At 35.9% G+C, this 144,179-nt stretch overlaps 1 protein-coding gene and 2 long non-coding RNA genes across 3 annotated transcripts; 1 reads left to right on the top strand and 2 right to left on the bottom strand.

The window, feature by feature from the left end:
• Positions 1–28,159: 28,159 nt before the first annotated feature.
• Positions 28,160–29,122, bottom strand: LOC110679256. The gene is made up of 2 exons (XR_002502339.1): positions 28,587–29,122; positions 28,160–28,496 (listed from the first exon to the last, which is right to left on the bottom strand). It is a non-coding gene; the product is annotated as an uncharacterized LOC110679256 (long non-coding RNA).
• A 1,029-nt stretch (positions 29,123–30,151) lies between these two features.
• On the top strand, positions 30,152–30,875 carry LOC110679255. The gene is made up of 2 exons (XR_002502338.1): positions 30,152–30,648; positions 30,711–30,875. It is a non-coding gene; the product is annotated as an uncharacterized LOC110679255 (long non-coding RNA).
• Positions 30,876–61,542: 30,667 nt separating this feature from the next.
• On the bottom strand, positions 61,543–139,144 carry LOC5577284 (Na(+)/H(+) exchange regulatory cofactor NHE-RF1). The gene is made up of 2 exons (XM_001663269.2): positions 138,555–139,144; positions 61,543–63,951 (listed from the first exon to the last, which is right to left on the bottom strand). The coding sequence occupies exon 2, from the start codon at positions 63,797–63,799 to the stop codon at positions 62,930–62,932; it is 870 nt and encodes a 289-aa protein (XP_001663319.1). The 5' UTR covers positions 63,800–63,951; positions 138,555–139,144; the 3' UTR covers positions 61,543–62,929.
• Between the last annotated feature and the right edge of the window lie 5,035 nt (positions 139,145–144,179).

Genomic DNA, 144,179 nt, shown 5'->3' with positions numbered 1-144,179 from the left:
CCCAATAGCATGCAGAGAGGGATTCAACGTGCAATTGCTTGGGGTTATCTGCCACAACCACCTGGTATATCCTCACAATCCGGCGATCTGTATCTATGGGTGTTCTCCAAAGGATCGAAGGATTAATCCGACCTCCAAAACCCACAGATTTCGCAAACTGGAGTCTCCGGATAATTCGGACCGTAGATAACCAATTCACTCTGGTACTTCACGTGGTCGTGGGTGAGAACTTGCACCCTTGGGTCCTGACTCGCTTGCAGTAGACTCTAAGTCAAAATTCCACTATATCACGGCTTTGATTTTATCGTAACGAAATAGATTCCGACTCGCTCAAGAGGTAAAGTGGAAAGAATCTTTGGCTTATCAAGCAATAGCTACCTCTCATTTACCCCAATTCAGCATGTTTGTCTCATTTTCTCTCCTAGGTCCCTTTAATTGTATGTGGCAGCCCGTTTTGCTGTTTAGCAGTGAGTACGAGGGGTATAGTGTTATGTAAGAGTGTTTTAACAAATTTTGTTCCCTAGATTCGTCTTTTTGAACTTTTCAGTGTGCATGATTTAAAGTTATTAATTTATTACAACTTTTCAATGTATTTTAAATTAATTTTAAACATTTATTTTACTATTACTATACTATTAAGTATTAAATTATAAGATAAACACCTATTTACACAGCAAACATGGGATTTAAGGTCTTGACGGTAACAATAAACAGTTTCGGTGACCCGATTTTTTTTTTTTTATCCCTGCCGTCGAGATTTTCTGGAGGCACAAATCCCTAACCATCACGTCGGAAAGTAATTTGATTCCAGTCCGTGCATTATTGGGTCCGATTTGAGTGATTCCAAGCAACAGCACCAAAATTTGGTAAATTTTTTAATTCATTTTTTTCTATTGAGCTGAAACTTTGCACAGTTTTCCAGTTATCGTCATTTTCCGATATCAAATCTTCAAGTTGAGTCACGACTAACTTTTCAAAAGGGTGTATGTGAAAATGGTTCAAAAATATTCAAAAAGCTGCACAGCAAAAACGGTTCGTTCGATTGTTAGACAACTAAAGAAACAAAGTTAGACAACTAAATAAAAATTCAAAAAAAAATACACACAGTAAAAAAAAATTTTTTTTTGCATTAAAAAACATAATTTTTGACACAAAAACTCAAATATCTCAAAACCCTATCGGAATACCAACGTATTTTTTTGAGGGAAAACGGTCCATTATATTAGCTATCTACCATAAAAATTTGGTGATGGTAAACCAATAAACAAAAAAGTTATGACATTTCAAACATGTCACAATTTTCACATTTAGTAGAAAAAAAAAATTTTTTTCGGTGTAAATTATTACGGGAACCGCAGTTTGTTGCTGATTTTATTGTTAAGGGCCTTGCGTGAATTAAACAAGTCGTTTTCATGTATTCATTAATATTATGTATATTATATGTATAAATATTATGTATATGTATAAATATTATATGTATATGTAAATATGTATAAATTAAAATGAATTAACAGATTACACGAAAATAAAATTTTATTTTACCAGGATATTTTTTTTTAGAGTATGATCGATGAGTTTCTAAATGTTATATATAAACTTTAAAAGTTTTGGATTTGGGTATGCGTTATGAGATCATGAAAACATTTTATTAATACTTATTTATTTATTTATTTTTATTCAATTTTTTTACAATATCGAACACTTTTGCATCATTATCAGTACAGTTCGAGTATAGTTTTGCTTTAATTTTATTTTCTGACAATGGAATGAAACAGTGAAATTTTTGGGTTCCTTGGATCGTTTTCGCGTTATTATATTGCTCGCTGAGCTCTGATGCCGTTAATTCGTACTCTTCAGTAGTAGTAAAACAAAATGATAATTTTGTTAAATCTTCTTCTTTTCTGCGATTCGCCCAATCAAATAGTTCTTTTGCAGTTTTAATTGGATGCTCACGTTCTTTGGCTAAACTTGCTCTTGTGGCCATGCGCTTTATGGTTCCTCCAATAGCATCACAAGGACCTTTGCCATGTGACGTAGCAAAGAAATGCCATTCTGCATCAATTCCGTACTTTGATTTAAATTGACATAGGCTCGGAAAATTCTTACGGTTTTTGTACTGCGATGCTGCTCCATCAGACATGAAATATATCTTTCTGATTTCTTTATCCTTATTAACGCGTAAAAATTTAATCATTTTGGCAATGAACAAATTTACAGATACTGAGTCGTGTCTTAAATCTTCGGAAATTACAATAAAACTAAAATGTTCAATTTGCGTACTTCCATTGAAATAAATAACGAATGGATGAATTGTAGCTTGTTGTACGTTCCAGTGATGGGACTGCACTTCATCTTGCAATACAAAGCTATAGTTTTCAGAAAAATCACAAATGACTAAAAATTCACCATCTTGTAATGTATTTTTCGTATTTTTTAAAAAGCGGGATTGCTCTGTTTTAATAAAGTCGTGAGGAATTAAACTTTCTAATTTCAAGCAAAAAAATGACACAAACTCATCTACAGGTTTTACAATAGTTTCTAGGTCACACCTATCCGTGGTCACCCATTGCTCAAATGATAACTGATCAATATAATTTTCTTCAAACTCAGCGAATAAAGTATTTTCCAATGATGAAGAATCTGGACAATCCGAACAAGATCGTAGATAGCAATTTGATGTTGTATTTTCACACAAAAGACTACCAGTTAACATTTTAATATCCTTTGATAAATTGATTCTTTTCAAACTATGTAAGATTAGGTTAATATTTTCGTGTGTTGTGCACACACAAACATTATGTGTTCCTGAATTGGATAGAAGCTTGCATTGCCTTGGACGAAGGCTTGCAAATGAGGAAAAACCTACCTTAATATTTTCGTTAATTTCCTTGAAGCGTGTAAACGCTTCTTTCAAAGTAGTCATCATTAATCGTTTTTGGATTGCTTGACGCTTTCCATCTTTTTTTACAGATACATAATCTTTTTGGCCAGGCATAGCTCTACTTACTTCATCGTCTTCAAAATATTGAATTATTTTTTCTTTTGTCTCATCTGTTAATGAAGTACTCGACCTAGCATTTTTGGTTGCAAGACAGTTATTTTTGAATTGTTTTGCCTCTTTTGCTGTATTTCTATTGGTTTTGAACTCATCAATGGCGTCTTGAATAGACCACGAGCTTGGCAGCATCGACAAAATCAATAATTTTTCTTTCCTTGTCGTGGCTAGATTCGAGAACCTTTCCTTCATATTCATAATTACCTCATCGTAGTCTGTATTTTCCACATCCTCAGGTCCTAATTTGAAGAGGTTTCTTCGTACAGCTTCGTTGATTTCACGGTATTTTTTCTCGGGATAATTGACGTAACCCATCTTCGTCCATTTAATCGGAGTCACTTTTATTCCAGCTATCCCTTCGTTGAAGCGTTCGATGTTGACCTTCTGGATGCACTCATCTTCTGATTGATTTGTTGAAACAGATGTCGCTGATGGTACCGTGGCAAGACTATCTGCACTTGGTACTTCTGGTAACTCCTCAGTTGTTGTCGGTGCATCTAGTAATTCCTCAGTTGTTGTTGTTTTCGAACTTCCTGCAACCTGATCCACCGATGATGTACAGATTGCCCGTTTGTCAACGTTTAAACGGCAGGACGTACAAATGCGTAAATTTGTATTCAATGTAGACATTGGAGCATAACCAGCCGCTTTCAGTTTATCTATGGTGCTTTCGGTGAGATTTCGAAGCTCTTTCGAACACTTTTTTTTTTGCAAACGGCCTGCAACAGTTGAGAAAGCGACTACTCATGTTGCTCGTTAGATTTTAACAAACAAAATCACTTTTAAGTTTTTACTGACTAGTTTGGTGTCGTTTGCTTGACTGAAGAAAAATTTTACAATTAAATCTTTTATAACCATAGTGGTAGTATATTTTTAGCTTTTTCGTGAGTATGTTCATGGTATGTACCTATCATGTTTTTGATGTTGTTGAAGTTACTCGCTTTCTCCCAAATATGATTAACAAAGTCTATTCTCTACCAAGGCGGGTCTATACCCAGGTGTAATCAGATTTTAACTTTGTGGAGAAAACCAGCGCCGAGAAAACCGACCTGCTTTACGTATACTAGATCACCTGGGTATAGACCCGCCTTGTTCTCTACGAGGTAAACTTTTTGCAGGTAAACTAGTCGTATACCTGTATAGAAAACTTTTTTTGTAGCTTTTGTCTTCAATATTAGATTTCTTATAGGTTTCTTTTATCAAAAGGTTTCAACACTATTGAGAGAATTTTTCTTCAGTTACGTACAATAAAAAATATGACACTATCAAGACTTTAGATCACAACACTGGATCGCGTCTAACTTTCTAATAGATGCTATAATAGTTATGAATAATTAAATAAAATATCATGAAAACAACTTGTTAACCTCATGTGGTACCTTTAACAAAAAATTCAGCAACAAACTGCGGTCCTAAAAAAAATTAACAATGAAAAAAAAATTGTTTCACTAAGTGTCAAATTTGTGAAATATTTGAAATGTCATAACTTTTTTGTTTATTGGCTTACCATCACCAAATTTTTATGGTAGATAGCTAATATAATGGACCGTTTTCCCTCAAAAAAATACGTTGGTATTCCGATAGGGTTTTGAGATATTTGAGTTTTCGTGACAAAAATGATGTTTTTTAATGCAAAAAAAAATTTTTTTTACTGTGTGTATTTTTTTTGGAATCTTTATTTAGTTGTCTAACTTTGTTTCTTTAGTTGTCTAACAATCGAACGAACCGTTTTTGCTGTGCAGCTTTTTGAATATTTTTGAACCATTTTCACATACACCCTTTTGAAAAGTTAGTCGTGACTCAACTTGAAGATTTGATATCGGAAAATGACGATTTAGATGGAACTGAAAAACTGTGCAAAGTTTCAGATATTTTTGAAATGGTCGATCAGAATCGACTTGCATGCCTCCGTAGAATCCCTCATTTGTAGGATTCCAGCTGTAGTGGCAGTTACTTCGACGGAATTTCAATTTAAAATCCAGAAGAGATTAAGCATGGATAGGTGGCGAGGCTGGGTGGGATACCGAGCGAGATCCCAAGCGGTGGTAGTAGTCAGACGTCCTCTACTCTAGGCACATGCTTCAGCGGACTTATTAAAATGAAACACACTCCATCTATTTGGTTAATAAGCTGTGAACATCTTTCGATAGCAGTTGTTGTACGCCCGCCTTCTTCTGGATCCATACCTAAACACGGACGCCCAAAGAGACTCCCACACATTTAGGATCTTACATTGTATGTATATTAGAGTGGTTCAAAAAATCGTTTTTGCTCCACACCGCTCATTCGATTCTAGATCAAATTCTGAGTGTCCTCCCAAAGTTTGAGCTCATTTGGATGGAAACTGAGACTGCACAAGCTCTTTAAAGTTTATATGGGAATTACTATGAGAAAAGCAATCAATTCATTCAATCGGTCATAGTGTTTGCCCATGTGCTCTTGGGGATTAGAGCTACGTTGATATTGTGAGATACATTTATCAGCTACAACTTTGCCGAAGACCGTTTTCAAATCGGACGGCTCAGTAATTAGTTACTGATTTATATCCAGTCACAAATTCTTCAGCAGTGCTCATTTAACTTCTGAACAGGCAGCATTGCTGCACCTGGTGCGAAAGATAGCACGCACAAATCATGGCTACTATGTTTAACTGCATATATCCAGTGATGCCTGCAGAACAGCCCATTAATTAGAGCCAAAGTTTTACAACTCATTCAAAAATCAATAACTAATTACTGGAGCGTCCGATTTAAAAACGGTCTTCGGCAAAGTTGTAGCTGATAAATGTATCTCACAATATCAACATAGTTCTAATCCTCAAGAGCACATGGGCAAACACAGTAACCGATTGAATGAATTGCTTTCTTTTCCAATAGTATTTCCCATATAAACTTTAAAGGGCTTGTGCAGTCTCAGTTTTCATCCAAATGAGCTCAAATTTCAGGAGGACACTCAGAATTTGATCTAGAATCGAATGAGCGGTGTGGAGCAAAAACGATTTTTTGAACCACTCTAATGTATATAATATCGAACTTATTAGCACATAGGTTGGAATCAACGACATTACATACCTAACAAAGCGAGATATGATCAGAGATTCGACGGCGTCGACGAGAATTGGCAACCGAATGATTGGAGTCAATTTGTCATTCCACACATCTTAAATACCCTGGCGGGAGAGTTTTTCGAAAACCGGCGTGCATTACCACTTCAAAATTTAAAAAGGATTGAAGAATTTTCTGCTCTTACAAAATTAAAAGGTTATAGCTTAATACAGTGGGGCCTTCCTTAGCCGAGTGGTTAGAGTCCACGGTTGTAAAGCAAAGCCATGCAGAAGATGCTTGGGTTCGATTACTGGTCGGTCCAGGATCTTTTCGCAATGGAAATTTCCTCGATTTCCCTGGGCATAGAAGTATAATCGTACCTGCCACACGATATAGGGAGCTGGATCCTATTCTTGGCACTTCTGATTCACTTCGGCAGTGGGGTTTTTTTGAAAGCTACAAAGCTCATATTTGGCCTTAAGGCCCAAGTCAGTGGCGCGTCTGAAATGCGCGCGGGCTACTTTGATCGCAATTTTAACAAATTTGACCACTTTTTTCAAAATTCTAAACTCACTTGTCTCTTCGAAATTAAATGGAGATTATTTCTTGTGAAGAAACCATGTTCATAAAGTTATTAGATTTAGCTGGAATGTCTTTTGAGTGGTAAATGAAATGCCGAAAATATAAGACATTGCTTGCTATTTCATCTGATAGAAGCTGTTTGGGGGCATATTTTGAAAATTGGAAAACATCCATCGATAGATATTTCCTCAAGGATTATTCCTGTAAAAAAATATTTCCAATAAAATTAGGCAGGAATACGGGAATGTCTTTTAAACGCGATTTAAAAATCATCATTTTTCTCATAAAATTAGCCATCAAATTGCCAACGATAGCCATGCAACGATCGATGAATCAGGCATAGTTCATCCAAGTGGGCAAAATGAATTCTAGGAGTAATCCACGTTGCAGCTAATGGGAAACTTTCTGGTGGTTGATGAGTTTTGATGATAGAGATATTTTGTTTCTTGGATAAGTACAATTTCATGGTGAAAGTTCATAATGATACTTATTTCACTACTGGACTATCACAAAAGTTTTTACAAGTGCGGGAACGCTAATGAAAGTGCGCGATGGCATCAAATCGAGTCAGTTACTTCAGCGGGATTATTCATCGCAGTCCAAAGAATAAATGATCTGAAGACACCACTATGATTCGAAGCAATCTCGCACTTTTATTCCCAGTTCAGCAGTGAAAGAAATATACAACAACTTGATAAAACTTTTGCGCGAGTTAGAATTGATTTGACGCTTCCACACTAAATATGATTTGCATGAGGGAACAGATGTCAACAATATATAAAATTATGTTTGCTAAAACCTGATAAGGAAGTGTTGTTATGTTCCATGGTTATTTGAAAATGATGAGTAAACTACCTATCTAACTGATGCTTTTCTGAAATAAATTTGACTGCTCCAATTGCAATATTGAAATTATATGAAAATTCGCATGCCCACCCTAGCCGTTGAAGAAATGAACCGTTACTCTTTGAACGTGGCAAAGGATGGTATTACCATGGATGGTGGGTGCGCTCGTAAGACATGCAGTTGTTTGCCCCAAGATTATTTGGTTTTCTAATATGAAAGCACACATTTTTTTATGTACCAATGAATTGCTGAGAAAATTTGCAATCTATTGGTGCTAATTATAAGGCTGAATAATAAAATTCATAGCATACTTTTTCAATTTCCATTTCATGCGCAAATGATTTCCGCTGCAACAGCAGCGGGCCGTGGGAAGAAGGAATACGAAAAACCGACCAACAAGCGATAAATGAAATGTGTTCATCTAACTGTGAGTCATTTTGCTAATGATGTAGGATGGGTGATCTGTTGATATTGATATTGGTATCACGTGTTGATTACTTCGAGCTTCGAATTCTTGGATCAATTTTAATTTTATCTGCAAATTGTTCTGAACAAATCTTCTTAATTTTGTTGAATAAAATATATTGGGGGATTAGAGTTTTCTAAATTAGTAAATAATACGTCATAAGTCATTTTTAATTTCTGAGCGGTCGGTTCTCAGCTTGCTCCTGGCGATCAACATGCTCGTGCTGTATGTATCGAGCGAGCGTGCTTGTGCGGAATGTACTAAGTATACGATGCAACTGATCTTGAATTAAATATTTCATATTACAATTGGCATTGGAAATTCCAAGTAAATATTTGTATCTAATGGCTTTCTAAGTGGGATGCCCAAAATCCATTGAAAATATTCTAATTGTTTGTGGCTGAGAACTTTGGACAGACAATTTGAATGTGATTATTGGGAATTTGTTGAATATTTTCCAATTACTGGTAGACACTGAAAAAGGCTGCAATATGAAAAGATGATTGCTTAAAAAGTCTTTAATAAAGTGTACAATATTTTGAAATACATCGAGTTGAAAACAAACAAAGCTATGACAAGAACACTATTTGTATGACATGTTGGTTTATTAAAATAAATCCTAATAATATTTGAGATTTTTATGGAATAATTTGAATATTTCCGAATACCTGATGACAAATGGGCATTCCAGACAAATATTTGAATGAGATGAGGAGCTTTACCAACATTTTGAGTAATACATTACATTCAAATGAAATAAGGGTTTCTAAAAAAAACGGTTCAATGTATAAACGAAATGAGTATTTTCTAGTAAACTCTCGAATATTTGAATGCTCTCTCGAAACATTCGCATTTTTTCAGCAACTTAGAAATACTTGTGTTTTGTGGAATTCTTTAAATTATTCTGAATATTTGATGGCGATTGAGAATTTCTGACTTATATTTGAATGACATTAGAATATTAGAAAATTTCTGAAAAAATAGAGTATCTCGTCAGTGATATTTGCATAAAAGGAATGTTTTAGAAGAAATTCTGAAGTATGCATGATTGAGATAAGTATTTTTTTAATGCAATTTTAAATAAGACGTCTCAATATTATATGAATATAATTAAATAAATTATTTAAACAATATATGCTCCTTTTTTAAGAATTACCGCTGAATGTTTGACTGAGATGAGAATATTTTGAATGACTCCGGAATAATTCAGTTATTTATGAAAATTTTGAATATTTCTGAATATTCGATGTTATTTGAGAACTTCTGGCAAATATTTTAATGCGATGAGGATTTTGAAAAAATTAAGTATAACAAAATATTTAAATGAAATGAGTTTCTCGTGAATAATATTCATATATGGTTTCTGAATGAAATTTTGATAAATGTATGAATAAGATGAGTATTTTTATTTCACTTCAATATTTGAAATATCATGGAGTTCTTTGGAAAAAATCCGAATTATCGATGGCAATATAAAATTTCTGACAAATATTTTAATGAGATGAGGATTTTTACGAAAATTCTGAGAAATATAAGAATGCGATAAGTATCTCGTAAACAACATTCGAATAAGACTGAATTTCTAAAAAAAAATACGGTATCTTGCATGAATGATACGAGTGTTTTCTAAATAACTCTCGACTATTTGAATGATCTCTGGAATCTTCCGCATATTTTCGAATATCTGCGAATTTCAAGGATTCTGACAACTTTTTCAATAAGATAAGAATATAAGAAAATTTCTGAATAATAGGAGATAAACATCTCGAAAGTAATATTTGCATATAAAGAAGTGTTTCAAAAGAAATTCTGACGAGAATGGGATAGATATTTTCTCAATATAATTTCAAATGATATGAGTGTCAGAAAATTTCTTAATAATATATGAATAAGATGAGTATCTCATGAATGACAATTGAGTTATATGCTTTTACAGGAATTCCGCTAAATGTATGACTAAGATGAGTATTTTTTTAATTACTCCGGAATACTCGAATAATTTATGAAATACTTTGAACAGTCACGAATTATCGATGCCATCATGCCAATCGAGAATTTCTGACAAATATTTTAATGAGAAGAGGATTCCAAAATATTTCTGAAAAATATATAAATGTGATGGGAATCTGTAAATGATATTAAAGTTATAGAAAGGTTTCTTGAAGAAATTCTGAGAAATGTATAAATGCGCTGAGTATTTTTTCAGTAACTTCTAAATTCTTGAGTGTTTTGTGGAATTCTTCAAATTATTCTCAATACTTGATGGTGATTGAGAATTTCTGGCATATATTTGAATAGAATATTAGACAATTTCTGAAAAAAAAATTGGAGTATCTCGTCAGCGATATTTGCATAAAAGGAGTGTTTTAAAAGAAATTTTTGAAGAAAGCATGAATGAGATAAGTTGAGTATTTTTATAAATCAATTCTAAATAAGACGAGGATACTAGAAAATATCCATATAATATATGAATAACATGAACATCTTGTGAATGATATTCAAACAATATAAGTGTTAAATAACTTCCGCTGAATGTGTGACTGAAATGAGAATCTTTAAATTGACTCCGCAATATTTTAGTAATTTATGAAAACTTTGAATATTTCCGAATACTCCATGCCTATTTAGTACTTCTGTTAAATATTTTAATAAGATGAGGATTCCAGATAATTTCAGAAAAAAATATATGAGTGAAGGGGCCTAGATAGCCGTAGCGGTAAACGCGCAGCTATTCAGCAAGACCAAGCTGAGGGTCGTGAGTTCAAATCCCACCGGTCGAGGTTCTTTTCGGGTCGGAAATTTTCTCGACTTCCCAGGACATCAAGTATCTTCGTACCTGCCACACGATATACGCATGCAAAAATGGTCATTGGCATAGTAAGCTCTCAGTTAATAACTGTGGAAGTGCTCATTAGAACACTAAGCTGAGAAGCAGGCACTGTCCCAGTGGGGACGTAACGCCAGAAAGATGAAGAACATGAGTGAAATTTCTCGTGAATGTTATTTATATACGATAAGGGTTCCCTGATGAATTCTGATGAATGTATGAATGAGATAAGTATTTTTAATTGACTGTAATATTTGAAATATAATAAAATTTGTTGAAAAATCCGGTCTTGATAGCAATTGAGAATTTCTTACAAGCATTTGAATAAGATGAGGATTCCAATATCTGAATAACATATAAATGAAATGCGTGTTTGTTATTTGAATTACATAATGGTTTCCTAAAGAAATCCTGAAAAATACATGAATGAGATGAGAATTTTATCAATGACTCTGGAATACTTGAGTGTTTTATGAAATTCTTTCAAGTGTTCCGAATACATGATGCCAATTGAGAAATTCTGACATATGTTTGAATGATATTAGGATATTATAAAACTTCTATTTTATGCATAAAAAAGTGTTTGACAAGAAGTTTTGAAGAATGCATGCATGAGATAAGTATTTTTTACTACCGACCTCCATAACAATTGACGTCTTATTTAAAATTGAATTTAAAAAATACTAATCTCATTTATCTATTCTTCAGAATTTATTTTAAAACATTTCATTTATTCAAATATCAGTTATGCTCAATTGCGATCAAGTATTCAGAATAATTTAAAGAATTCCACAAAACACTCAAGTATTTCGAAGTTACTGCAAATATACTCAGTACATTTATACATTTCTCAGAATTTCTCCAAGAAAACTTTATATAATTTTAATATCATTTACAGTTTCCCATCATATTTATTTTTTATTTTTTTATTTTTTTCATTTAATTTAAAAAAAAATCTAGAAAATGTATTGATACTATAATAAAATAAATATCTCGTGAATGATATTCAAACAATATAAGTACTTTTTTTAGAATTTCCGCTAAATACGACTGGGACGAGAATCTTTTCAATGACTCCGGAATATTTCAGTAATTTATGAAAACTTTGAATATTTCTAAATTTTTGATGCTAATTGAGAACTTCTGGCAAATATTTTAATGAGATGAGGATTCTAGAAAATTTTAGAATACAAGATATATAAATGAGATCATTGAATAATTCAATGAATTGCATAAACACTCAAGTATTCCGAAGTCAATGAAAACACATATATTCATACAATTTTCAGAATTTCTATGAGAAATCATTATATATTTTTTTTGTTTTCTTTATTAACGAGATTTTTAGCCCTGGGCTAGTTAATCTCGGGACCAACGGTTTTACTTCCCTTCCGAAGGAAGTCGTCACTATAACTTTTATGTCATAAGTGACTATCTCGGGGATGGGATTCGATCCCAGGTCCTCGGCGTGAGAGGCGAGTGTTCTAACCGCTACACCAGGTCCGTCCCCTACAACATCATTATAATTCAAATGAAATTTATAAGGTGGAAACCTCATTTCGACTTTCATTATCTATCTTTATTAAAAAGGCTTTCAGTCGTTGGTAGGCTCGTCTCTGTCTCATTTTTTATATATTAGAAATATTTTGGAATCCTTATCTCATTCAAATAGTTGTCAGAAATTTTCAATTGCTAACTATAATTCGGATTTTTCAAAGAATTCCATAATATTTCTTATATTAAAGTAATTTAAAAATACTTAAATCATTCATACATTCATTAGTATTTCAACCAGATACACCTGTCGTATATGAATATCATTCACGAGATACTCAACTCATTTATTGCTTTTTCTTTCTAAAATTTTCTTGAATCCTCATCTTATTAAATATTTGTCAGAAGCCCTCAATTAGCATCGAGTATTCGGAAATATTCAAAGCATTTAATAAATTACTCAAATATTCCGGAGTCATTTTAAAGATTCTCATCCCAGTCATATATTTTAGCGAAAATTCTTTAAAAAACCACTTATATTGTTCAAATGTCATTAACGAGATTTTTATCATATACATATATTTAAAAGAGACTTTCTAGTATCCTCGGTTCAATTTAATTTAAACTAAAAAAATATTTATCTAATTCATACATTCTTCAGAATTTCTTTAAAAACACTTCCCGTATGCAAATATTACTTACGAAATGCTTATCTCCTATTTTTCAGAAATTATCTAATAGCTTAGTCTTATTCAGAAAATATTCAAAAATATGCGAAAGATTCCAGAGAGCATTGAAATATTCAAGAGTTATTTAAAATATTTTCTTTCGTATTTAATTCCGAAAATCTATCTTATTCAAATGCAATTTACGAAATACTCATCTTATTCTTACATTTCTCAATCAAATATTTGTCAGAAATTTTCAATTGCCATCTGGAATTTTAATTTTTTTTTTAAGAATTCCAGAACATTTTAAATATTTAAGTCAATTCAAAATTTCATTCAGAAACCCTTATCGTATATAAGTATCATTCACGAGAAACTGATCTCATTTATATATCTTGTATTCTAAAATTTTCTAGAATCCTCATCTCATTAAAATATTTGCCAGACGTTCTCAATTGGCATCAAAATTTAGAAATATTCAAAGTTTTCATAAATTACTGAAATATTCTGGAGTCATTTAAAAGATTCTCGTCTCAGTCGTATTTAGCGGAGATTCTAAAAAAAAGTACTTATATGCTACTTGTTTTTAATTATGAATCGTGGTTTACGGCTAACCAGCCGAGTGGAAGTTTAATAACTACCGAAAAGCTAAACATTACATATAATTTGCAATTGGATTAGATGGACAAATTGATGTGAAGATTTACGAAAAAGTTACACGTCTTCTTATTTTGTTTGAATATCTTTCACGAGATATTGATTGTATTCATATAATATCAATACATTTTCTAGAATTATTTTTATGAAATTTTAAATTGACTTAAATATTTAAAATGTTCTGGAATTCTTTAAAAAAATTAGAATTCCAGGTGGCAATTGAAAATTTCTGACAAATATTTGATTGAGAAATGTAAGAATAAGATGAGTATTTCGTAAATTGCATTTGAATAAGATAGAATTTCTGAATTAAATACGAAAGAAAATATTCTAAATAACTCTTGAATATTTCAATGCTCTCTGGAATCTTTCGCATATTTTTGAATACCTGGGCAGTTTTTGAAAATTTCTGAATAAGACTATGACATTAGATAATTTCTAATAAGCATTATTAAGTAATATTTGCACACGGGAAGTGTTATTAAAAAATTCTGAAGAATGTATGAATTATATAAATATTTTTTTAGTTTAAATTAAATTGAACCGAGGATACTAGAAAGTCTCTGTTCAATATATGTATATGATAAAAATCTCGTAAATGACATTTGAACAATATAAGTGGTTTTTTAAAGAATTTCCGCTAAAATATATGACTCGGATGAGAATCTTTAAAATGACTCCGGAATATTTGAGTAATTTATTAAATGCTTTGAATATTTCCGAATACTCGATGCTAATTGAGGGCTTCTGACAAATATTTAATAAGATGAGGATTCAAGAAAATTTTAGAAAGAAAAAAACAATAAATGAGTTGAGTGTATCGTGAATGATATTCATATACGACAGGTGTATCTGGTTGAAATACTAATGAATGTATGAATGATTTAAGTATTTTTAAATTACTTTAATATAAGAAATATTATGGAATTCTTTGAAAAATCCGAATTATAGTTAGCAATTGAAAATTTCTGACAACTATTTGAATGAGATAAGGATTCCAAAATATTTCTAATATATAAAAAATGAGACAGAGACGAGCCTACCAACGACTGAAAGCCTTTTCAATAAAGATAGATAATGAAAGTCGAAATGAGGTTTCCCACCTTATAAATTATATTTGAATTATATAATGATTTCTCATAGAATTCTGAAAATTGTATGAATAATGAGTGTTTTTCATATGACTTCGGAATACTTGAGTGTTTAGTGCAATTCATTGAATTATTCTTTATTTGATGGCAATTGATAAAATTCATGTTTTGAAATAAGATTAGGATTTTAGAAAATATCTGAAAAAAATTGGAGATAAGTGTGAGTGATATTTGCATAAAATAAGTGATTTAAAACAAATTGCAGAATGCATGAATAGACAACTTTTACCTAAATTAATTTCAAATAATACGGGGATACTACAAAACATTTTAATAATATATTAATAGATGATGAATGACATTTAAATTACATAAATACTTTTTTTTAAAGTAATTCCGCTGAACGTATACTGAGATTAGTAATGATCCGCAATATTTAAGTAAATTATTAATTATGTAATATTTCCAAATATGCCTGACGCCAATTGAGAACTTTTGAAAAATATTTGAATAGAGTGAGGATGAAAGAAAATTTGAGAAAATTATTATTGAGATAAAGTAATCTCGTAAATACTTATCTTATGAATGCATTCTTCAAAACTTCTTATCAAACACTTCTTTTATGCATAAAATAGAAGTTTTATAATATCCTTATATCATTCAAACATATGTCAGAATTTCTCAATTGGCATCAAGTATTCGGAACACTTGAAAGAATTTCATAAAACACCCAAGTTTTCCAGAGTCATTGATAAAATTCTCATCTCATTCATGTATTTTTCAGAATTTCTTTAGGAAACCATTATGTAATTCAAATAACAAGACACGCATTTCATTTATATGTTATTCAGATAAATTTTAGAATCCTCATCTTATTCAAATGCTTGTTAGAAATTCTCAATTGCTATCAAGATCGGATTTTTCAACAAATTCCATTACATTTCAATTAAATATTACAGTCAATTAAAAATACTCATCTCATTCATACATTTATCAGAATTTCATCAAGAAACTCTTATCGTATATAAATAACATTCCCGAGAAATTTCACTCATATATTTTTTTCTGAAATTATCTGGAATCCTCATCTTATTAAAATATTTAACAGAAGTACTAAATAGGCATGGAGTATTCGGAAATATTCAAAGTTTTCATAAATTACTAAAATATTGCGGAGTCAATTTAAAGATTCTCATTTCAGTCACACATTCAGCGGAAGTTATTTAACACTTATATTGTTTGAATATCATTCACAAGATGTTCATGTTATTCATATATTATATGGATATTTTCTAGTATCCTCGTCTTATTTAGAATTGATTTATAAAAATACTCAACTTATCTCATTCATGCTTTCTTCAAAAATTTCTTTTAAAACACTCCTTTTATGCAAATATCGCTGACGAGATACTCCAATTTTTTTTTCAGAAATTGTCTAATATTCTATTCAAATATATGCCAGAAATTCTCAATCACCATCAAGTATTCAGAATAATTTGAAGAATTCCACAAAACACTCAAGAATTTAGAAGTTACTGAAAAAATACTCAGCGCATTTATACATTTCTCAGAATTTCTTCAAGAAACCTTTCTATAACTTTAATATCATTTACAGATTCCCATCACATTTATATATTTTTCAGAAATATTTTGGAATCCTCTTCTCATTAAAATATTTGTCAGAAATTCTCGATTGGCATGATGGCATCGATAATTCGTGACTGTTCAAAGTATTTCATAAATTATTCGAGTATTCCGGAGTAATTAAAAAAATACTCATCTTAGTCATACATTTAGCGGAATTCCTGTAAAAGCATATAACTCAATTGTCATTCATGAGATACTCATCTTATTCATATATTATTAAGAAATTTTCTGACACTCATATCATTTGAAATTATATTGAGAAAATATCTATCCCATTCTCGTCAGAATTTCTTTTGAAACACTTCTTTATATGCAAATATTACTTTCGAGATGTTTATCTCCTATTATTCAGAAATTTTCTTATATTCTTATCTTATTGAAAAAGTTGTCAGAATCCTTGAAATTCGCAGATATTCGAAAATATGCGGAAGATTCCAGAGATCATTCAAATAGTCGAGAGTTATTTAGAAAACACTCGTATCATTCATGCAAGATACCGTATTTTTTTTAGAAATTCAGTCTTATTCGAATGTTGTTTACGAGATACTTATCGCATTCTTATATTTCTCAGAATTTTCGTAAAAATCCTCATCTCATTAAAATATTTGTCAGAAATTTTATATTGCCATCGATAATTCGGATTTTTTCCAAAGAACTCCATGATATTTCAAATATTGAAGTGAAATAAAAATACTCATCTTATTCATACATTTATCAAAATTTCATTCAGAAACCATATATGAATATTATTCACGAGAAACTCATTTCATTTAAATATTTTGTTATACTTAATTTTTTCAAAATCCTCATCGCATTAAAATATTTGCCAGAAGTTCTCAAATAACATCGAATATTCAGAAATATTCAAAATTTTCATAAATAACTGAATTATTCCGGAGTCATTCAAAATATTCTCATCTCAGTCAAACATTCAGCGGTAATTCTTAAAAAAGGAGCATATATTGTTTAAATAATTTATTTAATTATATTCATATAATATTGAGACGTCTTATTTAAAATTGCATTAAAAAAATACTTATCTCAATCATGCATACTTCAGAATTTCTTCTAAAACATTCCTTTTATGCAAATATCACTGACGAGATACTCTATTTTTTCAGAAATTTTCTAATATTCTAATGTCATTCAAATATAAGTCAGAAATTCTCAATCGCCATCAAATATTCAGAATAATTTAAAGAATTCCACAAAACACAAGTATTTCTAAGTTGCTGAAAAAATGCGAATGTTTCGAGAGAGCATTCAAATATTCGAGAGTTTACTAGAAAATACTCATTTCGTTTATACATTGAACCGTTTTTTTTAGAAACCCTTATTTCATTTGAATGTAATGTATTACTCAAAATGTTGGTAAAGCTCCTCATCTCATTCAAATATTTGTCTGGAATGCCCATTTGTCATCAGGTATTCGGAAATATTCAAATTATTCCATAAAAATCTCAAATATTATTAGGATTTATTTTAATAAACCAACATGTCATACAAATAGTGTTCTTGTCATAGCTTTGTTTGTTTTCAACTCGATGTATTTCAAAATATTGTACACTTTATTAAAGACTTTTTAAGCAATCATCTTTTCATATTGCAGCCTTTTTCAGTGTCTACCAGTAATTGGAAAATATTCAACAAATTCCCAATAATCACATTCAAATTGTCTGTCCAAAGTTCTCAGCCACAAACAATTAGAATATTTTCAATGGATTTTGGGCATCCCACTTAGAAAGCCATTAGATACAAATATTTACTTGGAATTTCCAATGCCAATTGTAATATGAAATATTTAATTCAAGATCAGTTGCATCGTATACTTAGTACATTCCGCACAAGCACGCTCGCTCGATACATACAGCACGAGCATGTTGATCGCCAGGAGCAAGCTGAGAACCGACCGCTCAGAAATTAAAAATGACTTATGACGTATTATTTACTAATTTAGAAAACTCTAATCCCCCAATATATTTTATTCAACAAAATTAAGAAGATTTGTTCAGAACAATTTGCAGATAAAATTAAAATTGATCCAAGAATTCGAAGCTCGAAGTAATCAACACGTGATACCAATATCAATATCAACAGATCACCCATCCTACATCATTAGCAAAATGACTCACAGTTAGATGAACACATTTCATTTATCGCTTGTTGGTCGGTTTTTCGTATTCCTTCTTCCCACGGCCCGCTGCTGTTGCAGCGGAAATCATTTGCGCATGAAATGGAAATTGAAAAAGTATGCTATGAATTTTATTATTCAGCCTTATAATTAGCACCAATAGATTGCAAATTTTCTCAGCAATTCATTGGTACATAAAAAAATGTGTGCTTTCATATTAGAAAACCAAATAATCTTGGGGCAAACAACTGCATGTCTTACGAGCGCACCCACCATCCATGGTAATACCATCCTTTGCCACGTTCAAAGAGTAACGGTTCATTTCTTCAACGGCTAGGGTGGGCATGCGAATTTTCATATAATTTCAATATTGCAATTGGAGCAGTCAAATTTATTTCAGAAAAGCATCAGTTAGATAGGTAGTTTACTCATCATTTTCAAATAACCATGGAACATAACAACACTTCCTTATCAGGTTTTAGGTTTTTGTGATAATATTGCTAATAGTGGGAGTTCATACCCGGAGGACAGCGAGATCTCTCTGTCTCTGGAAGTTGGTATTGAACTGTGGTGGTCGTGCATCAATTTTGTATTCGTTGGCAATTTGCAATAGAATTATTTACTGAATATTTTTGACGTGATATTTGAATCCTTGTAATGCAATTATGAAGTGGCATTATTCTATATTTGCATTCTTTATATGATAAACCATATCATGCATGGTGACTTGGATTGCTATATAGAGGGATTATAAATAACGAAAAGTTTATTATTTTTAAAGCTAAGTGGTACTGGTAGATTTTTAAATATTGTGGATAAACATTCATAATATTATCGCATTTTCTCATGTGGAGGATAACAATACTTTTTCCGGTAGAGAAATATTCCCTTGCGCATGTGGTAGTGATTAGTTCATTTCGGTAAAGATGTTCATTCAATAAATTTCAAATTGTCGGTTGATTCCGGATCCTCCACTGACTTGGGCCTTAATATGCGTCGTATTGAAACGCTTTTTAATGCAAAGTTTCAGACGATTCGATAGAGAAAAACCCCCCATGCCATAGTAAATCATGGAAGTGCCCAAGTAGCTCTGCGCCCTATGAATGCAAAAATGGCAACTGGCAAAGAAAGCTGTCAGTTAATAACTGTGGAAGTGCTCATAAGAACACTAAGCTGAGAAGCAGGCTCTGTCATAGTGAGGACTTTAATGCCAAGAAGAAGAAGAAGAAGCTTGATACAGGATATGCTATGCGTATCAATTACAAACCATTCACGATTTAAAGAATATGAATTTGCCCCGTAACATGTTAAGGCCGACCGAAAGATAAAAAAAAAAAAAATATTTTTTTGTCAGTGCGCATCGTACCTTCGTGCTGTGCGTACACGAATTCTCTCTGCTCTTGGAAGTTTTCTTAAAAACTACCTAAAGCAATAAATCAGTACTTTTCAGTGCTACATAAACAGTACTTTCAGTGCTAAAATTAAAAACAGTACTTTTCAGTGCTACTAAAACAGTACTTTTCAGTACTATTTTTCTACTATTGATCCCTTTACGATCCTTGTTTGGACCCGTGCCTTCGATTTTTCGTTGGACCCGTTGGCGAAAGCTAGCGGTGGTAATCCTTCTTGGACACCGTCTCGGGAAAAAACCTCTCGAAGGTCACGTCTTCTTTCGTTTATTAACTAAACATGGTATCAACAACTAACAAAAGGAAGGGTGAATCTCTGAATTCACTACTTCCTTCCAAAAAAGTGGGTTTTAAAACTGTCACTACACGTGGCAAGAATGGAAGAAAGGACGCTTCCCGGAATGCGAAGTTTCTTCCAAGGGTGAAATGAATAATTGTTTCGAAATGAGCAATCAGTTCGATGCTCTAGACAAATTTTCCGAACACCAAATCGAAGCAGCCTCTAGCCCAGGCTCTTTGATTCAAGTGAGGAAGCAAAGAGTGCCGCCTATCGTGGTCAGTTGTTCCGAATTTGCGGGATTTAGGCAGGAGATCTTGAACTCCATTAGGGGAATCAAGGTTTCCTTCCAAATCGCAAAGAAAGGAGACTGTCGCGTTTTGCCAGAAACTCTTAAAGATCGTGAACTTCTTCTCAGACATCTTGAAGAGAAGAAGCACAAATTTTTTACTTATGACGACAAAACTGAACGTTTGTTTAAAGTTGTCTTAAAAGGTCTCTCAAGTGACTATAAGTCACCTGAAGAGATCAAAAATGAAATAAATGATTTACTTGGATTTTCCCCAGTCCAAGTAATCATTATGAAAAAGAGAACCCAATCTGGCATTGTACGGAAAGGGCTTTCTCAAGAATATTATTTAGTTCACTTTAACAAAAAAGAACTAAATAATATCAAAGCTTTGGGGCCCAGATAGCCGTAGCGGTAAACGCGCAGCTATTCAGCAAGACCAAGCTGAGGGTCGTGGGTTCGAATCCCACCGGTCGAGGATCTTTTCGGGTTGGAAATTTTCTCGACTTCCCTGGGCATAAAGTATCATCGTACCTGCCACACAATATACACATGCAAAATTGGTCATTGGAATAGTAAGCTCTCAGTTAATAACTGTGGAAGTGCTCATAAGAACACTAAGCTGAGAAGCAGGCTCTGTCCCAGTGGGGACGTAACGCCAGAAAGAAGAATATCAAAGCTTTAGAAAAAGCTAAACTTATGTTCGATGTCCGTGTGACATGGGAACATTTCCAGAAACCTGGAGGAAATTACCAGAACCCCACTCAGTGCCGTCGGTGCCAAAAGTGGGGTCATGGTACAAAAAATTGTCGCATGGATGCTAAATGCATGATTTGCGGAGGTTTGCTAAGGACGTCTGTCCAGTGAAGGAAGATACCACCAAATTCATATGCTGTAATTGCGGGGCTAACCATAAGTTCAATTTTTGGAATTGTCCTTCACGCAAAAGGGTCATTGAGGCTCGTGCCAGGCAGATGAAAGATAATATCCGTTACGATAACGGTCGTTTCCGGAATTTGCCTGGTAGAGTATCGAACAATGCTCATTTTTCAGTTAACGACCGCTTGATCATGAATCATACCCATCAGGAAGATCATAATCATGCTCATTCACAAACTAATTTTAATCCGTCGGGTAGCCGTTCGAATCTTTCAATTTCGAATGTATCTACCCACGGTAAATCCTTTGCCGATATCGTAGCAGGAAATTTGAACTCCTCCCCTGTTCGATCCATGGGTACCCATTCTACTTGTTTCAAATCAAATGGAAAAAACCCTATCGCCACAGGTAATTCCGCTTCTTCGTCTACCGGAAATTCCAATGGGAAATCACATGACATGTCTGCCTCTGATTTTAATTTTCTAACTGAACAATTGAATCTAATGATTGATGCAATGTTCAAAGCCACCACTATGACTGAAGCAGTCCAAGTAGGTGTAAAATTTACAAATCAAATTGTTATTGGATTACGTTTTTCTAATGGATCCAAATAATAATTTAAATATTTTAAATTGGAATGCTCGTTCTCTGAATGGTAAAGAGGACGAGCTGTTTAATTTTCTTACGGTTAATAACGTGCATATAGCAGTTATTACCGAAACGTATTTAAAACCTGGATCTAAACTCAAAAAAGATCCTAACTTTTTTGTTTATCGTAATGATCGACTTGATGGGGCATGTGGGGGAGTTGCAATCATCATTCATAGGCGTATAAAACATCAACTGTTTTCATCATTTGAAACTAAAGTTTTTGAAACTTTAGGCGTTTCTGTTGAAACACAGTTTGGTAAATATACTTTCATAGCTGAATATTTGCCTTTTCAATGCTCTGGACAGCAAGTTAATTTGCTCCAAACTGACTTGCGTAAATTGACTCGCAATTAGTCAAAAATTTTTGTCATTGGTGACTTTAATGCCAAACATCGGTCATGGAATAATTCTCAAAGTAATTCCAACGGCAGAATTTTATTTGATGAGTGCTCTTCAGGATATTTCTCAATTCAATACCCTGATAGCCCTACATGTTTTTCCTCTTCTAGAAATCCATCTACGATTGATTTGGTCTTAACCGACTCTAGTCATCTTTGTAGCCAATTAGTTACTCATGCTGATTTTGATTCTGATCATGTCCCTGTTACATTTCAAATATCCCAAGAAGCGATTCTTAATCCTATCAGCTCCACTTTCAATTATTTACGAGCCGACTGGAATATATATGAAACGTATGTTGACTCTAATCTTGATGTTAACATTTCTTTAGAAACTAAACTTGATATTGACAATGCTCTTGAAACTTTAACAAATTCCATTGTTGAAGCCAGAAGCATTGCAATTCCAAAATGTGAAGTAAAATTTGAATCCGTGATTATAGACGATGATCTTAAACTCTTGATCCGTCTTAAAAACGTGAAGAGAAGGCAATTTCAACGCACTCGCGATCCTGCTATGAAAATTATATGGCAGAATTTGCAGAAAGAAATCAAAAAGCGTTTTGCTCAATTAAGAAACAAAAATTTTGAAAATAAAATTTCTCAATTGGACCCTGGCTCTAAGCCCTTTTGGAAATTATCTAAAATCTTGAAAAAACCTCAGAAGCCTATACCGGCATTGAAAGAGGAAAACAAATTATTATTAACTAATTGCGAAAAAGCTCAAAAACTTGCTATGCAGTTTGAAAGTGCGCACAATTTTAATTTAGGACTTACTAGTCCAATTGAAAATGAAGTTACTCAGGAGTTCGAAAATATTCTCAATCAAGAGAACGTTTTCGAAAATGCCTGGGAGACTGATTTGGATGAAGTGAGAACTATTATTTAAAAATTCAAAAATATGAAAGCTCCTGGCGATGATGGAATTTTCTACATCCTCATCAAGAAACTTCCAGAAAGTAGCTTATCATTTCTAGTTGATATATTTAACAAATGTTTTCAATTAGCATATTTTCCAGACAAATGGAAAAATGCTAAGGTTGTTCCAATTTTAAAACCAGACAAAAATCCTGCAGAAGCTTCTAGCTATCGTCCAATCAGTTTGCTTTCCTCCATCAGTAAACTTTTTGAAAAGGTTATTTTGAACAGAATGATGGCCCACATCAACGAAAATTCAATTTTTGCCAATGAACAGTTCGGATTCCGCCATGGACATTCGACCACTCATCAACTTTTACGTGTAACAAATTTGATCCGTTCCAACAAATTTGAAGGCTATTCTACTGGTCTTGCTCTTCTAGACATAGAAAAAGCTTTCGACAGTGTTTGGCATGAAGGTTTGATTGTAAAATTAAAAAACTTTAATTTTCCAACATACATTGTTAGAATAATTCAAAGTTATCTGACAAATCGTACACTTCAGGTTAATTATCAGAACTCCAGATCTGAAAGACTTCCTGTAAGAGCTGGTGTTCCCCAAGGCAGCATTTTGGGACCAATATTATACAATATTTTCACATCTGACTTACCTGAGTTACCTCAGGGATGTCAAAAATCTTTGTTTGCGGATGACACAGGCCTCTCCGCCAAAGGACGAAGCCTGCGTGTCATCTGTAGTCGATTGCAAAAAAGTTTGGATATTTTTTCTTCATACTTGCAAAAATGGAAGATTTCTCCTAATGCTTCCAAAACTTAACTAATAATATTCCCACATAAACCAAAAGCTCTTTATTTGAAACCTTCAAGTAGACATGTTGTCACGATGAGAGGGATTCCAATAAATTGGTCAGATGAAGTTAAGTATCTAGAGCTCATGCTTGATAAGAATTTAACTTTCAAAAATCACATTGAGGGCATTCAAGCCAAATGTAATAAATATGTAAAATGTCTCTATCCCCTTATTAATAGAAAATCAAAACTTTGTCTTAAGAACAATCTTTTGATATTCAAACAAATTTTCAGGCCAGCCATGTTGTATGCTGTACCAATATGGACTAGCTGTTGTAATACCAGAAAGAAAGCTCTGCAGAGAATTCAAAATAAAATTTTGAAAATGATTCTGAGGCTTCCTCCCTGGTATAGTACCAATGAGTTACATAGAATATCCAATGTTGAAACATTGGAACAAATGTCAAATAAAATAATAAATAATTTCAGGCAAAAATCGTTACAATCTTCTATTGCCACGATTAATGCGTTATATGTTTAGGTTAAGTTAGGTTAAGTTTATTTAAAGCGTTTTTTTTTCTCTTATAAGCAGAGTTGCTTAATATCAATCATATCAGCTGATGGCTGATGGTCTAAAACTATCAATATCACTTGCGAGCTATCAATATCACTTTGATTTGACAACCAACAGTAGTGATGGAACATCGCACTCTAGATCATAATCACTGCAGAATGAGTGATCACGTGGTAATTATCCATGCTATTAATGTTTTTCAGTGACCAACATATAGTTTTAAACGATGTGTAGCACTATAAAAAATATCGTACTGATAAATTGCCATTTTATTTGATTAATTTAAGACTAAACTTAACCCATCAGTGATATCCATAGTCTATCGCTATCAATGCACTGGTGATGGAGTAGACAGCATGATGTTGATGTGATATAGATTGATCTGAATCGTATCGCAGTCGGCTGTACAAATCAGCCAATTTTAAGCGTTGATAGTGACAGCGAGCAACTCTGCTTATAAGCAGGTGAAATCAACTCACCTGTAAAAAATCTGAACTGCTACGGCAAATGAAATGTTATATGTTGTTAACAAAATGTTAATAAAATCTTAAATTTGTTTTACCAAATTAGGATGATAGTGTTGTCTAATAACACAGAACACCTAGATATAAGAAATGAATGTAATGTTTGGAATGATACTAATAAAGAAATTAAAAAAAAAAAAAATATTTTTTTGTCATTTTATTTTTTTGAATTTTTATGTTTATGAATGTTACAAAACATGATAAAGGCGAAATAGCTTGATAACGGATCAAGGGTATGACGTAAGTCTTTCACTATTGCATTCAACAAGGGATGCGACGTATTCGTGAGGGAAAAAATCGGAAAAGTTTCCGGAAAAATCGGGAGCAATCTAATGAATTATTTTGTGTGAGGGATTACATGATGTTTCTTGAAGAAATATAAAAATGTTTATACATATATATGTTTTTTTGCTATTGAACTAAAATATATAATCCAGTAGGTTTACGCATTTCTAACTTTAGGTCGCTTTGTTTCTGTTCACCCCCTTTTTTCTATTTACCCCGGTTTACGGTATGCTTTTCATGAGCTGTCCAGAATTTTAATTCAAGTGTTCGGAATATGAAGCAAAAGAGAGTAAGCGTCCGAAATAAAAAACATGAAAATGCCACATTTCTAATTATTAAAGATTTCTATCTATACAAAGATATTTTCCAGGTATGTCTCCAGGAATATACCAAGGATTTTTTTCAACATCCATTGGAGATTTTTTTAATATGGGCTCATTCCAGACGGAACGCATAAAGTAACTTCTGATAAATTTCCATTATGTTCTAAAGTAATCCTTGATTAATTCGTACTAGATTCCCTAAACACTCCTGAACTCTTGAACAAGTCTTGGAGGATTTCGAAGATGAATATTAAAAACACCCTGCATGAATTCCTTAAAAATAATCGGACAAAATTCCTGAAGCAATTTGTGTAAAAATGATTGGAGGAATTACTGTAGTATTAGTTGATGTGAAACTTTAAATTTACTTGGGAAAGAGAAATTGTTTTGAAGCACTGAAGGAATACTGAACATTTTCCGTTTTGTAACGGCCTTACAGTGGAGGTTGCAATACGCGTATCTGTCAAAAGATACAAACTCTAGTGGAATAAAATGGTATAGTACTAAATTCGGGTTTTCATCTACTCTTGGAAAACTTTCTTTGATGAAATTACAGGAAGTAGAAACTTTTGAAAACTCAATGATTTCCTGGAGCAAATTCTGAAGAGATTCCTCTAAGCATCTTTTGAAACGCTACTACATATAAGAGTATTTGGGAGACTTGGTGGAGGTATCACAAGAGGAATTTCTAGAGAAATATCAGCAGTTTCTATAAAACCTCTACAATGGGATAGCAGGGTTCGCTGCAAGTAGTTTTTGGTTAAAATGGAGACTTTAGAGATCTACCGTTAAAAATAGAGACTTGCATTGAAATAGCGACCAAGTTTATAACAAGATACCTGCTACCAGCCCTGTATTGGTCGGAGCACCTCTCATCAAAATCACCGTCGTCCTCATCCTTGCCATAAACCCGATTCCAAAGAGTCTAGTTTCAACTTTTCGAGAATCACATTAGTGCAATCAAGCCAAATATAATAAATATACAAAATGTTTGTAAACAGAAAATCAAAACTTTGTCGCCGTACAAGTGTGTACTAGCTGTTGTAACACCAGGAACTAAGATCTACTAATAAATTTATAATTTTACGCGAAAGCGATTTTTTTTTCGAAATCTTTTAGTACCGTAATCCGGGGACAAATTGATCACTATTTTACAGCTTTATGTTGTGTTATCTTTCGGAATAGACCATTTCCGTGAAAAATTTTTATTTGCTCATAAGCTTTCTTTTATTTTACTGACCAAACTTTTTCAAGGAACCTATGGTTCTCTTAAAGTTTTACCAGAAATGAAAATCAAAAGCAGGTTCGAAAAATACAATTCAAGACATTTTATTGTAATAAGATGCCGCTCCTGCAACAGGTCAGTCCAATCAGTATTGATTCATCGTAGCTTACTTATCGATCGTCAACTTCTTCCAGCATCCGATGATGTTGGATCTTTCAGTCGCATGGAACCAGGTCCTAAAGCTATGACATCCGGACCCGCAAACCACTCGAACGTGAACAAAATAGCGACCAATCTCGAGGCAAGAGGTGTTAGAAATCAGTGGATACTGACGGAAAGCCATTCACCCTCATTCTTGTTTACGGCGAATCCAACTTTCGATCGAATCCTATTCGTTCGAATGCACAGCCCACTTGATTTTGCTGGCGTAAACGAGAATGCAAAACGGGTTTCGATCGAAAGAGCATTCGAACGTAAACAAGAATAGGGGTGTATGTGGGAATGTGCTCCTCTCTTCTATTACTTTATTATTGAGACTTTCAGCCCGTCTCTTATGTGAGAATGTTATATGTGGAGTTTTGGAAGCATTACGAAAATCTTCCATTTTTGCAAGTATGAAGAAAATATATCCAAACTTGTTTTTTTTGCAATCTACTACAGAGGAATCGCATGCTCCGTCCTTTGCCGGTTTTTTTTTCGGACGGTACAGAAGAAAATGGCGTCCCCGGGGTAAGTCATTGAAGTTAGATGTGATCATTTGTTTTTTCAAACAATGGTTGTCACTTCTTAGAAATCAGTCTCTTAAGAATTGTTGAAAACATTCTCTTGATTGTTTTTATTTTGAAATTCTGAGCAACTTCAATTTTAATTGGGTTAATGAAACCTAAATTAAAATCGTGCGCTCTTTCGAGCTGCAAAGCATATTTTTAAGCTCTTTTTATTTAAATTGTTTTTTTTTTTTGCTGATCCTTTTATCTAATTTTCAAGGTAGGATCGAGAGTAGTTGAAATTTCCAGCTTCTCAAGTTTTTAAGATGGACCAATAGTAGATCGTCGTCTATAATAACAAATTCGTGTTTTTCATACATTTTGGTATTTGAAAGCCCGTTAGTTCAACAACGAAATTTGTTAAAGTATCGAGATCAAGGTCAAAATCAAATTTCATTCTCTGTATTGTTAAAGTAGAAAACATCAATGAGACATAGTTCTCACACTGAATTCAATTCCGAAAGATACATCAAATAGTTTGAATCGATGACTAGATAATGTGCCGGGTTCAAGTAGATGCGGAACCAGATTTCGCAGCTGCCTATTTGCGAAGACCAAATGACAAAGTGAACGTCTGCCCCAAAGTTTACCGCGTTCCGTGGGGATCACACTACGCTTTCCGGCCAGCGATGATAGCAATGAATTGACAATGGGTTATTGGAGAATAATAGTCTCACTGGGGATGCTATAGCTGCTACCGTGTACAATCATATTACGATCTAGGTGCCCATAGGAAGGAAGCGTTTTAGATGTTGGACCATCAGCGCTGGAAGCAGAGAAGCTCGAAAACACCTCCCACAATAACTCACCTCCATTAGGGTTACCATACGTACTCTTTTAGAGTACACGTACATTAAAGCTTCATAAGCAGTTTTTCTGTTTAAAACTGTAACTGGAACAAACTGTAACTCTTATACAAAATCTTTCCACTCAGAGCGAATATGGCGACCCTACCTCCAATCAAGCGCGTCAAGCCCGAAGTGAGTTGAAGGGCAACAAAAGAGTTTTATAATTTAACCCAGCCGCTAGGTGAGAGGTGGAGTCGCCCGTGGCCGATATAAAACATGTGCTCGTCTTATCGTTTGAATGTGCAGTGCATTTGCCTATGCTGAATCGGGTGACGAGGCGCGATCCATCCACTCCACACCATCATCTGTGTAGTTGGTGTGGAATGTTCGAAATATTTCACAGTTCCAGCAGAGAGCCATTTGAAACAGCCATCAGTGTGGAACAATGAGCCGCGAAACAGCTGTAATTTGAGCACGGGTTGGCTGTGTCGAATCTCGAAAAGCTGTGTTAGAGGATTGAGAAGGGTTAAGTTCGCGATCAAGGTCAATCGAGTAGAGGAGGGGGGGGGGGGGGGGGGGCACATATTTTTGTTTCGACTTGCTTTACAGGTGATTCTTGGTGGTATTGTTGTTGGAGTGGCATTGATTGACTTGGTGATCGCGATTCAATGCGGCGATGGACTGGAATTTGAGCTGAGAAGGGTTAAGTGGACTAAAATTGAAAAGTGCTCTAATTAGGGTCAACAGGTGGATACGCGGAAATTGGTAGATGCGCTTGTTCAAGATTGTCTTGTTTGTGAAAGTTGTTTAGGTGTTGAAAGTGAGGTAGAACATCTGAGTTTCCTTCAAAAAAAAAAAAAAAATCATTTCTGTCTTTGAAGCACAACAGTTTTTTATTGTCAATATTTCTCATAACCGTAAAGTGCGAGGCTTTGAACAGCCCATCCCGAAAATTGAATTTCTTCTTCACCCAAACAAACAGAATTGCAATACACATGATATCGCAGCAATCATCATACAGTTCCAAAAGGTGATGAACTTTCCCTAGCTTTTCTCGAAGGTCAATATTCTTAGGAGTTGTATCTTCAGATGTGGGTTATATTGGTCACTGAAGTAGATTGTAATTGGAGTAATATAACATTTTCCTACTCAATATAAATCCACTCGCTGTGCTCCACGCCTTCCTGTAGCTGCTGGAGCCAATGCCAGCTTTGCCCATAGTATCCATCCAGATTCAGCCACCTCCTGGATACTGAGTTCGCCGTACAGTTGGATGAGCACGTGATTCGTCCCACACCGTTCTCATGCACGCCTGCGGAGATCGTCCCAAGAACCCGACAATCGAAAACCTTAAGAGCTTGCAGGTCCTCCTCGAGCACAGTCCAAGTTTCATGCGCATATACAAGCATCGGTCTTATCAGGGTTTTGTACATGGTACATTCGGGTATGAATAAATCCTTTTTGACCACAATTTCTTCTGGAGCCCATAGTAGGTACGACTTCCACAGATGATACGCCTCCCTGTTTCATGACTAGTGTTATTGTCAGTCGTCAGGAAAGATCAAAGGTAGACGAAATTGTCGGCTACCTCGAATGTACTCCCTTCTATCGTACACTCAAAAAAATCCACACGTCAAGGCTTCGTGAAAAATCACGTAGACCCCTTAGAAATGAATTTTTCTAGAAGTTACCTGACATATGTACCAATCACCGGATCATCGATAGAAATGGCATAAACTGTCTGTCGTATTTACTGTCGTGCCCTATCAAGCTTACGTGAAATTCATGTACCAAGGCATGTTCATTTTGACAGCTGTATGTTGTGTTCATTCCCTATCATACCTGTGAAACAAGATGGTGCCTATAGAAGAAAAACTTTCAACAACAGCTAGACAATTTCAATATTGGGACTCATTTTGGTAATATTTTGAGATAAAAGGAACGAAAGTGAACTGAACTACTGCATAATTGTGTTTTATCTTTTGGATCGGAAAGTTTATGATCCATGAAACGGATCAAATCCGCTCATCAATGGAATAAACGGAACCAAAACACTATTCTTTTCCTCGAAGACAAGATGAAAGTAAATATTTATATTGTAATAGTGCAATTAATACATATTTTGTCTCCGGTATGTTTCCGCAGGAATCTGGAATCATAAATCATAATGGCAAAGGTGCAGCTCTGGACTACCAAAACGCTCATGGCCAAACAAAACCAACTTGCGCTCCTCAAAACAACTCGCGAAACAACAATTAAAAGAATCAACTATATATGTAATAAAAAACGCTTCAACGATTATTAATTGAATGATTTGAAATTATTTGAGTGTTCACATATGATGGAAATCAACTCGAAACAACGTAATATACATCTCATTTTTTGGTACAACGCACTGGATTTCCATCTACTTTCTACAAATGCATTCTATCAAACATACCAAAAAAACACGTCACAACTACCGGTCACGTCGATGAAATGAATGAAGTTCATAAATTCATAGGTTCATTCATCTTCACCTTCGATTTCACGTAAGTGTTACGTGAAAAGTGCGATGGAAAAAAACTACGTATGTTTCCACGTAGCCTTGACGTGTGGATTGTTTTGAGTGTAACAATACTTTTTGCTAACTCGCATTTCAGGCGCGTGTACAGGTCTGTACAAATCAACCGCAAAGCAAACGAATTGACTTTTGAAAATCGTACCTTGAACCCGGCCATTTTTTAAATAATTGTCAAAAAGGAATCCCTAAGTAACAGCTGATGAAACTTGATTGAGTTCTAGAGTAACCCTTGATTAACTCCCACAAGTTTCTGTGTAAGAACTTCTAAAATTTACAGGAAATTTTGGAAGATTTTCTAAGCAAATTGCTAATTGCAGGAATTCCTTGAAAATTATCGGACGGATTCCCTGAAAAAAATTGTGTAATGGGATCGGAGGAATTATTGGAATAATAACAAAAGTATTATCTGGTGTGATATCTTAAATCAATTTTCGATCCAGTACCGTCAAACGGGGTGACTTTTTGCACATGATAATGTAATCTTTCACTACAAATATTGATAGAAAATTTGTTCAAATCGGTCCTACAATACCTTAATAAATAATTACTACACTGTTAAAAATAATGAAGATTACACGTCATGTAAACTTCATTTATGCCATGTAAACACAACGTCATGTAAATTTAATTCTGAAATCATGTAAAAATGTGTTATATGTCATGTAATCACTCAGGATCCTGCTGGATTACATGACATATAATTGAAGTTTACATGACATATCATGTAAATATCCATTATATTCCACGCTCCAATTATGTGCATTATATGTCTCAGAAATTTACACGTTTCGTTCGAACTGTGTACTAGTAAACATTTTGTTCAGTATAGATATAAGACTTATACGATTTAACGCCTCATTTTGCCATATAAACATATCTCAATTAGTTTCTCATAAATAAATAATCAAAACTCTCTCGCACTGGTTCGCATGCTTTGAATACATGAATAACAATACTTAACAAGCCCAAAAAAATTGAAAAAAGAAAAACAACTTAGTATTAATTCTGCAAGTCTACCCGCACGAGGACATATACAAAAAATCACTTTTTTTATGATCTTCGATATGATAAAATAATTTAATTGAATCTTTTGTTTTCTAATACTAATTCAATACTTCAAAAAAAAAATTTGGGGTGGGTAATGTCTATTACATTACCGCGGGGTTGACGTAGAAGTGTCAAGTGTATGAATTTGTAAGTGTACTAGTTTTGTGTTGTTATTGATCGGATGAAGTTTTCAGAAGTTAACTCTTTTTGGACTTATTTTGGTAGTCCTGAAAAGAACCATTTGTCGTTCTGTGGTTCCGAGAACCAGTGTTTGGTGTTCCAGGAATAATGCCAGATGATTGAATTTGTTTGTTTGGTCGTTGCTTCCTTGTGTTGCTTGGTTGGGTGATCGGTTTCTGGCCGGTTTCGCCAAACTCCTCCAGTAGATTAGATGTTTGATAGCTCGGGTGCTTCGATCGTGATAATCGATAGAATCGGTCCAGTGCTTTGGTCTGTAGCAATATCCATTGCATGAGCATTTAGGCTCTGTACATTGATACTCATCAATATGCAGGCTTGGCCGCTATGATCCAGTATTTCACGCAGTTCGTCTCAAAGCGTCACTAATCGATGATTGCCTAAGCGCTGCAGCTCATTCCTCAAGTCAACCCTCTTGGTAGAATTGCTGCCTTTGGCGTGATTGAACTTAAAAAGTTAGAGGTTGTTTCCGAGATACGACCGCCAAAGTGACGTTGGATAACATTAGCATCTTCTATTTCCTGGCTTGAGACCGTCACGAACTTATGAAAGATTTCTGAAAGAACAGCACCAATTTTCGACTCAACACTAACTTTCGACCGATTTTCGATACGGTTTTGGCCTACTTTGTATGAAAATCCGAAAATTTGCATAGAATTCTTGTAGGTCGAAAATAAGTGCTCTTCTAATCAATTTTCACACTATTTGTTGCATGCCATTGTTGACCTATTATGAACATTTTATGTTATTATTTGGTTGGTTCGATTAACTCTTCAACCGGAAGATGGAAGAAGAAGCATGAGCGATAATTTTTGCTCAACAAACAAATATTCCGCTTGAAGGTCCACGCATGATCCACTAAGATTGATTGCTTAAGTGGGTTCCGAAGCCTTTCGATACTCGTCGTATCCGTGGCGAACGTGCTGAAATTGTATTGAAGCACAATTTCAAACAACTGCCCTTTTCAGGGCCTCAATTGATTCAATAATTTATTTAGTTATCAATTATAGTTTCGGATGATTAGTTTTCAACGGAGATAAATGGCAAACAAAGTTTAACATAGGTTCCCGTCGTTCGGGTCGGGCGGCGGTAGCAGTCTTTTCTGTGTGCGTATTTCCATTCGTTCGACAATGTCTTACCAAATCGAAAGACAACAAAGCTGTTTCTTATTAGTTTTAGCTCTGTGTTCGACGAGTTGATACTGATCGCTCTAGTATCATTTAGGTAGCGATGGCGACAACGGCATTATGCGATCATCTCTAAATGCGAAACAAACCGGGAGGAATTCTTCATTCAAGTGCCGTTCGCAATTTATCCGACTCATGCACACACTGTCGAGGATCGCCCCGCACGCGCACAATGGGAAATTTATTTCCCATTTATGGTTGCGTGCAAATGACTGACCAAAATCTTAATCAATCACATTCAATCATCAGTAATGTCGCTCTTCACGGTGGAAAATTCTCACAACTCTTTTAAAATGAAATTGTCGTCCTGAAAAGGACGGTTGGTGGTAGTCACCGTCGATCAAACTGGGTTTTCATTCCATTGTTAGACAGAAACACACCAAAAGATCACCGAAAACGATTAAATTAAAATGCGGTCGGTAATTTTGTGCTCTCTTGTCCATCCTTGTATTCGATGGTTTGCTCACTCCTCCGACGGTAATTATCAAGGTTTCTGGACGCATTCTCCACGAATTCGATGGGCTAGCTGGATGCCAAGGGCCATGATGAGCGATTACACGGAACCCGCAGCTTTGAGCTTGGGAATAAACAGCAGCAGCAGCGACGAACGTGTAAATTTTATTCCGATATGAGTCCTTCTCCGGTTGCTGGTCAACGATTGACTGATGCGCGCGTGAAGTCGAGTTTGGTTGGCTTCGACTGAACACGAGATAATAAAGAGAAGTAAGAAGAAGACCGAAAGGGGCGTTTCCCTTTGAATGACGAAAGTGGCTAAGATATCGCGCAATGATGTCTGTGTCAGGAATACACAAGAAAAATGTGCTTTTCTATAAAAAATAAGACATGCTTAGATATTTCCCAATTTTTCAATAGTTTAGTCATGATAATCAATAGTTTTCATTGTTGGAGTAGATTCGAAAGATTTCCAATCGATTGGTGCAAGAATCTTGAAAATCTATCCAGGCGTTAGTAAGTTATTAAAAGTCAAAATCTAACAACTTTTCGTGACGCGAGCGATTTTTCGTTTTTCGAAATTGTACCCCAGTATGTTGCCGTAAGACGTTATCCAACGTCAAAAAATTGGAAGAGTTTGTCAAAAATAGCCCTTGCAGTGAAGTAACCCGCGACAAACCAACATATACCAATTGCTGATCCTGGCTTTTGTCATAGTCGTACACGACCTCGGGGAAAGTTCCACCTTGCGACTTATGAACAGTAAAAGCACAGGCGCTAACCATCGGGAACTGAATGCGTTTGCATTTGATTATGCCGCACAGTTTGAAAGTAAAATAAAAATTCTCTATACAGGAGTGAAATTGGAGTTTCAAAACCAAGAGCCTTACGTTGGCATGAAATATTTTGAACTCTTATAACTGTTTTCTGGTTTAACGAAATTCCTTGAATGGCACCTCAATTGAAAGACAAGACATCAAAGGGTCATGTCGTTTACTTACTGAATCCCACATAACTGTCTAAATAGTTTAATAACTGTTTTAGAAGAGAACGTTGATTTCAAGCAAATCTATAAATAGGGGTGGCTAGAGAAAATTTGACGTCATTTGCTTTCCATTCTCCGCTTGGATCGCATCTCAGCAGGCGACAGATCGTCTTGCTCTGACCGGGCGTGCTTCTCAGGCACAGACATCGATAGCGAAGGACTTCCCCGTTTGTCTTGCTTCGCTCAAATCAAACTGTCGAGCGAGCGAGAGAAGATGCCGTCCGAAGCCAAAGTCATCACCGCTGCCGCCGCCAAGAAGAAGAAGAAGAAGAGGAAGCAGTCCAAAGGAAAATTTGCGGTCGAACTTTGAACACGGTCGGGCAAGTCATTCTGGCTTTGTGCTTCACCGCTTGTTTGCATTCACCCAGCCATTGTCATCGCCGCCATCATCAGATTTCAACTTAAGCCCGGTGATCCACTACCTGTTATTATTGTGCGTCATCCACGCCACGAATCTTTCGGTTCGTCGTATAAGCAAATAACTTGCTCAAATTTATACATTTGAGTTGAGGATTCCCCGTTTGACCATGGCAATCAACTGATAACATCCCGCAGTGTTATTTATCTGTAAGAGCATCAAAGCTAACAAAGCCATCGGCCCTTTTCAGGGCCATCAAGTTGGTGGAAAAGAGTTAAAAGAGAAATATTTCCGACTTTATATATGACTTCTTATATTCCTAAATCAATTTCACAGCTTCATACTAAATTTCATTTGTCATGAATAATTTATGACTCAACCATTTGAGATTGTACTCGCGGACTCTGCTTCAGTGCCGTCGGGGTGAGTGCTCAACATTCCACAACAATTGTAAAATAGAGTGGCATTTCCAACAGCGTTTTTGATGTTCCATATTTTGTGGGAACACTTTGATTAGCAAAATTATCACATGTAACAAAATTGCGACATTTTAAGAATGCATTCGAATAGACATTCTCATTGAACAATTGTAATAATTTTGGCACCCATGGATCAGAAATTTACCGTCATAATAAAGAAAACTATTGAATATCATGCGTGATTTTAATTTATTGTAAGCTATTAAAATAATGTTGATATTTTTACTGTCCATACGAACGCGCATGTGAATTTTCCAAGATATGTAAATCCCTAACCAAGACATCAACTTCATGTACCTTATCCTAGATTGGTCCATCAGAAGAAGGCGAAGAATACGAAAGGGAGGAGCATCATCTGCAATTCAAATTATGTAAAACATACTATCTTTGACAGATTCGGTTCATTTAAGGGACGAATGACCTTCGGATTAAAATCCCTCTGTAACAACAACAGGATTCGGTTCATTTCATTTACACTTTCGAGCTAGTAAGAACGTCTCGTGATAATATAGCTAGTAATATTTCTTAATGTGCTTACCAAAAACTTGCTATAATCTCTTAATTCATCTCGTAGCATCATACAATATCTGATTTATCACGAATAATCGACAATACGACAATTTGAGGATGTTCCAAGAACGCTGCTGCAGTGCCGTCGGGATGCAATAACAGCATAATGCTCATCTTGTACATCCCTTGCCAAGAAATCAATTTCATATAGCCTATTTTTCAGATTAACGCAATAGACAACATGTAGAAAAATCAATTCAGATCAATAGTTGCTCATTACAATTGGTCAAGAAACAATTTATTGATTTTAATGTCGCAATTTTAATACATTTTCCAATTTCCGTACTCGAGAATTTTGGAAGCGGGGGCCGTGATGCTCTGGATGGATTGTCCTCCATGACTGGTCCTGGCTGGATATATTCGTGGGGAGAAACTCGACCCTTTACTGCAGGAATTTCATTAACAACTCTTTGGTAAAGCAGAAATTTTCCGAGGAAAATTCTGATAAAAGTGAACTTTTTCAAAACAACTCTTATTGATTGGAATATTTATCAACAACTCTTTGTTAAGTAAAATCATCCTTAATAACTCTTTGCTTCATCGCCAAACCAAACCATTTCATTGAATTCATCATGTACAAGAATATGAATGGTAAGGAGAGGCAGATGGTGTATATTTCGCTGGCGTTACTTTCCAACAGGTCGCCGGTTCGCGCTGACTACTAATCCGTCCACTGAATGATTTTCAGTTGTTGCTTTCGCTTCGTTGATCTCTGGTTCCGTTCGCTACTCGCACACTGCTGTGGCTTTCACGCGCTCTTCTTTGCTGCTCCGCTGCTTGATCCGTTCATTATGCCGTTCGATTTGTGAATGAGCTGGGAGCAGAACAACCAGTGGTTTTATTTGCTCGAGCTCCGTTCACCGATGGCGAGTGGTGGGGTTCTCGCTTGGTTGTTTCGTCACTCCGTTCGCTACTCGCACGCGATTGGTCATTGCTTTCGCGCTATTTTCGTTGATGGTGTAATTCTTCGCTGAGAAAAAAAAGGCAACTCTATTGATTTTTCATGCAAAATGACCGACTTTGATAAACTATATCTCAGTTATTTATGGACCGATTTGAATGAAATTTTCACAGAATATCAGACATAACTTAAATTTTAACATATGTTTTTGAGTGATTTTTCCAATCACACGTTGAAAAGCAGTTACGGTTTGACTAAAGTGAATTTTTTGACGATTTTTTATAATTGACATAACTAAACATATTGAAGGAATAGCTTCATGGTATCTTCAGCAAAGTTGTAGACTTTGACGAGATGAATAAGTTTGCTGAAGACAGTTTTTGTGTAAGGCTATGAAATTTTAAGATAACAAGTTTTGAATTTTTCGTCGAAAATTACAGTTTAGTCAAACCGTTATAACATATAAACTTGTGATTGGAAAAATTATTCAAAAATATATGTTAAAATTCAAGTTACATCTGATGTTCTGTGAAAGTTTCATTCGAAAATATTTCCATGATAACTGAGATCTAACTTACCAAAGTTGGTCATTTTGTATGGAAAATCGAAAAAGTTGCAAATGCATGCGAATAAGTTGGGGCCTTCCTTAGCCGAGTGGTTAGTGTCCGCGGCTACAAAGCAAAGCCATGCTGAAGGTGTCTTGGTTCGATTCCCGGTCGGTCCAGGATCTTTTCGGAATGGGAATTTTTATGACTTCCCTTGGCATAGAGTATAATCGTACCTGTCACACGATATACGAATGCAAAAATGGAAACTTTGGCAAAGAAAGCTCTCAGTTAATAACTTTGGAAGTGTCATAAGAACACTAAGCTGAGAAGCAGGCTCTGTTCCAGTGAGGACGTTATGCCAAGAAGAAGAAGATGTGAATAAGTTCTCAGTTTATTCGACAAACCAGCTGAATAATTCATGGGTGCACAACAGAAACAGGGTAGCGGATCACAGGGATTTAGTTGAAATCTGGAAACGTAGCTCAATCTTGAGATCTTGAGTGATTTCACAAACCAGATTCTGGATTTACAGCTCAGCAAGCTTCTAGCAGCGAGGTACTTCTCGCTAAGCAAGTTCGGAGGAGCTCTTACCAGCTCGAAAGCGGAAATGGAATGAAACTGAATCCAACGAAGGCAGCATGTTTTATAACCTTGGAATAGCAGATGATGCTCCTCCCTTTTGTGCTCTTCGCTTTCTGAACGACCAATCTGGGAAATGGGTATGTGCCAATAATGTGTTGGGCTTGGAATTACTTGAAAATTTCGGAGAATACTATTACGTGAGAAATTGGTCGAACATGAATTGTTGGAATGATTGGCATTCCCTAAATATTCAATACGAGCTATTGATAATTAATAGTTTTCTTTATTATGACGGTAAATTTCTGATCCATGAGTGCCAAAATTATTACAATTGTTCAATGAGAATGTCTTTTCAAAAGCATTCTAAACATGTCGCAATTTTGTCACATGGGATAATTTTCCTAATCAAAGTGTTCCCATAAAATATGGAACATAAAAGGCGCTGTTGGAAAAGCCACTCTATTTTGCAATCGTTGTGAAATGTTGAGCATTCACCCCGACGGCACTGCAGCAGCGTCCGCGAGTACAATCTCAAATGGTTGAGTCATAAATTATTCGTGACAAATGAAATTTTGTATGAAGCTGTGAAATTGATTTAGGAATATTAGAAGTTATAAATAAGGTCGGAAATATTTCTCTTTTAACTCTTTTCCACAAATTTGATGGCTCTGAAAAGAACCGATGGCTTTGTTAGCTTCGGTGTTGTTACGGATAAAAACACTGCTCGGACCAGCAAAACTCAGGGGGCTTCTGGTATTTGCTCCTAACGGGATTGCTTCTTGACCACCAATGATGATTTCATCACGAGTCGAAATTTTGAAGCGCGGGTCAACAGCTTCTCGGCCGATTAAATTTGCGGCGGCGATGACGATGGCTGGGTGAATGCAAACAAGCGGTGAACCACAAAGCGAGAATGACTCGCCCGACCGTGTTCACAGTTCGACCGCAATTTCTACTGTGGACTGCTTCCTCTTCTTCTAGGCGGCGGCAGCGGTGATGGCTTTAGCTTCGGACGGCATCTTCTCTCGCTCGCTCGACAGTTTGATTTGAGCGAAGCAAGACAAACGGGGGCGTCCTTCGCTATCGATGTCTGTGCTTGAAAAGCACGTCCGGTCAGAGCAAGCCGATCTGTCGCCTGCTGAGATGCGAGCCAATCGGAGAGTGAAAAGCAAATGACGTCAAATTTTCTCTAGCCACCCCTATTTATAGATTTGCTTGAAATCAACGTTCTCTTTTAAAACAGTTATTAAACTATTTAGACAGGTATGTGGGATTCAGTAAGTAAACGACATGAAGCTTTGATGTCTTGGCTTTCGATTGAGGTGCTAATCAAGAAATTCTGTTAAGCCAGTGCAAAGTTATAAACGTTTAAAATATTTCATGCCAACGTAACGCTCCTGGTTTTGAAATTCCAATTTCACTCCTGTATAGAGAAGAAAGACGTACTTCTACGTCAAAAATTATTTGTGAAGTTTGGACTATGGTTTTGGTTGATTGATGTTGAATGTCACCCCGTTTGACGGTAAGATTTAACTTGAGAAATAAACTTAAATAAACTACAATTTCTGGGAGCTTGGAGATGAATTCGTGAAGAAATTCATACTAAAATGAGAAGCTTGCGTGGGAATTCTTGTAGATCTTCCAGGAAACAACCCTGAACAAAATACTTCAAAAACTCTGGAATGAACCTTTTTTATATTATGCTGGAAAAATCCAGTAGGAATATTTCGAACATCTCCTAAAGTAACAACTGGGGCAATCCGTGAAAGAGTATTAGTCCACAAATATTTGGAGGAATTACTGAGAAATACTTTTACCATAATCCCTGCGGAAGGTATGTACTGTAACGTCGGATTGATCAAGTATTTCCAGTAGCAAATTTTGAAGTAATCCCTGGAAACATCGCTGGAGGATTTCTTTGGAGAATTGGTAAAGGAATTTGAAGAGAAATTTCAGGAGGGAAATCTGTCTAAGTGAAGTGGTCCGAATAATAATAATAATAATAATAATACACAAATGAAGTTGGTGTAATCAATGATCTTGAAGCTTTCTCAGTCGAGTGTTAATGATTGACATGAAAACAGTCATATTGCTGTCAAAGATTCTGTAATTTGAAAATTTTTCTGGACTTCCTTAAAGACCACTCATAAATGACGTAGCATTTTAGGGGGAAGGGGAATCCCTCAGACATAAAGATTTTGTCAACATTTGTCATACACACTCCGAAATAAAAAATCTTGTGATTAACGTCTTTTAAGTTGCACATATAAGAAGCCAGCCGAATGACGTAAATTTGTGTCGAATTTTAAATAAGTTAGTGTCTGATTTGGGAAATGTCGATACTTGTTGCATCGTTTTCGTTTCGACAACAGCACAAGTGGTTCCAAAAGTAGACATTTGGTTTGTAACTGTAAATACTCAACAATCCCAAATTGGGAGACTGTCAGTCATCTTATAACACTGTGGAAGAATCACTCGGAATGCGACTTACTTCACCGGAGGTCTGTCTGGCTTGAGGCATACGCATGCATTACCGTCTTAGCTGTCAACTAGTAAGCGGAAAGGTATTAAACATACACACTCCACAATAACCGTACTAGATATTACAGACAAACAGACGTAACACTAATCTTCCCAGAAATGCTGATCTACATACACTGTTACGTTTCTAATGTACCTTAAAAATCAAAACAAAAATAATATATAGGTACTCCAAAACGGTAACACCAATTTTCTTCTTTTCTTCACAACAAACTCTTATTGAAGTATTGTTTCGAATAGCGAATGATCGCACATGAGAAGAAAAAGACCTGAGAAATTTACATGAATTGTGGCAGAACGTTGGTCCCCCAAGAAAAATGGGAATATCTCCGGATCCATATGACCAATGGTCAATATCGAAAAAAATCTTAAACTAAAAGAGTTGGTGCAAAAACATCGAAAAACAAAAAAGTTAACGTTGTTTGAATATTTTCAATTTGTGATTATTTTGCTATAAAGAAGTTCAAATGATTTTTATACGTGATTTTTCATTTATCATGAGTAATATTCATCATTACTTAGTGTTTAACCCATAGTTGCATACTTCAAGGTATTTAGTGCATACTTTCAAGCGTTCAATCATTGACCAATGAATGGTTAATCATTAATCAATGATAAATCATATAAACAGTGATTAAACGACTATGGCGATGGCCTAAACGCCTTAATGTATGCAACGAATGTGTCATGCACTTGGAAATTATTGGCTTTACTCATGATTAAAGCAAAACATTCAAATCGAAAAGCTGACTTGCGATTCACCGCAGCATAGGCCGTGTAAAAACAACAGTCGCATAAATGGAATGGCCTTTATTCAAGATCTGAATAATTCTTCTAAATAGTGGAAGAATAAAGAAACACAAAACATTCAATAAAAAACTTATTAATGGAAAAGGATCTAGTTGTAACATAACTAAATGATTAACATAACATGAACATAAAAAAATCAGTTCATATTTTAGGCCCAAGCTTAAAATTTTATAATATTCGCTAATTTCAGGCATCTCATATCAAATAATTGACTACAGTCAAAAGGGTACACATAAGCAGCTGAAATCAATTGCTGTAAATGAAAACTATCCTGTTTTTGAAGCAGTAGGTATATGGAAAAAGCTTTAACAGGATTTTCGATAGGAATATGGATGGGAAATTCATCGAGAAATAATTGTAAAATGGTATAGAACAGTGATACTCGCAATGCAGCCTGCAAGCCGCATAAGCAGACCAAGATCCATAACTGTACCTAATAATTTCGTGCAATACACAAATAAGATTCTAATTACCTTAATTTTAAATTGTTTCAATTGTATTTTAAATGTTGAGCTTCTATGTTCTAATCCATATGAATTCAACAGAAACTCGTACGATCGCGCTGTGAAAATCCGATAGGAATCTTCAGGTGTCGGTCAAGAACCCACGGAAACCCGCAAGAAATCTGAAGTAATTTATTAGGAATCCACAAGATCATGCTTAGAACTCTCAGGATATTGCTTAAAAGTAATATAGGAATTGAAATCTACCCAAGTGCTTGCCAGGAATTTTGAAGATATCGCTGAGAATTTTAAAATTACGCTGCGATATTGCTGTAAAAGTCTCCGAAATTCTCAAAAGTTCATTAGGATTTCGCACAACAATCTCCAAATTCCGCTGGAAACCTATTCAGAAAGATTTTGCCAAACTATTCCAAATCCAATTAGAAATCCATAGTATTCCGCTATAAATCCACAGGACGCCCTAGAATTCGCAAGAGTTACATTTTACAAGAAACCTCTAATGTCCGATAGGAATACCTAGATCAATCCCAAAGATCCCACTTAACATTCTCAGCAGTCCACTATAACAACTTAAGATCCCGTAAGAAATCTTCTAAATCCAGTTGGAAAATTTCTAGACCCAGTTAGACCCAGGAACATTTTGATTATTTCACGCGGCCTGAATCCTTGATTGAAATGGCTCGCAGTATACTTTGGTCTGACCACTGGAATAGGATATTGAATCGTTTTTCGAAAAATCGAATGCCATACGGATTCTCTATCGTATTCTTAGCACGCCTTAATTGCCTTATTGAGAATAAAGTAGTGCACTATAAATTTCAAACTCAAGTGGGCTAATCATGAGCGCTTCAGAAAAGATGCTGGAACTTTAGTTGAGATAATTATAGAGATTAATGACTTCATGACACCTTATGAACACACGAACATCTAGAATTAAATAAGCGTGTACGAGATCCCTAGCAGTTGGTGCGATTTGAGGGAATATCGACGAAAATTGAGCTCTGGAATGCAGTTGGCGTGTATTCATTGGCGTAGGAACAGGGGGGGGGGCTCCAGAATTTACACAAAATTTACACAAAATACAGTGATACTTAAAAGCGTCAGAGTTAATCAATCGAAGCCCTCGACTCCGTTATCAAAACCTTAAGGATCCAAGGAATGTAATATAGGTGGATGTCACAATCATAACATTATTTCACCATGAGTTACAAAAACGTAACATACAGGTAATACTTTAAATGCACTTCGTAAAAATAGTTTCCTAAAAGCGATGGCCATCAAAATTGGTACTTTCATTCAACGTATAAAAGTGCAAATTGTTCTATGCCCAACTGTATCAGGTCTGGTTCAAGTATTCCGCATTCCTAATTCCTTGGTTACGCATTAAAACTTGATTGGTAATAAAGGTTCCGAACACTCACACTGCAAGTTGCCAATGAATAAAGATCAGCTGTCATGTGTAAAGAACGATGACATTTTTAAAGAAAAATAAATTCCGAAATGTTTTGAAAGAATAATAAATTCAGCATAAGGATCCAACATTGAGCAATAAATAGGCACACTTATTTTTGAACTTCTACAAAATTGGGAAAAACAAAACGTTCCGTCTTCCAAATCAAAAAGGCTGAAGAATAATATCATTTTCAAGAATAATTTATCATCTATAGAGCTAGTATGTCTTCTTACCACGTTGTAAAGCGTAGGTAATAATTATCATGCAGAGGATTCATTATTGACTTCAGATGAAAAATATGTTTGCCCAAAATAAACATAGGATCAGCCATTGAACAAAAATCCTAGTTAGGTTTTATATCCGTAGAACCAATCGATTTTTCAATCAATCGTTGCTAAACAATCTTTCGACGAAATGTTCAAAAGTCATTCGACCAAATGTACTTTCGACCAAATGTAATTCGACCAAATGTCATTCGACCAAATGTCTTTCGACCAAATGTCCTAAAGCTACGATTTCCTATGTTCTTAAAGGGTGTCCTAATCGGGGTGTCCGGTGATGATGATTGCCCTCATATTTAAGATTTCTTTAAAGAAATCCATACATGATTTAATTCTCGTATAGTAACAAAATAAATTAATTGATAGAAAAGCTGTCGGCAAATAAGGAAATAGGAAAAATTACTTAAGGATCTTCTAAGACATATGATAGCTGGAATTTTTGGAGAAAATCAAGGCTTAATTTATAACACATCTTTTCAAGGAATTTCAACCTGGCTAAGGCTTCTAAGAAAAGTTCAAAAATCGGCCATAGTTTTTTATTCCAACAATATATTCAGTCTTTGTTTTTTGGCTTTTAATAAAATAATTTCGAATGAATGATATATACTATAGCTTAAACTCTATACTACGTTTTAGCAAGAAAAAAAATTACAGTCTCATGAATTTATTTTAATCGAATTCGTTAAGGTATATCGAAAATTAATCAAATAATATTGTGAGATTTGTTCATGTTCAATTGATCCTGAAATGTATTCCCAGATTTAACTAAAAAAATACTCAACCTTACAAAAGTTCAAATTTTGCCTTTGTAATTTTTCCAAAAAAATATTTAAAACTTTTTCGCAAAGTTCTTGAAAATCCTTCAGAAATATTTTCAAAATACATCACGAAATCTGCTTTGTTTTTCTTTTCTGTAAATTCTACTTCATATCCCTGGATTATGTAGGAATTATCTACGAAACATATTTTTGGAATGTCTTTTGGCTTCAAATCTTCAGAGGAAGTTTATTAAAAAATCCCAGCCATACTTCCGATATTAGCATGGCGTTGAAGGAACCTGTAGATAACCATTTATCAAAATAACTTGGCAAGGATTTCTTATGAAATTCATAAATAAATTTATATCTTTGTTAAAACATTACTTTATACATATTTTTATCAATTCTACAAGAAATTCAAATTCTTATGCAATTCCAAGGCGGAATCCCTAGAGGCTTTTTGGCGGAATTATGGGGAATCCAGGCGAATTCCGGCACGTATTTTCTTCGAAGAAAAGAAAATTTTCTTGGTAGTGAGTGATGGAAGAAAATTTCTTCTCTTCGAAGAAATTGTTCGCCGGAATTCACCCACAGAAGTCCAAGAAGAAATTCTGCTAGATTTCAAGAATAATTTCTAAAGAAGAGTCTGATAGAACTGCTTGAGAAATTTGTTGTTTATTTTTATTTATTACAGAGTTTTCAATTATCGTGTAGTTATTCACCTCTAGAGATAATAGATAATAGATAATCACTTATCTTTGGTTGTTTTGTTATCCATTTGTTGTTTCTATCTGCTTTATCATTTTGTCGCTCTTTTTAATTTATTCGAATCCCCTGAGTAGAGTTTCAATATATTTTATTTTATTTTATTTTATTGATGTACAAGGGGGTCAGGGGCCAAGTCTCCAGCATAAGTTTAAAAACTCACACCTTCCATAATACACCGAGGGTTTTGGAGTTTGGGAAGTAGGCAACGCAACATCTTTGACCAAAAGGTTCTTTAAGTTTTGCTTTTACTCTAGACTTCCCCTACACGTATGAATGATGCAAGGTCGAAAGAACATGAATCAGTCATACATATAACGGTAGTGAAGTGTTTTGCCTAAGGATATGTGAAAGGAGGGATTTTGTGTGGTGTTTTGTAAATCGCTCTGTGGAACAAATTTGTTATTAGTTAAATAATAAGTTCATTTGATTTACCTTTCAATTAGTATTCAATGATTACAGAAACTTTATACTTAACAAAGGCGTGGAGTGCAGCAAGCTAGGTGGGCGGATCAAGTGCGTATCGATTTGGCGAGCGTGGGGCAGAACCGAGGATGAAGAGATGCGACCGCAAACCGACGTTTTCTCGGCCATTACGCTGCCATGATAAGGATGCCTTTCCTCTTCGATGAATTATTCCTCGAAGCGGGTTAGATATGAAAACAAGGATAAAGAGATAAGGACTGTTAGTGATTGTTACATGCTTTATGGCAGTATTGGCGTACATTGAAGTCATACAAAATTCGCTCTTTGGATTCCCACGATAACAATCCCTGAAACTAATGATAAACAACAAAAAAATGAATCCAAAAGAGCGAGAACCTTGATGTTTCAATGTATGACAATCCAGCTTTATTGCATGAGAGAAGTTCTTGGTGATATTCTCACAACGGCCATTCAGAATGGTTCGATGGATGTAGATAAAAGATCATTATGATAAAATTAACGCGACGACATGTTAGTAAGCTCAAAACGATTATTATATTTGCAACTGTTAATTTAAATAGTTAAGCTAAGGGTAGGTTATTGCATATAACTTTATAGATAAGCAGAAGTGCTTACGAACGTGAATCCATCCCATCTTCAAATGCACAACACTTCATTCTGGAACTTTAGAACGTCCATGTTGTAACTTGTTCACACAAGAAATCTGCCTCGACCGAGTTGGCAGAACGCGCCCATACCCCTTTCTGAACCAAAGGACAGGGAACTAATTAACAACAAATACAAAAGCTACTTCTATGTTATTTCCACTACTACGCTCGCGATAATTATGTTATGATCGTTAGAATAAAAACGATAGAGGTTACTACTACATAACAGAAATACTACCCAAAGAACGCTAATGTCGCCAGTGTTGGTGTAATGAATGCAAAGTAGTGCAAAAATGCGTAGAGAATTAAATAAGGTGTAAATTACAGCATTTTGTTCAATAATATTATATTATATTATAAAAGATATTTAAAAATGAAACATTTCAGTAACAACAGCGTCATCAGTTTTCTAATTATTATACATATATCAGTAACACTACTAAACTATCTCTAATACCGCTACAACCTACCTTGCTAAATAACGCAATACCGTAAAATGCCGTAATTCAAAACCTAATATTTTTACCTTCAAAACTTATTCAAAACCTAATAATATTGGAATATTTCTCAAAAATCGTTAATGATAATTTTAATTGGAATTATGATGCATTACCAGCATATACAAATAGCGGTATGGGCAAATTTCAAAATTGTTCTTAAATTTTGACTAATTTTGGACCAAATACGCGGATTTAGGCGATGCGATGAATTACGGCACTTTACGGTATTACTAAGGTAATAATTACTACATTGTTAGTAAACCTTACATAAATGTCTATTTTCAATGACCTGTGAGACGCAGAGACCACCCGCACCCACTCTTGCGCCTCGTGGTCTACTGAAAAAGATTTATGTATATTGAACTAATACTACTATTAGAAATAGTGCTACTGAAGAAGGTGATCGTTGGTTTCCCAGTCTTGTTAGTGATTTGAGTGTTAGTAGAGACTGGTAGTAGGCCCTGCCGGTCCCTCCAGCATTACGCGTAGTTATCTGGTGTTAGATCATGCGACAGTAACTAAACTCATGCTGAAGGTGTGATAAATCAAGTGTAAAATATATTTAAGCATTGAAACACAGCTCATTATTTAACCTAAAACTATTCGATTAGCTTACATTTCATAAGTTATAATTACGATTATTTTCGCGATCAATATATTAGCATTAGAGTAATTTTTCACAATATCAACAATATGTAATCGCTTGATAAATCACCGTCAATCCCATCACCTAAGGGCAGGGTATTTATTCGAATCCCCTGAGTAGAGTTTCAATATAGAAACAAAAAAAGTAGATTGGAGTTTCTTGTACCTTTAATTAAAAGGTACAAGATACTCCACTTTACTTTTTTGTTTCTATTTTGTTGTTTCTTCTTCCTTCGCATGACGTATTCTTGAGCAACTTCGTCCAAAAAATCATACTACAAAAAGGGACATTTTAAAAATTTTAAGGAAATAAATCTAGGAGTTTTGAAATATATCGGGATTTTTATACGTCCATCAGGAATTCCTCAACGAGTTTTCAAAGTAATGCAAAAATTTCCTCTAAGTTTTAAACTATTAAATGAAACTATAGCAATATTTCCGCCAAAAAATTTTGTTTGAAATTTTTGTAAGTAGGAAAAAAATATTTTTAAGATTAATCTGTTCGCCATACTATCATGAAGCTTTGGAGTTCATGTAAAACGTTTTCTAAGATGTTAGATACAAACAGCTTCAGTAAAAATTCCATCCGTTTAAACATAATTCATTGTTTATTATAAAAGACGATAAAAATGAACAATATTTTTTGTAGTTATTCCTACAAAAAACACCAAAGCTTTTTCTGTGAGGTACATCGTCAGGAATTACGTCTAAAAGTTTCAAAAATTCTACGGTGAATTCTTGAATTTCCCGACAAGAATTCAGTATTTTTCCAAAATCAATTCAAACTAAAAACTAAAAAAAAATGAAGTCAATGAAACTATTCGATATTCTACGATGTTAAGATATCCCATAAAATATTTCTGGAGTAGTTTTTGAGCCAAACATGGAGAGCGATAGATAGAAGAATCCTAGAATTAACATTCGAAAAATTGGAGTAATTTTTAGAACTTGAAAGCATACCTGATGGAATTTCTGGAGAATATTTTAAACAAGTTCAAGCATGCATTGAAAAATACTTTTGTAAATCTGTTGAAAAATTTCTTTCAAAAATCCCTAGAAGAATCGATAATGCTGTTTAGAGTAGAAAATATTTGGGAAATGCTTGGGTGGATCTCTGGTGATTTTTTCGGAATAATTCTAGGAGGACATCCCAAGGGAAACAATAATGTAATTTTTCAAAGAAATCTCCCGAGAAACATCAAGAAATCGAGAAACAAATTTCTCGGGAAAAAAAGGTAGGCGTGTTCTAAGAAATTTCAAAATATTTTACGCGAGAGAGAATTTTGAAGGAATTCGGGAACAATATAAAATTGATTTATAGATAAATCTAAAGAAACACTTAGAGATTTTTTTGAAAAAAAGGAGAGGTTGCAGACAGGAAAACTTCTCTGAGAAATCAATATAAATATTCCCCCCCCCCCCATTTTTTTTCGGAATTCTGTTGAGTAATTTGATATAGATTCTTCGAAAAATTGCAAATATGCAAACTACGGAATTGGTGAAAATAATGATTATTGCTTGCGACTTAACTTCGGTACACCAAGAATTTTCTAGGCCACCTCCAGCAAAAATTCCTAGCTACGCCAATGCGTGTAGTTGGCTTGCTTTTCAAATGACTAAAACAAATGATTGTACGACATTTCCCAGAATGACGTTCCCCAGAACGACATTCCCCAGAATGGGACATTCCCCAGAAAAAAAAATAACAAGAGATTTTTGGGGTGTTAAAATCCAGGTAAATGGTAAATAGTAAATAATGAATCCATTTAACTGGAAAATTCGAGGAAAATCTTAGTTTTCATAGGTAAAACATTTTCGTATTGTTTTCTTTTTTTAACGATAGGGCTTCTTTCATTTATTGAATGGAGAATCTTTAAATCAAAAATTCTAGAAATTAACCACCTATGATCGGAAATGTAATTCGAACCGTTTGGACGATTTTTATATTTTTTTTACGTTTATCTCCCTACAAACTTCAAGCTCGTTAATCCCCTCCTTAGAGTTGATGGATTATGTTCAAACGTTTACAGTATTTTATTGTAGTCTTATTAATATGGGCCACCCTAGTGCACACAGACTACGATATTTTGTAGCTTTTAAGTTTTGCTGTAAAAGAAAATTATCAAAGACAAAAGAAATTTTCTACTGTTATTGTGTTCCATCAATCTACATAATTACGTAGACAATAAACCTAGGAAGAACAGCATATGTTCAAAAGAAGGGAGAATATGCCATGAAAGCCGAAAAACAAATTCCATTTATTTAATTTGTAAATATTAGAAATATTACACTACACAAATCTCCCTTTGAAAGTACAATTGGAAAGAACAGCCAATTTTAAAAGAAGGAAGAATAACTAAGAAAACAAAAAAAAAACAATAGCTTGGGTCAAATTTGATCATAAAACATAGTATGGAATATGTAGGAAAAGCTTATATTAAACGGTTGTGCTACTTTTCATCGAATGTCGGTTCCCCAAATGTCGTTTCCCCGAACGCCAGTTCCCAGAATGCCAATGCCCCGAACAACCCGTTTCCCCGAATAGCCTAGTTTCCTAAAAGTTTTTAGCTCTTATAGTTGTCATTACTTTTTGTGTTTCAAAGTGGTAACGAACCGGTCATCTAATATGCACCCTTCTTCACTTGGTTGGCGGTTCTTTCGAGTTTCACCATAATTGGCATTTTTAGCTAAATGTTTTTAGTCGAGGATGCCGTTAAAATCTATATTATCTTCTTTTTTTAATTGCTTATCATTCATTCTAGTTCAGCACCCAGTCCTTAAAGATTATTCTTGCGCCTGTTTGAACTGCATCACTTTTTGGGGAAACGGGTCTTTCGAAGAGGTGACATTCAGGGGAATGATATTCAGGGAAACGACAGTAGTACTACTGTGTTAAGTAGATGTAAAATTGTTAAACAGCATTTTCCTCCTAAGATTTTGGTTGGGTTTGCCGATGAACCACGTAGCCACAAAACCACGTATTTCCTCCTTCGTGATTTTTTGACCATACAAACGTTTTGAAATTTGTATGGGCCGTGGTCAGGGATGAGAAATGTACTGTAGCAAACATTTACCACCTCGACATTCACATTTTTCTACACGACCATCAAAATCCGAAGCAAACCATGACTGTTCAAAACAAAAAAATGTCACGGCTCTTCAAAACTGTAATCTTCTTCTTCGCAACGTTTTTTCAAACCCGAATGCGAAATGACTCGAGCACAGTGGTGACACGATTTTTCCGGCTTTCGGGGTTTTGTATTTTTGCTCGATAAAGGCAGCATGAAATGGAACTTGTTTATATGTATCGCAACGGAATGATTGTGCTCTTGCTGTTAACGCTAATAGATATCAATTAGTTGAAAACACAAGCGAAATATTAGCGATTGAATTATTTTACATTTTTCCAATCATTCACCTCGAGATGGCTGCCCGAAAACGGTCATAGTGAAGAGACAAAAACAGTCAAGCAGTGTGTGAACCGTTGGCAGCGCAACACCTGATGGTATTGATGCTGCTTCTGCTTTGTGTTTTGGTTGACTGGCAGAATCGATGAACTGTGGCAAATTGTGATCACAGTTCTCAAGCCTGGCCGTGGTCTTTGGCCAATCCATGAACCTCCCCCCCTCCTCATAGATGTCCAAGTGGATTATGGACAGCCGCTTAGATGGTTGCCTGAGAAAAAGGAAGCAAACACTCCAAAAGGTTTTTTTAACTCAATTCCGATTTTATTTGCTTGAGATCCATAATAATGATTTTAACAAAATAATATTTTGGGTGAATTGACGTCTGTGTCCGGAATTCGAAGCTACTGGGAATTCGAATCAATTCAGAAGGTACATTTTTTACCGACAAAAAACTAAACAACCAATTTTTTCCACTCTTTACAAACGTATAAAAACGATTCTGGGGAATGTCGTATTCTGGGGAATGTCCCATTCTGGGGAATGGATTTCTGGGAAATGTCCCATTCTGGGGAACGTCATTCTGGGGAATGTCGTTCTGGGGTTTGACTTTCTGGGAAATGTCCTACAACCAAACAAATAATATTTCCAAAAAAATCCAAATTTTAATGGTATTAAAAAATGTCGCCAAAAACGAATTGCCAAAATCGGGGAGTGTCAAAAATGGAACATGTCAAAAAACGTAATTCCGTATGTATTTATTTATTTTTTAACTTAATGGATTTTAGTGTTTTCCTATCGAAATCGTTCTTAAAAAGGCACAAAATCTCTTTATATTTTCAGATACATTATAAATTATTGTTTATAATGAAATACTAATCGATAGGCTCCGGCGGCTTGTATCCATTGCTGAGTCAGAAAGTTTGAAAATGGCCAGGACTTGAAAACAATTGATGTTCTTGTTCATCATTAAATGAGATTGATCAAGTCAGATTGAGTTGATATCAGTTTTCAACATATTTATCAATGATCTTACAGTTGCACTAATAATACAGCATGATTTTTTTCTGTTAAACTAGGAAAAAACACGCGCAAAAACTTCTCATTTTCTAAATGCATACTTTTTACACATGGGACTTACTTGCGATTCGCGACAGTCCAGAAATTACAGTCGACTCTCCACAACTAGATATTCTATAACTCGATATAAGATATAACTCGATGGACTGTTGTGTCCCTTAAAATTTTTTTACATCGTGCTCTCATTTGTTTTTGAATTTTTTATATTGATGTTAAATAAAGAAATTATAGAACAATATTACTGACTGTTGAGTTTCGCTGTTTTTGTTAATCCTTTCTAAGCGAACTGGTATGAAAAAGGATATAAATTTTGATCAAATATTAAATCACTTATGAAGTTGATCTAATCATTGATCTTGAAGCTTTCAATCTTGTGCTAATAATCGGCATGAAAACAGTCACCTTTAATTTGCGGTCATTTAAATTCGAAAAAATGTCTGGACTTCTTTGGAAATAAAGAGTTTGCCTATATTTGTCCTACCCATGGTTCGGAATGTGGATGCTCTTCTGCCTGGAAAATGCCTAAATTTAAGATTTCCTAGATATAATCATTAGCAATTTCTTTAGACAAATTAATAAAAGAATAATTGGAAAAATCTCTGAAAGAATTTCTTTCTAGACCAATGCTTTGAAATGCCCTCAGATAAAAATTCTGATCTAAATCCTGAAAAACTCTCTGGATAGTTCCTAAAAGTATTCGATGATCTGGGAAGAGATTTCTAGTAAATTTAATGACTGAATTTCTAGAATCAATATCTCGCATTGATCATTTTAAACTTCTGGAAGTATGTTTTCAGATTTCCTGGAATTGCTGAGGATATTCTGAGAGCCAGTGATGCATTTTAAACTGAACGCGAGCCAATTTTGCACGAGAACCTAGTAGACATTGAACTCTCGTGCAAGATTCTGCACCTGCTCATGAACGGCCCGTTCACTTCAAAATGCACATTGAAGTTAAAACCCCGAAAAATAACTACATCAGAACATGTTGAATTGATATCATAAAACATATATGGAACCTCAAATATTTTTTAACATCTTTGCAAAACTTCCGCATTGAAATATGTCGTGTATCTGCTATTTTCAGCTCGCACGGGTTCAAATTTTTGAACTGCGCAATGTTCAAGCCTACTTGATCCCTCGTTCAAAGGTTTGAACTGGAACGCAAACTGAACGCGATCAAATGCAACACTGCTGAGAGCTAATGCAATAACAGGAAGAATTACTGAATAAAGATTAAAATAATTGGGAAAGTTTTTAATGGTGTATTGAGAATGATTTTTTTTCTATTTGATGAATTGCCAGAATTTAGGAGGATTTTTAGATACTCTTTTTAAGCAGGGGATGCGCACCGAGGAAAAAAAACAGCTGGAAACAATCGAAAAACCGTGCACAAAGAAGGTAAAAGATTTTAGCGGAAAAAAATTGCATGGAAACAATTTGACACGTGCGTGTAAAAATAATTCGAGCAAAAGGAATTTCCAAGGAAATGAGATTTACCCGGGATTTCCGGAAAATAGTTTTCTGTTTCCCGGGATTCCCATAGTTCCCGTGAATTCCACATAATTTACTTTTCATGTCATACCAACCAATGTCATTACTATTCACTAGATCACTGATGAAATATTAATAATAATGTGCCGTCAAACGGGGTGCATGCAATACTTTTTAACTTCAATCAACCAAAACCATTATCTAATCTAATTTTTTTCTAGAAATGCTTATATTTTTGCCAACAATATGTTGATATTTTTTATTAGTCATATTTGTTAAGTATTGTTATTCATGTATTTAAAGCATTCGAACCTGTACAAGAGCATTTTGAATACCTTTTGTATGAAAATAATTGGGCTATTTTTGTATGAGAAAAAGATGCGTCAAGGTCCAATATCTTAACTAAACAATATTTTTAACTAGTGTTTGTAGTTGATTGAAGAATTATTACTGTTTTGATTGTAAAGTAGACCTAACAGAAAGTTTAAATTGTATGGGAATAGAGTGTTGCAAGTCACCCTGCATAGGTACATTTTCATAAAAATGATTTTTATTTAAAAGTTGTTGGTACAATTTCGTGAAATACAATTCGTCATTTTATCACTTATAAAATATAGAAACATCATGTAGAGTATTATTGTTCTAAATTAAATCTATCTCATTTTTTCAGGTCATGATTTTGAACCTCCATCAAGTATCAGTTTTTCAGACATTTAAAAGAATTCTGTTCAATGTTTAAATATATTTATAATAACAGCTTTAATCATCTTCGGTAAGTAGGCCTTGACCGGGTTAAAGGTTTTTTTTTTCTGCGCTTGTCATTTTTTTTCTTTTCCAGGTGTATTTCCATTCCGAAGTATTGCAGTTTGAAGGCGATTGCTACTACGTTTTTGTGATTTGAAGATAAGGAGAAACAAGTGGGTTGCGAAGTCGAAGATTCAAATTGCAAGATTTTTCACAAGTGTTCCCAGTCTTTGACGTTTTTTGTGATTGCTGTTGCTGTTGTCGCTGAGTTTGTATGGTGTTTGTTAAGTATTAAATTTATTTTTTATTCGTTTAATATTGATTTTACTATTTCCTGGTGTTGATTTGGTTTTCGTTCACCCCGTCAATTTTTCATTATGGAAACTGACGGTATGTAGTTTCTGTAGTAGATAGGGAATCGAAAGAGTCTTCATCTACAATCAAACCCATTCGAATAAAAACATATCCTTCTACATTTATGGGACCTTTTGTAGTGTTTTTTCGTAAAAAAGAAAAACCTATCAATGTCCTTCTAATATCATCTGAAATTTACAAAACTTACAAATCTGTTAAGGAAATCAAAAAGATTTCCTTAGACAAATTGCGTGTCATTTTTGGATCTCGAGAAGACGCTAATGCGCTATTAGAGTCCAAATTATTTTTGAATTCCTATCGAGTTTACGCTCCATGCGACTCATGTGAAATCAATGGTGTCATCTATGATGAATCATTGGAATGCGATGAGATTTTAAACCATGGTTCAGGAATATTTAAAAATAAAGCAATTTTGCCAGTTAAAATTTTGGAATGTGTTCGTTTGTCGAAATTATTATTTTCTGATAAAGGTTCCTCATACACACATTCAAATTGCATCAAAATCACATTTGAAGGCTCTGTTCTTCCAGATTTTGTTGTTGTTGACAATGTGAAATTTCACGTTCGGTTGTTCTATCCTAAAATTATGCATTGCGATCGTTGTCTTCTTTTTGGACACACGTCGCATTTTTGTTCCAACAAACAGAAATGTTCAAAATGTGGTGGAATTCATTCTCCATCAGATTGTAAAAAACTTTCTGATATTTGTATTCATTGTGGCAAAAAACATAATTTTTTGAAAGATTGTGCAGTTTTCATAGCTCATCAAAAGCAATTCAATTTGAAAATTAGGAATAAAAATAAATTATCTTATTCCGAAGTTATTAAAACATCTAATGGATTTTCGACCAATAATATTTTTGAACCATTAACTGAAAATATTGGTATTGAGGATTCAAATCAGGAACTCAATTTTGTATATAAACCTCCTATCAAAAGGAAAAGAATTAATAAATCAATTAATCAAAACAATAATTTGAATCCTCAACCATCAACATCTTATGAAAAAAACTTTCCTCCGATTAATTTATCAAAATCTCAAAACATTCCTGGTTTTCAGAAAATTAATCATGATATTTTTGGAAATAATAGTGATGATATTAAAAAGACTAATAATAATTCTCAAAATCTTGCTCATAATGATGCTGGGGGTACTATTTTGAATATTTTAGAAGATATAATAGAATTTTTGGGATTAAACGATTTTTGGAAACAATTGATTAAAAAATGTTTGCCATTTGTAGAAAGTTTACTTGAAAAATTGAATTCTTTCGGACCCCTCATTAGTACCTTGTTTTGTTCCTAATGGCTCAAATCAATAATAATAACTTGAATATTTTACAATGGAATTGTAGAAGTATCATTCCAAAAACTGATAGATTAAAAGCTTTAATAATCAATAATGATATTGATTTATTTTGTTTAAATGAAACATGGTTAGTGGACACTAATGTTTTTAGAATTCCATCTTTTAATATTATTCAAAAAGATCGTAATATAGCATATGGGGGTGTAATGATTGGAATTCGTCAGAACATCGAATTTAAATTTTTAAATTTTTCATTGGATTTACCTATTGAATATGTTGCTATATCTGTGAAACATAATGGATTGGAATTTTCGATTTTGTGTCTATATATTCCACCCCAAGCAAGGTTTTCATTACAAGATTTAAAAACAATATTAAATAATATTCCTGCTCCATTTTACATACTTGGTGATCTTAATGCTCATCATTTAGCTTGGGGTAGTGACATATCTGATGGCAGAGGTTCATTAATTATGGACCTTATTGATGAATTGAATTTAAATATTCTGAATGATGGTTCATTCACTAGGATTGCAGTTCCTCCTGTTCGTCATTCTTGCATTGATCTATCACTTTGTTCAAATAGTTTATCCATGAAATCAACTTGGAAAACTATCAATGATCCAAATGGCAGTGATCATTTACCTATAAAAATTATCGTTCATTTTGATCTAAATGAGCCGTTTCATCAAGAACCATTTGTTTCTGATTTAACAAAATATGTAGATTGGACAAAATTTTCAGATTTAGTTTCTACAGCTCTAATCAATTTCGATTATTCACTTTCTCCCCTTCAAAACTATGACAAATTTTCAGCCATTTTGATTCAATGTTTACATAGAGCTCAGACTAGAAAACTATGTTTGGAACCAACAAGAAGAAGACTTAATTCTTTTTGGTGGGATCATGATTGCACTGTTGCACTTAAAAATAAATCTGAGGCTTTTAAAAAATTTCGAAATTCAGGTACTAGGGACAATTATTTCCTTTATCGTAAATCTGAAGCTCAGTTTACTCGAGTTATCAAATATAAAAAACGAAACTATTGGAAAACTTTTATTGAAAATCTTGATTCTGAAACATCATTAACTAAATTATGGTCTGTTGCTCGAAATTTAAGGAATTTTAATATTCCTTCTACATCTGTCTCGGAGTATTCGGATAATTGGATTGATCAATTTGCTTCAAAAATTTGCCCAGATTTTGCTCCTGCTTCGATCACATTCAAAACTCATCAATTATATAATTATTATCCTGATCTTTGTAGAGAATTTTCAATTGAGGAAATGAATTTGGCATTATCTATTACCAAAAATACTGCTCCAGGTATTGATAATATAAAATTTATTGTACTAAAAAATTTACCTATTGATGGTAAATTACATTTAATATCCCTAAATAATTCATTTTTGTTTCAGAACATTTTTCCCTTAGAGTGGCGTTTCATAAAAGTAGTTAGTTTACTCAAACCTGATAAAAATCCTTCACTAGTAGAAAGTAGAAGACCTATTAGTTTATTATCGTGTCTTCGCAAACTTATGGAAAGAATGATTCTTAATCGTCTTGAATTATGGGCTGAGAAAAATAACATATTTTCATAATCTCAATATGGATTTCGAAAAGGTCGTGGAACTAGAGATTGTGTAGCTCTTCTAGCTTCACATATTGAACTGTCGTTCAATAAAAAACAAGATGTTGTTAGTACTTTTCTTGATGTTTCTGGTGCGTATGACTCCGTTTCTTGTGCAATTTCTTGTGCAATTTGTTTGCCTTCAAAATAATGCATTTTTTTCATAATGGATCTTCCAGATTGGTCCGTTATAGTTACTTTGGTTTACCACAGGGTTCTTGTTTAAGTCCATTTTTATACAATTTATTCACCAGAGACATCATTTCCATTATTCCAAATGGATGTTATTTCATACAGTTTGCGGATGACAAGGTAATTTCTATTTCTGGTCGTAGTAGAGATGTAATTCGTCATTTTATGCAAATTTGTTTGGATAATATTTATACATGGGCTCATAACAATGGTTTCAGCTTTTCAGTTCAAAAAACAAAATTCATATTATTTTCACGGAAACATTCTCCAATAAATATTGATTTGTATCTTAATAATCAACAAATTGAACAAGTTATTGATTATAAATATCTTGGTATATGGTTTGATTCGAAATTAAAGTGGAATAATCATATAATATATATCCAAAAAATTTGCTCAAAACGGATAAATTTTCTTCGATTGATAACTGGGACATGGTGGGGTTCACATCCTAATGACATGATCACTCTTTACAAAACAACTATTCGTTTAGTAATGGAATATGGTTGTTTTGCTTTTGGTACCGCTGCTCAAATTCATTTTTCTAAACTAGAAAAAATACAATATCGTTGTTTGAGAATTTGTCTAAATTTGATGAATTCCACCCATACTAAATCTATTAATATTCTTGCTGGTATTATGCCCCTCAAGTTTCGCTTTCAGGAATTAAATTGCAAATTTTTGATAAATTGTTTTTCAAATGGACATCCTATAATTGATACCGTAAAACGGGGTAACTTTGATAATGCGGGTAACTTTGATAGTGCGAGACCCCCAATATAGTAAACGAAATATCGAAGTTTCTGTCAATCAGTTAAGGAAAACGAATGCAAAAGTAAAGAGTATTGGTATAACACTTCATGTCAAAGCTATTTTCGTTGAAATCAAGTGCATTTGAGGATTTTTATGCAAATATTAAAAATTTACAAGATTTTAGCATTTTTGCAACGCTTACAAACAATTTGTTCTACGACCACTATTCGATAAAGTCATAATGAGTTCGTCACTTACCCATGACAGCCTAGTTATAGTAGAACATGAATACGGTCTCAAATCTCTTAGCGAAAACCATTTTTACAAACTGGGACCATTTTTGTAATCTAAGTCAGAAATTTCCATATTGCGTTAAACGCCTAGAGGTATGCAATGCCCTATAAATGTTCCGTGATTCATTCAATCTTGTTCGATTTATACTCCATTATCAAAGTTACCCCAAAACAGAAAACCGACTTTCGATTATATGAAAAATTATATATCCATTCAGAATAAATCTTTTGGCAATCTATCGAGTGCAATCGATAGCTAGGATGTCAGTACTTGTTTTAAAAATATGAAATATTATTCTTTGATACAGAATGCATGAATATTGAAGTTTTCTTCGAAAAAACTATCAAAGTTACCCCGTTTTACGGTACATTAAAATCTTTGTTTGAAATTAATCCTACTAACAGAATATTGAATTCATTTATTTATTGTTCTGCAGAAAACATTATTCCAAATTTATCTGTACATTTTCATGAATATAGCATGGATGTTCATTCTTTTCAACCAATTGTTGATTTATCTTCACTTGAAGAACTAAAACAAATTCCTTGCAATGCTTATCCCCGTTATGCCCCATTGTTATTTAAACGTAAATTTATTGGGGTAGATAATAATCAGATTTTTTTCACCGATGGATCGTTAATTGAAAATGTGGCTGGGTTTGGTGTATATAACTTTCAATTGGCTCATTTTTATAAATTAGAATCTCCTTGTTCCATTTTCACAGCTGAATTAACAGCTATATATTTTACATGCAGTTTGATAAAAAATTATACACCTAATATATTTGTGGTGTGTTCAGATAGCCTGAGCTGTATTCAAGCTTTAAATTTCATTAGCTTTAACATCAAAACCCATCATATAGTTTTATCAATAAAAGGGTTATTATATGATTTATACTCTAAAGGATTTGTTATTAAATTTGTTTGGATTCCAGCTCATTTCAATATTTATGGTAATGAACAGGCTGATTTATTGGCAAAACTGGGTGTTTTTCGTGGACCAATATATAAACGCGGTATTAACTATTCGGAATATTTTACTAATTTGAAAAAACATTCAATAAATGATTGGCAAATTTCTTGGAATACAAGTGACCAAGGTCGATATTGTTATTCCATTAATCCGAAAGTTAAAGTATTTCCCTGGTTCCGACATCTTCCTGTTGGACGTAATTTTATTTGTTCTTTTTCCAGATTAATGTCTAATCATTATATTTGTAGTAGTCATTTGTACCGCATGAATATCACAGATTCAAATATTTGTGAATGTAATAAGTCATATGAAGACATAGATCATATTGTTTTTGAATGTTGTCGTTTTGATGCACCTAGAGAAAAATTACTGAAAAATATAATTAGTTTGGGTCTTGATATTCCTGTGTCAGTTCGAGATATTCTGGGAAATCATTCATTCCCTATCATGAAAATTCTATACAAATTTTTAAATGAAATTTCTTATCGTGCATGATACTGCTTGTTTGTTTTTTTTCTGGTTTTACTTTCAGAGACAACAATTTTGGCATTCATCCCATCTAAACGATTGGCTCTTTGGATACGTGCTTGTGAACATTCATACTTATTGAACATGGAAGACTTCGGCTCCGCTATGGATCGATTCCGGGAGAGCCTTTATTTAATATATATTATATTATAACGTTATTCGAAAAGATAAAGAGGTTTTGTGCCTTTTTGAGAAAGATTTCACTTGAATATCACTCAAAGGAGCTTTTCCCTCTTTCAAAATTCATGAGTTAAAATAAATAAATAAATAAATAAATAAATAAATAAATAACAGCTTTAATCGTACCCCCAACTTGAATTGCGAGTCACACGTATTGAAGCTCCGATTTATAACGGATTTTCTTTTGAAATTTGTATGTTATAGTGAAATTTAGTTGTAAATTACAATGTGTTGGAAGTCACCCCGCCGTTGTTTGACGGAAATAAAATTTAAAGCTATTTTTTTTTTAATAGACACCGACACGTTAATGCTTCCAGTGGACGATTATGTCCTTCGAAGGCAGCACCACACTAGACAACGGACTAGCATGCAACGCCCAGTGGCACAGTCGGAATAGGTTCCTGATGAAAAGTTTTCCGAAATGAAGCGGGAATTGAACCACACTTCTTGACTAGATGCGGCTAAATTCTTGGTAACACTACCACACGAAACCTTTTTAATGATCTGTTTTTTCTTTGAGACACATTTTTCAATTCTCGCGTTCAGTATCTTTCAGTATTCAGTATCTGAAGTGATCGATTTTTTCTTTCGATTAGCATATGAAATTCAATCGTTTTTCGGACCATTTTGCGATGCTGCATGAAGAAGAACGGTGAGTACTTTTAGCTAAAATAAGAAGCTCATCAAAAACCATTCTCCATCCCACCTAGGAAAAGGAAATCCTTGGTTGGCCAATAACAGGAATTTCGAAGAACAAACTCACAAAAGATAGCGCATTACTTACTTTCACTATAAATATATTATCATATACTGTTAAACATTAATTACAAGTGTTACGTTCTACAGCACTGGTTGCTGCATTCTAGCTGTCTCGTTCTCAAATTTCCGCCTCACTTTCCCAATCTTGAAGACATTATCAAAATATTAATACGCTTTTTTTCTACAGGAAACAGATAGATTGGTAGGTAGATAGGTAGCTTTTCAGAGTTTGTTTGAAAATTTTGGCACATTATCATCATTATTATCATCGTTTGTTTGTTTGTTTGTGTTGTTTTTCTGGGTACAATACCCATGCTGTACTGCTTGAGGTGATTTTCGCATTTCCTACAATTTGTCACGTCCTCGCGTTTGCCCACTAATTATTGTCCCGAACTGCCGCCATTCGAAGTTTATTGTTTCTCGTTTGTCACCTTTTTTCCGCTGCTAATTGGTCTATCATTTGGATACGATATGCTTCGGGGTGACCTTGGCACGCTGTTTGATATCGAATTCCCATTGGCGCGGCGGCGGATAAACTTTCAGTGCCGTCGTCGCCTAATTTGCCTCCGGTAAACAGCGCGCGGTGCTCTCGATTGCCGCTAATTAATTTACTGTTACTGTACATATTGGGAGACCGTGTACTTCTTCATATGCAATTCCAGCAAGAGGGGAAGTGATTTCACTTTTGTTCTTACATCGGTGTCTTATCGCGGGTGAAATTGACGCAAGTGCGCACGCATTCCTGACAGAGATAACGACACGGCACGAGAATAGCGTTCGATTGGCGGGAGGACTGCGACTTCATTTATTACACCTGGGATTTGTTGTTTTCCCCCATGATATATCAAAAAACTGTGTGGTAATAAACTAGTGTTTGATATCGCGCTTGCTAACTCTAATCATCCCTAGTTTTAAGTAATTCTTCATGATATGCGTGTGTAAGCCGTCTACTTGACCCGAATTGCGCATTATCGATGTTCTGTACAGAGGTAATCCGGGCGTCCAAGTAGGCGGGCAGTTTTTTTTATGCGCTTGAATAGCGGGTTCAATAGATTCAGATTGCTTGCAATCGGGGTAGGCTGCACACGTGCGGTTTGCTGTGACCATGTAATTGGTATTCTAAATTTGTTCCCGCATGATGCCGCCATGTGATCCGAATCTATTGAACCAACTGTTGTTATTATTCAAAAGAATCGTCTGAATCAATACTGATGTTTGTAATTGCGAACAAAAACATTTTACTACAAACTATTCGCCTAGGATATAAGTAACTAGCCGATCCAGAGTGATCGAGCGTGTGTTCGTGTTTGTGTATGTGTGTTCGAACGTTCTTCCATGTAGACACGCTCGATCGCTCTTGCTCTTCTTGCATGCATACCAAATTAGGGTTGTGCTCGTCGCAAACATATCACATCTTCTGAATGATTTCGTACTTTTTACGCAAATCGCACACGTCGTTCTTTGGGTCGTACTTCTTCCGGGCTGCCAGCTGGGCACGTAGCTCGGCCGCGGTCATATTGAGGTTAAGCTTGGGTCCTTCCTTGGATGCGCTTCCGTTTGCGGTGCTGCCGTTGCTACTGCCATTCATCGCCTTCTTCGTCGATTCCGTTGGCGTTGTGGCTGCCTTGGTCGGAGACACTGACAGGGCCTTGGTGTCCTCGATAATCTGATCAACGGCTGCGGATTTCTGTTGTTGCTTTGGCGATGCATCGCCATTTGTCGCCATCATCGTCGCCGGCGCTTTATTAGCACTCATATCACTGTTCCTCTTGTTGTTCATTTCCTCCTTGGTGCCACCGTTGACGTCATGCTTGTTGTCCATCGAATCCCCCGCCTTCGTGCCGTTGCTCATTTTGTTCGTCTCTTCCTCCGTAGTCATCATCACTGGTTGCTGTTTGCTGTTATCATTCACATCCACACCGTTGACACCGTTCTTACTTTTGGCGATCGCTGCTTTCAAATCTGCTGCATCAGCCCGGGGATCAATCACCAGTAGTTTCGTCTCGTTCGGTACACCCTTGATCAACTCCACCACCTTCTTGTGAGTCTCTGTGGTGATGTTGGTGCCGTTGACCTCGATGATCCGGTCACCTTGACGAAGGCCTGCTGCTTCCGCTGGAGATCCATCGTCGACCTTACCGATGTACTGTCCAGGACGGCCTTTCTCCGCGTGCAAGTTGAATCCATATCCGTCGAAGTCCTCTCGCTTCACGACGTGACAGAGACGGGCCTCGTACTTTGTCCCATTCGATGCGGTGCTGTCTTTTTTGTTGGACATTTTCTCTGATGCTAATCAAACGACGTCTTATCACCAGCTGCCACCAGTCGATACTGAGAAATAATTGGGCTGGAGGAAGCGCCCTTTGCAGTTGTCCACGTTCGTTTCGTTGCCGCGCGCCACAGTTGTGAGCGATTCAGGAGAGAGAGAACCTGGAATTGAAAGAGAACGAGAGAGAATGTTCTGGTCAGAGAGCGGGGCATTTAAATATGCAAGCAATGCAACGAACGATATTTACTATGCGGGTCGGTTAAATGCTACAGGGTGGTTTTATGACGGATCGTGAATGAATCCCCCTCTATGCATTATTCATTATAAAACAATTAACCGGTCGTTAGGTGGAACGGCGATTGATAAAATGTGACTGCCGTTTTCCATTCTTTTGTCATGAGTAACGCGAATTGTAATCGCCGAACAGGTGATGATCTCAGTTGGCGTGATTGAGAGGATTCTTCCTGAAGCTTTCATCAGACCAATATTCTTCTTCAGTATGCCGACATTGATTTGATGCTGAGGATAAAATTCCACAATGATAAATCATGATTTCTCATAGGTAATTGTAATGACGCGGACATTTGACTAGTACACAACCGGATTTTTTTAGTTTCTGCCAGAATCATAGGAAAAGAGTAGAAAAAGATCAATGGTGCGAGCGTTTAGAGGAAATTATGCCTTCCATCAGTGCTGTCAGCTGGAAACTATATTCAAACGCGCGTGATCATGAGGCTGTTCGACGACATATTGTACAGGTTGAGGATGGAAGGCCGGTTCTTCAACTATAGGATAATCCCTCCGGAAGTATTTTTAAAAACAAGGACGCGCATCATGGAAACTCCTAAAACAACGACCTACTACAGATGTATAAGTGAATCTTGACATTTTTTTTTAATTTCTTTATTAGTATCATTCCAAACATTACATTAATTTCTTATATCTAGGTGTTCTGTGTTATTAGACAACACTATCATCCTAATTTGGTAAAACAAATTTAAGATTTAATTAACATTTTGTTAACAACATATTACATTTCATTTGCCGTAGCAGTTCAGATTTTTTACAGGTGAGTAGATTTCACCTGTTTATAAGAAAAAAAAAAACGCTTTGAATATACTTAACCTAACTTAACCTAAACATATAACGCATTAATCGTGGCAATAGAAGATTGTAACGATTTTTGCCTGAAATTATTTATTATTTTATTTGACATTTGTTCCAATGTTTCAACATTGGATATTGTATGTAACTCATTGGTACTATACCAGGGAGGAAGTCTCAGAATCATTTTCAAAATTTTATTTTGAATTCTCTGCAGAGCTTTCTTCCTGGTATTACAACAGCTAGTCCATATTAGTACAGCATACAACATGGCTGGCCTGAAAATTTGTTTGAATATCAAAAGCTTGTTCTTAAGACAAAGTTTTGATTTTCTATTCATAAGTGGATAGAGACATTTTACATATTTGTTTCATTTGACTTGAATGCCCTCAATGTGATTTTTGAAAGTTAAATTCTTATCTAGCATGAGCCCTAGATACTTAACTTCATCTGACCAATTTATTGGAACCCCTATCATCGTGACAACATGTCTGCTTGAAGGTTTCAAATAAAGAGCTTTTGGTTTATGTGGGAATATTATTAGTTGAGTTTTGGAAGCATTAGGAGAAATCTTCCATTTTTGAAAGTATGAAGAAAAAATATCCAAACTTTTTTGCAATCGACTACAGATGACACGCAGGCTTCGACCTTTGGCGGAGAGGCCTGTGTCATCCGCAAACAAAGATTTTTGACATGCCTGAGGTAACTCAGGTAAGTCAGATGTGAAAATATTGTATAATATTGGTCCCAAAATGCTGCCTTGAGGAACACCAGCTCTTACAGGAAGTCTTTCAGATCTGGAGTTCTGATAATTAACCTGAAGTGTACGATTTGACAGATAACTTTGAATTATTCAAACAATGTATGTTGGAAAATTAAAGTTTTTTTAATTTTACGATCAAACCTTCATGCCAAACACTGTCGAATGCTTTTTCTATGTCTAGAAGAGCAAGACTAGTAGAATAGCCTTCAGATTTGTTGGAACGGATCAAATTTGTTACACGTAAAAGTTGAGGAGTGGTCGAATGTCCATGGCGGAATCCGAACTGTTCATTGGTAAAAATTGAATTTTCGTTGATGTGGGCTATCATTCTGTTCAAAATAACCTTTTCAAAAAGTTTACTGATGGAGGAAAGCAAACTGATTGGACGATAGCTAGAAGCTTCTGCAGGATTTTTGTCTGGTTTTAAAATTGGAACAACCTTAGCATTTTTCCATTTGTCAGGAAAATATGCTAATTGAAAACATTTGTTGAAAATATCAACTAAAAATGATAAGCTACTTTCTGGAAGTTTCTTGATGAGGATGTAGAAAATTCCATCATCGCCAGGAGCTTTCATGTTTTTGAATTTTTTAATAATAGTTCTCACTTCTTCCAAATCAGTCTCCCAGGCATTTTCGAAAACGTTCTCTTGATTGAGAATATTTTCGAACTCCTGAGTAACTTCATTTTCAATTGGACTAGTAAGTCCTAAATTAAAATTGTGCGCGCTTTCAAACTGCATAGCAAGTTTTTGAGCTTTTTCGCAATTAGTTAGTAATAATTTGTTTTCCTCTTTCAATGCCGGTATTGGCTTCTGAGGTTTTTTCAAGATTTTAGATAATTTCCAAAAGGGCTTAGAGCCAGGGTCCAATTGAGAAATTTTATTTTCAAAATTTTTGTTTCTTAATTGAGCAAAACGTTTCTTGATTTCTTTCTGCAAATCCTGCCATATAATTTTCAGAATCTTGACCATTCATAGCACCTACTTACTGTATAGCCTTCCGTATCGAAATAGCTGGATGTTACTACAGAAGACGAGATCCAAAATTGATCATTTTCATTGGTACTTAGCGCTCAAAATGATCCACCTTCTACAATTTACGGTACTGACGCCCGCCGTGTACGACCTAATGCTACTTAAGTAATCGTATATGTTTACTGGGTACGCGTTGCAACTTGAGCATCTAGTTCAAGTATTAGAGTCAGCAGTACTCGACGTGGAATTTTTGTAGAATTTGCAAATTTGATGATTTTTTCAAGAGAAATTCCTTGAAAAGTCGCTGTAAAAAATGTAAAAATTACTTACGGGAAACAAAGGAAAAGTAAGTTGGAGATTGATTCTAGAATTTTCTAGAGGAATCCCCGCAAAAAATGCCGGGAAAGTTAAAAAAAATTGGCGACCATTTTGAATTTGGCCGCCATCTTGATTTTTGTTAGAAAAATCGTTGTTTCACCATTAGCGCACCGCTCGTTTTGAATTCTGAGATCACCATCAGAAAGCTGAGGAAAAATTGCGTAAGATAGGCTACAAAAACTAGGTGAGCAATGGTATTTACCCTATGAAATGAACAATTATCTAAATTATGTTCTACGATTATGACGTATATGGTGAGTGCAATCAATGCAAACTTCATTTTTTGTACAACAAAGAAACAAATTTTCAATCGTTGGTGTATTATTCGAGTCGAGTGAAGAATAAGAGTATTATTTTGAGTGAAACAATCTGGTGGCCATCTTGGATTTTGATGCCATCTTGGTTTCAAGCTGAGAGAGAGAGACTCGCGAAGAGAAAAAATATCAACGTCATATGCAGCCCAGATACCGCTGTCACGAAACGTCAAATGCAGCCCATCGATTTTATGGCTGAAAAAGTGACAAGTATTGTATTCGAAATAAACTATTATCAAAAACCTCAGTAAGCGGAGCAAAGATGCTGATAAATCTTAACATAAGATTAGTTATTCATAATGTCTGCTAGGTTTGATGGCATGAAATTGCACTTAAAAGGCCGATGATGCTTCGGTGTGATGCAAACGCAATCGTTTTCTGCTGAGATGCTCATGTGCAAGTTTGAAAGGATTGCGCATGATTGATGTAAACACTGTGTGGAATAAGAAAAAAAACTCAGCAATCGCAGAAAAAGAAGACCGTCTCCGCGAGTCTCGTCTCAGGTTTTAAGTAGTAGAATGAATTTTTCACCTTGATAGCACTCAACATGTCGAATTTAGAGGCTACCAAGAAAAACAAGATGAAAAACAATGAATTTTAGATATTTAGATTGAAATTACAATCTAACAACATAACTATAGGTATACCATCATAAGAAGAAAAAATGGAAACGAAAGCTTTCATCACGAGCGAGCGACTCGAATGGAATCGGATTCGGAATCGATTCGATTCGTTCATATTCACCACCGACCAGCGAGATATGATGATGCTCATCAGTGCTGCGGAAATTATGACGGAACAGTCAGTCAGGAAATGCGACTGCAAACGAAATGAAACCCCCGCGCGCACGGTTACCAATAAAATCCAACTCAAGCTCGGCTGGCGCATCAATAGCAACAATAATGTTGTTTCGATGAACGGGGCATGCGAGGAAGCGATCAAGTGACATCAGCTCTATAAATTATTGCGATTCGCCCTGCGCGGAGCAAATAATCGCTGTTTGGGTAATCGTGCGCTGGCTGATTGCGCAAATAATAACCGCATGTAAGGGGATCCACAAGATTAGCTGTTGCATCACTGCACTAGCTATACCTAGATCCTACTTGACCGCGGGCGGCCAGATAAACGTATGTCTGAATGAAGTTACTGATGTGTGCTCATTAATTGATGTAAAATTAACCTTCAAAAGCATTCATTAGACACGATGGAAGGCGTTCTTCACCTTCATTTCCATAGTCATGCGACCCAAGATTGGAGCCATTTGATAAAGTAAAAGATGAGTTTCTCCAGCAGAGGTAGGTAAATAACTGTCAGAACGACAGAAACATATGCCAAGAGGAATGGGTGGCATTCTTTTGCCTTATTATGGGCCCCATTAGAATGCAGCTCCGCCGAGAGTGGTGGAAAGCATAATTTGTTGAACCGCGCTGAGATTGCCTTCTTGATAGGTAATCACATCATCTCACGGAAGGCTCAACTCGGCTCATACTCTGCACAGTGGGAAAATATGGACCCAAAATTGAACCTAATTGATATTTCATGAAAACGTCAAGCAATGGAATAATGACAGTTTCATTCATTGGAATCGTGTTAAAGTGTCCGTTTAGCCTTATTTTTCCCAAACTATGCTTTTCTTGCAACATTGAACATTTGTAACTGAATATGGCTAACTGAATATATTTTTCTTGGTGTAGAACTAGGGGTGGGACAGCCATGCTCAGAGCAACACTTTGAACACAGAGTAAGTTTGAGTAACTCAGATTTTGCTCAACACTATTTCCGGTTACTAGGATCTTTAAAGCATCCGACATCACGTGTTCGCATTATTCAATATGTCAATTCGTTTTTTCGCAGCATTTAACCCAACGATTTTAAAATTTGTCAACCACAATAATGAATTTCAGTAATGGTCATAATTTGGGGTTTCTTGGTGAAGGGACCGAATTCATTAACGCCAATAATTAAATCCATCAATCACATTTCCACCATAATGTGACCATCTAACAATAACCTTACATTACCTTCGCGAGCTCCACAAAAAATATCGATATTATCACCAAAAAAAGAAGTTGTTCATATCTGCAGAAAAGTCTAAAAAATGAAATTATAAATAGTGAGCAAGCTTTCAACATCACACTCACGTGGAAATCTTTTTATTAGGCGCTCCAAAAGTGGAACCATTAATGCTGTTGTAAATTAAAAAAAAATCGGACGTTTTAGCTCCAAGTGAACTTTTGCCTTTTACAATGAACTAGTTTGCAGTACTCATTAGAGCAGTCAGAAAACGTCTTCGAGAAAACTGTGCTGTCCTGAAGCGGTATTCTAAAAGCACTTTTCAAGACCAGTGTCTGCATATTTCAATATACCATGACCCCACAGTTATGGATCAAATAGTGTAGAGTCCAACCTATAAAATTCAATAAAATGACATGAAAAACGTAAAATTGTAATTGAAAAGCACGAATTGAATCGTTTCAAATTGGAACTTGGGTTAGTAAACTGTTTTGAGTGTAATATTTACATAGGATTACATAAAAATTAAAAATTGCATCGGTTTCTGAAAACCATATTATGGATCAATTTTCATATTATGGATCAAATTGTGACATATTACGGATCAGTGCGCAAAATCAAGAGATTTTAAACTCAATGCATCTGTATTCCATGATTTGGTGAAAGTTAACAATGTGTCACATATTACTGCAAAAAATAGCATTGTTAGAGCTGGGAACAAGGGTAAAATGTCCTTTTTTGTGATATACTGCATTGTAGTAACTGAGGCATGAAACGTTTGCGCTCCACACCAAGTTTTCCACCAATTTTTGTCTGCTAAAAAAATGAAATTTACCAACCTTGATGTTGTATTAGTTTTATCCTTAGTGCTATTGTCTGAAAATGTCGAATCCAATGCTTAAAATGGTAGAAATCTACATTCTTTGGAAGTGATCCATAACCGTGGTAAACAATTATTTCCTGGTCCATATTATGGATCACTAGTTAGAAGTGCTAATATTCGGTATTTAGAATCAACAATCAAGAAAACTGTTTTCTAAAGATGAATTCACACTAAATCGAAGCGAACGAGCATGTTTTATACTATAACATATAAATTTTACCACTTGTGGGAGCTTATGAATGCTGACGGCACTTCTTACAGAAAACGACCATATAATGATAGCTGTGTGGTACCAACTAAACATTTGTCAAATACACCGTTATTAAGCGGTTGAATGTTGTGCTTAACTTTACAAATGCTAGAAGACAAATAGTATAACATGGGAAAAATATGTTTTACGTCAACGTTTATGTTTTGAGCGAGTTATCCGATGTTGAACGCCAAAGTGATCCGTCACTGTGGGTGATCCGTAGCTGTGTGGGCATGGTACATTCAACAACGCCGATCCTCACTAGGCTCCGTCATCGTTGAATTCTTCTTTGTGTGAATGTTTTTTTGACAATACATGCACTAATCTGATAGAACGTGCATTCAGTTTTTCAATTACTTTTTTCGCACTAATTCTCATCCACCAACTGACATTCGGTGGCAGCAAATTCAATTTCACTAGTGAAAAAAATCATTTCCGTTAGAATACCCCACAAAACATCCGCAAATTGCAAAAGTTGTATTTTTTTTATTTAAAGACAATCATGATTGATCAACTGAAGGCATCACATTGCCGTTTTCTTACACAAGTAATATAAAATTCATTTGTAATTTTTTATATTCAATTTTCAATTTCAGTGCCTCTAGGTGAAACTGAATTTTGAAATGACACCAACAGTGGGTGAAACTGAATGTGTGCGTGTGTTGCACCCACTCTCTTTCTCATCGCATTCGCACTCGAAGTCAGTTTGGCTTCTTGCTAGCGGAGTTTGTTTTTGTTCGTTTTCGCACTGATCGGGTATTATTCGGTTGAATTTTTACGATACTGGACGGTAACCATCCACACGTTATAATAGTCCATAAACTGCTTGATCTATCCCAAATTAAATAACGATTGCAACACATGAGATAACGCGTTTTTGTTCAGCCCATTGGCTTCTAGTAGTATTCGGTAGAGCACTAGCTGTTATCAACTTTCTCTGCCTTCCTTGAAGCTCTGGAACTCGATATCACACATACCAATCGCATGAGTATTCGTTAAATGTAGACTTGCACCTCTGGGAATTCGTAAACCACGTCCTTCTGGCAGCAGCTGTCCACTCCATCAATCTACAGTCAGAGAAAAAAAAAATCTACCTACGTAAGCTTACGTCATTGATGCCATAGATTTCAACACTATAACCACGGTAAAAAGAAGCAAGGTATTATACTCCGAAAAATGACACTTGGCAGTGACGTCATTCCTATCGCAAACTCGAACGAGTGCAAAAGAAAGCAAGGCCTGCTCTCCTTTACTATCCTCAAGGCCTCGTGCTTGACGATAGGAATGACGACACATGTTTTGATGGAAAATCGTAGTTTACACGTGGGAATAGCCTACCTTGTTGTATCTACCGTGACTATAACAAGCTACGCACAGGTTGCTATGCGCACTCCCAAACAAGCAACGAGCGTCACTCAGAGTTGCTCTAAATCTAACTCAAGAGTTAGCTGAAAAGTAAAAGCTGTCCCACCCCTAGGTGTAGAATAATCTAAATAATACGATAGAGCACATTGAAATGGAATCCTGTGAGGTAAACGATGGAATCAAGATCAATCATGTCCGGTTCGCGTTGTTCGAGTGCGAAAAGATATACTTGTTCAGCCGAGTGTGGAATACCAACTGGTGAGCTCATTTTATGTTTGATAACAAATTTTCATCGTTGCAACTTTACGTTTATGTAATTTTCAAACAAACTATGGATGGTTCGTCACTACAAGTGTGGACATGAACCTCTACGAATGTTTCATACAAGGTATATTGAAGAAAGGTACAGCAATCTAAGCAGTCAGTGGATGCGGGGAGTGGTAAACAGTGGGGAGTAGAAAATGACATCTGGCCGGTCGGCCAGCTGGCGAGTTCGTTGATATGATTTTCCCCTCTAAAGGTTGCCTGTGGTTACTATCGTTTCCATAGGATTGTTTATTATTGATGAACATGAAGTTTGATACGTCGCAAGATAGGTTTTGTTCATTTCTGCAAAGTGTCCTCTTCCCCGGGGGCACCAGGTTCCTAGAGTGTCCATGGTTGTGGCCAAATATGGTCGAAAAGTCTTATAATAATTCCCAATGTACATGTTTTGCAAAAACATGAAGTTTGATACGTCGCAAGATTGGTTTTGTTCATTTCTGCAAAATGTCCTCTTCCCCGGGGGCACCAGGTTCCCAGGTTTAGATGCGATCAAAAAGTGGCCAACATCACGGCAATGGAGGTTACCCCAGTACTCCCCTGAATATATCCGGAACCACGGTCATTACCGCAATGTCGAACTCAGTCCCCGGAAACTAGAAGAATTTTGTGACAGATCCATGAAAAAATCTTCAAAATTCGTCAAAAAACGGCTGAGAACCATCAATTTGAATTTTAAAATTATAGTCGAAAAGGGGGTTGGGGACGTACGCTTTGGTAATGAGAGAAAATCTCAAAGCATCTGCAAGTAAGTTCTTTGATATAAGGTATTATCTGAAATATTATTCTAATTTTACTGTTTTCAGATTAACAATGAACTCTACGGAGCAAAATAGCCAGTACAGAGTTGCTTTCTTGCAGGAGACCGGCCAGGATAACCGCAGAAGTGTATAATGGAGGCTGTAACCCGTAGGTATATGGCGATGGTCAACGATAGTAAGAGAATGCTATAGAAGGTAATGTAACACCGATTAAGCTGTCGAATGAGATAGTTATCTCTCAAAACGGGTGCCGGTTATACATGGATGACGTTTGACTATAAAATGAAATGGAAGCTTTCCTGATCTTGAATAGGTTTTTATTTTTCAGAAATGTGGCTCTATTAAAAGGCTTTGACCTGTAATACATATAAAGCTCAATAAAATGCAATTAAATTATGTATGAAATTGTTTGATATTTTGATGCATTCCGTTTTTTTTTTCATTGTCAATTGTCGTTGTGTTCGCATATTTCAGAATTCTGAGCATGGACATTTTTAACACCCCGGGGGTGGGTGGGTGTTTTCTTGTATGATATTTCCACTGTTTTTGTATGAGCCGTAACAACTTGAGGACACCCACCCATCCCCTTCAGCGTTATGAGATCTGTGAATAAGCTCTTGTATTTTGTTAAGCTCTGTCTTTTCCCGTACAACTCCTGCGTGGTGAAAATCCACTGTCAATCGCAGTTATTTTGTAATTCGAGATTGGCATGATGCTGAGTGTATACTATGGGAGCGTTCCAGAAAATTTCAAACAACTGAAAACACAACTGACGCTTTCGAAAACAAATTGAATTGAGGGGAAATATCTTTTAGTTTCATGGCTTGCTGACCTACTAAAGCATAACGAACCAGCTAGCTGTCATCTTTTTCTCCAATATGGCGGAATGCTCTATTTGACACATCGAACTACCTCCCTTCTAAATATCTTGGTTTCATATAATTTTAATATACACATGCTTTTCTTTTTTCGTCATTACTTAAAAATCGACATACTTTTTCTATCTACTACCAATATTTTTTCACCGCGAGACAAAAATGCAAAACTAGTTTCATAGCAAAGTCATATTTTTCCTCCTTATCCATGGATCGTATCAGATGACCTGAAGCTTTTTCTTCGAATCCGCTCATTTGATGACTGCAGATTTCTTCAAATTCAGCTGAACGCTTTTGCCGACTGATGCCATTTAAACCAGATGGATGTTGACCCTTCATTTTACTTATTTGATCAGGACATAGAGCGTGTTAACCAAATTAAGAATCTGGGAGTTATCCTGGATATTCAACTCTCATATAAGCAGCACATCTGAATCGTTGCCGACAAAGCTTCCAAAATACTAGGCCTCAACTTTAGAATTTCAAAACATTTCTCGGATATCTACTGACTTATATCACTCTACTGTTTTCTGTCTCGTTCAGTCTCTGAGTACTGCTCGGTGGTTTGGACGCCTCTCACCCACAATGAAGTTGAATTCTTTCAAAGGAGATTTTTGAGATTTGCGCTGCGAAGACCATCGTGGCCGGATCCCTATCGGCTGCCAAGCTATGAAAGCCGTTGCCAACTTATTCGACTGAAACCCCTGTCCGTCCACAGATATATAAATCTAGAGTTTTATTTATTGCCAGTATTCTGCAAGGACAAATAGATTGCCCTGCCTGCTGGAGCAGCTCAACAACGTTACGCTGATCTCGAGATTACCTCTTCAATGAAATAATTATAGCATGTTTGGCGCTATTTACGGACTGCAGAGGCGTTTCGAAAGAGTTGCTGCTCTCTTTGATTTCAGCTTGTCTCCCCAACTACTTCGGCGTAGATTCATTTCGTTTTTTGATAGCTGAGGACGGTAATACTCGAAAAAACCGTCAATCAAATAAAAAGTGGTGCATATTAGTTGACCAGTACTTTCAACATCTTGAAATGTAAAAAAAATTATGCCAATTATATGTGCCAATTTTTTTTAGGGGAAGTGGGCTATTCGGGAAAACGGGATATTCGAGGAACTGGCGTTCGGGGAAACGACATTCGGGAAGAGTAGCACATTCTGCGTTCCGTTCCACGGCGTTTTATTTCACTTCACTCCGTTCCATGAGCTAAATGACGTTTGAACCATTTTTAATCTGAACGATGTGCAAATTAGCGGGGTACAGATTAAAAAGTGTTCAGATTAAATGTGGTCAAACCAACGGGGGTACCCGGTAGAACATGGTAAATTTTCATGGATTGCTATATGAAATGTTTATAAAAATCATCTTTCAAATTGGGAACTTTTTGAAACATTTCGAGTGAAATCTCTCCCATACAGAGTTGAGTTTCCGGAATTTGGAGCTGTCCAGGATTTGAATCAAAACGGTAAAATAATGTAAAAATAACTACACAAAGCTCGGTTGGAGAAAAGATTATATTTTCATTGAAAATTTGTTTGATCTCGAACGAAAAAAAATGCTTTTGAATATTATTGAATAAGACATTGCTGATGGATTGTGTTGAATCAGTTAGTTCTACACCGAAACAGTGTTTACTTTTGGAAGTACAGAGGACTCCTCGGCTTCCATAAAGTAAGTAACACGTCAACATTTCCCTCCCATCCGCAAATTGACCTAAATTCAGACGCAGCCGTCGTCGTTATAGTTTGTTACATTTTTTCCGACTTTCCCGTTCAATATCCTGAGCTTTTTGTAAATAGACACGTCGGAACACTACCAACATAACAGAAGATAACCATGAAAGAATTTTTAAATCCGATAGCCCTTGCTCAAGCCATTTTGTGATATACAAACACCATTCCATTTTTATTGATATGGATAATTCTAATGAGCTCTTGCGATTTACAAAGTCGAGATTTTTCTAACCACAAGATGTGGTTGGAACAAAACAGTATTTCAGGAAATAAAATCGTCGGGTAAAATAAAATAAAACGTTTGCATTTTGAGACTGAGATAGCCGTCAACCAAGAATTTATGTTTCAACTTATGTTTCATCCCCAGTAAAATATAAGAGTTATAAAAGAATCATTTTATTTCGAATACATTACGAACGAATCTTTCGTTTCATTTTATATGAACAATATCATTATTCCACCATTCAAACTCATCCTATTGCTATTCTATTTTCTTCATTATTTAAGTAGGTCGCGGTCTTACGAAAAAATATTACACGTTTCATAGGGGATTAGGACAAACGAAACCTACTGAACGGGAAACAAAGAAATAAAGAATTCAATTTACGAAGAAAAGTCTAAAAATTGTATCGAACCACTGCAAAGCAGTGATGCATTTTGAACTGAACGCGAGCCAAAAGTGAACTGAACGCATTCTAATTTTGCACGAGAACCTCTCGTGCAAGATTCTGCACCTGCTCATGAGTTCACTTTAAAATGCAATATGAAGTTGAAAACCAGAAAAAAAACTATATCCGAACACATTGAATTCTTATCATTATTATTATATGGAACCATAAACTTGCCCAAAGATCTTTGCAAAACTTCCGCACTGAAATATGTCGTGTATCTACCATGACGACAATTTTCATTTCACGTTCAATTTACAGCTCGCACGGGTTAAAATTTTTGAACTGCTCATTGTTCAAGCCTACTTGATCCCTCGTTCAAACGTTTGAACTGGAACGCAAACTGAACGCGTTCAAATGCAACACTGCTGCAGAGGACTGCTAGTTGGCACCAGTGTCTGTCATTACCACTCGTGTTGAAGTGAATAGAGTCAAAGATTCGACCAACGCAGCACAATTGTTGCGAATCTAGAAATACTATATCGGGAATCCATTCAAATATTATTCTTTATCTGTTTTAAAGTAAGCAATCTCATCGTCCCATCTACTTGAGAAGTCCTCACGTACAAGTTAAAAAGCTAACAAAACTTGTCACAATAATTTCTGCTCCCCGGGACCAACTTTGCATGCTGACATCGTTTAGAAATATCCCAAGTGGATTAAAAGATAGAAGTTTTCAATCAACTCTGAAGAAAACTTTGATGCAAGCTCGATTATTTTTTCCGGCAAACAATCGATCAATTATTTAATCCTGAGATTCAACTTCCCTTCCGAAGAAAGTCGTCACTATAACTTTTACGTCATAAGTGACTATCTCGGGGACGAGATTTGATCCCAGGTTCTCAGCGTGAGAAGCGTAAGTACTAACCACTACACTTACGTTCTACGCATATTTGTCCTGCGGTCCATAAGGTTTATATAAAACATGGCACAAATAGGCGTACAAGGGCAGTACACCAGGCCCATCCCCAGGTCAATCTTCCTTCCTGCCCTCGAATTCTTTCAATGTTTCGAATGGAAGAAAATCATTTGAGTATGCCTGCACAAACGTTTCTAGATGTTGTCTGAATAGCGTCCATTTAGTGTCCTCTATATCACACTTTTTATATGAATCCTTAAAAACAATGTATGGATCCCTAATGCCCCTTAAAAGCGTGACATACTTAATGGACAATCCTATAGTTATCTACTTGTTTACTAACAATTACACAGTGTAACTTACACTGTTGGATTAACAATTGGAGTATACAAGTGTTCTTATAAGTTTTTAACCTTATTGTCATAAGTATCGAACTGATTCAGTGCACTCTATGTTTGTTGAAACGTGATGATCCCTTATAGACAACATGGGCGTTAAAGGGTTAAGCCTAAAATAAAATTGATTGTGTCCTCCGAAAGAGATCAACCTCTTAGTTTATGGAATTTCGAATTAATTGTGAAATAACTCGTGAACTCCACGACTTTATTGAAGATCGGTTCGTAGTTTTCTGATTAACTTTTATACCTAAATAGCAATCAAATCCAAGATACTTACACATAAATTTCCTATGAAAATATTCAGAATTTCAGTCAATCGAAAAACGTTGTCGTCTTGATCTTAAAGGGCAAACTTCGCCCCTACAATATGACGCCTCTGGCTTCAACAGTTTTTTTTATTTCAGGAAAAATTGAAAATAGCAGTGAATGAAACTGTCAAAATTCAATTTCTTGATGGTTTTTCCACGGAATCAGAAGATTTTGGAGAACCGCAATCAACTGCATGAATTAGATGCCGTTTTGGGTCCATATTTGCCCACTGTGCAATGGCGCATCTTGTCTGAGGTCACGTGAAAGGCGCGCGGCGGGGAATTTTCCTCCGGCGCGGCGTGCACTCTTCTGTTTTTATCGTCGTTTTCTTCATATAGCAGGCGGCCGCAATAGCAGCAAACAGCAGATGATGAAAAAACCGGTTCACACGCGATCAAAGTAGGTAAATGTTGTATACGGTTTGACCCCAGGTCTCAGTATAGACTTCAGTCGATTCAGCGGTGAGTAAAAAGTGCGCTTTTTCCGTCAGAATCTTCTTATTGTGTCCGATGCATGTCTCCACGGCAACAGCAACAGCCTCAGATTGCCGGAGAAAGAACCCCGACCAAAATCACATAACAAGATTATAACACATTTTTATTAGGAAAGAACTTTTAACCCGTAAAGATCCTCGATCGGTGGAATTCGAACCCACTACCCTCAGCTTGGTCTTGCTTAATAGCTGTACGTTTACTCCAACGGCTATCTGGACCCTAATGCATTTGTACGATCGTTGTAAATTACATTCGAAGTTATGAAAAGTAACATATTTTGAAATCAATCAATCAATCAAATCAATTTTGTTATAACATCCATGAAACAATAAACTGTAATAATTTTATAATAATTTGAGCTAGTAACGGGACAGGTTTTATAATAACTAGTAAAAAAGTTATATCAGAGAAACACATTCTGATATAATCCTGTTTCTTCCGTCTGATCGGGACAGCACCTCCGTCTCGATATTTTTATGTGAGTAACAACGAAAGCCGGGCCAAGGTGGAAGAACTTTGTCTGGTGGCGGAGAACTTGACCCTCTCGTACGAAGTGAGCAGCTTCCACGTCGAGATGACCAAGAGTTTTTCGATGAACGTCCTCTCTTGATTGCATCATCCATCAGCTAGATATAGTTATTGAAATTAAGAGCCAGTTCGCGAGAACCGCAACCCCCTTTCCAAGGGAAGTTGTATTGATGTTCTCCGATCAGGCTGAAATTTTCAGGGATTGTTCTTCTATATAAAAGAAGATGTTTTGCAAAGTTTTAGATTTTTATATTAGGGGGAAGTGGGACAAAATGACATGCAAAATCACAAAAACTGATATAACTATAGTAAAAGTGCACGGATTGTGTTGAAATTTGGCATGATTACTCTACGTTATATAAACTTTTAGATTGGCATGGTATTTGGATTTTAAAAGTACTTCAAATCGAAAAAAATGAGTTTTTCGTAAAAAAATCAGTGATTTTCAAATCGATTTTTTTCTTACCAACCGAACTAGGTCAAAAATCTAAATATGACGTTTTATAGGGCAACTCATGGGCTTTCATTTGAGGTGTAATCCAGATATGCCGTTTCAAAAATTTTCGAAAAATTTTTTTTTTTCGGGGTAGTGTTTGAACTTGAGCTATTTTACGAGTACCCCAACCCCCTTGCATAGATGTATTGATGTTCTTCGATCGAGCTGAAATTTACAGGAGTTGTTTTTCTATATAGAAGAAGTTATTTCGCAAAATTTTAGTTTTTTATATTAGCGGGAAGTGGTACAAAATAACCACTAATGATTTAATATGAAAACAAATATACAAAATGAATTAAACTGCTATAGCTATAGTAAAAATGCACGAATTTGTATGAAATTTGGTATGTTTATTTTACGTTACATGAACTTCAAAATAAACATGATATTTGGATTGAAAAAATGTTTCAAATCGAAAAAAAATGATTTGACGGTATGAGCAGCGTGTGAAAGCCTCCGATTATATCATACCGTGTTTCCGTTGCCATATCTGAAAGAAATGTCATTTCCTTGCAAAAGTGATTATGTGGATAACAATAAGGCATTGCACCAATGTTTTCAGTCAGCAGTAAGCGTTGTTTCATTTTGTAAATAATCGATTTGAGCTTAGTTTAGACTGACTGCACATATGGCTGTTATGAGACATTTTACAGTTTATATCTTGAATAGAATTTTGACTTCAAAAAAAAAACTTTTACGTTACAGTAATTCTTATGATTTTGTGTATTTTTCGACACTAATATATACCGGCTATTTGAGTCATTTTGATTCAATTTTTACTTATAAAAAGTGTAGTTCTGCCAAATGCGTTCCATTTTGAATAGTAATGAAAACATATTGAAAAACTATAGATTATTATGAGATAGTTGACAAGCTTGAAATTGTGCTTATTGTAACTTAGTTACCTGTTTAAGCTCAAACACTACAACGAAAAATGCAGCAAATCATAGTTATTAATCCGAACACTTTTAAATCAAAATCCGATCAACTTTGTTTCAACATACAATTGTAAAATTGAACCATGCAAAACTTTTCAAAATCAACTTTAATAACTTGTAGAATGCATGTGTTCTGTATTCTTTTAAAAATACAAAAGTAAGCAATGTTTGTGATTTAGTTGTTTGGACAAACATGTTTGTGGTTTAAACTGCAATCATCACTGATTGGTTCAATGATTCCGCATTGAACGACGCACAGTATTGTTCTTATTACATGTGTTGATAATGATCAAAGTATTATTTCAATTTTATTTGAAAATTGTGTACTTACGGCATCTAAACATACGATTCCAACACAATGTCCGGATTTAAAAAAAATATTTGGCTCCATTCCGGACAGCCTCTTTTTACTATTTTAAACTGTATTTACATCATATTTTTGCAAAGTGGTGTCACTAAACTTTAAAACTATAACTTTGTATATTATTATGTTACAATCACTACATAGAAAGCATATTTTTCATTCAATATAGTTGTATAAAAGTTGTGGGTTTATTCGTTGGCACTATCACTAATACAAGTTCACCACGGAAAAAACACCACGTCTGGAGTAACTTTTCCATTTTTATTAATTGTTTATCAATGTTTACTGAATTATAAATGTGCGTAAAATAAGTAATCATTTTTATAACAAGTAAAGAATTAAAATTTTGTTTATTATTAAAATTATAACCTTCAATTTAGCATTTTTTTGGTAAATATTATCAGAATGTCCGGATATTGGTACCGTCCGAATTTTGATTCACCACGGTACACCGCCAATGAGCCTTTGAGTTACCCTACAAAACTTTACATATTAATTTTTTTTGACCTAGTTCGGTTGACAAAATAAGTCGATTTAATAAAAAAAAATGATTAAAATAACAGGTTTTTTCAATGAGAAACATATTTTTCAATCCAAACATCATGTTCATTTTGAAGTTCATGTAACGTTAAGTAAACATGCCAGATTTCATACAAATTCGTGCATTTTTACTATAGCTATACTGCCGTGAATCGCAAGTCAGTCCCATCTGCATTTTCATCAAAATTGAGTTAATCTCAGTTTTCAACATATCTTCCAATGCTCTTTCAGTTGCATTGATGAGATAATATTTTTTTTTAATATTCGTATGGAAAACGAGTTTGGAAACTCCACAGCCCATTTTCTCAATGCCTACTTTTTACAGATGGGACTGACTTGCGATTCACGGCAGTATAGCAGTTTAATTCATTTTGTATATTTGTTTTCATATTAAATCATTAGTGGTTTTTTTTTTTTTTTTTTTTTTTTTTTTTTTTTTTTTTTTTTTTTTTTTTTTTTTTTTTTTTTTTTTTTTTTTTTTTTTTTAGTATCATTTTAAACATTACATTCATTTCTTATATCTAGGTGTTCTGTGTTATTTGACAACACTATCATCCTAATTTGGTAAAACAAATTTAAGATTTTATTAACATTTTGTTAACAACATATTACATTTCATTTGCCGTAGCAGTTCAGTTTTTTTACAGGTGAGTTGATTTCACCTGCTTATAAGAGAAAAAAAAAACATTTTTAATATACTTAACCTAACTTAATCTAAACATATAACGCATTAATCGTGGCAATAGAAGATTGTAACGATTTTTGCCTGAAATTATTAATGATTGTATTTGACATTTGTTCCAATGTTTCAACATTGGATATTCTATGTAACTCATTGGTACTATACCAGGGAGGAAGCTTCAGAATCATTTTCAAAATTTTATTTTGAATTCTCTGCAGAGCTTTCTTCCTGGTATTACAACAGCTAGTCCATATTGGTACAGCATACAACATGGCTGGCCTGAAAATTTGTTTGAATATCAACAGCTTGTTCTTAAGACAAAGTTTTGATTTTCTGTTAATAAGGGGATAGAGACATTTTACATATTTATTACATTTGGCTTGAATGCCCTCAATGTGATTTTTGAAAGTTAAATTCTTATCTAGCATGAGCCCTAGATACTTAACTTCATCTGACCAATTTATTGGAACCCCTCTCATCGTGACAACATGTCTACTTGAAGGTTTCAAATAAAGAGCTTTTGGTTTATGTGGGAATATTATAAGTTGAGTTTTGGAAGCATTAGGAGAAATCTTCCATTTTTGCAAGTATGAAGAAAAAATATCCAAACTTTTTTGCAATCGACTACAGATGACACGCAGGCTTCGTCCTTTGGCGGAGAGGCCTGTGTCATCCGCAAACAAAGATTTTTGACATCCCTGAGGTAGCTCAGGTAAGTCAGATGTGAAAATATTGTATAATATTGGTCCCAAAATGCTGCCTTGAGGAACACCAGCTCTTACAGGAAGTCTTTCAGATCTGGAGTTCTGATAATTAACCTGAAGTGTACGATTTGACAGATAACTTTGAATTATTCTAACAATGTATGTTGGAAAATTAAATTTTTTTAATTTTACAATCAAACCTTCATGCCAAACACTGTCGAATGCTTTTTCTATGTCTAGAAGAGCAAGACCAGTAGAATAGCCTTCAGATTTGTTGGAACGGATCAAATTTGTTACACGTAAAAGTTGATGAGTGGTCGAATGTCCATGGCGGAATCCGAACTGTTCATTGGCAAAAATTGAATTTTCGTTGATGTGGGCCATCATTCTGTTCAAAATAACCTTTTCAAAAAGTTTACTGATGTAGGAAAGTAAACTGATTGGAAGACAGCTAGAAGCTTCTGCAGGATTTTTGTCTGGTTTTAAAATTGGAACAACCTTAGCATTTTTCCATTTGTCAGGAAAATATGCTAATTGAAAACATTTGTTAAATATATCAACTAAAAATGATAAGCTACTTTCTGGAAGTTTCTTGATGAGGATGTAGAAAATTCCATCATCGCCAGGAGCTTTCATGTTTTTGATTTTTTTAATAATAGTTCTCACTTCTTCCAAATCAGTCTCCCAGGCATTTTCGAAAACGTTCTCTTGATTGAGAATATTTTCGAACTCCTGAGTAACTTCATTTTCAATTGGACTAGTAAGTCCTAAATTAAAATTGTGCGCACTTTCAAACTGCATAGCAAGTTTTTGAGCTTTTTGCAATTAGTTAGTAATAATTTGTTTTCCTCTTTCAATGCCGGTATAGGCTTCTGAGGTTTTTTCAAGATTTTAGATAATTTCCAAAAGGGCTTAGAGCCAGGGTCCAATTGAGAAATTTTATTTTCAAAATTTTTGTTTCTTAATTGAGCAAAACGTTTCTTGATTTCTTTCTGCAAATCCTGCCATATAATTTTCATATCAGGATCGCGAGTGCGTTGAAATTGCCTTCTCCTCACGTTTTTAAGACGGATCAAGAGTTTAAGATCATCGTCTATAATCACGGATTCAAATTTTACTTCACATTTTGGAATTGCAATGCTCCGGGCTTCAACAATGGAATTTGTTAAAGTTTCAAGAGCATTGTCAATATCAAGTTTAGTTTCTAAAGAAATGTTAACATCAAGATTGGAGTCAACATACGTTTTATATATATTCCAGTCGGCTCGTAAATAATTGAAAGTGGAGCTGATAGGATTGAGAATCGCTTCTTGGGATATTTGAAATGTAACAGGGACATGATCAGAATCAAAATCAGCATGAGTAATCAGTTGGCTACAAAGATGACTAGAGTCGGTTAAGACCAAATCAATCGTAGATGGATTTCTAGAAGAGGAAAAGCATGTGGGGCTATCAGGGTATTGAATTGAGAAATATCCTGAAGAGCACTCATCAAATAAAATTCTGCCGTTGGAATTACTTTGAGAATTATTCCATGACCGATGTTTGGTATTAAAGTCACCAATGACAACAAATTTTGACTTATTGCGAGTCAATTTACGCAAGTCAGTTTGGAGCAAATTAACTTGCTGCCCAGAGCATTGAAAAGGCAAATAGGCAGCTATGAAAGTATATTTACCAAACTTTGTTTCAACAGAAACACCTAAAGTTTCAAAAACTTTAGTTTCAAATGATGAAAACAGTTGATGTTTTATACGCCTATGAATGATGATTGCAACTCCCCCACATGCCCCATCAAGTCGATCATTACGATAAACAAAAAAGTTAGGATCTCTTTTGAGTTTAGATCCAGGTTTCAAATACGTTTCGGTAATAACTGCTATATGCACGTTATTAACCGTAAGAAAATTAAACAGCTCGTCCTCTTTACCATTCAGAGAACGAGCATTCCAATTTAAAATATTTAAATTATTATTTGGATCCATTAGAAAAACGTAATCCAATAACAATTTGATTTGTAAATTTTACACCTACTTGGACTGCTTCAGTCATAGTGGTGGCTTTGAACATTGCATCAATCATTAGATTCAATTGTTCAGTTAGAAAATTAAAATCAGAGGCAGACATGTCATGTGATTTCCCATTGGAATTTCCGGTAGACGAAGAAGCGGAGTTACCTGTGGCGGTAGGGTTTTTTCCATTTGATTTGAAACAAGTAGAATGGGTACCCATGGATCGAACAGGGGAGGAGTTCGAATTTCCTGCTACGATATCGGCAAAGGATTTACCGTGGGTAGATACATTCGAAATAGAAAGATTCGAACGGCAACCCGACGGATTAAAATTAGTTTGTGAATGAGCATGATTATGATCTTCCTGATGGGTATGATTCATGATCAAGCGATCGTTAACTGAAAAATGAGCATTGTTCGATACTCTACCAGGCAAATTCCAGAAACGACCGTTATCGTAACGGATATTATCTTTCATCTGCCTGGCACGAGCCTCAATGACCCTTTCGCGTGAAGGACAATTCCAAAAATTGGACTTATGGTTAGCCCCGCAATTACAGCATATGAATTTGGTGGTATCTTCCTTCACTGGACAGACGTCTTTGGCGTGAGAAGAACCTCCGCAAATCATGCATTTAGCATCCATGCGACAATTTTTTATACCATGACCCCACTTTTGGCACCGACGGCACTGAGTGGGGTTCTGGTAATTTCCTCCAGGTTTCTGGAAATGTTCCCATGTCACACGGACATCAAACAAAAGTTTTGCTTTTTCTAAAGCTTTAATATTATTTAGTTCTTTTTTGTTAAAGTGAACTAAATAAAATTCTTGAGAAAGCCCTTTCCGAACAATGCCAGATTGGGTTCTCTTTTTCATAATGATTACTTGAACAGGGGAAAATCCAAGTAAATTATTTATTCCATTTTTGATCTCTTCAGGTGATTTATAGTCACTTGAGAGACCTTTCAAGACAACTTTGAACAAACGTTCAGTTTTGTCGTCATAAGTAAAAAAATTGTGCTTCTTCTCTTCAAGATGTTTGAGAAGAAGCTCACGATCTTTAAGAGTTTCCGGCAAAACGCGACAGTCTCCTTTCTTTGCGATTTGGAAGGAAACCTTGATTCCCCTAATGGAGTTCAAGATCTCCTGCCTAAATCCCCCAAATTCGGAACAACTGACCACGATAGGCGGCACTCTTTGCTTCCTCACTTGAATCAAAGAGCCTGGGCTAGAGGCTGCTTCGATTTGGTGTTCGGAAAATTTGTCTAGAGCATCGAACTGATTGCTCATTTCGATACAATTATTCATTTCACCCTTGGAAGAAAGTTCGCATTCCGGGGAAGCGTCCTTTCTTCCATTCTTGCCACGTGTAGTGACAGTTTTAAAACCCACTTTTTTGGAAGGAAGTAGTGAATTCAGAGATTCACCCTTCCTTTTGTTTGTTGTTGATACCATGTTTAATTAATAAACGAAAGAAGACGTGACCTTCGAAAGGTTTTTTCCCAAGACGGTGTCCAAGAAGGATTACCACCGCTAGCTTTCGCCAACGGGTCCAACGAAAAATCGAAGGCACGGGTCCAAACAAGGATCGTAAAGGGATCAATAGTAGAAAAAATAGTACTGAAAAGTACTGTTTTAGTAGCACTGAAAAGTACCGTTTTTAATTTTAGCACTGAAAAGTACTGTTTTTTTATAGCACTGAAAAGTACTGTTTTATTGCTTTAGGTAGTTTTTAAGAAAACTTCCAAGAGCAGAGAGAATTCGTGTACGCACAGCACGAAGGTACGATGCGCACTGAAATCATTAGTGGTTATTTTGTACCACTTCCCCCTAATATAAAAATCTAAAATTTTGCGAAATAACTTCTTTTATATAAAAAAACCACTCCTGTAAATTTCAGCTCGATCGAAGAACATCAATACAACCTCTCTAGGCAAGGGGGTTGCGGGTACTCGCAAAATGGCTCAAGTTCAAACACTACCCCGAAAAAAAAATTTTTTTCGAATTTTTTTGAAACGGCATAGGGCAAACGCTCCCTTAGTGGAGGTAGCTCCAATAGTGGAGGTAGCTCCAATAGTGGAGGTAGTGTGTTTTGACATGTTTCGCACTTTTTTATGGCTATGTGATATTTTTCTATGATGTACGATGTGAAAATGATACAAGTTATCGAAAAATATTCATGAAATTTAACCATAAACCTATTTTAAACAATTATTTTGCTTAAAATTTTTGCTCCTTTGCACCTATAGTGGTGCATCAGTACCCATAGTGGAGGGTCCCATAAGAAATCAATGGTTTGCGCCACTAACGGAACCATTCTTAAAACATACCTTCACTAAAGGAACAGTGTTCCTATTGTTGGTGCAAGGCTTTTTGCAGGGAAATTTCAAATGAATCGTAATTTTTATACATTTGAATGATAGAAGGATTTGAGATCTAGCGATTGATACGCTAAAATCATATAATTTTTGATTTTATCATCATGTTTTAGCAGTTTTCGCTTAGGTGCACCACTAATGGTACATTTGCCCTATCTGGATTACACCTCAAATGAAAGCCCATGAGTTGCCCTACAAAACGTCATATTTAGATTTTTGACCTAGTTCGGTTGGTAAGAAAAAAATCGATTTGAAAATCACTGATTTTTTTATGAAAAACTCATTTTTTTCGATTTGAAGTACTTTTAAAATCCAAATACCATGCCAATCTAAAAGTTTATATAACGTAGAGTAATCATGCCAAATTTCAACACAATCCGTGCACTTTTACTATAGTTATATCAGTTTTTGTGATTTTGCATGTCATTTTGTCCCACTTCCCCCTAATATAAAAATCTAAAACTTTGCAAAACATCTTCTTTTATATAGAAGAACAATCCCTGAAAATTTCAGCCTGATCGGAGAACATCGATACAAGAAGGGGTTGCGGCTCTCGCGAACTGGCTCTTAAGATGCAATTGATGTTCCATCGCTATCGAGAAAATGTGTTTTTTTTTTGGTTGAATTATTTTATTACCTTCAAGTTGAGTGATATCCCGTTCACTGGAAACACGTGACCAAATGTCATGTCAAGTGGAATTCACTGAAATCGGTAGGCGTGAAATTGAGTTTTGCGCGTGGCCTTCTTATTGACTACTAATATTTCAGTACGTGACTTCTTCTGATTGGGGTTATATAACGGTGGCGTAAATATGGACTAAATTCAAGACATTTGTCAAGTGCTATATTTTCTCAAGTGACATTGCGAATTCCATCCGGAATTGTTAATTTTCTATTATGGCTTCATCATTCCCATATATCATTTCTTGAATGCTTAATCAATATTTTTGTTTTAATTATGTGAACATACAAATTTCAAAATTCTAATTCTTCCATAAAGCAATAAAACTTTTACTATTGAACGAAAGATTCTTGAATAAACCAAATTGAATATGTACAATCAAATTAGATGTAACAAAGTAAAGCCATACTGAAGGTATCGATGAAGGGTTCGATTCCCAATCGGTCCAGGTTTTTTTCATAATGGAAATTTCTTTACTTCCGTGGTCATAAAGTGTCATCGTGCCTGTCATCCGATGTACGAATGCAAGAGTGGCAGTTTTGTCATGCTCTCAGCTAACAACTGTGGAAGTGCTCATTGAATGCCAAGCTGAGAAGTAGGCTATTTCCCAATGGGGAGGCCAAATGTTGTTTGAGATTGTATATTTTTGTTAGAATATTTGAGTAACGCCTTTTTCAAATATTTGCTAGGTTTTTTATCTTTTCACGGCTGTATCACGTGAACCATTAAAAATTTGTCGATGCAACAATCTGATCTAAGATCTATCACACGAAAGAACTTTTTCGTTTTTGTGGCGTCACGTCCCAACTGGAATAGATCCTGCTTCTCAGCTTAGTGTTCTAAGAGCACTTTCACAGTTGTTAATTGACAGCTTTCTTTGCCGATTGATCATTTTTGCATGTGTATATCGTGTGGCAAATACGAAGATATTTTATGCCCTGGGAAGTCAAAAAAAATGTCTTTTATGTTAAGATCCTCGACCGGTGGGATTCGAAACCACGACTCTCAAGCTTGATCTTGCTGAATAGCTCACGTTATCTACAGCATCTACAGTCCATAATGAACATGAAAGAACAAATGAAATGAAAATTTAAATGCGACCCAATCCTAAGGTATAATCCAAGAAAGTAACTTAAATCCGATAGGAGATTGGATCGAGCAGACTTAAGACTCAGTGCCTACTTCGTTCAAGCTCTCCACAGTCCACATCACTTGTCGTACGTAAGAGCATCTTCAGCGGAGACCTTGGCGATGCGAATTGTAATTGTTTTTCGCAGCACTTCTTGGAGAAGTACTGCAAGGTTATGTCGGGAAAGGAACGAGCAGAAGAAAAAAAAACAACATTAGGCTGTCAAAACCTTGCACGTGACTAATGAACCCCACTCGCACTGTATGCAAACAACTACACATAATTACAGTCAACCAATTGCATTGTTTCTGAATGTCACACAGCGACAATGTTCGCAGAGAAAAAAAAACACATCTCAATTAGCGCATCATTTCGTTGCACATATTTGCGTAGAAATAATTTTGTACGAGTTCGCCAGCGGCAGTACAGTTCAAAATCAACTCACAGTATTGGACACATTTGAAACTTTTTTTTTTATTTTTCATTCAAAGGTCAACTTTGGAGGATCAGATTTTATTTATTTATATTCCATAAATACTCTAGCATGCCAAAGCCGATCATTTTATATGGAAAATCGAAAAAGTTGCAAGAGTATTGTCAAATACTGTAGTAGGTGTCTATCTCTGTCTCCACTCCTACCCTCTTTGAAAAACAGATAATTAATCGTTTCGCTTCCAATCTTCCATTGTTTCCCGCCATAGAACAAACATGAGTAGGTACTTAAATGTGGGCAACGAGGTCGCGCTGGAACACCTGTACGCGTGCCTCCCCGAATCCAGCACGCGTTCGCTTTTCATTCTGGAAGTGCAAAAGATACCGAATATCTCGTGAAAACCATCTGCACGTTTCGCGAACAATATCCGAGTTGAAGGTGGTGCACGGCTGCCATAGATTCGAGCGCTAATACGGACCCCGTTCCGATCGGTGTGAGAATCAGCGAGACACAGACAAACAGATGTGACACTGACGAAATTTTCGTCGACCAAACTTTTAACGATCATTTTAATTTTCGTATGTTGCATAACTCACAACCAGACAGTGTTGTAAGAAACTCAAACTCTCATAACTCACGATTGAAATTTTTAACGCGAGAGTTGTCAATCACGGAATTCAGCATTCAAATAATCAAGGATGAGTTGGCTCATCTCTTTGACTCGTATTTCTACAGTTTACTCACACAAAGGAATGATTTCTTGGTTATATAGTAGAATTATAGTAATCTTTTCTGACGTAAAGAACACCAATCGGTTCTCACGAATTTTTGACGAACTTGTGATTGAATAATTTTTGACGGCTTTAGTTAAGTATGCTGTTTCGCTCAAGAAAAGTAAAGAAATTCCTTGACTGAATGGGTCAAGAAAATTCCTACAGAGAGCCCTACTTGAAATGACATTTCTTCACAACTGCGTACTGCGATCAGAAAAATGTGATTTTCTGAACCATTTCTCGGAAGAAATTTCCTACGCATCGAGATAGGCGATTCCTTTTCTTGTCAGTAGCAAACCAGCCTTTAAGCCTGATTCGCTGCTGATCATGAATCGCTAAAGAAATTTCTCGCCGATTCCTTGCAGAAAGTTTATACAGCGACTCCCGATTGAACTGACATCTCTTTTCAACTGCGTACTGCGATCAGAAAAAAAGCGCTTCCTTGATCGATTTCTTGCAGAAACTTTCCATGCATCAAGATAGGTCAAGAAATTACTTGTCAGCAGCGAATCAGGCTTTAAGGTGAAGATGAATCGAAGCCAAACCATAAATTTTCAAGAGCACAAATCTGGAGAACCAAACATCCGTTTAAGCTGTAAACTTAATCAATTGGTCACTAGCTGGCGGTGACCAATCTATTAAGTTTTCAGCTCAAACGGGTGTTCGGTTCTCCAGATTTGTGCTCTTGAAAATTTGAAGTTTGGCTTCGATTCATATTCACCTTTAGTGTGATTGAGTGAGATTTTTGAAACAGATCTCTAATGAGTTTGCGGTCGCGGGAGAGCACATTGATTAAGATTTGAGTGTGAGTCTGTCAACACTGCAACGAGAATCGCGAGAATTATTTTCTTCGTGTTTGACATTCTATACCAGTGTTTCCCAAACTTTTTCGACTTTCGCCCCCTTGAGGCCAATATTTTTTGGAATCGCCCCCCTGATGTACGGTTCATATACACGTTCACATATTCGAATTAATCGCTATACTGTACTAAACGTTTCATCAATATTATATAAAAAGCGTACCGAAAATCGATCAAATTATCAAGTTTACTACAAAAGTGTTAAAAATATCGAACCTATTTGCTTTGGAGCACCTATACACTCCAAAACATGGCTTAAATTCACTTATCCACAAAACTAAATCATAATTTATCGTTGGAACCTGCTATTGTCAGCCAAATTTTCAGAGATTTGGTAATTAAAAGATTTGTTCCGTAAGAAGTAATAATGGTAAAAAGGCGTGCAACCTATTTATCAAAATGAGTACTAAAAAAATTTTCTGTGTAAAACTGGATGCTAACAATAGAAATATAAAAAAAAGTCTTAATGTTAAATACGAGTGATCCTGGAAAACTTCGTCTTGGCATCACGTCATGAAATTTTATAAACAAAATTACAGATTAGTTCTCTTACATTTTCCGACTATTTCGGAGATTTTATTAAACTTTTTCTTCGGACGAGAAAGTTTTTCGAATCCATTGACCCGTTCTCAAGACAACTCGTGACATACAAAACTCATTCACTTTTTTATACGGATTGAGTATTCAAAACAATTTCTTAAAATTGTCAGATGCATGTTTTGTACTTTCAAAATGTGCTATCTGTGTTATCAATGCTCTCCGTAACTTCAAATCATTATGATCTTGAGAAAACCTAAAATACTGAGCATTCTTAAAACTCATATGATATGAACAAAACATGAATGCAAATCACAAATATTTTCTTTTGACAATCATCAAGTGTTATCTATAATAACTTAAAATGGCCATGCTCAGATCAGAGATAAATTAGATCTAAGGTAAAACAAGAAATAGTTTAGAGTGAAATTGATTGTCCTTCAGAAGCATTAGTAAATCATTAGTATAAATTTCTATTCAACTATGTGTCCTCCGAACTTTATGAGTCATTTTTCAATTTCTATCATGCTAGACTTTTCGCCCCCCAAATTCTGTTTTACAAATTTTCGCCCCCTTTGTCCCAGAAATCGCCCCCCAGGGGGCGAATTCGCCCACTTTGGGAATCACTGTTCTATACTAATACCTTTTGTATGCCTTGTTTTGCACAATGTACATAAACGTATTTCGTGCAACATGGTGACCAAATGACGATTGTTTGAAGTCTGTTTGTCTGTTGCTGAGCAGCGCGCAGAGGGCATATTCCAGATCTGCGTGACGACCACGTTTCGTTGCACTGGTTCAACAACCAGGCCTAAGTCTTCTTCTTCTTCTTCTTTTTGGCATTACGTCCCAAGACTCCCGACCTTGCTATCAGCTTAGTAATCTAGGAGCGCTTCCACAGTTATTAACCCTCTAATACCCAAATTTTTATTTTCGATCTAAATATCATTTTTCGTTATCTAAAATCGTTCTAAACACGTTTTGGGCAAAGATTTCTTTTTATTCGTGAATTAATGAATTTTGGTTTTTGATTTTTATAATTTTCATTTTTGAACATCCCTACGCTTTTTCATTTTTTCTCGAAGCCAGTCTTGGTTATTGATTTTTTGCAATAATAAAAATTTATGTTTTTACGAAACTTTTGAAAATAATAAATTTGTATTTTTTTTCTGGAGCATATTTTATTTTCCGTGTAACTAACGGAAAAACAGATTTGACATCATTTTAATACCACCAAGCTCTTTTTCTGTGATAGGTTGATTGTCAAAAAATATAAAAGGTACGATTTTTTATATTAAACGTTGAATGAACTCCAGGCATTTGTAGGTTATATAAGAATACAATTTTTCAAACAATTTTCAAAAATACAAAAAAGTTTCAAAAGTCATAAAAAAGTTTCCTTACATGCGTGCTATGAGCTAAGGTGTAAGCCAGAAATAAAATCATTTTAATTTCCGAGCTACGAAAAAATATACAAATTTCCAAAGTGTACCCCGTCTAAAGGCGGGGTTGGGTATTAGAGGGTTAATTGAGAACTTTCTTTGCCAAAGGTGCCATTTTCGTATTCGTTTATCGTGTAACAGGTACGATGATACTCTATGCCCTGGGAAGTCAAGTAAATTACCGTCATGTACTGATCGGGATTCGAACCCAGATTCCTTCAGCATAACTTTACTTTGAAGCCCCGCACAATACTACTCGGCTGAGGAAGGCCCCAGGCCTACGTATACGTATATATAAAATGCAGTTCTTCAACGCCTGCTGCGGGTAGGTTTGACAGCTCTACCAGCACAAAATCTGGGTGGATGAGCCTACTTTGTAACGGCGGCGTTCATTGATCAAAATCACGAAAGCGAACCGTGCATTGCACTACTACATGGCGTGAGAGAGTTTTCGAGATCTTGATTGATAGCGTTTGTGCGAATGTCACTGGCAGATGCGGAGAAGACATTCAGGGCAGGCTTAATATAGGAAAACTTGTTGGAGATGTTTCCAGATTCTGCCTATCCTAACAAAGATGGACTAGAAACATAGTAGTCGGACTCAGAATGGGTACCACTTCTAGTACTACATTCGTTCTATTGGTATCATACTAGGTTCTCAAATTTGGTAGATTGTAGTACAGCTTTCACAGCATTCTAGATCATGATCTTTAACTTCATGTTGCAAAAAAGTGGACGGCTGCAAGGGACATGAATGTCTTCAATTTGTCTTGGATCCTAAGGTTTAGAAAAATAGGTTTCTCAAAAACACTACTCAAATGGAAACGTAGATGAAAAAGATAAAATTATAGACTGTCTTGTTAAGTTTAATGATTTTTGCAAAACTTCTTATAGCCTATAGCAAGAAATCATATTTTTCTAATTATGATTTATCGTTCGTGGCCAACCAACCGAGTAGAAGTTTTAACAACTACAGAAAATCTAGACATTACATTTACTTTGCAATTGGATCAAATGGTCAAATTGAAGTGAAACTTGCAAAAAAAATTACACGTCTTCTCGGTGAGAATCAAACTTACGACTCGCAATTCGCTAGATACGGCGCGTTACTCCTACGGCATCTTCTCGTAGCGTAGGGGTAACGGGGTCGAAAATTTTTTGCATGGTGGGAAATTTGTCCTTCTTTAAAAATAGATTTTCGACCTTTTGTCCCTAATTTTTTGTTCTTCGACCTTTTGTCCTCTCGACCTTTTTGTCTTTCGACCTTCTGTCCTTTCGACCTTTTGTCTTTCGATCTTTTGTCATAGATTCATGCCCTGTCTGGTCAGTTGAGAGTCGTGAGTTCGATACTCACCGATAAGGCGTGTAACTTTTTCGTAAATTCCATCAACACGTCTCTTTTCGCAAATCCATGTTCGTTATGGCTGGTTAGTACTCGGATTCAGTTTGGACTCTGAATTTGGTTCAGTATTTTCTCCGAGAATCAAAAATATCTCCAGGTATTTTAAGAAATTTTCCCGGCCTTCTTTCAGGATTCCTCCTGAATTTTCTTCAGGGATTCCTTTAAAACTGTCCCCAACAGTTTACACTACCCGTCATAAATACGGACTCACTGAAATAAGTATTGCAACACTCAGCTGAATAATGAATCACCCCCAAAAAGTTTAGCATCACCTCAAAACAGGTTAATTCACATGGCTATATCTCGAGATCCTTACGACTTGCAAAGAAGCGATCTTCAGCAAAGTTGTTCAGGGGATCAAGGACATCCGGAAAGCGAACAGTTTAGTTCGCGATTTTGCCGCAAGGTGGCGCTAGTGAGCATGTAAAATTGAGCATTTTGAACTAGCTCTAGCTTGTGATCCATAAGAGATAGAAAGTTCGGGTCTTCGGCAAAGTTGCTCAGGGGTTCAAGGACATCAGGAAAGGGATCAGTTTAGTTCGCTATTTTGCCGTTAGGTGGCGCTAGTGAGCATGTAAAATTGAGCATTTTGAACTAGTTCTAGCTTGTGATCCATAAGAGATAGAAAGTTCGGGTCTTCGGCAAAGTTGCTCAGGGGTTCAAGGACATCAGGCAAGGAAACAGTTTAGTTCGCAATTTTGCCGCTAGGTGGCGCTAATGAGCATGTAAAATTGAACATTTTGAACTAGTTCTAGCTTGTGATCCATAAGAGATAGAAAGTTCTGGTCTTCGGCAAAGTCGCCCTCCGTGCTAGTATAAGGCTATTATAGAGCTGATATGCCCTATATTAGCCGTATAACAGCCCTATAAGCCCAAAAAGGCGAATTAGCGGGCTAATGGTTACTTGGGGATATCCTTGAGGAATAATTCGTGGGATTTCTCTAGCCAATCCGAAGTTGTGACCGACAATTTATTCAGGAAGCTTTCTAAGGATTATCTTAGAAATTCATCAAGAGAGTTCTTAAACATTCATGGGATTGTGGGCTTCGTGGCCTTGCGGTTAGCGGCGTCAGTCGTCAAGGCGTATTGTGCCACGGGGTGTGGGTTCGATTCCCGCTCCAGTCGGTGAAAACTTTTCGTCAAACGAAAAATTCATCGCTGGGCTACTGGGTGTTTCGTGTTGTCCGTTGCCTAATGTTAGTGATCGTTCAGTCTGTACAGTAGGGTGCGGCTTATTTTTCAAAAGTTCTCAAAACCAAAAATTCGTGTGCTCTACTGAATTCAAATCACATTAAAAGAGAAACCTTAAAATCTGAGCCAAAAATATTAACATTTAGAGGTGGCGCAAGCGTCTTGAAGTTGAATTTTCAGGTTATAAAAAATGACCTTCAGTGAAGTACACATAACTTTGTTATTTTTCAACCGATTTTAAAACTTTTAGCATCAATACCTTCAAAACTAAATTTGTAAAAACTTTGTTGAACACCAAATTTGTCTAAAACCAAAACAAGTTTTAGTTAAAAGTAATTTATTCCAAATTTTTCCTCATTTTACTAAAAATTTCAACTTTGTTTGACCATAACTTCATGATTACTCAACCGATTCCAAATCTTTTTGTTTTTGAAGCTAATTTAATTGTTTTTAAACCTTTCATATATATCATTTTACTAAAATAAATGTGTTGATCAAGTTATTCAGCAAAAACTGCACAAAAACATTATTTTTGAACAAAAAATGCCAGTTTTGTCAAATCTTTGGCAGTTAAATATTGTTTCTTAAGCCGAAACTGATTTTTCTTATTTGTTAAACCTTTGGGAAGGACTTTGCAACAATTTTTAAATAATTTTGAAACAAGATTATGTTTGCATATGTTAAAAATATATGCACTATTCAATTCGTAATTAAGGCAAGATGCTTTAAATATTTAGGTTTTATAGAAAAAATGCTATTTTTGGCAAAAAAAAACTTAAATAATCCAATGAAATTTGATTTTTTCATTGAAAAATCATGTTTTTGGATAGTTTTTGTTAAATACCTAAGTAAAAAATATTTTTTAGAAAAAAATGTTGTATGTACAGTTTGGAAACAAATAAATTTGCTTCAAAAGTATGTCAAAAGATTTGGAATCGATTAAGTTTTAATGAAGTTATGGTCAAACAAAAATGTTTTTTTTTTAGCAAAATGAGGAAAAATTTGGATAAAAGTATTTTTAACTAAGACCAGTTTTAATTTTAGACAAATTCAATGTTCTACAAAATTTTTATAAATTTAATTTGAAAGAAAATGATGCTAAAACTTTTGAAATCGGTTGAAAAATAACAAAGTTATGTTTACTTAACTGCAGGTCATTTTTTATAACTTGAAAATTGACCTTCAACACGCTTGCGTCACCTCTAAATGTTGATATTTTTGGCTCAGATTTTGAGGTTTCTCTTTCAATGTGATTTAAATTCAGTAGAGCACACGAATTTTCGGTTTTGAGAACTTTTGAAAAATAAGCCGCACCCTACTGTACAGCCTATGTGCTGAAGACGGTGTAAATTGTCTTTTCAAATTATTTCTGTATAATATTCAGTAAACCCCTCTTGGAAGTCTTCAACGTTTTTTCGATCCTTCTGAGCAGAACCATGATCTACTCCATGAGTATTTTATACCTATTGATTTTTCTTTTATTGCTTGCTTTTTTGGCAGACACACGAATTTCGTCTACTATACGCAGTTTTATTCAATTTTACTTCTTTTGAATCTCTTTCTTGGAGATTCTGCTCAGAGAGTTCGAATAAGTAAAGGGATCTGTTTAATTTTTTGGATCATTCACGAAAAACAAGATAGTACAATCAAAGAGCTTTTCAAGAAAGTTTTCCCCCAGGAGAAATATCTATAGAGATTTTTCAAGGGTTAACTACGGAACTTCTCAGGTTTTTTTTTCAATTTCCCTCGAACCGACTGACAAAGATTCCACCATTAATTCTCTTTGACAATGAAATTAAAATTATTCCTTACTCTATGGCCAGGAAACTGGTGAGGTTCACAAAAAGCCTGTAGGAATTCGTTTTGCAAAGATTGAAGGGAGTTTAAAAAAACTTAACTTTTTATTACTCCTCTCGAATATATCAGCCGTATTTTTAATGAGATTTTTGACATATTCAGTAGTGATTTTTTTACGAAAATATGATGGCTGTAAACGTTTTTAAAAAAAATCTTGAGTAATTCAACCCTTCAGTCGTCGCACGGTTTGCTATCGTCAGATCGACCACGCTGCTCTGGTGAACGAAAAGCGAGGTTTTTCCACCAGTGTTGTACAAAATATAACAGCGCGACTACTGAAGTGTTAAAAGAATCCTTCCAATGGCTGTAAGCTGGTCAGAAGCCTTCTAATTTTTTCAAAATTTTCAAAATAGTTGATACTTGATAGATAATCTATTCTTGGCAAGAACTGTGTGGATTCTGGTGTTTGGGTGCCTTGGGTTGGGTTAGATTAGTTTGGGCTTTCAATTCGAATGAATCTTTATCGCTATTTTGGAAATTATTTGACACATTTCTGTAGTTTTCGTTAGAATCTACTCAAATGCTTGTTTTTTGTCTATAGTTCAAGCATAATTTTTCAAATCGGCGTATCTAACATTTGGATGGATTCGAGAAAAATGCGATGCAATATATTGTAAAACATTTTATATCCTATTCAAAATGTTTTGCATTTTTTCTATTGTTGTGTCTTCTACAAGTTGAAAAATAGAACACTGTTTCTAACCACTATTAAACAATTCCGATTCGTTTTGAATTAGATTGAAAAACTGGTGAAATTATCGAATAAACCCTTTTGCTTTATGCTGCTTACATACACCATGATGATTCGTCGATACCATACCTTGATTGATACATACACCTTGCTTGATGCGTCGGTTTGACAGTTCGTTTTTCACACACGCTCGTTCAGATCTACTCAAAAGTGAGTAGATTTCGACTCACTTCGGAACAAAGTGGAACTGCTCAAAAGTGAGTAACACCATCGTTACTCACTTTAGAGTAACATTGTCAAATGTCAAAATGGGAGTAACACTTACTCACTTCGTTTAATCTTAAATTTGCGAAAGTGAGTAGATGTCACTCACTTCAGGAAATAATATTTTTGGAAATCAATGTATTATGTTATTCATAAAATAAGAAAAAATATACAAAAGCATAACATTTATTCTTTATCTCTTATACAACTATATGAATAATACATGATAACAAATAAAAAAAATGATATTTGTGTTGAAATTTTCGCTGCTACAGAATGGATCCCCGGATGTTAAAATCTCTGGAGGATTGATGAAAGTCATGGAGGATCGAGTGGAGGATGTAGTTTGACCAAGCCAGTAGCTTTCCCAGTTAGACTGTAAAGAATTGATAATTAGTCCAATGAAAAGTACGACGGTAAAACTTACTGTTTATATTTTTTTTCTTGCGGTTGTTCGATCGAAACCAAAACTTGGTCATTTTGACTCCGACCTCGCTTCACTTGATATCAGCACTAATCTGGAATTCGCCGGTTCAAGCAAAGTAACTGTCATTGCTCTGCCGGCTCGGCTTTTGTCTCGACTGTTTTTGAAAATAGTCCGACATCACATCGACGGAAGAAATTCCACCACAACGGAGGATTTGTCAGTTCGAACGCGCGAAATTTTCACAAGACTTTGACGTTTACAAAGTGAGTCAAATATGTTTGTGTTTACTCAAAAGTGAGTAAGGTCGTTTTCTTTCATGGTTGAGTAAAAAGTTACTCACTTTGATAAAATAAAGTTACTCACTTTTGACAGCTAATTTGAAACTTCAAAAGTTAGTCAAAGTTACTCTCTTTTGAGTAGATTTGAACGAGCGTGCATGCGTCACGTCATATACACCAGTATTGTTTTGAAGTTGCACATACAACGGTTTGCAAATTCCCTTAAAATCTAATAGAGTTCGTTAATTCGACAGTTTCTACGTTCAACTACAATTGGTTTGCGAATGTTTCCAATTTCAACTCGACTAACAGGAGCACCGGACGGAGCTGTGAGTAACAAAAGTAGATGGAGAACAGTTCTTGTGAGAAATTTGGTAAGAAATATTGTCTAGAACCGAATACTGATGATGTTCCACATCAGTTTGCCGACGCGTCAGCTAGCTACAATTGTAGAAATCCGAATTTCTCGATTTCCAACATGTTTAGTGATTCGGAAACGGTATGACGTATCTGCTGATTCAAATTTTATGTTTTGATTCGGCATATAGGTCGCTTTACTATGAGCATATGTACGGAGTATGTGCTAGCATGAAAATGTTGACAGTTGAGTCGCTTTACAAACACAGGGTGTATGTAGCCAAATTAAAAACACTGAGTAAAGTGCACATAGGGCAGAATTGAAATTTATTTCAAAAAATCGAAAAATGGTTTTAGGAATATTTTTGTTGGCTCAATATGTAGATTATGCGTTTGTTAAGCCCATACAAAGCAAATCTCGGTTTGTTTATTTTTGCAGATACATCGGATTGAAGAATTATGCTTGAGTTATGTGAAGACTTAAGATGACATTAGCAGAATTCTAGCATTATCTAAGGAGAATTACATATGTTACTGTTGGGTATGTCTGCCAAGTAGTGTTGGAAAAATCTCAAATTATCATATCTTATGCTTGAGAATATTCACGCATGAGTTGTCACTTACGCAACTCAGGACTCAAATGATCATGGATGTATTGGCTCGTTCATTTGACTCATTGTATAATGTTATTTATTTGGATGGTATAGTTACGATTAACTTATCTGACACGAACAACACCATCAGGTTTTAACGATGTTGCGACTGGTTTTCTGACAGAATCATATTTGACAGCATGAACATGATTTGATCGTTGATTTGCTGTTGTGAGGTTTTGACGTTTACATGTACACGACAAACACGCGTCAAATATACAAATTAAAATCGAAACTGCGAAAATAAACCACGAACCCACGACTCCCTACTCGCTACAATGTTTCATGAAATAAATAAACTTCATTATTACAGCAAAATTTAAAACAATTTGTTATTCAGAGTGCTTGGGATACGTTTTTCTGAAATGTTTAAGCAACACTTGATCCAGTCTGCCTGAACACCGACCATTTCAATTTATCTATTTTGGAATTTAAGGAAAAAAACATCTATATAATAGCCAGCGGACTTAAGCCAAAACGTCCCCGACATTTTTTAATATCCCTATTTGAATATTTACCCTTTATTTGTGTTATGATGTCAATATGACCCAGAGACTTTTGAAGGGCTTTTTTTTTTGTTGGTGAATCGATTTGTGTTTTTTTTTCACACGCTCGTGCGTTTCCGCAAGTTTTTTTTTATTTATGCATTTTTTTTCAATTATATTGAAAAATAATTTTCTAGAGTAATTTTTATGAAAATAGTATCGCGATTTCAATTGGGGGTCAATATTACCCTAAATCCAAATCTCGATAACTTCTCGAAATTCAAACGGATTTCCAATTTTTCTGCATTTTTGGAAAGTATTTTTAGTTGAGTTTTACTAAGAAATATATTGTGAATTTTGCACCTTATCGGACGCGATGAATTGTAATCGTCGCCGATGAAACCGTCGCCAGAATCGTCGCCAGCCAGCAAGCCGCTACGAATTTGACGTTTCGCCAGTCTTACCAACATAACAGCACATCACCTCCTTTGATTTGTTTGCTGGCGACGATTTGGTTGCTCTGCTTTAAAGTTTACGGCGCGTTTTGTTGCACATGAAACAGACAATAAGATAATTCAAAAAGGAGATGGTTCAATGCGGGGGGAGGGTGTTTTAGGTGATAAAAGCTTACGTAGCTTTTCAAAAGGACCCACATAACATTGAGGGGGTGCTCTTTGTTTACTTTCTCTTTAATCAATAGCTGGGCCACATGAACCTCTTCTGTTGCGTTTTCTGTATGAAATCCTAGCCAAGGACAAACTTCCCAAAAGCATTAGTATTACATGTTATAATCGAAAGAGAGCGAGAGGGAGAGAATCTCTCATTGTTACATAGGTCATTTCGAAAAGTTATGCGAGATAGGTTCAAAAATAAAAAATCTGCAACTTTGGAAGCTTATATCTCGGAAACAGATATGTATAAAGTTATAGTTCATTCGGTGAAGATTTGCAACAGGGACAGGGCCACTATAATATTCAGTGGTTAGTTGAGAATTACCCCGTATGATGGCGCTAGCACAGAAAATGTTATTATATGGAGCTCACATATTATAGGGTGGCCCAGAAAGTATGGGCACGACTTTGATATCGATCATCATAATCATCATCTCTTTGGGAGAAACGGTGCCAGGAAACGCCAAAAATTTCTAAGGCTCCATATAAGAAGTGTGATATAGCAGAGCCAGCTGTTCAAAGTTGTGTCATAAATTAATTTAAAGAATTCATCATTATACAATGTTAAAACAATCAATGGATCAATGCTTTGAACTAAGTCTCGCATAGAAAACGAACCAGCCCGGGGAAAACGAATTGCAAATATGAAACCAAATTTGTGCGCCCCATCAATGTCAAACCAGACGCTAATTATTTGGAAACTTCCCACACTTTTTCTTCCGACTGAGATGAATTTTCATTGCCATTTCCAAGGTGCATTCACCGGATGAAATTTTCCGGCTTTGTTTAAGCAGTGTGGCAGCCACGACTGCGACCGGCAAGAAGCGGTGGCGATGATGTTTCACTTTCGAACGTCACGAGCAGAATCAGAAGCAAAAAGCTCAAAATAAGAAGATCGACTTGGTATGTTTGCATTATTTTTGTTGATTAGTGCCTCTGCAATCGGGAGTAAAAGCACAAGTTGGATTCCGACATGTTCCACCTTAATTTCACTTACAGTTGTTAAAAATTGTATGGTGCTTTGGGTAATAGAACTGAATCCAGAATGCTGAGAAACGTCAAACTTGGGTACCAAGGGGCCGAGTGTAGTACTAAAAGTGATTCCCTTTCTGAATATGAATACTACGTCCTCATTTCGTCTTTGATTGCTATGACGAATAACAATCAAATGTTTCCAAGTAGGCGATGGATCGAATCAAAGTAGGCTCACGCTGCATCCAACATGGACGAAGACACTATTTTGTTCATTGTCTGATGACGACCACAGTTTATTTAGTCATCGAAATTTATTTGTTACTCCAAGCTACAAAGCTAGCTCTGTTAACTACAAACTGATAACAAGATGATTACACGAAATTTATACTTCCACTTTTTATTGAACAGAAAACCAGAGACTGTTCGAGGTTTTAGACCGTTCAAAAATTTGTCGACTTACCCTACTTGATACTTGATCACGTTCAATCTAAAGATTGACGTCCTCTCGAGAAGCATCGGTATTCGTCATTGACTCGATGCGATGCCGGCGTGCGTGTTCTTGGCAGATTATCCAAGCAGGCCGAACGATCTCCCTCTCTCTAGCAATCCGAATCCGGTTGCTAGCTTGCTGCGATCGGAATGCAACAAGCTCCTGTGCAGCGGAATTTCCAAACTTAATAGTAACCTTACGGCACGACAACCAGACGACATGCTTCAACGATCTTATCGTCTATGAGAATTAGAGCTGAGCTGGCTCTTGAGAAAACGATCAAACTCTACGTGCTGGTGACGCAAAATCAGCTTCCATCACCTTCTCGACTGCAGTAAAAATTAATCATGCACAGCACAGATAGAAACCAGCGAAAAAAAGGGCGAAAAGTTTACGAAAAGTCCTAAATGCCTCTGCGCTCTTGCACCTGTTCATGGACTGCGGCGGTAGAACGGCACAATGAAATGAAAACAAATTAACCGGAACACGAGTGAAGTGCTTACCTTTGCCCAGATAAGCTTGGTTTGTGCATGGAGAAACGCGCCCCAGCCCAGCATTCGAAAGGTAAACACCACTAGGTTAATGACTGTCGGGCTGGGGTAACCATGGGCAACTTTGTACGCAATCAGCCTAGCCATTGCCGACTACGACGACGACAAGTTGTAATTTTCTGCCTATTGAGACCGCGACGCGCAACTCAGGTTGTGAATTTCCGATCGATAGAAATATTGACCCTTTAAGGACGGATCGATCCCATTGACCCAGTTAACATTAGGAACAAAATATGGAATTCACGTATTCTCGGCCGTCTAAGCCGATGCCGCGCTTTTTTTGTAAGTTTGTCGGACATCAGCAGACAAATTACGTGTTGGGCTGTTTACATTTAGGCGCTGTTCAATCCTCTATCGATTCACACCGACCGACTTGTAAAAAGCTGTTTGGAGACGTTTTTACTACGCTTCGAATTCTTGTCAGTATGACTATTGTCGGCAGCCGCGTTTTCTTCGGCAGCTTTCCCATAAGAACTGCAGGCAAATCTGTTCGGCATCTTGTTGACATTTCTGGTGCAATTGTTTGTTAGGTCTCGGGAAGCGGAAAGCTGACAGAACAAAAAATTACCTAAAAATACGAAGTATTTGACATTTGAAATTTGATTGCCGATAATAGACGAATTATGCCGAAGCCGCAAATTACCCTATATCATCAGGTCAATATTCCATAACATTTTGGATGACTTAGAACATCACGAAAAAGTCTTTTCCTACATATTTTGCTTTTTCCACGACTTAGTTTACATCTGAACAGAAAAACTCAAATCCATGCGTAAAATGTGCGTACAAAAAAGGCGCCCCGAAAGGGTCAAAACACACATTTTACCCCATGGGGGTAAAAGTTGTGTGGGTTGCGCGAAACTGAAACTCTACGCATTCGAAATGGGAGTCTTTCTCCAATTGAGCACGTAAGCTCCGAACAGTTAGGTATCTATCAACTGAAGGCGTTGGAGGATGTGGGTAAATTCCGGGTATCTTTCTGATTGTTTTTCGGCGGCACAACAATCTCCGCTACGGCAACCAATGCTCAACAAATGTGTACACAAATTTCGGCCGGCTTACAGCCTAAACAAAACCAAAAAACAAGCCATTGCTTGTCGGAGTACTTTGTGTGTAGTGCAAATTGCCACCGCAAGGCGCGCTTGCGGTCGTTGCCTTCATGGTGACGTAACTCCAAGAGCTTGTTGTTTGGCCCGCATAGCCTACTAACTGACTGTCGCGTAGATGTCTGGTGCTTTACCCTACTGGCCCGGTGCTCAATTGAGGATGGGAACGGTTTGTCCAAAAAGAGTAAAATAAAAATAAAAATAGTTAGCCACATAGCCACAAAAGTTACGACGGATGAATGGACGCGATAGATGAAACCGTCGTCGGACGTTTGTGTTGACATAGGTTAGGCAAGCTCGGCAGTCGAGGTAAGCGCCCTCGCTTCTTTTTCGGTAGGTTTGTAACTTCGGCGGTTGATAGCGCCGCCGCATTGTGTGTTGCGTTCGTAATTGATCGCTGAGTGCACTTTAAATGAACTTTATTCGTTTAATGATCGGTACACATCGCCATAAACTTTTACGGGGGGGTAGAGGGTTTTGGACAATTGAACAGCCAGCGAGGAGTATCGCACAGTTCATCACAGTCTGTTAGATTACAAATTGGGCATGGAGCCGAAGAAGAGAATGGTTCATGGTACAGAAATGCATTCAGTAAATTAAGAGACTCAAATATGTTGACAGATACGCGTATTTCGACTAGACTTTGTAGTCTTCTTTAGTCTAGCATTCAGTGGATGCGAGTAACTGACACCGACTAGAAGTGGTAATCGAAATACCGTATCCGTATCCGTCAACAATTAGGCAATAAGGGCGGAATTAAAAGATACAATACTCAAATCTGGGGGCCTTTTTTAGCCGAGTGGTTAGAGTTCGCAGCTACAAAGCAAAGCCATGCTGAAGGTGTCTGGTTACGAATCCCGGTCGGTCCAGGATCTTTTCGTAATGGAAATTTCCTGAACGTCCCTGTGCATAGAGTATCATCGTACTTGCCCCCACGATATACGAATGCGAAAATAGCAACTTTGGCAAAGAAAGCTCTCAGTTATTAACTGTGGAAGTGCTCAGTTGAGAAGCAGGCTCTGTCCCAGTGGGGGCGTAATGCCAAGATGAAGAAGAAGATAAGTGAAGAAGACTGCAAATAACGGACGAAATACGAAATTAATAAACAAATATTTAGCCGAATTCGGAGTCGCGTTTTCGGTTTAATGTGAGGCACAAAATCTGGAGGATGATGAGGAAAAAATATAAGCATTTCTGACTGAAATCCTTGAGTGGATTTTTGGTATAAATCTGCGGGATCTCCTTAATTCTTAAAGATTACTGTCAAAAATACTCGAATGATTTTTCGTGGGAACCCAAATGAAGATTTTGAAAGAAACTCTAGAGTAGGGCGGTTCAAATTTTGAAAATGTCCGAAAATCATCCCTTATCCTCCACAATTTTCAGCCTTCTAGGTGGTTATTTAAAGGTGGCCCAAAGACAAAGTAGGTTTATATGAAAATTACTATGAAGAAATTTTGAAAAATGTTCCAGACACGTTACTACTGGAATGTAGCTGTGATAGTCCTGCAAACATCTACAAAAATCCTAAATAAAATTAGCTCAAAAAGGATTTTTTCTTCAGCAACATCTTCATTTAGGTTTGAAGAACAAGTTTTAACTATGGATTGAAAAGTTTGTACTTATATTACAGTAGTGACGTGTTTGGAACATTTTTCATAATTTCTTTTTAGTAATTTCCATATAAACCTACTTCGTCTTTGGGCCACCTTTAAATAACCGCCGAAAAAGCTGACTTTTTCACGGAACACTTTTTTTATGGTAAGGATGGTAAGGAAGATAAGGCAACCCTGCCGATATACACAGAAGCGGTTTCATCAGTCTCGCGGTGATTATTTTTGATTCAGCGTTATTTTTTGAAGCTTAAATCGCTAGTGTTCCTCAGTCGTTAAGCTGAATATCAAGTTTTCACGAAAAAAGTGTTAAGCAGGTGGGAGTTTGCAGTTTCGTTAACAAATTTGTGAATTTAGTTTCTCAAGTGCAATATATGTGGATCGGATTGAAACTCAACAATAGGTTCATAAGTGTTATACGTTTACTACATATACGTCCATATCTTTCTCTGTTAACTTGCATGCAAGATTTATATATGTTGTGGTAGAAATACCATCAACGGAGTATCAACTGAAGTCGTTGTGAACCATTTGCAATGACTCAACCGTTCATACTCTTCCTCAGAACACAATTTGTTCTGCGGATATGAATGTTTTTCTTGTCTCGTACAAGTGGTAGTACAGTGGCAGACCCGACTGCACTATAATATACGATTGATAATAAATCCCACCGTTCGTACTTTAATCTTCACGATTTCAGCCACAAATATGAGCGACATTGGGGAGAAACAACTTATGGAGATTGATGTAGAAGATGTTTTGGTTAGCAGTTCGGTGGATGATGTTCCATCCTGCTCTTCGTCTATTTTGGATAATCCGGTTGGCGATGATGGTTACGAAGACGACGGCGACTTCGAAGATGGCATTAATGTCACCATACTGTCATCAACAGCCAACATAGTGCATGATACTTCTGCAGTCGACAAGACTGTGCTGGGTAGCTCTGCAGGAAAACAACCAGTGTTACCAGGTGACCAGCAGAGAACTAAGTTAAACGGCGCTGCTAGGAAACGTTATAAGCGATTGGTTGCCGAGGGAATCGATCCAGAAGAAGCTTACACCCTTTCTCGTGTTCCACTACAGACGCCTAATTCCGAGAAAAGATCTCGAAATGCTGATCTTAGTGGTTCAACTAGCAGTGGTGAAAATCCTCGCAAAAAACAAAATGTACGTCCGCTTCTAGAGCCAAGAACAGGATCAAACCACCAGTCATTGGGGAAGTTCTCGGTTCAAGGGCGTCTTCAAATTAATTCAAACGTATGCTCTGGACGAAATGAAACGATACAGAGTCAAAATAAAGCTTCTTATAGCGAGGTTGTGAACTACGTTAGAGTAGGAATTGTTCCGAAAGACTACCCTAACGTGAAGCTTACATCTGCACAATTACTTGCAACACGCAAAGCTATTCTTTTAAAAGTTGCACAACAACGGAAAGAAAAAATTTAACCAAAATTCGGTCAATGTTTGCTTAGGACGGGGCATCTGATTCTTGTCTGTAAAAACCAGGAGACAGCTGGCTGGCTAAAAAGCATAGCCTCTACAATTTCTGTCGTTGAAGATGTAGAGCTTACTGCTTTAGACGAGAAAAAGATTCCACGTCCTGAGATTATAATTGGATTTTTCCCAGTGAGTGCAGAAGACAGTACAGATGATATTCTGGAACTCCTGGAGAGTCAAAATGAAGGTCTGAATACGGATGAATGGCGAATCAAAGAGCGCAACATCATTAATCAGTTGCATGTTGAGTTGATTTTTACCGTGGATGGAGCCTCGCTGGACGCAATCAAAAAGTGTGAATTCACTCTTGATTACAAGTTCGGAACAGCTCCACTCCGTCGTAAAATCCCTCCAAAAATAAAAATGCCAAACCAAGGAGTTAATAACGACTTGGTTTCACCATCCGATAATTTGAATAATCGCAGAGTACTAAAGGAGCAGCAAACTACTCTGATTGGTTCTGGAGTTATTAGACAGACGGCGACTCCAATTGAAAACCTGAAGACTACTGGTGATTCAAGCAGTGCTTCAAACCGCGAAATACAAAATATGCCAGGACCTAGTGGGATTAGGGATGCAAGCTTTAAAGGCGCACGTCCCAAACAAATCCTTGAAGGAACTAGCAGCGGACTAGTGCGAAAAAATGATACTGCACCACAATCACCAGGATCTAATGGTACAATGGAGCCCAAACGAAATGTCAAACAAACGAAAATACTTCCCGTTAAGGATAAAAATCCTTTACACAAAAACAAGTACATTGCTAAATACATGAAAAATCTGGGTGATCGCGTAACCAACACAGAGGGAGGAAAACCACCTCGGGAAAGCGACACTACAATGAAACATGAAAATGGCCAACATTAACGTAAATAAATCATGTAATATCCAAAGCAGCAACCAAAACAATCATAGTTCTACCGCAAATACCAACCCAAATAATATTAATAGACAGAATAGGTTCATAAAATTCATTCAGATAAATTTACATCATGCGAAGGGAGCAACAGCTGTACTTCAAAAAAAACTTTTTGCATAATAAAATGGATATCGCGCTCATACAGGAACCGTGGGCTTATGACAGAAAAGTGTTAGGAATACCGACCTCTGCTGGTCAACTTATTTATGATGAAAATCAAATAGTTCCAAGAGCAGCTATTTTAATAAGCAACCGAATCAAGTTTTTACCAATTACGCAGTTCATTAGTAAAGATATTGCTGTTGTTTTGATGGAGGCTCCAACTACGCGAGGAATAGCAGAAATGTATGTTGCATCTGCGTATTTTCCTGGAGATTTGGAAGCGATTCCTCCTCCTGATGTTGTCAATTTCGTTTCATATTGTAAGAAAAACAATAAACCATTTATTTTAGGATGTGACGCAAACGCTCACCACATAGTATGGAGCAGCTCTGACATCAACTATAGAAGTGAGTATCTCTTAGAATATATATTAACTAATAATATCGATATTTGTGATCAAGGATGTGAACCGACCTTCATTACTTCAACCAGAAAGGAAGTGTTGGATCTGACTCTATGTAGTACTAACATATCGGAAAATGTTAAGAATTGGCATGTATCTAATGAAACATTTCTGTCTGATCACAGACATATTTTATTTCAGTATCAAACAAATGAAATATTCACAAATGAATTTCGAAATCCCCGGAAGACAAACTGGGATTTATATTACCAAAATATTCTAAATGAATCTCACATTTCTGATGAAAAAATTAACTCCATAACAGAGCTAGAAAAAGCTTCTGTACAAGTATCAAATTTAATGCAGCATGCTTTTCAAGCAAGCTGTCCAATTACTGTACGTTCTACTAGTAGAGATGTGACGTGGTGGAATGACAACTTAGAAGCATTAAGGAAAAAAACTAGAAAGTTATTCAATAGAGCAAAAAGAACCATGAAGTGGGAAAATTATAAAATTGCTCTAACAGATTATAATAAAGAGATAAGAAGATCAAAACGAATGGACTGGAGGCGTACATATGAAAGCATTGAGAACACTCCTGTTGTCGCAAGACTACAAAAAGTCCTTTCAAAAGATCATGTAAATGGCTTAGGAACGGTTAGAAAAAGTAACGACTGCCTTACTTCTAATGGACTTGAAACTTTAGAAGTAATGATGCAGACACACTTTCCTTGTTCTACAGCTATAAATTACGATGAAAATGCTACAGAAGACAATACTAGTAACGAATTATCTAGGATGACTTTTCTGGGCGAAATTCATGATAGTAAGGATAACTTAGACTTACTACCAATCTTAAATATGGCTGCTCAAAAAGCTGATGAAATTTTTACAAAAAAACAAAGTAGAATGGGCCATTAACTCATTCGATCCATTCAAATCTCCTGGCAAGGATGGAATATATCCTGCATTTTTACAAAAAAGCAATGGAGTACTGACTTCAGCTCTTTCGAATATGTTTGAAGCAAGTCTAGTTTTCGGTTATATTCTAAAGTCATGGCGTCAAGTGCGTGTTGTGTTTATTCCGAAGGCTAACAAAAAAGATAAAACTTCTCTAAAATCGTTCAGACCCATAAGTCTATCATCAATAATGCTGAAAATTATGGAAAAGCTTATAGATCACTACATTAAAACAGCTTACTTAAAACAAAATCCTATAAGCATTCATCAGTTTGCTTATCAATCTGGAAAATCTACTACAACTGCGTTACACGCCCTTGTTTCAAAAATAGAAAAAAAAAAACATTTGAAGCAAAGGAAGTTTTGCTTGCAACTTTTCTTGATATAGAAGGAGCTTTTGATAATGCATTACATATATCCATGGCGAGGGCAATGTTAAAACATGGTTTTGACATATGCATCGTAAAATGGATTAGTGAAATGTTATCAAAACGCGAAATAACAGCCGACCTCGGTAGCGTATCTATATCCGTAAAAGCTGTAAAGGGGTGTCCACAAGAAGGCGTATTATCGCCTCTTCTGTGGTCGTTAGTGGTAGATGAACTACTGACAAACCTAGAATCACAAGGATTCGAAATAATAGGATTTGCTGATGATATTGTTATAATAGTCCGAGGTAAATACTATTCTGTCATCACCAACAGAATGCAGCGAGCCTTAGACTACACGATTCATTGGTGTATTACAGAAGGATTAGACATAAATCCTCAAAAAACGCATATTATTCCATTTACCAAAAGAAGAAAATTAATAATTTCTGGACTTCATATGAAAGGAACTTTAATGACACTTTCTACAGAAGTTAAGTACCTAGGAATTATTTTAGATTGTAAATTAAACTGGAATTCACACCTGGAACAAATCATAGATAAAGCAACAAATGCGCTATGGTTAAGTAAACGTACTTTTGGTAATAAATGGGGTCTGAGGCCGATCATGATTCACTGGATATATACGACCATCATTAGACCCAGAATAACATATGCTTCTTTAGTGTGGTGGACCAAAACTAAGTAAAAAAGCGCCATACAGAAGTTAGCAAAACTTCAAAGACTAGCAACAATGTGTACTACAGGTGCCATGCGCCACAAAAGCTTTAGATGCGATTTTATATCTTCTTCCACTACATCAGTTCATTCAATTAGAAGCCGAAAAAAGTGCTCTTCGATTTCAACAATGGAAACCTCTTCTTAGTGGTGACATCAAAGGACATTTAAGCATCTTAAATGATATCAAAATTAATCCATTAGTTACAGTCAACACAGACTGGATGGAAATACAGTTCAATTTCAACCGTATGTTCAATGTGGTAGAATCAGATCGTACTGTTTGGACCATGGGAGGACCACAAATTCGATCAGGATCTATCATGTTTTATACCGATGGTTCAAAACAAAATGGTCAAGTAGGAGCTGGTGTAACAGGTTCTGGTGTTAACCTTTCAGTTTCAATGGGTAGATGGCCAACCGTCTTCCAGGCAGAAATACAAGCGATTTTGGAATGTGCTTCTATTTGCTTAAAAAGGAAATATAAACATTCTAACATATGTATATTCTCTGATAGTCAGGCAGCTTTGTCTGCTTTGAAATCGTATACGTGCACGTCAAAACTTGTATGGGAATGCTTCCTCTTGCTCCAACAACTTTGTATTAATAATACGGTAAATCTTTACTGGGTTCCTGGACATTGTGGAATCGATGGCAATGAAAAGGCTGATGAATTAGCCAGGATTGGATCAACCGAAAAATTTCTAGGTCCAGAGCCATTTTGTGGAGTTTCAACATGCTCCATAAAAATGGAACTAAGGAACTGGAAACAGTCGATGGTGATTACAAACTGGAATAAAACTGCTGTGGCTCGACAGTCAAAACAGTTCATAACGCCGCATGCTTCGAATACACATAAGTTATTATTTTTGTCTAAAAAAGACCTGTGCACATACACAGGACTGATTACAGGGCATTGTTCAGCCAAATATCACCTAAGACTGATGGGAAAGGTTGAAGATGATATTTGTCGTTTTTGTCAAGAGAGTTGTGAAACCTCTGAACATTTATTATGTAGTTGTGATGCTCTTTTTCAAAGAAGAGTAAAGTTTTTTGACAAGGGAGATATACAGCCCTTTGAAATATGGTCTCTGCCTCCCGGTAAGGTTGTGCGTTTCATACGTCACATTATACCTAATTGGGATAATACCTAAGTCATGCGCTGATAATTACTTTTATAGTAATTTATCACTTTGACAAGGTACATCAAAAAGGGTTGTGTATCACAAAAGATCAATCAGTGGTCGCAGTGATAATATACCCAACAACAACAAAAAAATAGATAAGGGTGATTGGATTTTCGAACAGGTCAAAGTTGCTTGCAGAATTCCTGAAATATATGTATGCCTAGCGACATTTAATTTAATTTAAGGGTTAATTAAAAAAAATAACAATTGCATTTTTTTTTTTGGAAAATATTTGAAATTGATTCAAGATTTCATTTAATATACATTCCTTACCGAAACTATAAATCTCGGTGAATGTTCACTTAAATAATTTAGTATTATTGCACAATCCTACTTCCATCACAGAGGATTGTACGAGGTAAAAATCTAAACCACAGCGACTTTTGATACAAAGTCCAAAATTCTGTAAAAACTTAAAAAAAAACATATTTTTTCCAAAAATCCGCCAATTCTTTATCAATTTGCCAAGAAATAAGATCACAGTATACATACAGAGCAGTAGATAATATGCCTGTTTGCTCTTTCCCCTTTATCAGAGTAAGCAGCAAAACAATGTTCTTCTCCTTGATCTTTATAAAAATAGTCAAATAGTCAAATGTTTACGAAGACTCTTAATTACCAAGGTAAATATTTCGTCTCCTCACGAGTGATAAATACGTAGGACCCCCACCGGTAAAACTGTTGTAAATAGAAGATCCTATGGTGCTTTGTCATCCGGTCTGGGAGGCAGCTACCAGCGTTCACTTGTATGGGCGCCCTACTAAGCCTACTGAGTTGCGGGTTTCCCACATAAAACAGGCAAATATTTGACAGAGTTGCAAGATAAAAACAGTTAGAGCTTCCCCCTACGTAGATAGCTGCAAGTCATGACACTGATGTTCTATGCGCATGAATCACACAACCGCATGGCTCCCCACCACCAAAATCGCAACTCACGCAATCCGAACTTGATAATCAATCGATTTATCTGGGTCGCACTTGTTTACCAGCACCACCGGAATGGATTCCGACGGTGGAGTTGAGCGTCAAAAGACCTGTTGTCTCCTCCACTACTGCGGCATAAAGCGGTAGACAGGTCCTAACTACGTATGAACTGCGCGAGTGTGGCCTTCTTGAGAGCAAACCCAAAGCAAGGTGGCTCAGTTCGGTTCGATTACGGAGATTATGAAACCTGTTTTCCTCGGTTTTGTCCCCCGGCCTGCCGTCCGTAGCCTGCCAGTTACCGATTGTCGATTAATGTCTTGCTTGCGGTTTTTATCTACGGTGCTGCACGGTGGATCCATTTACCGCGTGGAAAATATTAAACCGGCTTCAACTAGAGCGCAATCAAGGGAGGCTGTGCTTTTTCAACGGCATGGGAGTTGGATGGGAGAAAGAACTTCATTTTTTCGGATGGTTTCGTTCTAGGCAAAGGCGATTAGTTCCAGATTTTTCCCATGTGGTGTCTCTTTAAAGCATCAACACTTTAACCAGGTCCGTCACACTCCGGCTCAGATTGGGTACCACTTCTAGTACTGCATTTGGTCCCTCGGTAGTGCAAAAGGTACCCAAGTTTGACAGATCGCAGTACACTTTTCACGGCATTCTAGATTACCTTATGAGCCATAAAATTTTGGGCAACTGCATGGGACATGGAAGTCTTTAATTTGTCTTTGCTTTAACCTTCTGTTTTGTAATGGACCGTGAATGGAATTATGAAGTAAATGTAATTTGTTTTACATGAATGGAACTCTTGATATTCTAAGTCAGCCACAAACTTCATGCTATTTGCCATGTCTTCAGATCTACAATCAAATACACTGCGGAACACTCTCAAGCACCAAAATACTATTCACTCAATTTCGAGTTGCTGAATCCATTGATGTTTTCAAAAATATCATAGCACGTCCAGTTTTTGAGACACTGCCGGCAACAATCGACGGCTAAAACTCTGGCAGGGAAGCTCTACGAGAAGATTCTGACAAAATATGACTGCTGTGTGATGGACGACGAAACGTATATAAAAGACTATTTTAAGCAAATTCCGGGGTTGGAGTTTTTTTTATCGGCAAGAGCAAGTTCGATGTGCACGACAAATTTAAGAAGAAGAAAATGTCGAAGTTCACCTCTAAATATCTCATTTGGGGCCGTCCACAAATGACGTAGCATTTTTTTCACTGATTTTTTACACCCCCCTCCCCCCTCATAGCATTTCGTCACAAATGCTGATACCCCCCCTTGGAAAATACGTAGCATATTAAGCACCCCCCCCCCCCCCTTCATTTTTTTAATTTGTTTCCTCAGCGATTTGGCTAAAACGAAACATTAAAATCCAGAAATTCAAATTTACTAATTGAAACGTCAGGGCAATCTGACGAATTATAGAATGATTGGAAGTACTTTTGATATTGTTCAAACCTAAAACAAGTTCGGATTGATAAATTTAACAGCAATGAATAATGGTTCAAAATATTTTAAATTATATTAAACAAAAATTTTGTTATATTAGAGGGTTTTTTTTTATTGTTCGTGGTTGAGAAACAGATTTCAGTGAATATGATCAACAAAATATCTTAATTTGTTTAAGATTTCCGTAATTTTCGCTAAATTCTAATCCATTCAGCAAACTAGATAGAAAAAAATAACAATTGTAATATTTGAAATTAGCGATTTTTTATACATTCAACTTCATTAGCATTTCAACTAAACTTCATCATCGTCACCTATACTGAAATATTTATAGACAAATTGAAGACAAATAAGTTAAAGTACACCATCTTTATTGGAAGAATTTGTAAAAAATTACCGGAATAAATTTGCAATTAACAACCTAAAAGAAAAGAAAATGCACGAAAATCCTGAAAATAATGGTAAAAGAGAATTCTAGTAGTCCTGGGAAGATTATCCAGATTATTATTATCTAGGCTGTTCCATCAAGATCATTGATATATCAAAACGAATTGTTGAGTTGACTGAGTGGAGATCTCCTGTGACACTTAAATATCTTGTCTTACTATAATAACGTTAAAATTTACCTAAATGAGCATATAACATTCTTTTGAGGAAATAAAAATCTAAAAAAATGTGAATTAAAGTAAAACAGTTTATTCTATGTCTTGTTAATAAATGAAAAAATAATATTTTCCAAGTCAATAAGGTACTTAACTTTTGAAACTTTTTATTTGTTCATTTATAAATAAAATAGTTTGGACACCTATACAATATAAATTTTTTTTAAAGCTTCATAAAATCTGTTCGACTGTCAGGAATATTAAAAATTTCGGAGAAATTTTTGAATTTTACAACATCGATGTTTTAAATATTTGAATTTTTAACTTAAGTTTTGATTAAAAACTGTTTGTCAAACTTTTCTACTCTTTTTAACGAAATTATTCAAAATGCTACATCCACAACTTGGGACCCCTCCCTCCCCCTCGTCACACATCGTCACAAATTTGAGAAGCCCCCCCTACCCCCTCAAATGCTATGTCATTTATGGACGACCCCTTTGGCAGACCATTTGTTTTTGTGGACTGCGAATTGAGCCTTTCATGACAAAGGGTACAGTAAATGGCGAGATCTACAAATCTGAGTGCCTCGAGAAGCGCCTTTTGCCGTTTTTGCAGCAGCACGACGAAGCTCCGCTATTTTGGCCAGATCATGACATGAATCCGCCAAACTGTCCGGAGCTGCGCCCGGTGGTGCAGTACTGGGCAATAATGAAGCGGGAACTTCGGAAAAGCAAGAAGACCAACCCCCCCGCGTAGTGACAGCTAACGCAATTTTCACGTACCTACTTGCAAAGTAAACAATGGGGCCATCCACCGCTGCCGGCACGATTTTTCACTATGGCAGATCGGAATTTTGTTTCGTTGTTGACGGATGCAAAACAACGAATAGCATGAAATGAAATAAGGGCGAATCTGATATTTTCGTCTGCCAACCCGACCAAGGGTACAAAACAAAATTATATCAGCATATGTTATTATGTTATAAGTTTTTTTCGAACATAGGTTGTTACAAACTTGATGCAGGATGTTGTTAAAATAACTAAAATTATAACAAAAAGTGTATGAATAGTAACATAAACATAACAAAATGTGTTTTAATTCTATCAAAAACATATCAAATCAAGTTATAATGTTTGATACAAAGTATCAAAATTATAATACTGTTCGATATAAGATAATATTGTATATTATTGAGATGCATAACTATCTGTTTATTTTGTTATAAAGTTGTTAAAAATGAACAAAAAAAATATCTTAAAGGGAAATAAAACACATTATGTTATATTTTTGTTTTATTATGTTCTGTGGATAACGGAGCCTAACAAAATTATATCATAATATGATATGCATATCATATTCTGATAAAATTGTATTATATTTTTGTTACAAGTCTCTAGTCGGGAATGGAAATAAATTTAATAAAATCATCAAGTTTAAGCACCAAATGAACTTAAGAGCGCACCAATTCGTTCGGTGAAAAGATTAAATGTCCTGTTAGTGCTTTATTTTGCGGGAAAGTAACCCGACTAGAGACTTGTAACAAAAATATAATACAATTTTATCAGAATATGATATGCATATCATATTATGATATAATTTTGTTAGGCTCCGTTATCCACAGAACATAATAAAACAAAAATATAACATAATGTGTTTTATTTCCCTTTAAGATATTTTTTTTGTTCATTTTTAACAACTTTATAACAAAATAAACAGATAGTTATGCATCTCAATAATATACAATATTATCTTATATCGAACAGTATTATAATTTTGATACTTTGTATCAAACATTATAACTTGATTTGATATGTTTTTGATAGAATTAAAACACATTTTGTTATGTTTATGTTACTATTCATACACTTTTTGTTATAATTTTAGTTATTTTAACAACATCCTGCATCAAGTTTGTAACAACCTATGTTCGAAAAAAACTTATAACATAATAACATATGCTGATATAATTTTGTTTTGTACCCTTGGTCGGGAATCCATGAGAAATTACTCACAATACAGCCTAACTGATTTTGTGGATCGCTTTTCTGCTCTCAAAAGAAATATTGTGGGCCTCGTGGTCGTGCGGTTAGTGTTGTCAGGCATTTAAGCGCATCGTGTCATGGGGTATGGGTTCGATTCCCGCTTCAGCCATTGAAACTTTCCGTCAGGAATGTTTCTCGGCTGTGCCACTGGAGCATGCTTGTCCGTTGTCTAGTGTTAAGTTACAGTTTGTGCAGCTAAATGGCTGAAGACGGTGTCCTTGTCTTTTTATTTGAACGGGTTTCAATGAGATCGAATCAAGTCAAAAAGTGATAATTTTTTTATTTGCAGATTTTTTTTCTATGCGGCTTTGAACTCTTTTTCTCATACTCACCACCAGCGGTCTAAGTTTCAATCAAATAAGCACAGAGAAAAAAAAAGGTAAACACAACCAAATTTTACTTATTTTCAAACTAAAATTTGGGTTGAATTTTGCACAAACAAAATCTTAGTTTGATGCAGCCTCATACGGTGGTTGAAACAAACAAATATCTTCGTTGTTTTTACCACATTTTTTTTTATCAAGATTCCACCAAAATTTATTTGAAACAAACAAGAAAATGGTTGTTTCATTTGACAGTTGTAAAAACAACCAACAATTTAGTTTGTTTTAAATGAGAAATATTAGTTTGAAGTTGCCAATATTTAGTTTGTTTTAAATCGATCCATTGTTTAAAACAAACAATTTATTGGTTCTTGATAGGTTTACTGTTTTGCTTTATTTTCGTTTTCATTGATTTAAAGATTTAAAATAAACACAATATATTCATTCTTAATATTTTTCACAAAATGATTAGGTTGCAGATACATAAATTGTAAGGTTTATCTGCTATTTAAAAAAAAATAATAGCAGCGCCAGATTGCTATTATGTTGCTGTTCGATATGGCTGCCAATGCTGTAGATTATCGGAAGGGATTATGATATTCACCACATCTGTAATGTAATTTCCAAATCATGTCGATCTGCAACCAAAACTATCAGATCATGGCTCTCAGATCATGGACAAGATAAATGGTAATATACAATATAAATACCTTTCTATATTCTGCATGAAGTTCAAGTTGGTGTTCTGATCGTTTCTGTTAAGAAAACATGGCGTTGATATGAGCTTTGATAGGAATTGTTACATTTATCATGATGTAAATTTGTAAGGGAAGGTTCTTCTGAAATCAAAATCACATTTGTATTAATTCTACAAAACTACACATTGCACAATCTTACTTGATTTATACTTTCAAACAGTGGCAACAATTAATGCAATATATGCCATTGAAATGCCAAGAATTAATTTACCGGACTATCCTATGCAAACAAACTTTGTTGTGGTGGTGGTAAACATCAACCTGAATTTTGCTTAAAGCAAAGTTAACGTTTGTTTAAAACAAGTTAAGTGTTAGTTCAAAACAAACAAATTTTTGATTAAAAACAACATTGATTCTTAGGTTAATGTTGACTAAATGTCAAGTTAGCTTAAACACAAAATTCAGCTTTGCTTCAACCAAAATACAATTTGAAACAACCAAATTCTTAGCTTAAAATTCAACCAACGAAATGATTGTTTTAAACTAATGCCATTTTTCTCCGTGAGCCTATGAACTAATGTACGATCAAATACAAATTAGAGACCTCCATGTCCCTTGCAGTTGCCCAAAATTGTATGGCTCATAAGGTAATCTAGAATGCCGTGAAAAGTGTACTGCGATCTGCCAAACTTGGGTACCTTTTGCACTACAGAGGGACCAAATGCAGTACTAGAAGTGGTACCTAATCTGAGCCCGAGTGGGACGGACCTGGTACGATGACGTCACGCTGCAACTTTCAGCGAGAGGAAAACCTTTACTACATACAGAAAAATATATAAAAATGTATGCATACAGAAACGATTTCGTTGCACATTCATCCACGCATTGTTCATCCGGTGAACATTTGTGTTGGCGCGGATGTCATTTTATGTGAACATATTTAGATCGAAAAAAAAACGAAAAGAAAAGAAGACCGTGGATAAGTCCATTGGATGAACTATCCAGCTTTTCAAAAGCGGTAATGGCCGCCAAAAGTTAGCTCACATTCTGGTAGGAATCCAACACATTGACATTTTGTTTGGGTCCGGTCAATTGATTTGTCCACCGGGTTGATAAATTCACTCGGTTCAATAATTTTGACACTTTAGCGGGTCACGCTTTTCAATAGTTGTTTTTGCGCTCGTGTACATACATGTTACATGTCATCAACACTACCTAAAAATTGTTGGTGGAAAAAAAAACAAAGATCAGCTGTTCCCAACAAAATCAAACAGCAGTATTTTCCACCAGCAAATTTGCGCATGTGTTCGTGAAGCTGATTCGCGGAAGCTGACATTTCTGTCAAAGTGTGAGCCAATCGAGCAGCAAGAGCTGTCAAAGTGTGAGCCAAACGAACATGCGTTATGTTTGTTTTGAACTTTTCTTGAGGAGTAATGTAATCCGCTTGAAATTATTTCGGCAAAAGTAATTTTGCATGAAGCAAAAAAATGAAATGTTTTACTTTTTTGAATTTTTGTCTATGCGATTTTTAGTTTTTGATTTTTTCGGCTGTTTATTAGTTTTGATATGTAGCTCAAAGGTCTATAACGAAACAAAATACACTTAATAGCAATGAGGAAGTCACGTCCGTGCTACAATATTATTCTCGACGCCGAGCAAAATCAGCACTGCTGGTCTGTTGCCAAATCATTCCATTTTACTTCCGCTTATCTCTCTATAAAGGATCACTACTCGGCAAGAGCTCAATGCTCCCCACGTTTTTCGGTCAAGTGTCAAAATTCACGCACTGAGTAAATTTGGTGCACCGGTGGATAAGTCCATACCAAGCGACCCATGTCAAACGTCAGATCACTGGATCCCTTTTTTATAAAAGTGGGCTAATTTTTGGTGATATTAGCGCTCGTGTAAAGCTGGATAGTTCATCCAATAAGTTTATCTGATTGAAACTTAGATATCTGGGGGTGAGTGTGAGAAAAACGAGTGTTCAAAACCGCAAAAGAAAATGTACTGCGAGTCAAAAGCTGGATATGATCTCAGATTGATTTCAAGCTTATCCAGATTTTAAAAGCGCTAATGGCTGCCTCAAATAGGCTCGCTTTCTAGTAGGGATCGGTCGATTCGACGTTTGGCTTGAGTCGTTTTATATTGAGCGGACCCAAGTCAAACGTCAAATCGACCAATCCCTACCAGAAAGCAAGCCTGTTGTCGGCAGCCATAAGCGCTCCTAAAAAGCCGGATAACTACAGTAAATTTTCCATAAATTAATAATCCTCGTAAATATCTAAGGGATGATTCAAATATTACGTAACGAAGAAATTTGCCTATTTAAATTCCCTCCCTCCCTGGAATAACAGATTTTGTATGGAAGATTTCAATTTATTGTATGGACCGTTACACCACAGACAAACAGACGTAACACTTAGAACAAATCTCGATCAAAATGATAGTCACGAGGACATGTACGCCCAATGCTAAAATATGTGTGTTTGGCCGACAGGCCAACAGATGGTGGTAATGTGTAAACGTCAAAAGCGAACAAAAACGATGCAAGCGCTGCAGGTGGCGGATTGGCCACCTACCATATTTTTGAATCGACCGTTCAAAAGGTGGTCGATGCACAATGATGAGAGTGTGACGTCTGTTTGTCTGTGGTTACACTACAAAAGACCCTTTCCCTCCCCCTTTGTGTTACGTAATATTTGAACGTTTCCTAACAAACTAGTCTTGGTATGAATTGCCAAGTGGTCAAAAAATAATTTCGTAAACATAGGATCGGTTATTATAAGCAACTTTACAGCATGCGGATCACATCACACCACTATCCAAAACTCGCTCGTGGGCCATACAAAATCTTCCCGATGGCCGTACAAATCCTTTCAGGGAATCGTAATTTGATGATCACTCATTTATAATGATATTCCAAATGCCAAACAAAAATTGCAAAACTTATTTTTATGTCCATCAGCATAATTCTAGTTTACGCCCTATTTTGAGCACATTCCACGATTTCATTGAGTTTGACAGTACCACGGACCAAAATTTTTCGGTACACTGACGTTGTACTGCAGCTGTCATGATGCTCCCGGGTTGAAGAAGACAGTCAAATACGAGAAGGACATGTTGAGAAAATGGAAAAAATGAGTAACTGGTACCGGATGACACTTATAATACTTTGATAGAAGGTACTTTGATACTGTTAATACTTTGATATAGTGTAAAATTGAAGGCATTTTCGCCTGGTATGCCTTCAATTTTACACTCAAGGCTCCATCGATTAACTTTTCTTTTGATTTTTGAAGTAAATATATGTCTCTGGTTACGCTTGTATTTTTGAGGGTCTATGTCCATGAGAGTTAAACAAGCGTTTCTAGATCACAGTTTTGTGACCCTGCAATAAGTTCGTGAATTCAAGAAGACATATCTTAAATGTTCACGAAGTATAGTTATCTCAAGATGTTTCCTCTTTTTTCAAGAAATGTTCAGAGTTTTGAAAAAAAAATCATAAGTATGTGATGAACATTTAATTTACGTGATATTTCATTTTCTTTACGTAAATAGTTAGGTAAATTGAGGTTTTAGTGTATCTACTTTTGCACAGATGGAGATCATGCTCCACTTCGACAACGATAAGATTGGATCACATCAGCATCAGAACACGTGTAAGCATCGGGAACCCGTTCAAAAGGCTAAGCCTACTTGGTTTCGATCTAGTACTACACTTCGTGCGTAGCACTTGCAACGAATGCCGAGTTGATTGACATATCACCAACCGACGAAAAACTCGCCTCCAGATTGAAAGTGAAATTGGGCGGTGGATAATTTACACTACACGAGCTGCTCACCCAATCATTTCACGGCTTATTATTCAGGGCGCACGCAGCAATTTGAGCTGAATTAGCTAATAAGCATCGGATGGAGTTGGCCGAACTGAGGCACGATCAAGCAGGTTTCGATACCGAGTGAGACAGACCAAACGTGATGCAGATTTAGAGCTCCTTTTTCGTTGCGTTGTTGTTGTTATTTTCCAGCACGGTCTTGCTCTACCGGCTTGACCAGTATAGTGGTGACCACCAGTCAGCAAGTGAGTGACTTACCAATAATGTAGTCGTTGTAAACACACCGTTCGCATTCTGCATACATTATTTAAATTGAGAGTTACTTTTCGATACGCAAACGTGATTTTGATGCGTCGTCGTCGCCATACTGGAATATTGGATGCATGCCCTTCTCTTCAAGTGCCTGCTTTGCAATATTTTTATGGCCATTGCTCGGATTGATTCGAAAACTCACCGACTCAACCCGTGCTGCTGAATGCTAATCAAGGAATCCGGTTCAACTTCTAACATCTCTCGAAATCCAGAACCAACCCAAGGTGAACCGCAAAAAAATCCACCGCGAAAAACGCAAACAAACACCTTCGAACAAAGACAAAATAAAGACGCAGTAGTCGGGCTCAGAATGGGAACCACTTCTAGTACTACATTCGGTTCGTCGGCACCCAAGTTTGACAGATCGCAGTACACTTTTCCCAGCATACTATTTTTTTCTCCATTACCTTAAGTTCTGAACAACTGCAAGGGACATGATCGTCTTTGGTTCGAACCGCAGAACGCGGCATTGAAGGAATGAGAAACCAATAATAAAAACCGGCTTTGGTTGACAGTTCGAGATTCCGGCGACATTGACGAGGGTCGTCCGTGGTGTTAATCGTAGTAGCCCGTCCGTATCGCCCGCGCGCACTCACATGTCTGCTTGATGCGCAAATCGATGCGGTCATCATCGCCACGATCAGCGCAGGGCAGTTGTCATCATCGGCTTTATGGCCATCGTCACGTGTGTCGTGCAAAAATTCCAAACTCGATTTATCACCAGCTAGCTCCCTTCGCTCATGCCGACAGGCGGCTGGTCTGTTGCGTTGGGGATGTTGTTATTGTTGCCGTTATTTACGGCTGATGGCAGTTCTGGAATGTTTTTGTGTTCAGAGCTGTTCGATAAAATGAAGTTATTTTAGTCGGGGCTCCGCCGCAGAACTACTTACTATTGTCAGCATCGAAGACTTGGTGGTTGTGTATAGATAGAGAATATTCCGATAAATTGATCTGTTTTTCATCAATTCTAAATCTTTCTAGTTTGGAAAATGTTTATCTACTGAATCTCGGTAAGTTCTTCCAAGATATCAGAATTGTATTTAGTCCGTCAATTGTGAAATCATGTGGAAACTGTGGAGATGCAGAGGTATATTCGGTCTCTAGGGGAAAAGCACTAATTTTCGATCTACAAGAATTCTATGCCAAATTTCGGATTTTCATACAAGGTAGGCCAAAATCGTATGAATGGGTCGAAAATTAGTGCTTTTCTCCTAGTAACAATTGTTGTCTATCTATTATTCCTTCCCTACCCCGATGACCGTATGGATATGGCCGACACTGTTATTGAGTTTAGGTCGCTATAGGTTTTCTTAAACGAATCTTGAAAAATTTCCAAGAGTATTTACTAGAAATTCCTGGATCCATACGAGCATGAGCATAGATGATCGTACAACTCCGCAATTGACCAGAACGATCGAAACCAATAGACGGAGCGTGGAGCGTACAATTTCGAGAATTCCAAACAGTACACAGTCAATAATGGCGCCGACCACGTCCTACGGTCATCGGGGAAGGGAAGGAATGTTGACATCCATTGGTACTAAAGACCGAGTATACCTCTGTATCTTCATGGTTGTTACGGAAAGGAGCTTTTATTAGTGAGAAGGATTCATAAACTACACAATCTGGATTTACATTGGTAAGTGATGCGATTCATGTAACCTCAATTGAAAAAGTCATCTTTCTGCCTTCAGGAGTTTTTAAAACTACATAAAACAATAAAACAGTACTTTTTGCAATTTCTCATCGTAATAAGCTGTTTTTCATCACGCAAATCTGTCATGAAACTGCCTACTTTCCTGCAATGAAGTGCGCAATGCGGGAATAGTCATTACGCAACTAAAAACAGTGCTGTAATGATTCATTACGCAACGCTTTCTCATTACGCAACTGTTTTGAGTTGTGTAATGAATCATAACACAACAATTTTTCAGAAATTGTCTAATAACGGTGAATGCATTCCGGTCTTCTATGAAATTGCATAAAATATTGTACGTAACTCGTTGCAGAACTCTATTTTACAGTATTCGTCGTAATTATGCTACTCGGCAAGCCTCGTAGGATATATTTATGACTAGTAAACTACTATTTCAGTGCTACAAAAAAACTTTTCGGTACTATTTTTTTTCTAAAGACGATGAGATGATGAGCATGTAAAAGCAGACTTCCAGCTTTCCACTGCTCATCATAAATTCGATATTTCTGAGGACGTTAGAAAGCAGAAGATGTCAAATTTTGCCAAAACATATGATTTGGCAAGCAGTTTGCTCGTGAGGAAAGCAGAGGAATGGAATGCCTCCTAAAGGGTCTACATCCTCTTCTGGGGTCATACGATGGTCCTACGATTTTTTGGCCGGATTTGGCCTCGTGCTATTACTTGAAAGAGGTTTTTGAGTGGTACAAGGCTAAGGAGGTCAATTTCATGCCGAAGCATCTCAACTTTCCGAACGCACCGGAACTGCGCCCAATCGAAAAGTACTGGGCCATCATGAGCAAAGAGTGCCGCCAATCGTTATCAGTTGTTCAATTTCTTGATGCAAATGAGGATAAATTGAATTTTCAAACGAATTTGCTGCAGAATCTTTGGAGAAATGTCTAGAGGACTTCTGTTTTAATGCCTGGACGAATTTCTAATTCCTCTAAAGAATCTCTGTAGAGACGTCTTAAAAAAATTTCCTGCAACCATAAGTAATTTGGGAAAGAAGGCCATTAGATATTCCTAGAAGTATTACTGAAGGAAGTTATGAAGGAAATCTTGAAGAAATTCCTGCAATCTCTGCATGAATTTTCGGAGGTATTTGTGGAGAAATACTGAAAACTTGTTTCATAACATTTCGCTACTAGTTGATGGATCTACAACAAAAGCTGTCTCATTTCCCGCGTGGAACAAAAGTTGACGACTCCTCATCACACTATAGCTAGGTATCGACAGTGCACGACGAAAAACAAAAGCCCAGATAAGATAGCGCCTGCCTTCTCCAACGCCCCCCATCACGTTGTGTTCCATGTAAAAACAGGTAATTGAAGCAAACCGGTAAAAAAAAACTTCAAGATTGTAGGAGCATCTGGGCAATTACCTTTTACACATTCACTGCGATGTCCACCAACTTGTTACATATATTGACAAATCAAATTCGACTCGATTTTGAGTGGACGGAAGGTGTCCAACCGACATCAATCGAGGAACTTGGGCGTAACCAGAATGGGACAAGAGGAGGGGGTACCCCTCCCACTGAACGATGGAAAATAAATCCAAAATAAACTGGTCTGTTACGAAGGTTCATTAATTGTTTGATTTTTAACAATCATACTACTGCCGAGATCATTCATTTTTAAGAATTAACAACGGGTTTTGCAAAGAATCTCCCGTAAATTGTTGTTATTAACCTTCATCCAGCCAACATACATTTCACATGCAAAAACTACACAAAAATGTGCATAACTTTTTTGATTCTCGATGGATTTTGTTGAAATTTTCAGAACTTCCCGAAAAACTCTTCTAGTTTATGGTCCAGGACACTTGGGAATATGGTCCACGTGGTTCCGGAGTTATTCCAGATTGTCTTGGGGGTACCAAATTTGGCCACATCGTCCATTCAACGGATATCTCAAAACCCAGATGAGCTAGAAGGTTGATGTCTTCGGCAAAGTTGTTCAGCAAACTAAGGGCTATCCGTCAGTAACAATCTTAATTGGGAATTTATCCGCTAGGTGGCGCCAGTTACAATTTTTCTTCAATCTTCTATATCTCAAGATCCTGATGAGCTAGAAGGTTGGTGTCTTCGGTGAAGTTGTTCAGCAGAACCTAAGCTATTTGTCAGTAACAATCTTATTTGGGAATTTATCCGCTAGGTGGCGCTAGTTACAAATTTTCTTCAATCTTCTATATCTCAAGATCCTGATGAGCTAGAAGGTCGGTATCTTTGGCAAAGATGTTCATCAGATTAAGGGCTATCAGGCAATAACAAAATGAGTTGAGGATTTCTCCACTAGGTGGCGCCAGTTACAACTTTTCTTCAATCATCTATATCTAGAGATCTTGAAGAGCTATAAGGTTGGTGTCTTCGGCGAAGTTGTTCAGCAGATCAAAAGCTATCTGGCAGCAATTAATCTAATTGGGAATTTATCCGCTAAGTGGCGTTAGTAGCAAATTATCTTCAATTTTATGTATCAAAAGTTAACAATCAGATCAATGTTGGGTGGCTCCAGTTTGTCTTCGACATTGTTGTTTACATCGTGGCGAAAATTTTAAATTCTCATAATTTTATGTTCGAGATTTTTCACGTTTGATTTGTAACTTACGCAGCTCAACAGCCACAATACATAAGTTGGATCATCAATTTGTTTTATATGCTTTTTTTCATTCAAAGCCTTATATTTTATTTACGAGATTTTTTGGTGGAGCCTTCCTTCACCGAGTGGTTAGAGTCCGCGGCTATAAAGCAAAGCCATTCTGAAGACATCTGGGTTCGATTCCCGTAGACCCAGGATCTTTTCGTAAGAGAAATTTCCTTGACTTCTCTGGGCATAGAGTATCATCGTACCTGCCATTCGATGTACAAATACTAAAAATGGCAACTTTGGCAATGAAAGCTCTCAGTTAATAACTGTGGAAGTTCTCATTGAACATTAAGCTGAGAAGTAGGTTCTGTCCTAGTGAGGACGTAATGCCAAGAAAAATAACGAGCTATGGGCTAGTTCATCTCGGGACCAACGGCTTTACTTCCCTTCAGAAGGAAGTCGTCACTAAAATTTGTAATGATTATCTCTTAGATGGGTCGTATCCCAAGTCCTAAGCGTATGTTTTAACGACTATACCGAGTCCATTTCCACATACACAGAAAGAAAAATCCGTGTAATTTTCAGCGTAAAATCGTGCACATAAAGGCCAGATGCCAGATATGTCGCAAATCTACACGTCACATCGTGTAAAATTACATCAACATCATGTAAGTTTCCGCTAAACATCGTGTAATCTAGCATGGACTCTAACCGATTACGCGTCAATTCGCATAAATTTACACGATGTTGATATAATTTTACACGATGTGTCATGTAAATTTGCGACATATCTGGTATTCCCTTTATGTGCATGATTTTTCGCTGAAATTTACATGGATTTTTCTTTCTGTGTAGAGTCCTAATTCCTAGTTTTTCTGCTAGAATTATAACGAACCTTTCTAATGTAAACAATAACATTGGGTTTTGACAGACACTCAATGTGTTTCATGATTGAATATTTTCGACGGCATGAGCGTGAGCAAGTGATTTTGCATCCAAAAATCATTCGTGAGAATTTCGAAGCATATCCCAAAAGATTTGGCTTTTGTGGGAGAACCTTATGGTTGAGATTTGAGTGTCAATGTACCAACACTGGATGTTCAATACATCAAGGGCAATCTGAAATGGAAAACTGAACCAATATTCATTCGCTATATGGTGCTAGTAACCTCTCCAATATTCTGAATTTGGTGAGCTGGTAATTGATTCAAATTTTATTCATTAGATATCACTAGTGATATTTTCATAGAACTTATCTAATTTAACAACATGATAAGCAGGAAGGTTAGTTTTTCAACAAATAATATTGGATGGCTGAAATCTACCTAATAGGGATCAAGTTGGTTTGAGTTTTAGTGGCGCTGCCGTATATTTTTGAAGAAGAATTTTATTCCAAGATCCTCGTACGCTAAAATATCGGTCTTTTAGGATATTTTTCAAGCAACAAAAATAAAGTGCATGTTCGATTTTGGCAACATGCCAAAAAACCTTTATGATGCCCACATCAAACCGTGCAAAATAAAACGGTTGTTTCAATTGAAACTTCTATCAACGTGATAATGACCACGAATTAAATTGAACACGGTAAGTTTCAAGACGGCTCACAGAAATTTCGAGATTAGCACGATTGTTGACTGACCCATGATCCATTGTTTTGCATATGTATTCCCGTGTTGCCAAAATCAAACCATGCCAAAATAAAAAAAAAACTTTGCCGAACATATAAACTTTCTCAATACATAGAAAAGAAATACTGTTATTGGCGCCACCTAGCAGCTGAAATATCATTAATATTTTTTACCGCTAGCCTTCTAGCTCTTCACGATCTCAATATATAGCAGATTAAAACATTATTGCTAGCAACACCTAGTGGATGAATTCTCAACCGGATGTTGCACTGCTAAATAGACCTTGATCTGTGGAACAAATTTACGGAAGACACCTTCCTTCTAGCTTATCGGAATCTCGAGACATATAATGGAGATTAATTTTTAATATGGTTTGCAACTGCCCAAAAATCCTTGATCTGCTGAACAACTATGTCGAAAACACCAAACCTCTAGCTTATCAATATCTCGTGATATAGGAGATTGAAGAAAATTTGTTACTAGCGCAAACTAGCGAATAATTTCCCAATCACTACCAGATAGCTCTTGGTCTACTAAACAACTTTGCCGAAGACACCAACCTTCTAGCCCACCAGGATCTTGAGATATAGAAGATTGAAGAAAATTTGTAACTAGCGCCACCTAGTGGATAAATTCCCAATTAGGATTGTTACTGACGGATAACTCTTGGTCTGCTGAACAACTTTACCGAAGACTCCAACCTTCTAGCTCTCCAGGATCTTAAAATATAGAAGATCGAAGAAAATTTGTAACTAGTGCCACCTAGCGGAGAAAATCTAAACTAATTTTGTTATTGCCAGATAGCTCCTAGTCTGCTAAACACCTTTGCCGAAGACACCAACCTTCAGGCTCATCAGGATCTTGAGATAAAGATAATTGAAGAAAAATTGTAACTGGCGCCACCTATCGGATAAATTCTCAATTAAGATTGTTACTGCCAGATAGCTTAGGGTCTGGTGAACAACTTCGCCGAAGACACCAACCTTCTAGCTCATCAGGATCTTGAGATATAGAAGATTGAAGAAAATTTGTTACTAGCGCCACCTAGCGGAGAAATTCTCAACTAATTTTGTTATTGCCAGATAGCCCTTAGTCTGATGAACAACTTTGCCGAAGACACCAACCTTCTAGCTCATCAGGATCTTGAGATATAGAAGATTGAAGAAAATTTGTAACTAGCGCCACTTAGCGGATAAATTCCCAATTAAGATTGTTACTGACGGATAGCCCTTAGTTAGCTGAACAACTTTGCCGAAGACATCAACCTTCTAGTTCATCTGGGTTTTGAGATATCCGTTGAATGGACGATGTGGCCAATTTTGGTACCCCAAGACAATCCGGAATAACTCCGGAACCACGTGGACCATATTCCCAAGTGTCCTGGACCATAAACTAGAAGAGTTTTTCGGGAAGTTCTGAAAATTTCAACAAACTCCATCGAGAAACAAAAAAGTTATGCACATTTTAGTGTATTTTTTGCATGTGAAATGTATGTTGGCTGGATGAAGGTTAAGGTGAAGATGAATCGAAGCCAAACTTCAAATTTCTAATAGCACGGATCTGGAGAACCTAACACCCATTTGAACGGAAAACCTAATCGATTGGTGACCAATCGATTAAGTTTTCAGCTAAACAGATGTTTGGTTCTCCAGATCCGTGCTCTTGAATTCATCAAAATTCTTCCAAGGGTCTTGCCAGCAGTACTAAAATTTATTTTAAAATATATACATTCAAGAAGGATGATCGAAGAATTCATCAAAGACTATCTCAAGGGTTTTTTGCAAAAAATCCTTCAAGTGCTTTACTTATGAATTTCGTAGGAATTTTTCCAAGCATTACTCCAGTAATTTTGCCTGATTTTTTTTTCAAGAAATGTTTCGATTTCGATTTTCTACTGAGGGTTCTTAGCGACTGCTCTAAACATTTTCACAAAAAATATTGTAAGAATTCTTCCGAAAAAATGTTCTATGAATTTCTTCGGCAGCCAATGTTTGGATTTTAATCCGAATAAGCCGATCGAACCATATTCGGAGAGAGTAACAGTTCGTGGCACATCGCAATCGGAGAACCCTATGAATGTTGCTATTCAATATCTCGTTCTGGGCATGTGACGAGAAAGCATTCAAGAGAAGAAACTCTCACAGACTACAGCAGTAGTATGTATCCGGTAGAAATCAAGACCAACATTTATTTATAACTAGTGGTCCCGGCAAACTTCGTTTTGCCATCAAGTAGGCTGTTGGAAAACGTCAAGGAATCCCCCATACAATTTACACCTTAGTCTTCTCCCGTTTTCCCGATAAATCCGGCGACTTTCCTGAATTTTTTCTTCGCACGAACACGTCGCATCCCTTGAGGAGTGCAACAGTGAAAATCTTGCGGCAATCCGTTGGACCGTTCTCAAGCCATTTCGTGACATACAAACATCACTCCATTTTTATTTATATAGATTATTGTTTTCTCGGGCCCCGTGCGTCGCAGCTAATATGTGAATAGTGCGCTGTGTTCATAAAAATCGTAAGAATGCAGCGCCACACTAAAAAACTGATTTCAAAATCGCGCGAGTTGAGGCGCGTCGCGAGTCTCACTGGCGCGATCCGGTTTGGTGGCGGTGCGACAATATCAAGCCATTCGGGTGATTTATGTTTTGCATAAAATTGGTAACAGTGTCGTAAAAATTCAGCCGAATGATACCCGATTAATGCGTAAACCAACAAAAACAAACTCCGCTAGCAAGAAGCCAAACTGACTTCGAGTGCGAATGCGATGAGAAAGAGAGTGGGTACAACACACGCACACATTCAGCTAGAGGCACTGAAATTGAAAATTGAATATAAAAAATTACAAATGAATTTTATATTACTGGTGTAAGAAAACGGCAATGTGATGCCTCCAGTTGATGAATCATGATTGTCTTTTAATGAAAAAATACAATTTTTGCAATTTGCGGATGTTTTGTGGGGTATTCTGACGGAAATGATATTTTTCACTAGTGAAATTGAATTTGAATGTCAGTAGTGGATGAGAATTAGTGTAGCAAAAGTAATTGAAAAACTGAATGCACGTTCTACCAGATTCGTGCATGTATTGTCAAACAAACATTCACACAAAGAAGAATTCAACGATGACGGAGCCTACTGAGGATCGGCGTTGTTGACTGTATATTGAAATATGATTGGTAATAACTTTCATATTTTCTGGTAATGCAACTAAACAACTAGGTTCTAATCTATTAAATAATCGAAGACCCCTTTGGTTCCAAACATAGCACAGAAAATTGAAAATATTCGCCTATGTTTCTTCATCAGAACAAGAATAATTTTTAATTCTTAATTATTTGTCAGCAAATGTTACAAGTCGAGAGAGATTCGCGATAAGGGTCTATCTGACATTTTTTTTTTCTATCTTTATAACGAGATTTTAAGCCCTGGGCTAGTTTATCTCTGCACCAACGGCTTTACTTCCCTTCCGAAGGAAGTCGTCACTGAAAAATTTGTAATGACTATCTCGGGGATGGGATTCGATCCCAGGTCCTCGGCGTGTGAGGCGTGTGTTATAACCACTACACCAGGTCCGTCCTCAGGTCTGACAAATTAATAACAATGAGAAAATAACCAATGAAATTCTCATGTGCAATTTTCAATCCCAATTGGAGAAAATATGCTCAAACTTAAACTTTTTATAGTGAAATTCACATTTCATAAATCTAGTTTTACAACCACTATGAATACTACATATATCTCAAATTCCCTTGTTATTTCGTACTTCGTACTCATCTTATGAGGTTTCGCCTAAAACGTACTCGAGAATGTCAGTATCGCCCAATGTTATGCGCCTGTAATCGATGTCATTTTCAGTATAGCCTATTACTTTTGCGCCGTGTTTACATTTTAATTTCAATTAAGCACACCATAATCGCCTTGTTTATTTTTTGTTTGCAGTGTCGCCGTTTACTATCGCCGTGTTTTGATTTCGATTTCAGATGCGCCCATCACTTTGACAAACAAAACACAGGCGTAATCAATGAAGTGTGTTGTTTTGCATGAGGTGAAGTTTCGTCTTCTACAAGTTTTGCGTTTTTTGAATAGTTAAATTATAGATAGGGAAAAAGTTGAACAGCAGTGAATAGACAATCCAACTACAATTTCAACGCTACATTTTCTTGACTTGTGTACATTTTGTCAGTTTTGCCAAGATCCCGAATCTTTCTGGAAGCTCAAAATCTCCAGGAATTTTTCAACAAAATTCATGAGCGTTTTTTCAAGTATTCTTTAAGAATTGTTGCTACAATTTTCTCGCTATTTTCCAAGAATATTTTTAGCTATTTATTTTTTTTTTTTGTAATTCGTTCCAGGAAGTTGATAGCAATCTTTTTAGTTGTTCTTTTGAAAACAAAAGAATTTCCCCATTTGATGACAGGGTTGGAAGCAAGTGACAAAATACTGGTTTGTCGAGGCTGAAGTTATTCTCTAACATTTTTTTTTTTCATTCCATACAAATCGTATAGGAACCATAAAAACAAGGCCGAATTAGTTTATTTTTTTTTCTATAGAACAGAGAACCACCGAAAAAAGAGTTGGAAAGCTATAAAACAGGAAAATTAAAATGTCACTTACACTTCTTTGCGTTTAGACCACTCGAATTATTACTGAAGTTGAGGAGATCACTCCAAAGGTTCTTCAAAGGTTCTATTTTCATGTTTTTCTCTAAGCATTATGCCTTGATTTCTTCCAGGATCTATAGCAACACTTAAGAGTATTTTTTCAAGAATTAATCCAACGAATCCCCTAGAAAATGACGTCATATTTCTCGGAATACTACAAAGAATTCAATCAGGAATTACTAATAGATCCCGACAAGAAATTCATAAGAAAAACTTATTTGGATTTCTTATGTTGTCGGGGCCTTCCTTATCCGAGTGGTTAGCGTCCGCGGCTACAAAGCAAAGCCATGCTGAAGGTGTCTGGGTTCAATTCCCAGTCGGTCCAGGATCTTTTCGTAATGGAAATTTCCCTGACTTCCTTGGGCATAGAGTATAATCGTGCCTGCCACACGATACACGAATGCGAAAATGGCGACTTTGGCAAAGAAAGCTCTTTTTTTTTTTTTTTTTTAAATCTTTATTTGAGTGTATTTTAACACACGAGGGCTAGTTCTACACTTTCGTCAATAGAAAGCTCTTAGTTAATAACTGTGAAAGTGCCCATAAGAACACTAAGCTGAGTAGCCGGCTCTGTCCCAGTGGGGACGTTAATGCCAAGAAGAATGCATGTTATGTTAACTTAGAAGTTACTATTAATGATTGTGGAAAAACTGTGTAATAGGTTCATGGTGAATCTTATGGAAAACTTATGATGGATTTTCTGCAAGTTTACCCCATACCATTACTAGAGGAACTTCCGAAGAAACTATTACTAGTTTTACACAAGAGTTTCTAAAGCAATCTTTGGCAAAATTCTTGAATATTTTAAGGTGTGTTTTTGATCTCAGAAAACTATCTAGACCACAGCAGTAGTCGACGGTGTTAATGATGAAATATTCCAAGAGAGAAACCCTTAATATACTAGGATAAATAATAAACTCTTAAATGTGTTCACAGAAGTATCTCCTCAGGATAGGAATCCGATTACGAATTCATGGAGTCCCATGAGAGAAGCTTAAAAGAATGATAAGGAGCAAGTGTTGGATCAATTTTGGCAGATATTTTCGAATCAATAAAACCTTAAGGCCTGAAGAAGCCTGTACTATGGAAGACCTTCGTACATCTTCACTGAAGGATTTCATTCTAATCACACGCCGTAAAATTTCTATAATTCACGAAATATTAAAAAAAAATCCCTCGATGGCTGCAAATAGGGGAATTTACGCATTCTCGGCAGTCTAAGCCGATGCCGCGCTTCTTCTGTTATTTTCTCGGATATCAGCAGACAAATTATGTGATTGTCTATTTGAATTTATGCGCTCCTCTATCGATTCACACCGACAAACTTGTTAAACGCTTTTTGGACACGTTTTTATTTTCGGCAGCCTTATTCTCTCCGGCAGCTTTCCCATACGAACTGCAGGCCAATCTGATCGGCAGCTCCGAATTGAGGCGTATTCATTTGAATTGATGACATCTTTGGCGAAATTGTTTATTCAATCTCGGAAATCTCGTCAGTTGAAAGCTAACAGAACAAAGAATCATCTGAATGTTTTCATACTATACCACAGTGAGCCGCTAGTTGTGAGACGCATCGAAACTGATTACGCCCAATATGAAAATCGATACGACGAATGTATGCAACAGTAAGTACTAATTCCATTGTATTATTTACAATAAACGATCAAGATTTACCAAACTCTTACTGCATAATGCAAAAGCCAACTAGGGAAAGAATAGTTGGCATCGGTTTGTATCAGTATCATTCACTGCAATACTGGGAAAATTGCAGTTTCTCTTTGATCAAAGCTTAATACGATGGATATTTTCACAACACCCTACTGTTGGTAATTATCGTCAAGATGCTGTGTATCAGAATATATGTGGACCTATACCATATATTCATTATATTTAACATAATTGACCATAAATTTTCTTTTAAGGTCAGTTAAAATCTATTACTTCATTGCACACAATTTTAGCAGAAAAAAAGTGTTTTCTCCGTTCTTGTCGATTTTAGACGGTCGATGTCTTCATAGAAGTTATTCGTAATTGAGTTTTGCCTCTTCTAAGAAAAAAAGTTGAATACAGTGGTCCTTTCTTAAGTTTAAATTTTGAACAACTTTGTTGAAGACACTTTTGATGTAACTCTTCGTTTGAGCCAAAAAAATTGATTCTGAAAGCTGAAATTGAAGGTGGACCCGAAAAATAAGTTATTTCGGTCAAACTTTCTTGTTTTCAGTTTTTCGTGAATGTGGTCTTCAAAAGAGATACAGAGAAAGTAAAGATACACAGTTTTGCTGAACACAGCAAGTTTGTAATTCTTGTAATAGTGCAGATATAAGCAAATTTAAGTGAAAAACTATGAAATTTTTAAAGGCCCATAACTTAAGGAGTTGGTTAGATTTTTTTCTTCTTTTAGCTCCATTCGAAAGGTCATATATTAGCCAACTTTTGCTGTCAATAAATTGAGAAAATTCACCTTTTTCATATTTTGAGAAAAATGGGCTCAAGGTCTAACGCTTTGTAATTTTTTGACTCGTTTAAATTTTGGTTCAATATTTCTACACATCTTTGTGTTACTTTCAAACAATCTAATGTGAAGTGACAATCATTATAAATCATAGTCCAAACCTATGATAGAACGATTTTTTTTATGGACTTCGTGTACTTGGTCCACTCTGACTGAACTAAAGGCCACCGTTCAGTGAGTTGGTTCACTCTGACTGAACAATTTCAAGGTCAAACTGAATTCATATCGCAGAGATAAATAGATTATCAAGACCCTTCGACACTATTATCGTAAATTCTTCAATAACCCATGTCGTCAATCCCGAAATCAGTTGGATTATGATAGCTTGAAAATTAAGGTTTTGCAGGGTCGGGCATTGAAGACCAAAAACATTAAAATATGTGTTCAGTCAGAGTGGACCAAGTGAAAATCTTGTGTACCGACCAAAATTTACCGGTCCAATAAGCGGGTTCTTCCATACATACACCATAAACTAAACTTCTATCGGACTCTGAAAATGACTCAAAAAATGCAATAATCAATCAGTTTATTGCTTTTCAACACTTGGTCCGCTCTGTCTGCACAGAAATTGTTGCAATTTCTGACCACCCATCCAAATATGGTAAATGGTCAAAAATCAAAATCAAATGCATCGAATTAAGTAATATTTATGAATTTCTATTAATGGATAAGTAGAAGAATCATTCGATGTCGAAAAATCTGACAAATCTCTTGAAATGTTTTTTATATCCTCGCATTTCTCAGCGCGCTGATCATTTTCGCTGTTATGGTAAGAAGCACTTGGTCCACTCTGACTGCATACTTTTATCGATTTTTATTGATCATCCAAAGAAAATTTATTACATATCTTGCGCAGTTTACAGTATTCATCAAATCTGATCAAAGTGAAATGTAGGTAAAGTATTTTCGCATCTAATGAAAGAGTAGCCCAATATTCTCATATTTTGTACTTGGTCTCCTCTGACTTAATGCCGACCAAATAGACTTAAAAACTCAAAATTCACTTGTAACTCACATGATTTCAAACTTATCGGCATGCTGCCTTCAGCAAAATTCTAGGTTTTAACAACTTTCCCATACATCACTTTCTGAAGAATTATTATTTACCGTAAGGCGGGGTGACCTTGGTCCATAAGGGTAACTTTGGGCCAATATTTTTACAGCAAGCTAATGCCAGAACAATGAAAACAATGTGTCAAGCTTAAATAATACGTGATAAATAGCCAATAGATGGTCATACATAAGTTTTTTGACGTTCCTGCTAGAGATGCATCAAAAGAGGCGGTCAATGTCACCCCCCAGGCCGAATGTCACCCCGCACGGCGGTATTTTATTATTATAGAACACCTAAAGAATCTTTATCCTTGAAAAATCCGAAGTTCTTCCTCTGAGAGAATTCCTGGAATCTGCAAGAATTTATTGGAGGAACATTTTGCCGGATCTCTGCAGAAATACTGAAGTTATCACTGGATGATATGCTGGAGGAATCCTTAGATTGATTCCAGATACCTTTTTTCAAAGATAACATTTTTAGATAGTTTCCAATCCGAAACGTTTAACTGAACACGTTAGCTAGTTGAGAAATTGAATTTAATCGCATGGAAGAATCCAACTCCATGCCTACTTTAATCGAAATTGCCCTACCTTTTTGAATTGCGTGCCAAATCTCAGATAGAATATTATTTTTTTAGTGTCGCAATTTCAAATTTCTTGTTAAATTCAAATAAAATGTTTGTAAACTTCATTTAAAGAGTTTGAAAATAGATATTTGATTCTCTGAAAATCTTTTCGAAGATTTTGGGCTTCGTGGCCGTGTGGTTAGTGTTACCAAGCATTTAACCACATCGAGTCAAGGGGTGTGGGTTCGATTCCCGCTTCAGTCCGGAAAACTTTTCGTCAGGAAGGTTTTTCGACTGTGCCTCTGGGCGTTGCATGCTAGTCCGTTGTCTAGTGTGGTGCTTCCTTCAAAGGGCAAATCGCCCACTGGAAGCATTAACGTGTCGGTGTCTTTAAAAAAAAAAAAAGATTCTGTAAAAACTAGGCTCAAGAGTTCGTCAAGTCTAGCCCAGGATTCTTATAAAAATTCTGTCTTAAAGTCTTTGAGCATGTTGTCAAAAATTAATTAGAAATCATTCTCAGAATCCTGTCATATCCTGTTCAAACATATCGTTTGAAAATTCTGCCCAGATATGTCTTAGAGTGTAGTTCTGCATTTTGCGAGAATCCTGCGCATGATCCTGTGAAAATTGCTCTAAGAATTCCGTCGGATTAGCATCAAAACTCATTTTAGATCCTGTTCCAAAAATCTGGACAAGTATGTCCTGCTCAGGATTCGACGAGAAATTCCTTGAATATTGTGTGAGAACCTTCCCAAGGATAATGTCCAGGATTCGGTGATGATTCTAGTCTGTGAAATCCTACTACGGATTCTGTGACAATCTTGCCCAACATTTTGTGATAATGCTGCCCAAGTTTTCTGTGGAATTTATTTAGGAATCCTGTATTAAATTGTATAAACTATTATTTTGCCTCTAAATAATAGTTTATACTGTCAGAAACCGCCTTAGAATACAGTAAGTTTGTGTTTGGAGACAATATTTGTTCGAACATTTGTTTATTTGATAATGGAGATAGTTATTGGAGATTTCTTGTACTAAATCCAGAAACAAGTTTTTTTTTTCAAAAATTAAACCTTTGAATGTTTGACAAATAAAACAAGCAAATTTGGAAACATGAAAAAATAATGTAGAGAATCTTCAAAATAAAAGATTTAAATACAATAACCTCTGTATCTGTATATGTAATAATAGGCCTTGGAATGTCCATACATCAAACTGGTAGATCAGCAAAAGGACCAGATATAAGAAGGGTCTTTAAGCTCCCATTCAAAAGGGATGCAAAAAGGATCGAACATTTTATTTTTGTAAGAAAATAATGAATATCTTTAAGTTCTGATCGAAATCCTGACTACGCCCATTCCAACAAGAGTAGGCGCATCCTCTGTTTTCGTTCGTTTCATTTGCCCGAGTTTCGAACTCTTTTGGCTTCCATTCCAAAGGCTTCTTTGATTCGGAATTTGATAACAGCAGCAAAAAAAGCAACGCAGACGTCCTATTAGGTGTTAAATTAATTGCGTTAGATAACGCCGGAAAAGTCAGTGCGGTGAAATGGAATGGGGCATGGAAGTCAATTCGGTTCAATAATGTATAGGAAGAGCAAAACAAATAATAATTGGGCGAAGGGGGCACTCAATTCAAAACACGATCAAGTATTCACTGCCATGATGAGGCTACTTTGTTTTTTTTTATCGATGTGTGCTTACCTCTTCTTCTGCTCTTATATCTTCAAACGCCTCGACGGCACAAAAACAAAACTGGTCGCAGTTGCCCGTTTAAGGTCGAGTCTTCACTTCACTGTGTCCACTGGATGGCCCCAAAGACCAATAAACAAGAACCTCAGCCGGAGGAATATAATAACACACCACTCGATGACGATGCGCTTCGGCAGAGGTCCCAACGCTAGAACCTTGATTCTGTTGCGCTCGACACACCAACACAAGCACCTGCCTTTGGCTTCCTCTTCTTCCTTTAAATACGGGTCTTCCGTTTAAATGCTTTCAACCTCCACCGAAAACTGACCCGAGTCGATGCAAATGAAGAACCTTCAACACGCCACTGTGGAAGATCAGCACTGTAATCCGACTTGTACGCGCGGGGGGACTACTTTTGCTATGAGAGGGGAGAGGGGGCCTCGTTAGCTGTTTAGAAACTTCCTCTGCACGATTCTTGTGTATTCTTCTTCCCGAAATTCCGGTTTGTGATTGGAGTAGGCAGCTATCTAAGCACGCGCGGATTGATTGCTTTGATCGTGTTCACCATCTACCTGTTGCCACTAGACTAACTCAGCGAGCCGGGCTCCTCGGATGGGAAAGGTGCCCGCAAAGCTTACTGCGCTCACGAGCGAACGTTTCGTTAGCGCGTGGACACTCACTCTCCATCATCGCATCTTCGCGCTTCGGTGGACATTGCTGAGAGTTCGACTGCAAAAGGAAAGGTCGTTTGCATGGATCATCACATTGCGTCGGAAAGTAGATGCTTAACTGCCGCCGAGCAACCTGAGTTTGTGATGCAAGTAGAAGGACTCGCTCTTCCTTCCGCCATGCGCATGGACGGGTTCTCGCACAGAGTCAGGCTTCCTATACACTAAAACCTCTGGGTCGGGGGTACGTAATTAGAATTAAAATAAATAAATACATAATTTATTTTTTGTTATTGTGCTTGCCCTCGAAATTCAATTTGTTTAAAATTTTGTAAACTAATATCAAATAGACTTCCATGGGGACCAAGCCTTCAGATCTACAAGCGTAACTAGTGATCTTTTGAAGGTATGTGCACTACATTCATACCCATATGAGCTCATGATAATATATTCCGTCCAGTTTTGAGTTCAACGATCGTTTGACGTTATACAATAACTTCTTTGAGCGAGCTTTCGGAAACATCTGCATTGCCTCAAATACATACAAATTCCATTTACGTAATAATACGAAAATTGAATTTACGTAAATGGAATTAACATAGGAATAGAATTTACGTAAATGGAGATTTCAGTGTACCTATAGCGCCATCACACCAAGAATGCATCTACGTGAGAGCCAAGGTCTCCCAAGTCTGGTTCTATATACAAAGACTGAAAGCTTTCGATTGACTTTGAGCGAGGTTGGCCTGATGGCCGATGGGTGAGGGATCCCCGCAGTGTGGCTTCTAAATGGTTTTGTTTTGATGCGGAATACGGCGGATGAATATTTATAAAATCGGTGTTCTGCCGAATACAAATTAGGAATGAGTAGGAATTCGTCGGGAAGTTGTATAGAACTGTTTAAATTGAGATTACGGACGCTTGTTTACTATAGCCATGATGAATCGATCGTAGAATTTGGTATTTTGAACAGAACATAGAAATCACTGCTTTCTAAATACATTTGTTCTAATCCAATCAAAATAGACCTTCACTTCACTGTGTCCACGGATTTATAAATCATTTGCAGCTTGAGAACAAAAAATGCAAGAAGTAATCAGCTCCATATTCAATTATTTTCGAGCTGACTGGTTACATATGAAACATAAATCGATAGTAATCTTGATGTTCACATTTCTTTGAAAAAAAAAACTAGATATTCACAATGCTCTCGAAACTTTAACAAACTCCATCGTTGAAGCAAGGCGCATAGCAATACAAAAATGTGAGGCAAGATTCAAATCCGTGATTATAGACGATGATCTTAAACTCTTGATACGTCTTAAAATCGTCAGGAGAAGGCAATTTCAATTCCCTCACGATCCTTCTATAAAAATTATATGGCAGGATCTGCAAAAAGAAATTAAAAAAAGTTCTACTCAATAAAAAACAAAATCTTTGAAAATAAAATTTCTCAATTAGACCCTGCTCAGCCCTTTTGAAAATCATCTAAAAATTTGGAAAAACTTCAGAAGGCAGTTCAGACATTAAAACAGGGAAAACAAACTTTTACTAACTTGCTATGCAGTTTGAAAGCGCGCACAATTTAAATAAGACTTACTAGTCCAATAGAAAATCATGTTATTCAGGATTTTGAAAACATTGCCAATCAAAAGAACATTTTCGAAAATTCCTTGGAGACTGATTTGGAAAAAGTGAGAACTATTATTAAAAAAAAAATAAAAATATGAATTCTAGAAATCAAATTTCTAGAAAGTAGCTTATCATTGTAGGTTGATAAATTTAATGTTTTGTTGAATGTTTTCAGTTGGCATAATTTCTAGACAAATGGATTGTTAAAGTTGTACCAATTTTAAAACCGGACAAAAATCTAATACAGAAGCTACTAGCTACCGTCAAATCAACTTGCTTTCCACCATCAGAAAACTTTTTGAAAAGGTAATTTTGAACATAATGATGGTCCACATTAACAAAAATTGAATTATTGCTAATGAACAGTTTGGATTCCGCCATGGACGGATTCTGCCACTCATCAACTTTTACGTGTAATAAATTTGATCCGTACCAACAAATCTGAAGGCTATTCTAGTGGTCTTGCTCTTCTAGACATAGAAAGCATTTGACAGTGTTTGGCATGAAGGCTTGATAGTAGAATTGAAAAAAACTTTAATTTTACAACATACATTGTTAGAATAATTCAAAGTTATCTGTCAAATCGTACACTTCAGATCCATTATCAGAACTCCGAGTCTGAAAGACTTCCTGTAAGAGCAGGTGTTTCTGAAGGTGGCATTGTGGGGTCAGTATTATACAATATTTCCACAACCGACTTACCTGAGTTACCTCTAGATTCTAGATAAAAATTCAACTTTCAAATGTTAAATAACGGATTTCACGCCAACTCGACACGCGATTGGCAGCACCCCTTCAAAATTCAATGAATCTTTCTGGATGTCAAAAGTATGTGAAACTAAGATACTTTGCATATTTTGTTTTTTCAAAATCGATCTAGACTAACATTTGGAAAGGGTCAAAGTTTTTTTTTTACTTTTTTTATAAACCCGTATAACTCAAAAACGGTAAGACCTACAAAAAAGTGTTGTATGGGGGACTATCGTGAAATTTCCTGACGTTTTAGAAAAAAAAAATGAAAAAATAAAAAAACATTTTCTACACTGAAAAAAAATGATTCAAAACTTTAAAGTCGATTTAAAAAAACGGCCACTTCAGCTTTTGATCATCCTTAAGCAAAAAGTTTCGTAATTAAGTTTACTAAAAGTCGTCCATATATTGCAAATTGGGCATATTTTAGAGAAAAAAGTTTTTCTAACATCGAATTTTTTAAGTCCAAAATGATTTTTTTATTTTATTTTTATTTCGCTTTTAATAGTCTAGTATGATCATATTTTCAAGTGATAAATGAGTTTTAATCACAAAATAGATTATATTTGTTTTATTGGGAGTAGTTAAAAGAAATAAAACGGAATTATAGAGTTTTTTTTTATTAAATTCAACTTCAACTGAAAATCAACTCCGTCTTTCAATCCGATGGATTTTTATGGTTGGAAAGATATCACAATAATATTTAATTTCTTATTTGGTCAAAGCCAATCTTAACAGGTGTCTGGAAAGGGCCAATATTATGCTTATGAAAAAAGTCGTGGTTTGTTTTTATTTTTATTATTGCTATATATCCTAAAACGTAGTATCTGCACATGAACATTTACATTATTTTTGGGCTTTACTGAATAAATTGAATATTTTTGGTTCATCCTCTGAATTCACGATGCTCCAATTACCGTTATTATCAAATAAAATATACCATCCAAACGGCAGTCGGCAGTTGATTACTGACGTTGTTCTGCACCTCTGGGCCGAATTTGAAAAAAACCCTAGTCAGAATTTTGAGTTACGCCCTTTTGAAGTTTATATGAAAGAAATCACATGATGAATGCCGCTTAAACTTGTTTAAACAAATTGATTATAATTAAATTTTGTAGTTTTATTTTTTATCTGGTTTTTAATATTTAAATCTGGTTTAGATATTAAAAAACCTTTTTTTTTAATTTATCTAGAACGACATTTTAAAAGGGCTAATGCTACGTTTAGTTATTACTTATTAGACAATACACGAAAAATGATATCTACCAATCTAGCGCCTGATAGTTATTTTGGGAAATTGTCCAAAGCATTCATATATGTATGAATAATTCTTGGAAGGATATTTAGATACGCCCTTTTGAAGCGTATGGGAAGCATATTGTAGGGTGAATTCCGTTCCATCTATAATCAACGGTTAGTTGCATACATAATCATTACACCTTTGCAGTTGTTCTTATTTCATTCAATTTAGCAGGTTGAATAAAATTTACACGTACACATAGTGCCTAGACTGACATTAGAAAAGGACCAAAGTATAATTGAAATGTATACAAATCAATATAGCTGAACAATGACTGGATCAAAGTTGATCGAAACACTCAAACATCACATATCTGTATCTAAAATATATATCTGTATTCCCAAGTAACTAAATAGCACTTTAATTCGCCCTCCGTGCTAATATAGTACTGTTACAGACCGAACTTGCTATGTATTAGCTGTACAATAGCTTTAAAAGACCAAAAAGGCGAATTAGCGGGCTAGTGGCTACTTGGTTTCAATTCAGTTCATTTTATTTAATTTTTCTATTCTAGTCTGTTCTATTCTGTTTAATTTTACTCTACTCAAATTTATTCTACTCTGATCCATCTTACTTGTTCTTATACATATTTTTTTTACAAATGACCACTGTTGTAATCAACAACCGCGCGCAAATCATTTGAACGGTACACTTTCGAAGTTTGTACGACTTTATAGCGCTGACAGGTTTGTGAAACAGCGTTATTCACAGACTCTGATGCCTGCTCATTATGTCAGCCTAGCCCTCGACCATTGCCAGTCCTTTACATGAAACTTGGTTATATGATATTTCGAAGATTTCGGCAGACTCTCTTCCCAGCTCTCGACAAATTTGTTCAAATTACCTTAACGTGAAGATGAATCGAAGCCAAACCTCAAATTTTCAAGAGCACAAATCTGGAGAATCGAACACCCGTTTGAGCTGAAAACTTAATCGATTGGTCACCACTAGCTAGTGACCAATCAATTACGTTTTCAGCTTAAACGGATGTTTATTTCTCCTCTTTTGTACTCTCGAAAATTTGAGGTTTAGCTTCGATTCATCTTCACCTTAAAAACTGGGATCCAGCTCGAATGAAAAGCATTTAATACAAATTGCTTAAATTCCTTAAAATACATAAAAAATAACATATATTAGTTGAAACCCTTATAAGAACTTACAGTGAAATAACCATTCAAATCTTCATTTTCTTAGAGCATATGAGAAGCAGGATTAGGAGTCAGAGTCAGTGCAAAGCGATTTTTCACAGACCTGGGAGCGCTATAAAGCCGTACAAATATCGAAAGT

This window comes from Aedes aegypti, chromosome 3 (genome assembly GCF_002204515.2).
Source record: "Aedes aegypti strain LVP_AGWG chromosome 3, AaegL5.0 Primary Assembly, whole genome shotgun sequence".
NCBI classification, from domain to species: Eukaryota; Metazoa; Arthropoda; class Insecta; order Diptera; family Culicidae; genus Aedes; species Aedes aegypti.
The sequence above is the reverse complement of the archived record's forward strand: the minus strand, read 5'-3'. Positions and strand labels throughout refer to the sequence as shown.

Coding starts and splice junctions, on each gene's coding strand:
- LOC5577284 (XM_001663269.2), bottom strand. CDS start 63,799: ATGTCCAACAAAAAAGACAGCACCGCATCGAATGGGACAAAGTACGAG.